This window comes from Anas platyrhynchos, chromosome 2, assembly GCF_047663525.1.
Source record: "Anas platyrhynchos isolate ZD024472 breed Pekin duck chromosome 2, IASCAAS_PekinDuck_T2T, whole genome shotgun sequence".
NCBI classification, from domain to species: domain Eukaryota; kingdom Metazoa; phylum Chordata; class Aves; order Anseriformes; family Anatidae; genus Anas; species Anas platyrhynchos.
The window spans coordinates 154,537,482-154,666,578 of NC_092588.1; the positions used below are offsets into that span (position 1 = coordinate 154,537,482).

The window sequence follows — 129,097 nt, forward strand, 5'->3', positions numbered from 1 at the left end:
CACCAAGGAGCCTTGGGGCAGGTGGGTGTGAGTCAGAGCAGCCCCGAGGCTGTCTGAGGAGCCTGGAGTCGCTGTGCAGGGCATCGCTGACAGCCCAGGAAGGGCTGGGGGTCCTTCAGTCCTGGCTGCGTCTGCTCTCCCTCAGCCCCCCTGAAGTGGCAAAAGCAAATTAAGTGACAAGAGCAATCCTTTCATGTCCTGGCTGTGTGCAGACAGCTACACAGTTTAAGCAGTTTCATTGTCCCCCCTGCTGCAGCTCCATGAGGGGGCTTCACCTCCCTCCCTCCTCACCCCCCCAACCGCCCCCCGCCTCACCAAACTCCACAGAACCTCAACCGGCTCCCTCAACAGCCCACCCCCTGGACTCCCCAAGGGCTAAACAACACCTCACTAGCCCAAATTAACCAAAAACTGAAGAAACTGAAGGACTGAGAACCCAGCGGGGCTGCCACCCCCACACAACCCCCAGCGCCCCTCAGCGGGGAAGGGGCCACAAAATGGCGCCCCCCGGCGGAGGGGCGGTGAGGCACAAAATGGCGCCCCCTGGCGGCGGGACGCGGGGCGGCCGCGGGTGGGGGCGTGGCCTCGGGGCTTGGCCGCTTCCCTATTGGCGGAGGCGCCCGAGCGCGTCACCGCTTCCTCCCGCTTTTGTGCGCCGCCCCGCGCCGCCCCCCCCCCCGAACCGAGCCGAGCCTGAGCCGAGCCGAGCCGAACCCGAAGCCGAGCCCGAGCCGAAGCCGAGCCCGAGCCGAAGCCGAACCCAGCTGAGCCCGAGCCGAGCCGAGCCGTGCTAAACCCAACCCAGCCGTGCCAAACCCGACCCAACCGTGCTAAACCCAACCTAATCCAACCCAGCCGTGCTAAACCCAACCCAATCCAGCCCAGCCGAGCCGTGCCGTGCCAAATCCAAGCCAGCCCAGCCGTGCCAAAGCAGCACTCGCAGCCTCCGCGCATGGCTCCCCGCGGATAGCCGCTCTCCGGACGGGTAAGGCTGTGCTGGAGGGGATCCGGGGAGGGGGGCTGCAGCCGCGCTGCCCCATTTGGGTTTGGGGTTTTGTGTCCGGGTTTGGCTCCGCGGGTTCGGTTTTGGGGTTTCGTGTCCGGGTCTGGTTCTGGAGGCGTTTTATTTCGAGTTTTTCCCTGCCCCATCCTCTAGCAATGCAAGGGAGGGGTGTTGCTTGTCTACAGCACTTTTGGGATTTGGGGGGTTGTGGGTGCTGGGCACCCTATAACAACCCCCCCACCTCCGGGATGTCCCCTTAGAGGCAGCAGATTGGGTTCCCAACCTGGTCCTGGTGTCCCCTTCCTCCAGGCTGCTCGGGTTTGGCTCCGCCAGCCGTCTCCCCAAGTTGGTGCCCGACACGGTTGTCCTACAGCAGCCCTATAGGGGACAGAAAAGCAGGATGGGTTTCATTTCGGGGTAAAAAAGCTGCTCCCAAAGCCCTGGCTGCAAGGCAAGGCTCAGCACGAAGCCTTCCACCCACCACCCTGCAGTGAGCGTGTCTCTCGCCGGCCCCATTTTACCCAGAAAAAGCCTTTTTTCCCCTCATCTGCTGCTTTTTCCTCTTCCTCCCCAATTCTCGGTTCGCAACCCGGTGGCGTTTTCATTTTTTTATTAATTTTTTTGCAATTAAACCTTGCTTCTGGTTTGGGGCTGGCCCCGCGTTGCCGGTGCAAGGGGTGAAACCCCTCAAAAGGCTTTCTCAAAACGCTGAGGATGGGGAATGCGACATAACAGGGTCTTTTTTTTGGAGATTTGGGGTTTATACGGAGTTTAGGTGACACTGGGAGTTTCAAGGCTTGAATAAATGCATCTTGGCATAGCTGCATCTGAGGGTCTGCTTTCCAGACCATGTAATAGAAGGGGGTTGAGATTTTGGGGCTTTCCTCTGCAGCCGGGCACAGTCTTTGCCTTAGGAAGTTTTCCCGGCTTGTAAAAGCTCCTCTGTTGGAGGCAGGATGCGTGGCTGGACGGGCTGCCAGCCTGGTGGGCTGCGGCTTTAAAGGCTCTTTTATACATCCCTTCCCCAAATGGGGTTCGGTACCACGAGTTTTTTTCCATCAGTCTTAAATCTCCGTCAGAAACTCTGCCGTGGCTACGTGTGCCGAGGGGCAGTGTGTTTCTTTTTTTGGAGACCCTTACAGCTCGCTCAGAGAGATGTAGCCTGGATTTTCATTTGGGATGGAGAGCCTGTGTTGTGTAGAGATGGACAAATCTCTCCAAATCTCTGGATTTTTTTACATTTCCTGAGGTCCAACACGGGAGAAGGATGCGTGTCCCGTGTCCCTGCTGTCCTGGGAGCTGGGGCCGCTGGTGCCCGACGGCAGCAGGAACTTGGTTGGACTCTGGCCTTTCCACTCCCCTCTCCGCACGGAGCTGCGGCCAAGCACAATGTGCACAGCAATGTGCAGAATGTCAGCTGTGCACCAGCGAGATGGAAAACGCATTATAGAGCCATAGGAAGGGGGATATGGAATTCAACTTTTTTTTTTTCCTTGGAGTCCTCAGGCACTTTTCAGCCTTTTGAGAAGAGCTCTAAATGGCCCGCTGATGCCGAACCCGAATCCCCAGACTTTATTTTCCTATCTAAGCTCCAGCAAGGTGAAGGTGACCGGGTGTTTTCTGGGAATCCTTCCAGGAAAGCATCCACGGGGGCAGCGTGTCTGTCCCGACCTGCGAAATGCCACTGGGCTCCAACCAAATCCCTGTCCCGTCAGTAACACAAGACCGAAAAATAGATGCCTCGCACTTCAAAGCCTGCTCCCTGCAGAAGATGGGCTGCACAGGATGGCAGAGCAAGAGCGCTGAGATGCTCCCTTGGCTTAAACAGACAGGTTGCAGTCCCAGCATGAGTCGTAGTGGAGAGGAATTTGGCCCAAAGTTGGCTTACCCGCTGCTGCAGTGGTTTGGGGAGAAGCATTTGGTGAGGTGGGGTGTAGGAGGTGCACGCTCAAGCCCTGCATCTTCTTGTGGGGACGGGGATGTGGTGCTGGATGTCATCCTGCACCGGTCCCTAGAGCATTGGGCAACCCACAGGGGTGGACCTGCAGGTGCTGAGGCTTTTAGGGTGACAGGTACCTGTACGCCACAGAAGAGGTTGTTTTGGCTCCAAAATGCATTCTTCAGCCTCTTTTCCCTTCCCTGGAAAATCCTCAAACAAATGTCAGGGGAGACCAAGTGACTCAGGATTTAATGAGAATCCCTAGCAGGGCCTGCCCTCCGCTGCGATAAAACCCCTGTTGGCTAACATTTTACCCCAAAATCATGACTATTTCGGCCAAAGCTCCTCTCCTTTCGCCCTCCCCACTGTGCAAGATGATCGGGGAGGACGAGCTGCCACCAAACTGAAACCCAGGGTGGAATCTGGCTGGGTGACGAAGAAATGGCACGGGACAAAGTCCGGGCAGCCTGGGGCCATGCCCGGCAGCGCGGGCCAGATCCTGGAAGGAGCTGGCCAGTTTGCTGCGTGGGATGCTTTGTAAACAGCCTGGGTGGAAGGGGGTTGGATGGATTGAGCATTCAGGTTGTGATTTAATACTAAAAAACTTGAAAAAATAGCCCTGGCTAGGGGGGAGTGTGAATGCTGTAGGAGTTTGCTGTAGCGTGGAGCTTGTGAGCTAAATAGCAGCAAGTCATCTGATTGATAACCAGGTGATTCACAGGGGGAAAGGCTCTGTGCAGTTGCTTTAGGGATTAATTGGTGGGGTTAAAAGCCCTTGTGAAGCAGGTTGGAAGGCTCTAAGTGCTGCTGAGGAGTTTGTGGGGTCTGCAGTGCTTGGAGCGCTCCTGATCTACTAGGGCTGTCCTGGAGCAGTGCTGTTTGTCTGGTCCACGTGAAGGTATTTCTAGCTTCTAGAGCCATACAAGTGCCTGCAGATCCCTGTAGGACTGCTGGAAGTTTAACGTGATGAGCATTTGCCAGCCATCAGGTGCTGTGCAAAGACGAGCCCAGTGCTGTGCTCTGAGTTCTGCTGCTGCCAGGCTGGGTGTGGAGGTGTGGAGGCTTTTTGGGGGCATCTATTGAGGTCTGGCATGCTCCTTGGATGTGGAAACCTGTTGTGATGACGATGGTTGGTTGCTTCTTGCTTTTACACCTCTTACACTACAACCTTTATGTTTTTGTTTTTTTCAATTTAGAAGAAGTAGGCCATCCCAGTCCAGTTGCAAACTGGAAATAGTGCAGCTCCCTCTGTGATAAGAGCCTAAAAAAAAAAAAAAGCAGATATTTACTGTTTGCAGTGAGTTCTTTGCACCTTCAGCTCCGCAAGGCTGCAGCAGTGATACCCACACACAAGCTCTCGCCGACAGGTGGATGTCACCTCCGGGCCAGGTTGAAGGGCTGGGGCAGCCACCATGTGGGGCTGCGATAAGGAAGGCTCGGCTGGGGAGGACGGTGTAGGGTGAGGTCTTATAGCTCTGTGTGTGCACAGAAATCCTGTCCTAGATGCTCTGTTCCTGCTGGCGTCGCGCCTTTTCCTCTCTGTCACTAACCAGGGAGTGCCCTGCAGAGGGACTGTCCCTTTTCTGCGTGCCGGGTCAGCACAGTGCCATCGTGGAGGCTGGCTGGTGATGTTATCTGTACGTGGGTGATGCTGACGGCTCGGGTACTCAGCTTGCTGTCTGGAGAGACGGGGTGGTTGAGGTGGAAGGGGGTGGCTGGAAGGAGGTGTGTGGGCTGGGACAGGGGAGTGACTCAGTCCAGGAGGCTGCAGGCAGTGGGGAAGCTGTGCTTGGACATGGGAGGTGAGAGATTGGGTTTGCTTCTGCTGAGGCAGATCAGTCACAGAGTGCTTTGGGTTGGCAGGGACCTCAAAGCCCAGCTAATCCCAACCCCCTGCCATGGGCAGGGACCCCTGCCCTCAGCCCCATCCAGCCTGGCCTTGGGCACTGCCAGGGATGGGGCAGCCACAGCTTCTCTGGGCAGCCTGGGACAGGGCCTCACCACCCTCACTGGGAAGAATTTCTTCCTTATCTCTAATCTAAATCTCCCCTCTTTTAGTTTAAAGCCATTTCCCCTCATCCTACCCCTGCCCAAGAGTCCCTCCCCAGCCCTCCTGCAGCCCCCTTTAGGCCCTGGCAGGCTGCTCTGAGGTCTCCCTGGAGCTTTCTCCTCTCCAGGCTGAACAACCCCAACTCCCTCAGCCTGGCTCCTCAGCAGCCTCTGAGCATCCTCGTGGCCTCCTCTGGACTCACCCCAACAGCTCCCTGTCCTTCTGGTACCCCAGAGCTGAGCACAGGCTCCAGGTGGGGTCTGAATGTGCTGTGGAGCTGGGTTTGTCTTGCTGAACGTATGAAACATCCTTCAGTAAAAACACCAGGCTGGGCCAAGGCCCTGGAAAGCTTGCCAGGGTGCTCTTGCTGCAGCCTCGATGCCTGTTGTTCACCCTTCAGCACAGTGCTGATCCCTTTATTGCAACCCTTTTTGCTGGCTTCCAACTTGGAGGGCGGCCTTTGGGAAACCTGAGCACCCGGTTAATAAACCAGTGGAATGCGTTTGCTGCTCCTTGGTCTTAATCCTTCAGTGCTGGTGTAACAGAGTCATTAGAGAAATATGCAAAATATGTCAGTTATTTCGATTTGGAGGGAGCTGGTAGCAAAGGAGAAATAGACAGAGACTGTCCTGAGCTGTGCTTGGCTTATTGCAGCATTGGTTTCATTGGGAGGTTCGAGGTCCAGCTCTGAAGGGTGTCTTCGAGCCGTGTTGTGCGTTGCCGGAGTGCTGAGGGCAGGGAAAGGAGCCGCTTTGGTGCTCTCACTGTGTGTAGAATCACAGTCATTAAGGCTGGAAGAGACCTTCAGGATCATCTGGTCCAACATCCCCCTACCACCAATGTCACCACTAAGCCATGTCCCCAAGCACCACGTCCAACCTCTCCTTGAACACCCCCAGAGACTGTGACACCACCACCTCCTTGGGCAACCCGTCCCAGTGCCTGACTGCTCTTGCTGAGCAGAAATGTCTCCTCATTTCCCACCCAAACCTCCCCTGGCACAACTTGTGGCCATTTCCTCTGGTCCTGTCACCACTTACCTGTGCGAAGAGGCTGACCCCCAGCTCCCCACCCCTTCCTTTCAGGTAGCTGTAGAGAGTAATGAGGCCACACCTGAGCCTCCTCTTCCTCATACTAAACACCCCCAGTTCCTTCAGCCTTTCCTCACAGGACTTGATGTGCTTTTCTGGCTTTTCCCTTGCAAACTGCACGTGGCTCCTGCTGAGCCCTGGCAACTTCTCCTCAGGTGGTGGCAACCCAGGGAAGCCCTGCTCATGTCTCCTGAGGTACCTGCTGCAGTTTGGGGCTGGGCAGGACTCTTGGGGCTGCCTGGATGTGGGACCACGCACAGTTTTCTGCTAGGCCAGCTCTTGCTGGAGGAGGATCTGCTTCCCCAGTGGGCTTGGGCTGTTGCCCCCTTGTTCCCACCCCCAAAGTGCTCCTGGATGCTGACCTGAGTCACGGGTGACCCTGATGGGAGGGCGGCTGTGGTGTTCTCTGCGTCCCCTAATGATGGTCCCTGCAGACCGGCTTGGCTTCACCTCGTTTGGCTGAAATTAGCTCTTGAGTGTGAAGGGTTTGAGAAACTGTACCCACTCTTGCCTATTTTTGTTTGGTGACGAAATGTGTTGCTTGCTGGGGCTGTCCCTAAAGCGCTGAGCTGTTGAAGTTACAAATGGTGCTTGTGTCGTTCTCTGTGATACCTGGCCGATGAGTCAAGAGAAAGAGAAAACACTCAATCAGCACAATATTTCAGCAGCTTCACGTACGGCACTACCGGTGTGACTAATGCCTGCCGTGTGCCTGCTCGGCGTCAGGCTGGGGCAAGGACCTGTGGTTTGTGCTCACGAGCTGCGTCACAGGAGATGAGCCGAAACAAATGCCTTTTGGCCCCGGTATGGAAGGTGCTGAAGATTGCAACCATCGCTTGAGAGAGAGCAGGGGACAAGCTTGTTTCAGCCTTGGCTGTGTCCAGGAAATCCTGCATGGGAGAAATTCCCTTTTGGAAAGCCAGCTGGGCTGTCCCAGGGAGGAGGTGGCACGCTGAGCTTTTGTCTCATGGCTTTTCCCTTTGCGGTGCTTGGATATGTTGCCTGGACCTCTGTTGCTTGAGTCTTGAGGTGTCAGTAGACACAGTCTCCTGTTTTAACTGCACGTGGGCATCCTTTTGGCTTGCAGTCCTTGAGACATGAGAAGAGCCAATGGTTTGGTGAAGGGCTGGTGGAGGCATGTCTTGTGTGTGTCTGTGTGAGTGTGTTCACTGAGTCGTGTAGGTGTAGCTGTGGTGTGCAGACCCACCTGGTTGGAAGGGGTCTGTGGATGAAGCACCCTGCAATTCTCCCAACAAGCCTCCTTGCCCCGGCGTTGGCTTTTGGGCTGGTGGGCTGCAGGTTTGCCATCTGCCCTGGCTTGGGAGAAGAGTGTGGAGAAGTCTCTCTCCTTCTTCTCACTGCTCCTTGCCTGCATCTGCCACTCTCCCCTCCATTTGGGGTTCAGGATGAGGCCCACAGAGGACCCTGGCTGCTAAATCCTACTTGTGGCATGTCCTATAAAGCTTCCTGCGAGGCAGTCGTGCTGCAAAGCTCTATTTTGGGGCCGTTTCTGATGTAATCCGTCAAGAAACGGTCTGCTCTTTGACTTACTGCTGGCAGCGTGGCTGTGGATGGATGAGCAGTTGCTTACCTAGCATTACCAAAGCAACGAGTTGTTGCTTTCCATGACTCATGAAAATGCACTGGAGGCTCTCTTAAGAATGGCTGAGATCATTTTTTTGGCTGGGGCCAAGCAGCTGGTTTCCTTAGCAAACAGCAGTGGGGGTGGAGGGAGGGGGATTTCCAACCTTGTTTCTTTGTATGCGGCGATCCGGAGTTTTGAGCTCGCTTAATAAAATACTTCATTTGAAAAGGGGAGGAAAAAAAAAAGGCCTGTCGCTTCCACATCTGTTGAGTTTTCGTGGCATGACTTGTTTTGCCTTACCAAGGGGAAAGGTGTATTTTTTCTCTCTTGTAAACACAAACACAATGGGTGGCATTTTTCTCCTGAAGTAAATCTTTTGGGGGAAGAAGAAGAAGAAGGAGGTGCAGAGAAATTTAGGCAAACAAAGCCGTAATTACACCGAACCTGGTTTTAATTTTATTTTTAGTATATTTCTTTACTTATTTGTCACCTCTTCAGTCACCTTCTGGTTTTGGCGGCTCATTTTAAGAGGAGCAGCACTCCTGTCCTTGGGGACCAAGCTGCACAGAGGTGGGTTTAATGCACCTGTGCTCTGCAGGAAGGGTGAGAATCAGGCTCGTTAAATATCACGGATGCAGCAATATCAGATGTGGCTGGCAGTTTAATAGATGTGGACCAACTTGTTGCATGCTGTGGGTTCCTGCTGGTGAAGCTCCCAGCTGGGGAAGGCACAGCCATGTCCCCACACACTGCAGCAACGTCCTGGAGCCCCTCGTGGGCTGCACGGGGGCAGCAAATCAGCCCTGGGAACAGCAGGAACCCAGGAGCATAAGCACCCGGCCGAAAGCCAGGGGGGAGCGGGAACAATGCGCCTCAACAGGTTTGTGCTCACTTCCTCCTAATCGCAAAGATGAGATAATAGAGAAACCCAGAAGCGTTTGCCAAGCCAGAGCAGCGAGGCTTCCTTTCTCTGCGTGGCCTGCGAGGCAGGAACAGCGCCTGGCACGGTCCTGCTGACATCGGGACCACGGGTGCTGGCTCCAGGTTGCTGCTCGTGTTGGCACACAGCTCCCAAAGCTGCTCAGGGCACTCAGCACCACCACGGTTCGGGCTCCGTCAGAGCCCAGAAAGGCTTTTTCAGCAGGATGAGGCCTTATTTACAGACTGGTTCTTACCACGCAGTATTTCTGCTGGGCAAGACCCACCGGCAGCTGTAAATCTGGTAACACTGGGGAGCGGAGGATGCCAGCAGATGAGCCGGCACAGCTGGACTCGCAGGGCTTTGCCTTACTTCAGGCTGGGTAAAAGAAGTGGAAGCAAAATTTGGCAAGTTGTTCCACTGCATTTTATTATTTTTTAAACCACTGTGCCTTCATATTGCCCTCTGCTGAACAGGGCTCTTTTGAGGAAAGAGGCCAACAGCTGCACACGTCAAGGGTCTGTATAGTTTCTCGACAGGTTTTGCTCTGAAAGCTGGATTTTCTGATCAGTAACCTACAGATGGGGATGTAGAAGCCCCTCCCCCCCCCATATTAAGCCATTCTCCCCAGTCTAAAATTTCCAATGTATATCACTGGGGGAAAGAGTCCTCGATCCCATTCCTTCCTCCAAAAAAAAAAAATTAAAATTGTGAATTAACTTTTTTGTTTGAGCACTTCAGTCTTTGACTTATGCTTCCTTCTTCAACTTAGACATCTACAAGTACTTCTTTTTAATCCAGAATCGGGAAGTGTGGATTCTGAGGTAATCATGTGATTCCAGGAACCGGCTACTTATGAAAAGCACCAAATCCTGTGAGAATTGGCAGCGCTCAGGGTTGGCCCATGGTCCAGCATCTGAACTGGAAGCTGAAGCAGAACCTTCTAGTCCCAGCTCCCTTTGCAGTGGTAGGAGCAGTGGACATTGCTTCCCCATTCATTGATGTCCACCCAGTTGCAAGAGGAGATCTAGATTTGTGTGGCTTTCCCTTTTTTCTCCTTTACACGGTTAAAGTGTTTTGGTTTTTATTTTTTTCCTACATTGTGAAATTTGCAGATGAGAGATCGTGGGGCTCTTTGGATTATGTGAGGGCATTTTCTTGTGGTAGCCTTACAAATCGGTGCATGCTTTATTTGACCACTCTTTGGAGGTGTTGGAGTAGCGCAGCTGCTGGGCCCTTATCTGTGTGACTGAGATTCTTTTGCATTTTGAAGATAAGAGAGGGCCTTGCTGCTGCTGGGGACATGAACCGCTGCCAATGCAAATTGCAGTGGAAGCTGTACGATTTAAGCTGTGTTGGATTCTCCTCTCCCCAAACCCATTGCTTCTTTGCCTCTTCACTTTTCATTCCTTTCTTTTTGGAGCTGGGTTTCTGACAGCCTGTTGCACCTGGCTGGTTGATGGATGGGATGCTTTTGTCTGTTCTCCTGCCAGCTTGTGCTTTGCAAAACCAGAGTGCTTCTCTGTGTCGGACAGGATCAGGTGTGAGTGCTCAGGGAAGCACGGAGTTCTCCAATAATACAGAAATGAGGTTCTTGCGCTGGTTGTGGCTGCAAGGGGAGGAATTAGGAGACTCGCTTGGGTGCCGGAGAGCTCACTGAAGCAGAAAGCCAGGCAAAAGCCCTCCTTTGCTTACCTTTACCTACTCCTTGGGTAAGTCCTGCTAGCACGAGTGACATCGCAGCAGGAACCGAGATGTCTTCAGAGGGCAACGCTCTCCCAACATAAGCAGACCAGCACGTTTCTTTACAACGTGGGAGATATTTATTTTGTGACTAAGCATAAAAGCTAAGGGATGGAAAAGGTCCTATTAGATCATCTCGTCCACCTCCCTGCTGGCGCACAATTTTTCTCCCCGGGGTCTATTTGTTAGCGGGCTGTCGGGCAGACAGGAGGAGTTTACCCGGGGTGCTGTGGAAGAGCAGCTTGCAGCCCATGCAGGTGAGGGATTTGTGCATGTGTGACTCGGCTTGCATGTGCCCAACTTGCATGCAGCGAGAGGATTTTGGAGTAAATCAGCCCAAAGCCCTGGGCTCAACATTCTTGGCGTGCTTGGAGCCTTCCCGGTGACTTGCTGGGACTCGGTTTGTGCGGGCGTCAGCTCATCTTTTTTTAACGTTCGAGGAATAAGCTAATTTTACTTGATATTTGTGATGGAGTAGGTGGTTTGAACACTAATAATAATAGGGGGAAAAAAAAAATAGAATCCTTTGGTAAGGAGAGGTCAGCCAGCTAGACATCTGCACAGCTGGCTTGGGCTCCGTTTGCCATGATCTATGACGGCGGCGCGTGAAGGCTCCCAGAGGAGCCATCAGAAAGGTGCAGGTGGAAATGCTATTGCTATGACAAACAGAGCAGAGCTGGAGTTTCACGCCGGTGCTTGGGGACCATCAACACTGCTTCATTTATTATTCCTCGGAACGTGTAACCATAGCACAGCCTCATACACATGTACTTGGTGTTTTTTTTTGTTCACGCTCCCTGATTTTGTTTATGGCCGAGAGCACTTAGCTTGAAACCCAGGTTGAAATCACCGAGTGTTAAATGTAAAGGGATGGATTCTATTCTTACCTAAATCGGGGAAGACTTGGAGCGTGTGCCAAACATTGGGGACTGCAGGAGAAATTTCATATCAAGGCACGTGCTGAACTGCCTTCCTGTGTTGAGACTCTTGGCTTGTGCATTTAGGATCACTCCACCGCTTCCAAGGGTGTCTCCTGGTCAACAGTGTTGTGAGATCAATATTTGGGGCTAGAAACCAGGTCTCTTATGTGGTGCAGGTGAGCAACCGAGCTTGCTTCGCCACCAATGACGTGGTTTTGCTGGTGTTGGGCCCCCAGGGCTGTGCTTTGGCCCGATGATGGGTATCCTGACATTGCTGTGCGTTTTGTGCAGTTTTCTGCAGGTGTTACGGGACATCTCGTGGCTCAGCAACTGCTCTGCTTAATCAGGAGGAGCTACCCCCTAAACCTGAGGCTGGTAGGAGCTGGGTGTTTCACGGTACAGAACATGTCCCTGGCACCCGTGGTCTTTCTCTTGGCATCTCGTGTGGAAGTGACAGTATCGTGGATGACATTTTCCAGGAAAACTTCCAACAGTTGTAAATGAGCCCCAAGATGCGTTTGGCCTGCCTTCCCTCCCCCCTAGAAGATGTCTGGTGGAGGAGTTGGAGCGGGGCATGGTGCATGTAGCGAGCAAATCTGCCTTGTTACTATTTGGTTTAGAGAAATCTTGGTCTGAAGATGCAAAAAGCAATCGCAAACGCTGTCTGGACACCACCTCCCCTCATCAATTAGCAGCATTAAACACTCAGCAGGGAGGATTAATTAGAAAACTGAAATCTTTCCATCGTGACCGCCTTCTGGTTTCCATCGAAATGCAGCTGAAGAGCTGGAAAGGCTTCTGTGTTTTGTTTTGATACGCAGGCATATGTTTCTTTCCATCCTGGAAATGAATTCTGTCTGGAGCAGGGCCGTGGGAATCAATATGAAGTTGTGCTGGGTTTCTCTGAGGCTTCTTCTGAGAGGAGCTGACTGCTTCCCCACTGCCCTTCATGAGCGGCCTGGCTTTGGAGCAGCCGAGCAACCTCTACCCTGACTGTCTTTGAGTCTGGAGGTGTTGTGTGGCTGCCCTGAGTGTCCAGGGGTTGCTCCGTGGCCTCTTGGGAGTGACAGGTTTCTTTCTTCTGAAGGTCTTCATGTCAGACTTCCTCCAAGGTACCTGCAGAGCCCCACAGGCTGTGATGCCAAAGACTTGCTGCTGCACGCCCATGTTTTGTCGTGTTTAGTCCCACATGAAGGCAAGCACCCTCGAGCTCATGTGATACCGTAGGTCAAGAGGACAAGGAGAACGAAACCTCTGTAGAAGCTGCCCCACGTGGCTCTGTTTCATAATCCCATCACCACCCCACTGGCCGCGCACGCGAACCCGTAGCCTTTGGGGACAGCAGCGTCCCCGGGGCTATGCAGGAAGGCGGTCCTTTCACCCAAAAACACAACAGGCATTTTAGTCTTCACTTGCTGAGCTTGGCTTTCCCCTGGTTTAATCTGGATCCAGAATTACACAGCAGAAGTTGTGTGAGCAAGAAAAGGATCTCGCAAATTCTGAGGCGATTCTTGGGGGCCGAGCCTCAGGTCCCGGTCTCCCCATGCGCCGTGGAGCTTGTGCTCCTTGCCCACGGGAAGGGGTAAAATAACCAAGTAGCTGCTGAAAGGGCAGGAGGCAGTCGATAAACCTGCAGCCTGTGGCTTCGCGGTCGATCAGAAAGTCATGGTTTAATCGATCGAAGCCAGAAGGGCCGCGGGGAGGAGGCCGCCGCTCGTTAAGGAGGCGGGATGGCTGCGAGAGGGACTATCGATCGCGGCCAGCGGAGGGCAAATGTTGGCGTAGAAAGGCCAGGAGGATGAACTGTGGGAGGTGTGGGATGTCAGCAGGATGTTGGAAGTGAGAGAAAGTGGGTCAGGTAGCAAGGGGAGAGGGCACAGCAGCTCCAGCAGCCTGATGCTGCCACAAGGCCTTGCTGCCCGCCTCAGGGGCGGGTGAGCCTCCCTCCCTCCTGGCCCAAACGTGGTCACTCGGTGTTTGACATCCTGTTAGAGCACACTGGGCCTGTCAGAAATTGTATCTCAGGACGGATTTTGTCTGCAAGTTTTAGTATCTCTTCCTTCTTGTAGCTTCTGCTCCTTCTTCCTCTTCCCCCACCCCCCCCAGGGGAAGGACGGTCACCTCACTTTTCCAGATATGCTTTCTGGATTGAATTTATCCCTAAGGTCTGCAGTTACTGAAGTAGAAACAACAACAAAAAAGGACACAAAAAAAAAATAGAAGAAATTCTGATGCTTCTCTTCTTTGGTTTTTATCTTGTACACAGATGTCTTCCCCCTTGCCCCTTCACTTAGGGGCACTGCTTGTTGAAATCTAAGAGGATTTATCTTGGTGTTGCTTGCATCAGGGTCTCTCTGTGTTTTATAAGCGCATAGGTAACCACCCAAGGATGTGTTTTTGCCCTGTGTAAGGAGAAATGATGCGTAACAGTGCTCTCCTCTAATCACAGACCATCATTAACAGAGAACTGTGCATTGAAATGAGCCTGGCTGGGTTGGCTTCCTGAGAGAAAAACGCCCCAGCCTGCAGGAGGTGAGGAACCTTCAGACTTGGTTGCTGCCAGACTTTTAACATTTGCATCTAGGGCCTGGGGTGTGATCAGGGTGTCTGTAGGGTTGTCTGTAGGGTTGGTTGGGCTCTACCAGCTGCTGGAGGAGGCAGCTCCTCTGTAACAGGCAGGAATTCAGCAGGGATGCAGCTCTGCCAGAAAGCATCCGAACAGCTGCTTCCACGTGTGCTCCCTGGAAATTTACTCTGCTTGAATTGTCTGCTTGATATATACAAATATATATATGCAAAATGCGTTAGCTCTGACCTGTTAGGGCTGCGTTAGCTGTTTTTGCTGATAGAAGAGTCCTTTTGAATACTTTCGATTGCTTCCTTGTTTTATGGTTTTCCAGGAGTTTGCAGTCTCAGTGCAAAAAAATCAAAACTATTTCATATGCTGGTATAAATTACCAATTATTCCACTGAATTTGGTAAAAAAGGATTATTACTGTAAAGCAGAAAGGGAAACCGATGGGGAAAAAAAAACCTTACTGGAGCATGTTATCTGCGTTATTTCATTTACAAAATCGTTTGCAGGAAGAGGAGGGGTTGACAGGAGAGATTTTAATATCTCAGTGGCTATTTTAAAGGGCTGTCAGGGAAGTGAATAGCAAGCAGCCTTGCATGTTTTAAAGCTCGTATTCTATACACATCTTGTGCTGGAATCGACAGGATGGTTTGGGAGGTTTTTCTTGAGAAGCAGCTGCTGAACTTAGCTGCATTGGTTGGGTCTCTTAGGACTACAACAATCTTCCATCTTGCACGACGGCTCTTGGCTCATGCAGTTTGCCCACTTGGGAGATAAGCCAGGCTTGCACACGTTTGCAGAAGGTCCATCCCTGTTGCGTGCTCATAAACAGTGGTGCGTGGGCTTAAATGGCTTCTTTTTGAGTTCCCCTGCGTTGTGCATCCTTTGGATAACCTGAGCAGGACATGCTGTGAGGGTGGGGTCTTACACTTCTCAAGCATCACCAAAATTTAACAATTCTTTTTTGTAGATTCCCTAAATACGGATCCCATTTCCAGGGCAGCTGTATGTGCTTCAGATCAAATGTCCTCTAGTGTCTAGAACAAAACTTTAAGGATGAATTGGAGATGATCTGAGAAAATCTCTAATATTTCAACCTTTCTCTGCATTTGAATCCACCGTGATAACCTGCAGGCTGTCTGACTAAGCTATCAGCATGCAGGCGTTTGTATTCTCTCAGTTAAAACAATCTCATTTGCTTTGCTGTTGTTTTTAACACTACCCCAAGCCCTGGCCTCTGAAGCTTTTTGAAAATAACATTTACAATAATATTTTTAACAGTTCCGTAGTATACAAAACTCCAGCGCCCTGGCAGGACTCCCGGAAACTTGCTGAAAGTTAATGTGGTCAACTCTTAAAAAAAGGAGAGATTTTTTCCGCTTGACTCTTGCTTGTTAAACTCTCTGAGCCCAACATGTTGTTCCCTGCTGCTTGAAAAAACAAGGAAAGTCCCAATTTTAGCAACGCCGGTTTGAGTAGCTTTCCAGCTGAGCCACATTTCAGGGGCAACTGTGGCTTCTTCTTATTATTTTTTTTACAGTGCCGTGTCCCTTCACCTTCAAACCAACGTGGTAAGTGGTGCTCAGGCTGGGCTAAGTAGGTGCTGCTTTCCCTGGAAACTTGGGGAAGAGAAGCCACTTGTTCATGGTGTGGTAGTGATAAGACATCCCGGTTTTTGAGGCTGTGTTTTATATAGGATGCTGAGGCTCTGTGGGATAAGACCAGCACTTCTGGGGGTAGGTGATACCATAAATCCCATTTAAAATCAGGCAGGCTGCTGGTGACTGCAGCTCTCAGTGCTGGACTGAATTCATCCCTCTTTCCTTACCCCCATCCCAAATCTTTTCTCCCACTAACTGCCTTCCCATCACTTCTTTGTCTTCTCTTAAAGCCAGGTCAAAACTGCTCTTCTCCATCACCTCCTTTGCTGCTTTGCCCAGAGACCAGAGCTGGGAGGTGTGTTGCTGCTGCCTCTTGAACCCAGTCTTAGTTAATCCCTTCCCACCCAGAAGCAGGGGAGAAGGGGGAAAAAAAACACCTGGGATTCATTTTTAAAGGAGATTAATTGCATAAAGCTCTGGTGTGGATACTTCACTCGTGTAGCCTTAATGGTGTTGAGCCACTCGGGCTGCAGAAATGAATTCAGCTTGGTCAAATCCAAGCTGCTTTTATTCCAGATGAGCGTATCTGTCCCGGGGTTTCCTGCAGCTTGAGTAATCTCCGGCAGTTTCCTGAGCAGATCGGAGCAGAGCAGCTCAAGTCTCTTGCGTGCACGACACAAACCTGGAACATGAGCCCTGCGTCGCCCCTGCAGCCCTGGGAGCCAACGCTTCGCTCATCTCTCGCCCTCCTTGCTTGTGAGGAGGCCTTTGTGCATGGTGAGGCTATCAGGGCTGTAGTTTGGAGCTTCATGGTGGAGATTTACAGCAGGTTCACAGCAGAGGTTGGTTCTGCCGTGGTTGGAGAGGCGCAGTGTGGAGCAGGAGCCCTGTTTCAGGTGGTTTGCGTGGTGATCTCCAAGATTTGAAGGCTCTGCTAGGGGACCGTGGTGGGAGGAGAAGTGGGATGCTGCTCCAGAGTGCATTGGAGGAGGAAAAGGATTTTTCCTCTCCCTCCCACCCCCCTGTTTTTTACAGGAGATAATAAAAAGGCAGAATTTGTACTCGAAACAGGAATTTGGCCTGCTGTAACAGGAAGCTGCTGGTATGTATTTTTGGGAAGCCACGGAAATCGCCGGTGTTTGCGGTCCAGTTTGAAGGTTGCCTGTCCCGAGGATTGAAGAGAGCCGCTACAACAGAAAACCTCTTTCTCCCGTGTGTCTGTCCCCAGTTTTCCCAAGGATTGCTCGCGTGGCTCCTGTAGGCGCACGCTTTTGGGACTGGGTGCAGACTGCAGAGGCCTGAAAGGTCTCCAAAAAGGCGTTAGAAAAATCTGACAAAGTCAACCCGGGCTAGCTCATGAATTTCGGGTGAAATCCAGGCTATCTGCATGTGACCCTTGGAGCAAACTCTGCACGCAGCTTGATTACTGGAAGTCCTGCATCAATTCTGAAAGCAAAAGCAGAGAAGATCTGAGCTGTTTCCTGTTGTTGTTAAATCAGCTGGAGCTTTTGCACTGTTTCTTGGTGGATTTTTGCTCTCTCTTGATCCACTTCTTGCCTTGACCGACCAATATCTTCTCGAGATGGGATTTTAAACCTTCCTGAGCCTGTTAGTTACTTCCTTGCCTTCTCCTTTGTCTTGAAAAAGGACAGAGAGGAGCCCCCCGCGGCCGTGAGCTCTCAGGGTAAGTGCTGCTGTCCCGAGAGGAAGCTGCAGCAGCAGAAGGAACAAGGCGCTCCGTGGCACTCGCGCTTCTCCGCCTTCACCGCTTGCTTATCGCCTTCCCTTCCTGCCTGTCTCTCTCGAAATAGGCTGGATAAATTTCCTCCTGCTCGCCAGCAGCGAGGCAGCGGAGTTGCAGAAAATCATTTCGATCCGTTCCTGGTTCGCTTCAGATTTGTTACTGCTTTTAAATCGATTTGGCTGGGCCAGGGGATGCTCAGAGTGCCTCCCTCCACCGCTCCAGCACGATACGGGGTACGTAGTGCTGCAGAGTTCATGGCCACATCCTGGCACACACACATCTTGGTTTTGGGGCAATATTTCCTGTAGGGACTGCAGGACAGGGGTGTCTTCCTCTCTCCATCCAAGGCTGATGAGGTATGTGAGATGCCTCTGCGTTGAGTCATGCTATCACACAAGTTTATGGCCAAGAAATCTGTGGGCTTATCAGCCAGCTAACGTGTAAAAAAGAAACCTTTTTTATCAGCTAAATGCAGTACGCTGGGTAAACTCATGGGCTTTGGGTAAATTCAGAGAGAAGCAGGAGCAGCTTGGGGCAACAGGCAAAGTCTGTGTGAGCGCTGCAAGGAAACTACCTGCTGTGAGGGATGTGTGGCTCATACGTTGCTGCTGAGAGCTGCCCAGACTCATTTTTTTCCCATGAGGTCAGAGAGAGGCTGATGCAGTTTTTGGGAACCTTGGCTGGAATTAGGAAGACCTAAAATTAGGTCTCTGCTTTGGTACAGGCTGCCTCTAGGAGTGACACTTTCCATGTCCTGCCGTCGGTCTGTTTCCTAGGGGAGCGTTATCTCGTGGGGACACTGCAAAATGTGATGTGTAATTGCGTTTGGGTTGCATTAAACAATGTAAAAAATACATTAAAGATGTAATGCATTAAGGATGGTGTCCTCTTGTCATTGCAGGGTGGATGCTTGAGAGTGGAGGATAAGGTGCAAGCGTCTGGGACCGGTGGAATGGAGGCCTGATGTAGATGGAAAGATGGGTAAGGACTGTGCTTCCCTGAAGCAATTAATTCTCTGCAGCCTCCTGATTTTGATTGGGGTTACTGAGCATGACAATGGAGCAGCAGACCTTGCCAAGGCTGCCTGGCTGAATATTAGTGTTTTCTAACTTTTTTGCCTTACAGTACTGCCAAAATTGGGCAAATTCTCTTCTTACCACTGATGTGTTCTGGTGGGGCATGTTCTAGGTGGAGCCCCTTCCCAAATCTTGCGTTTCTGGACAGGGCATCTTCACTCCCTGTATTTCGTTTACCTAAGGAAGCTTCAGTTTCAAACAGAGCTTTGGGATTTTGCTTTTATAGCTGGTGACCTGGGCTGACTTGTACCAGCACCTTCTTCTGCAGGAATAAAGGAGGAAGTCACGTACCAGATGCCCTGTGATGCTGAGGGAAATTTTATTTTATTTTTTACCTCGGAGCATATTTATAGCTCTGGAGGTGCACAGTGATTGTTTGATCTAATCACTGCGCTAAAGGAAATTTGTTACTGCAGATACTGGGACTATTTGGAAGTGCTGGGCTGTTTCTGTGGGTAATCAGCTCAGCGGCATTGTCTCACATCAGATAATAAGTGTGAGTGCCCCAGCTCCTTCAGCTTTTTGTGCTGTGGGCCGTCAAATTTATCTCTTGCAGAATCACACCTTGCTTGCAGGTCTGTGCTTTGCCAACATGCTTGCAACCTGGCACACAGCTGGGATGCTGCTGCAGGGATCGCCTGGTGTCTTCCCATCTCAGTCCTTTAGGGATGAAGGGTGCTGAATGGGCTTTGCAGGAGCCACGTGCCTTACTGAGAGCTGTGTGCTGCCAGGTTTGGGGTTCAACTAGAATTTTGTGCGTTTAGGAGCAAGACAAAGCTCTTTGCAGAATGAATGTTGCCCTCAAAACCACTTCCAAAGTGGTCTGTAAGACATTTTGCCAGCCAGTAGCAGTTCTAGCAACTGCAGGGGTTTCTGCTCATTTTCTTTATTTTTGCTCAAAAGAGAAAGCTCAGCAGGTTGAAGAAGGGTGGGTTCTGCCTTACAGAAACGTGTGTGATTAAATATAATTAATCACATGCTAATTGAGCTTGGATTGTCCACCAGAAGATTGAGTTTGGATTGTCCACTGAAAGAGGCAAGTTACAGAGAAGCCTAAATGCATCTCCTGAAATGGTTTCCTGCCCTGGTGACCCAAGAAAGGAGAAAGTCAAGAATCCTCTGAGATTTTTGCTGTTAGCTGGGCACCTCACTTTTAGATTTTCGGTATTTATACAAGTTTATCCAAAACTTCTCAGGGTTGGTTGAAATGGTGGGGAAAAATAAAAAGAGGTGGCGGAAAATGCTAGTAAATTGTGACTCTAGGCCTAATAGAAGAGCGATGAAGAATTTGGTAGTGGTTTGAATTTAAAAAATAGAAAATGCAAAGCCAGTGCCACAACTTAACTGTTTGTCTTCCCTTATGGGGAAGGGAGAATAGGAGAAGGCAGTGTTTAGCCCATCCTGGCTTTATCTTTTTTTTTTTTTGTCTCTCTATTAACTGGAAGAGAGATTTTGAGGTTAAAAAAAAATAATTTAAAGCTAGTTTAAAAAAAAAAAAAAGGGCAGAGAAAGTTCAGACCTGGTTCTTCAGTATACAGAATGACAAATTTCACTTGAAAAACCCAGATTTTTTTTTAGGGAAATTGTCACTTTGAAGATGAGAGCTACTCCTATTCAACACATTTTTTTTTTTTTTTTTAAAGGAGGAAAGTTCAGCCTTGCTCTGAGGGCTGGCAGGGAGTGAGGTGCTGGCTCCAGCCCAGTTTTCAGCAAAGAGTGCTGTGCATGTCCCCCCCTTCCCAAATGTCTCTGCCATTTCAGGGACTGCTTAGACCTGCTTAGGCTGCCTTCAGAAGGGATCGTGGGGTGGTCCTGAGCCTGGGCCCTGCCTTGGCTGTTGGGGCAAGAGAGATAAACCGATGTGTCTCTTGATCAGTGTTACAGATCTTCTGTTATTTGGTAGTCAAATGATGACTGCAACGGCTTTGAAAATTCGGCTGAATTTGGAGGGTTTATTGGTTTCACACACACACCATTTTACATGTGTTCTGGTTTCCTCTGTGTGTTGGGACAGGGGAGCATTTTCAATGGAAGAACAGGGAATTTTCAGTCATTTCCTTGATTCCCTTCTGGTAAGCCACAGAGGAGTTATGCTGAAATGATCTCAGAAGGTCTCCTCCAGGTCTGCCTTTCTTTCTAGGGTCCTTTACACACTCAGCCAGGCTGCATCACACAGTGCTTGGTGCCCAGTGCTGCAAAGCAGACCAAGACAGCCCGCAGCTTGGGGCCAGCCTCAGCAGGGCTCCTTGGCCCTGGGTTTTCTTACATGGTGCAGATATGACTGTGATCACATCACCTGAGATTTGTATCTACTCTCTTAATGCTGGCTGTGAAGGACATGGAGATCTTGCTGCAGGATATGGCTCAATTCCTGAGGGAAGTGGAACTGGGTACAGCATGGGGGCTTAGGACAGAATTATGCCGGTTTTGCTTCATGTTTTGGTTGTGGAACAGAATCACAGAATTTCTAGGTTGGAAGAGACCTCCAAGATCACCCAGTCCAACCTCTGACCTAACACTAACCAGTCCTCCACTAAACCATATCGCTCAGCTCTATATCTAAACGTCTTTTAAAGATCTCCAGGGATGGTGACTCCACCGCTTCCCTGGGCAGCCCATTCCAATGCCTCACAACCTGTTCAGTAAAGAAGCTTTTCCTAATATCCAGCCTAATTCCTGCTGGAATGACTAGACTAATACTGAAGTCATTTTTCACATGGTGGCTGGGTTGCCTCGCACCTCTTGCAGTGGCTTTCTCAGCCACAGAACAATTTCTGCAGCTCATGGTCCATTTCCATCTGCTGCACCTCCAAGAGGATCCAAATCCTTTTTGTTGATGGATCAAAATGTAGCTGAGCACCAACAAGTGCCAAGGACACTTCCAAAGCTGTCTGTGTAACGCAACCCAGGGAGAGGACCGTGCTTGATGGCAGTTAACCGCTGTGTTTAAACATAACATCACGGTAAAAATAACATTAAAAATTGTGGAAGTGGGTATAAAAGGCACCAGCGTTTTCATTGCCCAACGTTTTTTCTTTTTGTTTAAGAGTGATTTGAGTATTCTTGACTCCAGCTGTGAAATGGTATGTTTCTGACTGCAAAAACACTGGGCACTCTGATGCATGAGTCAAAGTTTAGGTCTTCAGTACTTCTCTGGAGAAAATGTAAGTTTTGTTTCAGCAGCAAGGTAATCGGAAGTGTGAGGGATGGAAGAATAATGCCTTTTTACAGTCTTGACTTGACAGAGTGGGTTTTTTTTTTTGGAGAACAAGACTGCAGGCTGGGCTGGCAAAAGGCAAGGCAGCTTGCAGCAGGAGGAGGTGGCCACTTCACACAGTCCTGGTCTGTCCATTTAATTTCAGTTCTGTGCTCTTCTGGGGCTGTCAAGACACTCAGAGGAAAAACACCAACTCTCCACACACAGACATTAATTTCTTTCACCTCTCCCATGGTTTGTGTTCCTCATCCCTCAGTTGAAGGCAATGCCTGTGCACTTTACCTGCTCTTTGTATGCTGAGAACTGCAAAAAAAATAAAAATCAAGTTAAATTGCAGCAGTTTGCCTTATTGTTAGGCACATCAGGCTTTCTAGCTGAGTTTTTTTTATTTTCAAGAGGTGTCTGACTTAAGCTCCTTCTCCCTTTCCTGGCAACATTGCGCCCAGGGCTCCTGTTTTGGGTCACACCAGGCGCTTTGGGCAGCTGGGAGGGCAGGATCAGACCTGCACTGCTGTATTTGGGGCTCTGCAGCTATTGCTGCAGCAACAGATGAAGAGTTCACGGTTTCTGGGCTGTGACTTTGAGCACTGGAAGTAGCTGAGTTGGGAGGGAGAAAGAGGTCTTTATGAGCCTGCAAATAACCTTCAAAGGTATCGGAGGCAGTCAGGGGAAATAACTTGCCAGCTGCATTTCTCACTGTGTAAACATTTTTCTCCTTTCAAGTGTGCTCAAGAGAGGCGCAGGTTGCGGGGAGAGGTAATATCTTTTATTAGACCAAACTGATAGAGGTGGAAAAAAACAGGCTGCCTTTTAGGTACATAAGCCCTTCTTCAGAAGCAGCAGATTTCAAGCAAAGCTGGAAAAGAAGCTGGAAAAATTGCCCCGAGTTTAATTTAATTTATGTTAATCCGTTAAAGGAAAAGGTACCTAGTGTCTGTGGAGCAGAAGGGAGGGTTGGCAAAAGAAAATCTGTGAAAGGTGGTGGTGGGTCAAGGGAGAGAAAACAGCACCTGGCACCTTTGAAGTGGCGAGGAGCTTTGTGGGCAGATGCTATGGGGTAAAATGCATCGTGCCATAAAAGCAGACAGTCCCTGAATTTTCTCTTCAATTCTCAGTGGAGCTATAAGCACGCAAACTTTTCCTAAATGTTGTTATTTTTGCTCTTTAAGGGTCAAGTCCTTGCCTGCAGGTCCCCAGAAGCCTCGTGAGACTAATATGTGAAAAGAAATGCGAGATGATAACTGCTTTGCCCAAGAGGCAGCTATTTAGCCCGGTTTATCTCAAAGCAGCTCTGTGCTTTTACAGGAAAGCCCTGAATCCTGCAGCTGGATTCCTGTCCCTGCCTCCCGTCTTCCTGAGGGCTGCAACTGGGAGCCGTCCAGCGCGGGAGTGGGTTCATGGCTAGGGAGCGTTGAGCAGCTGGAGCGGTCAAGGTTGGGTTGGGTTGGTCTTTGGTGCTCTGCAGGATAAACACTCACTCTTTCTGTGACAGAGATGTGTTTATTTAATCTTTGCTGGGTTTTAGATTGCTTTACGAGCTTCTATAGCAGGGAGCAGGGCACTCGGCTAGCGATCAGCTTGTTGTGCGAGGGCTCTTGTTCGCCCGTGTTACGGTCCCTGCTCCACAGATAAGCTTAGAGGCACTTGGAAGCAAAGTGATTTCCCCTGTTACACCTCCGTCAGTAAGCAAAACACGTCACGGCCTATTCTTTTTCCCTGCGAGCTAATGGCACAGCAACACGTGTGTGAATGTGGCCAAATTCCTGCCCCACAATGGGGTGGCCTCATCCCCCTTGCTGATGGGGAGCAGCCCAGGAGCTAGGGGAGTGAGGTGAACAGATGAAACAAGTAGCAAACTCTTAATTAGCTATGGAAGATGATAATGTGGGACTTGGGCAATGATCTTGTTGAGTCAACTAAAAATAAAATTAGTCTAAGGAGAGTAGAGCTGATAACAGCTCTTCTTGTGAGGCCCAGCCCTAACATTGCTTCATGCTGGGGACCTGTTTGGGACCAGCATGGCTCTGGCCTCCACTTCAACTATTCCGACAGCAAAATGGCATCTGCTGAGGGTTGGGGAAGAGTTTAAGGGATCAGTACTTGAGGAGATGTGGGTGGGATTGGCACCTTGAGGTCCCCACGGCATGGGGGCATGGCTGCGCCTGTGCGCCTCGCTGCAGCCTTGGGGAGCCATGGCAGCCAGGCCTTGGCTCTGCCAGGGCTGGCTGAGCACCACTGCCCCGTGGTGACAGATTACAGTGTAAATCAACAAGCATCAGTGAAGCACTGAAAACCCTTCATATCCCTGAAAATGTGTGTGTTTCTTATTTTTGAACCATCATACCTCCAGTTCCAGGATCTGAATTGCTGCCGTTGCTGGCTGGTTTTGAGAGCCAGTGCCCATTTTCTCCAGCCCTCCCCTCGTCAGTAAATCTCTCTTCCCTCCCCAGATACCACCCAATTTTAACACAGACATCTGTCCTGTTAACCAGGGGGCATTAAAGGGTGTGGAGCGCACACACTTGGGCCCCACAAGTTACTGCAGGGCCTCAGTGGGGCTGATGGAGGTGGCTGCAGGGAGATGGAAGGAGGGGGGAGGCCAATTCTTGTGCCTGAAGACTTCCGAAAACCTTTGGATAAACCTCACAAGGGCAAAGATTTTTGTCCATCACCATCCTGTCCAGCTTGGACACCCATCACGGTACAGCTTTCCTTAGCCTATAATGCTGGGGAGCTTGTGTGCCCCCTCGCTAATCAAAACCAACTCGTGGGCATTGGGGTGTTGCATGGCTCCTATCTGGGGAAAATGGCTTTTAAGACAGATTTCACTGCTGTCTGCATCTGTGGTGACATCTGAGGATGTCTTCTGACAACATTGTGGGGGGACAGGGCTGCGGAGGAGTGCGACATGTGTAAATTTGACTACACACATTGCTCTGAGGGATGGCTGTTTTGGGAGGGGAGGGTTGTAATGAAACGCAGATGTAGCTCTGCTTTCCCTCCCTGCCGAGCTCAACCAAACACCTTTCAGATCCTGAGTGTTTCTATTGCAAGAGTCCACGGTAAATCTCCAGGATGACTGTACATCGGGATTGTGCCGCAGCCTTTCACGTTTCTCAAGAAAAATTTACTGTGCTATTTGTGGCTTAGCCCCCACAGCTTTTACACGAGTGGTAAGACTTGCTGTGCCGTGCCCTCGAAAGGTTTTGGTTTTGGTGTTTGCATCGATCACTTAGTGTTTAAGGGCATCATTCTCACCTTACCTAAACTGAGGTGAATTCCCTGTAGCTCTCTTTTTTCCCTGGGGAAATTCAGAAGTCAGTCCAAGTTCATTATCTCACGTAACATATCTCAAATATGTTGCAACATAACATATTTATTTGCTAGCTTCTTCTCTTCTGCTGTTTTCTGAAGGCTTTTAGAGTTGTAAGAGCCCAAACGCATCTAATATAATGTTATTTGTGTGGATGAATATTTTGGGGACTTTTTTTTCTTGTCATTGTGGAGATTGGAATTACTTACATATGCGATAAATGATTATTAGTAAAACTGTGTAAGGTGGTAACTGGTTTAGCTTTTTAAAACAAATTCTTGCCTTTCCCCCAGGCCAATTGCTGGCTGTTAAAATCTGTCCTCTTTTACAGGAGGCTGTAAAGGGAAAAGTTGTTTTTGATTCAAATACATTCTCTGATCTGTGAAATTTTATTGATAGCTGTGTGGGTTACCCAAGGGATAGCTTATGATGGGGAGTAGGAGGCAGGACTCTTAAACAAGCTTTATCCCCTGATAAAAAGATTTGTGGGATGGTTATGTCAGTGTGTGAAAAACACAGGTGTTTTATTGGGCATTTGGTGTGATGGACATCTGTAAATGCCTCAGATGGGTTTGCTTTTGTTCCTGATTGCACTGTGAAAAGCAGATTTGAAATCCCAAATTTTGTCATCTATGGAGAACAAGTGTTTAACATTGATTTGGCAGGTAAAGTATCGATGACCTTCAGTACCTATCAGATCGTGTAGCTTTCAGCATCGCAATTCCTCAGCTAGGATACGTGTTTTCAAGAAACCCCAGCACCTCGCAGAGTTATTTATCTGGGGGAGCGTCTGCGTCTCGAGCTGGAGACGTCAGCAGGCGAACTCCTGCCAAGAAATCCTGCGTATCAGAAGGGTCTTTCCTCACTTCCTCCTGTATAATTGCTCTGTGTGACCTGCTGAGCTGTGCCCTGCCCTCGAGGCGTACACGGGTGACCTTGCTGTCCCTTGGGTGGGGTTGTAAGAAGGTGAACGACAGCAGGATCCAGCTGCCGCCGAGACTTTGCTGACTTGCAAAGGGAACGTGCTCCGCTGGTGGCTGCCCCAGTGGCTAGCAGTCTGGGCTGGGGGATGGTAATAGGGTGATTTTCCTCCTCATCAGACACCGAACACTGCTCCGGACAGTAGCAAAGCGACTTGTGAGTGTGGGTTTCATTTAAATGGGGGATTATCTGCTTCTCTGTCACGGGATGGCTGCATGCAGCAGCCTGTTTTCCTGCAGGTCATTTGCAGACAGCCCTTCTAAGGGGGAGAGTCGCAAAATGGTATTTGGAGCTGCCTGTCAGAGCATCTGGTCCCTTCCTTACTTGCTTGATATGGTCCAAGCCAGGGTCTGGAGCTTGTGTTTCCTGCTTAGGAGATCACTAATCTCCCTCCTAGTTTTGTCTGGGACAGTGTTTACTTACTAATTGATCCTTCCTGCTGTTTGCTGTCTTTATCTCTGCACTTGATGTCTGTGCAGCTGGCATTTTGTGCATGGCCTGAATGCAGGTAGCAGGACATAGCCACTGATGGAGTCTGTAGGTTGTGAAGAAACCTGAAGGTCTGAGTCCTTTACAGGCAAGGATGCTTTTTCTTCCTCAGTCAGAGTTTTGTCTTCAAGCTCATTTTCCCTGATGGCTTCTGGAGGAAAGGCAGCACTTGCTTTCACAAGAAGGTTCTCTGATACCTCCTGAATAGAGGTTAGTGCTGTCTATTTTCTTGGACCTGGGAAGCAAACTGGGGACCGATATGACCTTGATGTGATGAAGGCAGTGAGCAGCCCAGCATGATGTGAACTGTTGCACTGGCAGTGTTTGCTGCTATCCCGTGCTCACACTCCAAATAGAAATGAAAAGGTTTTGTGGCCACTGAATGTTGCATCCTGCTGTCTCCAAAACACTTCAGAGACGAAGTTCAACGAACGAAGTATGAAGCAAGCTCCACTCAGACTGGAACTCGGTGAGACTACTGAAATTATTGCGTGAGCTCTTCAAACTCAGACCTTCTGGACAGCTTTCAGAAAAACACTGTTGTGTCTGTTTGATTTGAGGTCAAGACATGATATAGACACTGCTGAACGAATTTCTGTGGCCTTTGTATCCATCCAGGAAGGCCAGATCGAGTTAAGCCCTTTCCGAATTTAAACTCTATCAAGCTGTTTAGCTCTGACTTGTGCAGTCTCGGTCAAGACTTTTGTCTCTCTCAGATTCCTGTCCATAAAATGAGGCATAAACAGCAGCTCATCTCTCCTCCCGTGTGCCAATTTAGCCAAATTCCCAGTTTCCAGCAGGAACTGCCCTTTGCTGGGTACTGGGCGATACCAGGCGGGGAGTCTCAGCTTTCTGGGGCTCTCTTTGGTAAACGAGAAATGTCTTACCCCAATTAATCCAAAACCAGAGAAAACGAAGGGATGATGTCCTTTGCAGGCCAAATTTAAGACCGTTGATGTTACAGCCACGCAGTTCCACATTTCTTGGTTGCCTTGCTGAGAGGGGGATGCTGGCGAGGGGCAGGCGCTGCCGGAATTTCCACGGGCATGGCTGCAAAAAGCACAGTGGGATCTTCAGTGGCCACAGGCGCCTCCAGGCTGTGGTTTTACGCTGGATCCGAGCAGAAGTGTGTGTGGCAGCGTGCGGCCCCTCGGCTGCCCGCTCCTGCCTGCCTTCCCAATGACTCAACGCCACTGCTCGGCCCTTCTGCAGCACCCAGGACTTTTCCCGAATTTTTCCCAGCCCGAGCTCTGCCTGGTGGGCTGAAATCAGAGCTCATCCTGTTTTACATCACCCCGCTTTACTTCTGCAGGCTTTTCTTTTTTTTTTTTCTTGCCCTGTGGATGGAAGCAGCCTCATGGCAGTACCGTAAGCTGCGTCTTAGTAATGACCCGTGAGCCAAGCCAACAATAACAGCGCTGTCTAGACCATCCGAACACAGCTAAATTATTCCTTTGTCCCTCCTTGATTTGCTTTCTCTCCTGATTCTTGGATTTTTTCGGGTGGTCTGTGCTGACCTTCAGCCTCGCTGTTTCTCCCATGCCTTATTTTATTATTTTTTTTTAATTTTTTTTCCCTTTTTTTTCGTTCAGCACTGAGCTGCTGCACTAAGACTGAAACTCCAGGTTCCTCTCTGCCGTGCAGCAGCGCCGGAAACGTGTCTCTGAAGGGCAGAGAGATGTGTCACGCTGTGGCTTTCTGCTTTTGCTTCGTACTTGATTTTTCCAAGCGCTCGCTGCCCCAGATTCGCATCGGTAGCGCCTGGGAGTTGTGAGTCTGAAGGCCTGACTGAATAGAGAGCGTGACGAGAGGAGGAGGTGCTGCAGGTTTGATACAAGATCTCACCAAAGTGGGTCGGGGTGATTTTATTTAAGTTTCAGACCCTCTCATGTCACTGCAGCTCTGCTGGTCATTGCTCGGCTGACTTCACTACATAACACCAAAATTTAGGGAATTATCTTTGAGACCTCCTGACCTCCGTTACATTTGGTTGGAAGTGGTCCTCAGGCGGGCTGGCAGCGTGATCGAACGAGCTTCGTCACAGGAAGCTGATTAAAAAGGGCAAAACTGAGGGGTTGGTGGGAAGGAGAGAATAAAGAAACGAAACTTGTAAGGAGGGAAACGGCTGGAAGGAAGGAGAGAGCCGGGGGTGGAAGACGAGACACGGGGGATGAAGGGCTGGTGTCAAACACCATTTCCCCAAAATTTTCCCCCAAGGAGAGCCGTCCCTCCCGCTCCTCACACAAACCAAACCGGGGGAAGCGAGCAGCCTGCGCCGCCCCTTTTGCTTCGGAGCCTAGGGAGTGGCATTTGGATTTAATTAGGCAGCGAGCTTCAATTTGCACTGAGCTGGCGGAGCTGGCTCCTCGTTTCCATGGAACAAAGTTCTCCACCCTTCCAGGGAGTCAGCTCGGAGACCCCAAAAGCTGTAATGAGGATGGGCAAGAGGCTTGGGTCTGGAAAGCATCAGGCCCGGTGCAGAGCTGTCACCCAGAGGGCTGCGAAGCCTCAGTTTTGCAACCGATGATGCAAAACAAATCATGCTCCTGCTCCGAGGTTACCTTGGAGCGTGGCGTGGGGTTTTTTTGGGCTTTATTTATTTAATTTTTTTGAACACTTGAGGCTTCGAGGGTTCAAAGCTTCTTGAGGTTCCTTCAAGTGTTCAAAGCTGCTCTGAAATTGCAGCTTTTGGGCTAAAGGCACGTGTTGTTTCAAGGAATAACATATTTCTGCTGGTGCTTGAGTAGGGTGCTCTGGTACATAGATGTTTCATGCTTCGGTGGCAGAAAACAGGCTTGCTTGCTAGTACAGCGAGAAACCATCTTGTCTTTGTTTTGTACCACTATTCCATGATGGCACGGATGTGTTTTCTGGTTTATGACACATCACGTGTAGGTTTTTATTATAAAAGAGAAAAAAATGCTCACGTGCTCTTCAGAATCCTCTCCAGCATCAGTTTTTTAGTCGATGGTAATAGAAAGGGGCTGAGTTGGCAGCCTCAGTATTAGAAATCTCTCCTCTTTTGTCCTTTTTTCTTCTAGGCTGAGAAGGTTGGTGGCTGGGTGTTTCTGGAAAGGGGTTAGCTTTAAGCAGTTGGTTTTGGAAATGAGGGGGTGCTTCAAGGAAAGGAAACTTCCTAAGGAAAGGAGGCTTTCGGTCGTGCAGGTGAGGCTGCAGCACCAGGAATTTGGCAGTGATAGGATCCACTTCAGCTCAAGGATCTCTTTTTCAGTGGCTTTATTGATGCCATGAACTCGTCCTCCACATCCTAGCTAAGATATAGATACGGGGAGGACAGCGCTGAGCAGCGTGGCTGTGCTCACAGAAGCCCAGCTCTCTGCCACTGCCTGCTGAAACCCCATTTCCCCGTGACATCGGGGACTGTGCTTTGTGTCATCGCACTCAGGAAACTTTTGTTGTCATTCAGGTTGGAAAAAAAAAAAAAGGGGTGAGGGGCATTTTAGAGATTACAGCTAGCTTTGGTGGAAAATTCCTGGAGGGTGGTGTGTGGGTTTTTTGTTTTTGTGTGTGGCTTTTTTTTCATTTGTCCCTCCCCCATTCCCTTCCCCCTCCACAAAATAAGTTTTTTTTCTTCTGTTTTTGTGTTTTGTTTTTTTTTTCCTACTACAAAATCTGTCTGGAAAACCAGGCTTGTCCCCAGGGCTCCCTTTTTTCAACAACAACAGAAAGTAGGAAAATTCTGGTTCTTTTGTATCTCCTTTTTTTTTTTTCTCTTTCCTGAACAGGAACAAACCTCCTCATAAACCTCCTCATTTTCTTGAGTGCTTTATTGTGGCATCCCAGGTTATGTTCCCTGCCACCCCTCCCGAAAAACACATCCACACTCACTGAGCAGGGAAATGTGGAAGAGGCGAGGAACTGTACCATTAAGTACTTCATATAGACATGTTAAATATGTAATAAATAAAATAATAAATGTAATATTAAATATATTTATATAGAGACACATCGACTACAATAAAAAGTTCTTTGAGCTTTAAAAGAAACACCAGATTTTCAACTTTTCCCCCTTGCTTTAATGAGGTGGCTCTGGGTACCCAGCACGCATGAGAAGCCTTTTTCTTAATCCCTTTTTGTCACAGCTTCAGTCCCGATGTGACCCGGCCACGCATGACACAGGAGGAACAGAAAAAGAGGAGGTGGTGTCTGAGCATGAAGATCCACGGCGTACACATCCCCGGGGAAAAAACCTCCATGTTTGGGTCCAGCCCCATGCGTTTTCATGGCAATTTTTGTCATCTTCATCTTTCTTGCAGACTTGGAGTTAGGTGTACACTCAGCTTGGCGTGGGGGTGGCTCAGGTCCTGGAGACGCTTGGTTTTCCACAAAAATCAGGAGCTATATTCGTATTTATCCAGTGACAGCTGTGTGAATGTAATATTTGCCCTTCCTGACTGGATCACGAGCGTGGCAGCACGCACAGCGTGCCTCTTGTAACAGGTTTCTTGTCCTCTCCCCTGGTTTCTCACTGGCTCTAGGTTTGAAACTCTGAAGGGCCCCGTGGGCAGCAGATGTGGCTCTTCTGGGGGACCTCTGTCTCCTGTGATGAAGAAACTTTCATTCCCTACACACGATGGGTTGGGTGGGCTGTGCTGTGTAGTCTTAGAGTGCCTCACTTCACAGCAAGGCTGCACATCATGGCTTGGGACACGTTTGGGTTGAAAGATGGCATATGCAATACTATATTTTTACTCCCTGTTTTCAGAGGTGAGGCTACCTTCCGTGCTTCAGTTGTCTTTTCTTCTTTTGCAGATGAAGAAGAAGCTCTGAATTCTATTATGAAGGATTTGGCAGCGTTGGGCAAATGTGGGGGGCTGCTGGACAACAACAGGAATAAAAACAGCGTCCACTCCAGCAAACAGGTAAGGCATTGCTTGAGTCCACCCTAAGTAGAGGTGGACATGGTGCTCACCAGGCCAGGAGCATGGAATTTAAATGTTAGAGATGAAGTTAACAAGTGCTGTTGGAGCTCAGCACGTCAGAAATAAAATAATTACCCCAGCGTAAGCTTTAGGATCTCTTCTTGAAGAGTAACAAAGAAGCTACAGGCAGCCCCATATCACAGAGGGACAGTGGAGGACCAGAGGATGAAAATGGTGGTCCAAATCAGTCCTAAATATTGAAACAGAGCCTGAAACTGGTTTTAAATCTAAATTCCCACCCCCAAGGCTCTTCTTTTAGCACTGAATTTAGCAGAATTTCTTACAAGCACTGCAGCTTTAAGAGTTAGATCAGTCAAATGTGTTCTGTTGACGGTGTTGATGAAATTCAATATTTATCACACGCACATTTTACTTCAGATATTTTATAGATGGACTGCCAACTTTGAGCTGTAGACACCCAGGCTCTTTGGGGAGGAATAATGTCATTCTTATATAAAGTGTTTAAATATTAATTACTGGTGTTTATCTTTGCGCGCCTCAAACAAAACGTTTTGGCCGTGTCGCGTGCTCAGTGTTGATGGAGTGAGCAAAAAGCTCGTCCCTTGAGCAACGTTAGGAGTTATTTGCTCACATTGGTATAATATGTAATAGCTGAAGGGGATTTAATAGACGATTTGCATATGGAACAAATAGCATACAAAACTGAAGTTGTGAAGAAAATTCAGTCGTCAGAATACCAAGGCAAGAAAAAAAAAGGGGGGGGGGGAATAATTAGGGGTGCTGGGATGCAGCTGGAGAAGTATGCAAGCAAATCCTCTTGGAATCCCTCTTCTAATGCTATGGCTTAGAGGAAGCTTGTAATCAGCGTCACAACTGCTGAATGCCTTGCAAGGAAGAAACCGAATTGTCATTTACAGTTGTCGTGCCTATTTTAATGGCATCTGTGCTGCGAACAAAAAACTCCCGAGTGTAGAGGAAGAAAATCCTTTTCCCAAATCCCCCCAGACTTCCTAGACACATGCAGACGAAAGCACACGCACACGTCGCATGTCTGTTTTCAAGCGTGTCCTGGCGGTAGCAGCTGTCCAAGTTGAATCACTGGAGCTGCGTTCAGCTCAGGCTGAAATAAATCCAAGATGTTTACAGGACTGACCGGAGACGTTCGGAGCTGGCTCTGCAGCTGCAGGCAGAGCAGACGATCCAGCGCAGCTTTGGATGGCTCTGAGGGCAGCATTTTCTGCGAGGCGATGGGTGGGGACCATACCAAGCCATCTCAGGATGCTTGCAGGACAGCAAAACTTTTCAGGCTTCTCTTACATGCCGTGTTTGTTTTCTCACAATGGGAGAAAATTCCTGCTGTCGTTTTTGAAAACGATAGCTAGAAACGCTGCAGATGCATGGTTAACCAGATATTTAGTCAAAAATGAGGAAAATAACAGTTTTCACTGTCTGAATTGTTAACTACAGAGGTTTCATAAAGTTGAATGCTTGCAAACAAGTTTGTATCCACAGCCCATCCACTCCATATCCTTATACCTCGCTGACAGGGTCATGTTGTGTTCTGCTATCAGCTTGGGAATTGCTGGCTGCCCCGTGCATTTAGTCTTATCCTGTTAGGAATCTAACTGTTCTTCCCAAATACAGCACGGATGCTTGGAAGAGCATTCCTTCCTGTATCATTTTCCTTTTTATCCATAAGTGGATCGCCCGTAGCTGCTTGCTCAGAATTACTCAGAGCTCTCCGCCAGAGGAGGCGCAAGTAGTCAGCGTCCCGCACCCCTCGTGCATCCGGGGCTGAGGATTCAGACCAGCAGGCCCCCCGAGATGAAGGGCGTTGGAGTTATGTCGAGCTGTTGCTTCACTCAGTTGGCCTAGCTGGAACAAGTCTGGCTCGCAAAACGATGGGAGTCTGGGCTGCGAGGTGGGGAGTGGCCACAGGAGGTGGAATTAGCGGGGACTGGGTTCGTGTTTGCAGCTCACAAACTCTTAATTGACTTGTTTGGGTCTTTTTTTTTTCTTTTAGGATCTGATGGCAGGAGCTGGGAGGAAATTGTTTTAGAAATATCATGCCTGTGATTTGTTGTTCCTTTGGTACTTGGCGTTTCCACTTTTTTTTACGATGATGTTGGCTGATTTGGGCTGAGCGATGCAACGCACATTCTCCTTTCTTGGACCAGGGCTAAGGCACGGGGCATTTAGATGCTCGATGCTCCTCTTGGGATTCTCATTGTGGGTGTCTGTTACGAGGCCCTGTAGCCACATGCTCACACATTGGTCTGGACGTTCAGTTCTCAGATTAAAAAACAAAAGTTATTTTTTTCTGTGGAAGAATGCTCTCTGAGGCATGGGAATCCTTCAGTCATTGTTCCAAATTTCTGCTGAAAAACATTTTAGAGGAAAATGTGTCGACTAACTGTCTTGTCCCTCTGTGACTTGCAGCATTTTTTCTTTTGGCCCACAAAGAAATGCAACCAAAATGCTACCTCATCACTGTCTCTTGGAGGGGTTCCTTGGTGCTCTCTTGACAGAAGATGAAATCTGGAGCCTGCCAGATCATGTTGCTGATAGGACTGGGCCACACAAGAAAATAGTCTGTGGTGGTGTGTGCTGCACAATATTTCTTCCTCAAGATAATGAATGACAGTTTTTCCTTTAGATTGTTTTACGGAGTTAACTTCTCCCGAGACAAATTGCTTAAAAATCTTTCTTTTTTTTAGTTTGCTTTCCTTACAAATGAGTTTTTGGGACCACAGAGATCATCCTGACGTTATTCCTAGTGCATCCTCTGCTCTGTTATTCCTCAGTTACTCCTTTTATCCGTCCTTTATTCCTCTAGTACGGCTGGAAGGAGTCCTTTCAGGCAATCTTCTGGACTGAACAAACAGTTTCTAGCAGTTGGCTCGGTTCTTCCGTGATGCGAGAGAAGGGCAGGAGGAAACGGCAGCACAAAGCTGTGCATTGTGATCCCGAACGAAAAAGATGAGTGGGATAAGAAGGGAAGCCACAAAGAATTAGCCAACCCCAAACAGAATCGTGGAGAAGAAAGCAGCGATTATATTAACGTCTTTTTGCATCTGTTTATATGCACATCCATTTAATTATATAAATAGCACTTGGCAGTGAGCAGTGCGAGGCTGGTTGTCAGTGCTGGGCTTCAGTCTGACGCCGAGGCGTTGGCGTGGGCCTCTGCCCTGGCCGATGACAGCCAGCAGCTCCTCTGCCCCTTTCATTTTGATTGCCAGTTCTCCCACGGCAATAAAGGCCGATATTTGTCGGGAATATTTCCCCGTGCAGGACAAGTGTCAGACTGACCTAAAAGTTGTTCTTTTAGTAAATTACTTCTGGACTCTCTTTTGGCAAGTTGAACGCAGCATAAGGCTTGCTCATAACCGGGATAAAATATAGCTCATGTTGCAGGGCTTTCTGTAGGTCTTCAAGCAGCCTAAAAAGGAGTTTGGCTTTACCACGTCAGTTTTACTGTTGGGGAACATAATGGCGGTCCATAAATACCACCTTGAAGATGAGAGTTGCTATGAGGAGAGCTGTGGGGTCTTCCCACACCATGGGGGAAGAAGCAAGAGACCAAGAGGGGAGTAGCATCAGCTGGGAAAGTCGTGGCTGGATCTAGCAAAGGCAGTGGGAGTCCCAAGGATTTGGGGAGGAGGCTTCCCCTTGCCTGCTGTGGAGCTGACTTGGGTGCTACAGGGTAACACCCAGCAGAAATCCTGCTGGGAAAAAGCTATTCCCTGCCAGGTAGGTGGTTTCGGATGGGCATCTTGGAGTCTGTGATTTGTGCTGCTGCACAAAACCAAAATATCTGTAGCAAGGAGCAGCAAACCCTCTAGACATGATCTTTCCACTGGCCTCAGGGGCTCACATGCTGGTCTTTCTTATTCGGAGGAAGAAAGCTGTAAGGATTCAGGGGGACCTGGCTATCTCGTAGCTCCCACCCACCAGGAGGAGAAGGGGGCAATCCCAGACAAAACCCTTTCTGTCGGCTTTGCTGAAGAGCCTGAAGTGCGTGGGGGTTCTGTGTGGATAATTCCTAATGACGCCGATTAGTCATCTCCTATTGTGGTTTAGGGACACGGTCCAGCTGTCTGGCTTGTAACATACATCCCATTGCTAAAAGCAGGGGTGAGCACAGGACTAATCCAAACAACATGCGGCTTGGGGAGGTAGAGAAGTCCCCTTGGCCTGGCTCTGCCGTGCTTATTTCTCTTGGCTGAAGGCAGAAGTTGAGGAGAAAACCCACCTTTTTGTGGCTTTGTATGAAAGAGTAACTAAATCTCCAGTCCTTGAATGCCACAGTGCTCTGTGGGGTTTTCTCATTGTTTCCTAAGCCAACAAGTAGAAAATGAAAGAGTTGAAACCGTTTTACCCTCCAGCATGCAGAAATAGATCTCTTTCATTGCCCTTATTTTACCCAATTTTACCCAGAGGGGAAACTGAGGCAAGGTAGGTGTCATGGGTGGGGAAGAGCAAAACTGGAATGTCACTCTTGGTTCATTCCGGGTTCAGACCAGAATACCATTAGCTGAATTTGAGAGACAACGATGAGAGGAGTCTCAAATTTGAACTTAACCTTAGCTGAGGACTTTAAAGAATGGCAATTTTTGGTGCTTCAGCTCTGGGTGCCGTGCTAACACGCAGGCAGGGGTGTCTTGCAGGGTGTCTGCAGGCAGGACTGGTCATCCCTTCCCTATCTGTGGTGATGAAGTCAGGATGGCCCTGTGTGGGCGGGTGTTTCCTACCAGTTTGGGCCCATGCCCCCAGTCTGATTGCCCCTCTGGGCAGACAGAGGCTGAGGGTGCTCAGCACCTCCTGTTCCTCCAAAGCCGTTTCCATTTTCGGCCCTGCTACGTGTGCTGCTTCTCTCTGTGTGTGCTTTTATTACAAACAGCAGTCGGCTCTTCGGGGATCTCTCTAGCAGATCATGATTCACCTCGCTTGGAAGCACTTTTTCCATTTCTCCGACATCTTGCCTAATCCCAACCAGCTCGCTCTGGTTCCCCGGTACCTCAGAGGGCTTCAGGGGCCACCCCGTGTCCCCTGCCAAGCCCCTCTCAAGGGCTGTGCTGGACGAGTCCTTTCCCCCTTGCCACCATCGCGTTCCCCTTCACCCTGACCCCAAGCACGTAGCTGCTGCCCTGTCAGCGCTCGGAGGCTGCGGGCTTTTCCTCTTTGAGTGAAACAAGAAGTTTTAAGGAAGGAGCTAAAAATATACCTTCTGGAAAGCCTGGAAAGATGGTGATGTATTTGTGGCCGCCGCAGTGGCTTTGCTTTTCCTTTCTGAAGGCAGATGGCAAGAAAGAGTAAAACACCAGGAGCCATTTGTTAGTGAGGCTGGAGGAAATGCCAGCACGAGTATCTCGGGGAAGAAATTATTCCAGAAACGAAGGGAATGACTGTGGTATTTCCTGTCAGTGTTGTCGCTGGTTTTGTTTGTGTCGCAGCAGGGCCTCAAGGCACCATTTGAGACGCGGGCTCCCCGGTGCCACGTCGGATGTGAACGTGGAGTTTGCTGAAGTACGTGCAGCCCGGGAGACCCAAGGTCTACATTTTGGACCTGGCTGCTCTGTTTCATCTCCTCGTGTCCTAGCACCACAGTGTCCCCTGCTTGCTTTCGAAGTTGTCCATGAAACCATAGCAGGCATCTACTGCAGCTTGCCGTGAGGGCTGATTCCTCACAGCAGGGCCTTACCCCTCACCTCCGTGTTTAACACACGCCCTCCTTAGACATCTTGCCCCCTTCTCCTTTATCAATTAATGGCCTCCTGATTGTGGGGCAGAAAGAGTCCGTCATTAACCTCATTTGCCATCTGACAGCAGCGAGGCCTAGGCAGGGCGAGCAGCGCCCTGGGTTGTGCAAGGAGGAGTCGCTGCTGTCATAACTCCTCACAAAATGACAAAAGTGAGGGGTGAGCAGCAGCCTGCACAACCAGTGCCTCTTCCACCTCAACGCCCTCATGTCGTGTTGAGCTCCTGACAGAAAAGAGGCTGATTTTGCCTCCTCTTCATCACGTGTTTGAAGCCCTGGATGCAGGCTTGTGTGAGGTTTAGCTCCGGTGCTTGGCGTTGCCCCAGGCTCCCTGTGTGATCTCAAACGAGCTGCTCCAAACCAGATTTCCATGGGTGTAAAAAATCACAGCCCACTCCAGCCTTTAGGAAGTGCTTTGCATCCTCCCGGGACTTCCTAGCACTTTGGGCACTGCCCACTTTTTTTTTTTTTTGAAGGAAAAAAGTATCTGTTGCCGGTGGTGGTGATGAATTCAGCTTGAGCAGTGAGTCAAAAACGTGAGCAAGCCAAGGGAAAATAACTGTAACCAACTCCTCAGAACACATACATGTATATACATACATGTTTTTCCCCTCTTTTGAATACTTACATGTTTAAGATCTTGCTTTCTTTGAGGGAGGCAAGAGCTTAGTGGTTTTTACATCACCCCAAACCCTGATAATCTCATGAACAAATGAAGTGGCTTTTCGATCCTCTGATGCAGCCAGGGTGTTCGCTGCTTTGCTTAGAAAAAGAGTGGAGCAATGTGGGGCAGCTGGCCTGCTTCTGTTGGCTTCGGGCCACCGCACATCAGCCCTGTTGTTGATGTGGAAGAAAAGGATGCAGCAGGGTCGTGGCTCTTTTTTTTTCCTTTTCTTCTCTCTCTGGAGCTTTACACAAGTGTTTTGACGTTTCCCGGCCACAAGCTGTTTTTTAAAACTTGTTTGTCTGCGAGGTTGGTTTTGCTCAGCACAAACACGCCGCGGCTGCTCCATCCCAGCTCAGCGCAGCTTTCAGGTCTGCGCTGAAAGTGAAACCTGTGTTTTGAAAGGTTTCCTGCAGTGAGGCTGGAGCTGCGTGAGCTTTTCCCCTTACACGTCCTGCTCTTTTGTAAGGAGAAACCTCGAAAGTTCCTCGTCCTGATTTTTCTCTTGTTTTGGAAGAGGACTCTCCAGGGCTGCATGCTGCGAATCCACTCTGGCTGATTTGCTTCCAGCATCCAGGAGAGGCGAATTAATTAGCCAGGCCCTGTTCAGATAAAATATCTGAATATTTTATTCAGATGAATGAAATAAAAAATGGCACGAGAGCTCATTTCATGTTTTATTTTATTTTATTTTTCCTTTTCCAAGCTGATAATCAGACTTGGCAATTCCACATGTATTTGGCTGTCTCTCTAGAGTGATTCAGACCCTCAACATTGGTCTGTTATGGCCATTTTTTCTTTTCAATTTTGGACTGTTTTGTCCAAAAATACCTGGATTTGTATTTTAATGCTTTGGGCCTGGTTGTAGAAACAAACCACGAGTTTGAGCAAACATCGTGGGGCTGGAGAACCGGCTGCAGACACCGAGGTGATGTAAGTGCCTGTAACGCTGCTGAAAAGCCCCATTTTGTGATGGTTCTTCCTGTCCTGTCTGGAAATGCCAGAAGCAGAGCTAAAAGGGATGTGTTTCAGGTGATGCAGCGTGCTACCCTCTATCTGCCAGGGTTTTTAAGCTTTTTCACTGAGTCTCTTCTAGGCTCAACTGCCTGAACTCTCTGTTGGGTGTTCGCAGAGCTCAGGGAGCTGCCCGTTTAAAAATAAACCTAAGGACACCCGGCCAGCTCATTTTCCTCATCGGAGTCAAAGCTGTTTTGCTGCAGCTCTGCTTTCCCTCTGAGAGGATGGAAAGTGTGCCTTCATGTGCTGGAAATCCAGGGTTAGAGATAAGGCCCTCGCTCAGGAAGGGCTGTCATCCACCCAGGCAGGGATTATTCCCGGTGGCAAGGGACCGAGTCCTCCCTGGGGTTGTACTTTTGAAGGAGGTGGTGAGTTTTTTTTCTCCATAGGATGAAAGCCAGTGTTTGAGGAAGGTGGTGGGGATTAGTGGGAGCAGAGCCCTGGTTCACTGGGGTGACAGCGTGGTCTGGGAAGTAAAAGGGTTTTTCATCTGCCTTGGATGCCATTGGAAAGTCCTGGCACGAGCCGAGGGATGCTAGAGGGATGCTTGGCTCAGGCTCAGTCTGAGAAGCTGAATGAATGAAAAGGCTTCTTTTGGTCTTACGATAGCTGCTAAATATACACAAGTAGAGGAGGGAAGAAGTGGCTTTTACTGGTGTCTGTGTGGTTGTGTTCCCAGTCTGCCCATGAATCCACTGGAACTTATTTGGGCAAAGCTGAAGGTTTCTCCTGGGGTGAGCAAGAGTTCAGGGTGCGTATTTACTGTGTGTGGAGTAGTGATACCTGATATACTTTGCTTCTTGCCCTTTCGCCCTTGTCTGAGTGCAATTTATTAATATTATACACATGAGTCACAGAGTGATGGAGGTTGGAAGGGACCTCTGGAGATCGTTTAGTCCAAGCCCCCAGCTCGAACCGGGTCACCTGGAGCATGTTGCGCAGGATTGTGACCAGGGAGGTTTTGAATATCCCCAGAGAAGGTTTTGAATATCCCCAACCTCTCTGGCCAACCTGTCCCAGCACTCTGTCACCCTTGCTGTAAAGAAGTTTCTCTTCATGTTCAGGTGGAGCTTTCTGTGCTTCAATTTGTGCCCGTTGTCTCTTATCCTGTCACTGGGCACAACCGAAAAGAGTCTAGCCCCATCCTCTTGACATGAGTAAGTGTCCTCTTGTTTACAGAAGACTTTTTTTTTTTCTTTGGCAAGTACGCTTATTAGCAAAGCAGTGGAGTTTCCCCAAAGTCCAGCAGGAAACTTGGCCCTAAATAGATCAGACACCCAGCAGAGTTAGGGGAGTCTCCCTGAGAACTGCTCTGCGGTTTGGATCTGCCTGTCAGGCCGGGACACGCTTTGGGACCTAACTCTTTTCTGTTTTTAATTTCAGCAGCGAAATGTCAGGATCAAGTTTGAATATGAAGGAGAGAAAAGGTATGTACCCACCCCAGTCCCCTTCCGTGTACAGGGACAAATTACCCTTTTTACCCAACAATGTCCCACTGACTTCAGCCAGCTGCAGATGAGCTCACAGCAGGATTAATTCCCCTGAAATCAACTACGATTTTATATGCAAGAGCCTTGCCTCATCATCCTGTTCTCCATAGTACCTCCTGGGATTTGCATGCGCTCAAAGTGCTTCCAAACTGGAAGTCATTAAATGCCTCTTACCAGGGACGTAGGGTGCCCAGTTGGATCCTTTTCTCTTTTTAATTCTTGAGCCTTGCTGAACCACAGCTGAGCTGCAAGTCTACAGAAACGTGTCCTTTGATTAGCAGCCTGTGACACTTACTTAAGATAACCAGATTTTAGGCATGGGTCCCATAAAAATAGAGCTGGGAGTTAAAGCCTGCACGCCCTTCCCTACTTGACATTTTCATGGAATCACCTCTGCTCGATGCTCAGTGAATGTGGCAGGGCAGGCCACAGGGCTGGAAACTCACAGACTCACAAAATTGCATGGGAGAAACAAAGAAAATTCAAATAATGTCAGTGTGGGGCTAGCCTGTACCTGTTGACGTGTACCTCTCGAGTGCCTGCATGTGATGGTACAGGAGAGTCACAGGATGCCAAACTGAGCCATTCCCTCCCTGCTCAGAGCCACTCGCTGAAAATGGAGGTGATAAATCACTCCCTGACGTGTGACCTAGGGCTTCTCTCATGAATTGCTGCTGGATTTTCTTCTTTTCAACATGTAAACAGGAGGGGGGAGGAACAGAGAAGCTGCACTAGGATTTTTGGTAGATATTCTTTAAGGTAGGTCAAGTCTCCTCTTGGGTGTAGCAGCTAAGCAGCATTTTTATGAGTGTAAAAGCAAGGAGCAAGCTCTGTGTTCTGTGATAGAATACCAGTCCTTATTTCTGAATTGTCAGTCTAATTCTGAATCCCGATATGCTTTTACTAACTCGATACTACTGCTATGTTTGTTTGCAAATCCAGGATCATCCAGTTTCCAAGACCAGTCAAATTCAAAGAAGTGGTGCAGAAAGTCACGGATGCTTTCGGACAGACGATGGACTTGGTCTGTGTGAACAATGAGGTACTCTTCTCTTTATGGCTAAAGGATAGTTTTAGGGTACCTGCTGCTCACTTTGGAATTGAGTAACAGTTTGTTCTGAAGGCCATGATTTAATTTTGTACATTTACGTGAAGAAAAATATTCTTACTTTGTAAGAATTCTTACAAATTCTTAGTAAGAGTTAGTATTCTTACTAGTATTCTTACTAGTAGGCATACAAGAGCTGTTGTGCAGATGCCTTTTGGTTGTATTCTCTGACTCCAAGCCAGGCTTTCTCCTTCTTAAAATAATTTCAGTTAAGGCTTATTAATTGATGGCATAAGTAAATTGATCTTCCCCCAGAAAAAAAACATACCCAAATTCAGGGAGGTGATGGAGACATTGTCTGCACAGTCAGCAGCTGCCGGTGTTTCTCCATGAACACTACTTGGACCAGATAGGGCCAAATTTCAGAGCATTTCTTGCTGGTGTGGGCACACATGGGGCAGAGAACAGCCCAGCTGAGACCAAATGGCTTTCATGAGAGCCACACAAAGTGAAAGACTACTTCGTGCTTGGGTTGGATGTGAAGCCTCCTCATCTTGGGAGCAGTTTCAGGAGCATGCTGAAGTCCAGAGGATGAGGGACGGTGTGAGTAAACCAGCATACTTCATCCAGCACTGACTTTGTTTCCCTCTGAAGTGGCAGAACCCTGTGCATTTTCTTGTGAGCAGGTCTGCAGTGAAGTGTGCCTCACTGTAGGTTCCTCTAGCGGGTCCTGTGGCCACATTCAGATGGCCAAGAAATCCTCCCTCTGCTATCCTTGCATTTTAAGGCTTGAAAACCTTTCTACTCTGACCTTCCAATGAACACAGACCACTTTATTATTTTTAACCTGTTCCTTGAGCTCAGCACTGGGTCTGAAAGGAGCATATGCAGGCTGCTGCTGAGGGCCTTCACCTAGAAGGGGGCCATCCTTGGGTGTCAGCTCTGCTACGCTCAATGTTTTCTTGTGAGGCACCTCCCCTTCCCTTCCAGTTAAGATTGAACCCAACAGAAGTTGCTGTTCTTTATTAATAGATACCTCACGATACCAACGTGTCCTCTGGGCTTTAGCTTTGAATGCGGTCTGGTTTCTAATCTCGGGCATTCTCTGACAGCCCTCCCGGGAACAGCTCACCATTGAATTCTCCAGGAATGACTCATTTCATTCCAGGTTTCTTTCCACTGGAAGAGAGGACTTTTTTCCAACAACAGCAAACAGAAGCTTAAATAGTGCATTTTATCCTATTTTAGAGACTGTAATCCTGGGCATGTGCAGAGAACACAGCGGGACCCTAAGCAGGCCTTTGGGTAATCCTAACTTCATAGGGATGAGGAGGGCCTTCCGTGGTTTGTTGCTCTTTTTATATACATCAAAATTCCTCTTTATGAGGAACTATACATTTGGGAAGCAGTAGCAATTCAGGGTGCTTGTGGAAGAAACCCTATAAACAGACAAACACTGACCTTTGGGGAAATAAACCATATGTCTCCACGGTGACCCTCCAGGGTCTGTAGTGTGCTCTCAGCCTTGTTTAGTCTCACATCTTCAAGTCTCAGAGGTAGTTTGTCCACAGACTCATTCCAAGGACATCTTTCACCCTTTCTTCATACTCAAGGGGAGCTCTGCAGCAACTCTTCGTAGCTCCTGGATGTTTCTCTTGCCGTAGTGCCTTGTAGGCCGAAATTACACGGAGGGCTGCGGTCCCATACAAAATCTGACTAAATGGCAGTCCCTGTCCTAGAGAAACAAGAGCCTTGAAGCTAAGGTGGACGAGATGAGCATGCCAGCTGGGTGGAGCAGGGGCACGCATGATTCACATCCTGGTGGGCCCATGGAATCAGCGGGTTTGGGCTGGTACAGATAAGAGTGGGGCCTGGCTGTGGTGTCCCACACAGGGCATGTCTGCACGTTAGCAGCACAGCCAAATCGGGTCGTGGAATCAAACCACGAGACTTCTAGAAATCTGGCTGTGTTATGGCTTGGAAGAGTGTCTTCTACAACAAGTGCTCTCTGAATTTGCTCCGTGCTCGCTGCCCAGCAGCTGCTCCAGGTGTGGTGAGGCGTTCCCCTGTCCCACCTCTGTCACCAGCTTGTGAGGTGACCTTGTGCAGATCACTGAACCTCTGCGTGCCTCCAGTTCCCCTCTGAGACCTCCCTTTGAGCGTTGGTTTAGAGGCAACCATCGCTTCTTCTCAGCATCATTTCAGGAGGCTGAGGGGAGTTAAAGCCTAGGGAAACGGTAGAAGCTCCACTGGGGGGGGAGGGCTGTGTAAAAGCATATTTAACAAACCTTTGTCGAGAATTGTTGATGCCAGTCAGCCCTGTATGGGGCAGGAAGATGAACTAATTGACCTCTCAGCTTTTTCCCTAACCCCGTTTCCTACTATTCTTTGGCTTTCTGCAGTGTCTTACGCAGTGAGTCCGAGCAATAAAGCTGTGGCTGGTGAAAACTCACCCTGTGAAATCACTTTCTTAGGCTTATTTCTTGGACCTATATTTAATTCCATGCCTATATCTGTCCCTGATACCCATGTGTGCCCCAGTGTAGAAGCCAAAAGGAGCAAAATCTACTTGCCAGATGCGGGTGATCGGTAAAGCCAAGCCAAACACTGGCTCCAGGCCCTGGGAGGGCAATTTCTGCCTGATATTTTTGGCTCCTCAGGAGCAGGCATGCGAATGTGTTAAAGTTGTGAGCCTGGAGTGAGCTGCAGAACATTTTGTTCACAGCAGCAGCTGAGGGGTTGCAGCTCTGAACGCTTGTGAGGAGCTCGGTGGGGAGATGGGTGAGCAGCGTGTGGGACCCGTGAGCTGTGCTTTAACCTCCTGAAAGCCCCAAGTGGTTGGTATCTGCCTGGGGAGCACTTTCTCCTCACACACGACCCGTACTGGGAATCTATTTCCAGCTTGGCTTGTGAGGCCCAGCCCAGACAACACTGCTGGTGGTGTTCTCTGCCAAACCCCACTTGGTTAGGTTCATCTCCTTGAATTTTCCCCCAGCTGGTTTGGTTGAGGACTTGAGTCCCTTCCTTGACAGACTGCGGAGCGCTCTGTGGCAGGGCTTTCTCAGGTTCCTCCTAGAGGCTTTTTCTGACACAAAAACATTGAAATAGTTTTTGGACAGAGGCTGCACAACCTAATTCACACGGGTGAGTGTGCTGAAAGCTTTGATCTAGGGTCTCTTGTGGCTTTTTGTGGAAATTTATCAACCGTGTTTGTGTACCTTAAAGCAGAACACCCCTGGCTCAGCCTGGGGTAGGTGTAAGCTCAGGCCTCCCTCCTACCCACAGCTTTGATCTCTTGAGGGATGACGATGTTAAGCCCAGTGTTTAGCCTCTAAAAGAGGTAGCCTGTGTGTGACCCAGCTCCCTGTCTGCAAAACGGGGCTGAAAGCTGACCTCCCTTTCACCCAGGAGAGGAGAAACACCACCTAAACCTTGAGGTGCCCGCACAGCAGCCACGCAAACACCTGAAACGAAGCTTGGCAGGCTCAGGCTGTGGTCTGGGGGTGGAAGAGGTGACTGGAGGAGTTCCCTGAGACGAAACCTTGTCTGTGTTGGCCGGGGCCTTCCCTTGACCTGCACATCCCCAAAGCCCTGGCCTTAGTGCACGCGGTCGGAGGCGTATTTACCTTCAGGCCAGCAGCCAAAATGGTGGCAACACCTTGGGATGGATCAAAAAGGGAGACACAGGCAACGTTTGAGCATCTTTTTCTTGGGCAGTGGATCTGAGGCATGTTTGCTGTGGCTGGGACATGAACTCTGAGCACCCAGAGAGCCGCCTTTCACAAGGGCAGGGCTCCCAGTAAGGCCAGTGGGGCTTTACTGGGCGCTGTGGCCGCCCGGTCCCTTTGGTAAGCAGATCCCATGTGTGCTTTGGCACAGGCAGGAGCGTGATGTGCTCTGCTGGCTGCTCTTGGTGCCAGCACCCTGGGCAACCTACAGAGTCTGCAGCCTGCTTTGTAGGGCATTGAGGGCAAATAGTTGCATTTTGGGCACTGGGAGCTTTGCAGTCCCTCTGCGGGATGTGGTACAGCACACAGCGATGCCAGGGGGTCGAATTCCCTCAGGAGTTAGGAGGGGAAACTCTGTTTACCATCTAAAAAGCAGAGCTGAATCTGTCCTGCTGGGTGTCAAAGAAGCTGTTCTGGCAGGGAAAGCGGCGCACACCTCTCACAGCAAAGGGTTTGAGGCCAGTTTTTGAGGTGTTCCTGTCTCATCTGATGCCCAGACGCTGGGGAAGCTGTCAGTGCACAGAAACTCAAATTATTCCAGGGAGGAAACCCAAACTCCGCTTAAGCACGGGGCTGATTTGGCGCGGGATAGCAGCAGGTCCTGTCTACAAACTCCCAGATCAGAGCAGCCCCAGAACGGCAGGCAGCAAGGCTTCGTCTCAGCCCTCTCCTCTGACCGCTCGCTGAATTGGTGAGCTGACCTTTAAGCTGTCTCCTCGCAGATGGTTTGTGTTGTGATTCTTGCGTCCGTTCCACGGTAGATGAGAACTTGGAAGAAAACACTGCAGCTCGACGAGCTGGAGGGCATGGGGTCTCTGTTTTCCATCCGCCTCCTCGGGTTCCTCCCTCGTCCCCCCATTCCCAAGCTGCTCACGGCGAGGATCTGGCTTCCTTTGTTTACCCAGCGGTGTGACACTGCCGTGCTCCGGTGTTTGTTCAATCCCTTCCAGCTCCTGATCCCGCTGAAATCCCAGGAAGACTTGGACAAAGCGCTGGAGCAGTTGGAGCTGAGCCCTTCCCTGAAGAGCCTGCGGATCCTCGTCAGCGCTCCAAAGAAAGCCAATGTGAGCTCCTCACCTTCTCTCCTCTTTCGTGTCCGAAGTGAGGCGCCTCGTTATTGCCTTGGGGAGGGGGAAAAGTCTCCTGACGGAGGGAGAGCTGGGCCTCGGGGGGTCTGAAATCTTCCTGGAGACCAAGCTCAGCTCCCTCCCACTCCTCCTGCAACCTCTGAAGGGTTAAAGCTGTACTGATCCTCAAACTAAGAAGCCCCCAGGGAACCCTCTTGTTTCTTTTTTTGGCTTGGGGAGGCTGTCACCCTTCCTCTGCATCCCCTCCACATGCAGGAGGAGGTGCTGGCTGTCCCCGTGACCCAGCACAGGGACCCTTCCCTCCTTGTGGTGCTGAAATCCTAACAGCCAGGGGGGAACAACCCAGAGAATCCTTCAGTGTCACGCGGGACTGTCTTTTTTATTATTATTATTATTATTTGTTTTTATTTATTTATTTTCCCTGAGCTCAGTGGTTTTGCAGCTAAGCCTGTTAGCTTGACCTCGCCTGCACGGAGCGCCTTGCCAAAGCACATGTCGTTCTGCCCCAAGCACAGGCTGTAAAACAAGAGATTTGCAGATGTTGCAACTCTTGTTTCTCCCTTATATTTCCTAGAAGTACAAGAGAGGCTGAGAGCCTTGAAACTCCTAGTGCTTGTCCTTGCAGCACTTGGGTTTCCTCTGCTCCTTTTGAGAGCTGCCCAAAAGGTGCAGGGAGCAGAGTCCCAGGGGGAAACTGAGCCATCATTTGGGATTTCCTAAATCCACTTGCTCCTAGCTGCAGCAATATTGCAGCATTATGCCAGCTACTTAAGAGCGGGGCAGCCAGGCAGATGCACATATCCCTTTGGAGCTGGTGGAGCTTTTCCTGAAGCATGGCAACACGTACTGCAGGCGAGGGGATCATTCTGAGGTCATACACAAAATCCTCACAAAATCACAACGCCCTGTAGCACGGTACGTTGGTGAGATTGGCCACCAGCAAGTCCTGCCAGTGTAACTCAGGCTGCACTTAAGTTACCAGCTGGATTGGAAATTCTTTGCAGTCCTTCTCTGTATTCCGTAGCGAAGACTGACTGTCTGCTGTCTGCTCTGTACAGAGGAGCCTCTGCAGTGCTTGGTCTGCCACTGAGGGAGCACAGAGGAGAAGTTTTTGGGGTCACAAACGTGGGTTCAGGGCAAGACTCAATCTCCGTACCAATCCTGAAATCAGGCAGTGCAGGAACAGTCTGTATGTCATATGTCTGTATTTACTTTTGCTGACTGGGCCTCAATTTTATTGTTTGACAGCGTTTTAGTAACAGATGTAACTTGTGAGTGATTTGGGGGTCTTTTTTTTTAATGCTTCTTGGTTAGTATGGCCATAAGGAGTCAAACAGAGGTTTTCACGGGGTGCCTCTGCAAAGGGGCAGAGTCTGATCGTTCCCTTTGTCTGATCCCCAGCTCCTCCAGCCGAACAACAGCAAGCAGCACGAGATGAGGATCTCCAGATCCATGGGGGACATCATGGGATCCCTGTACAAGGACTCTGAGAGGACGCGGAAATACTCAACAGGTCAGTGAGATGTGGTGCTCTGTGGGCTGCTGGTGCTATTACAAGCAGGGCCACCGTCCCCTTTCCATTTTCCCTCACAATCCCTGTAAGTATTATGGTCTGCTGTCTACCCCGAGGTCTCCCACCAGTATTTCAGTGCAGTTACAGCTTATCCTCAGCCTGAGGAAGAAACTGCAAGGATGTGGCCAAGGTTGTGGTGAGCAGCAAGTCCAGTCAGGCGTGGAAACGAAGGAAGAGCAGATGATCTGAGGTGTAACGTGAGGGGGAAAACGTGAATTTGAGCTTAATTGAAACGAAGAGTGAGGATCTTACATGGTCTTTTCTTCTGTTTTATGTGCCTGAGTTGGTGTTTTTCTTGCTTTCTGAAATAACTCGGAGCGTTTTGAAATGCTAAGTGCTGCTGGCAGTCTGTCTGTAGGACCTTTTGGGCGAGAATCCTTGGGGGATTTTGTAGAGAGAGAAGTCTTGTGCAGCACCGGTAAAGCAGCCCGTCGGTCCATATAGCAGGGCTGTCAGTCTGCACATTACAGCAGGCAGGCTCAGTGATTTTGTCTAGCAGTGAATGTTCCCTGCTACATCCGTGGGTGATGCTTACACGGGCATTTCTACAGAGCCCCAGTGTGCTCATCCAGTTATTTCCCATCTGTAAAGTGGGGCTCTCAGATACGCGAAGATATCCTTCACCCTCCAAAGAGCATCTCTATCAATACAACCTGAAAGCTTCCAAACTCTGTGCAACAAAGAGTATTGCTCTCCGAGGATTCGCTCTTTCTGTCTCTCACAGTCTGCACTGCCTTGATAACAAATCCTTTGGTTTGCTGCGGCTCAGACAATGACATAGAAAGAAATTTCCTTCTAGGGTAGGTCCAGTTTAGCCTCTTGTGCAGCAATGCCCAATTCTGAAAGAAGCCAGCTGTGGGTGCTGCATGTACCAGAGCTCTCTGTGGTCCTGTTGCTGGGATGTGCCAGCGATATCTTTTTCTGTTGTATTTTTGTTTGTTTGTTTGTTGGTTTTCTAGCTTTCATAGCTCTTGAGAATGTGCCCAGAATCTGGCAGAGTTTATAGATGGTTCTGAATGAAATGCAGACACGAGGACATGGCAAAGCGCAGAGCCTCAGCAGAAACTGCTTGAGCAAGACATCTCTGAAGGGCTTTTTTTGGCACTAACTAAGCTGTTAACGTAACCCAGTGAAGAGCTGCGGCACCGTGAGCTGTCACTGATGTGTGAACTGAGTGTAATAGGCAGAATTGATCCTGTGTGCAGTGAGAAAATTGATCCTTGCATGCAAACTGCATCCCAAACAGGATCTTTGGTGCTTTTGCATCATTAGCTGCCCTTGCCACAGCCATCCCTCTTTTATTCCCGTGCAAACCACAACTCTTGCTCTTAGTTTGGACAGAGCCTGCAACAAACCTGCATGGCAGCAGCTCTCCAGGCCTCTTTGGAGCTCTTTGGGCTCCGTATGAAGCTACCACAGCCCACTTACAGGGGTTGTTGCAATCCACCAGCTTCGTTTTGATGATTTCTGGAGTCAGATCTGGGCTCTCCAGCAGCTGGACAGAAACTTCAGCGAGCTGAAAGGGCGAGCAGCATGGCAGATGGAACAGAGAGCTGAAGAGCAGGCCTTAGACAGACAGAAATATAATCCTGTGTTGTGTTTCCCTGGATTCGATTTGGTGGATAATCAAAAATCATCCTAAGAGATTGGGGTTTCTGTAGGAGAATCTGTTCTCCACCTGCAGGTGCAAGATATTTCACAGTATTTGCTTCTGCTGTCATCAAAGCAGCTGCTAGCACGTGAGGATCTCAGCTCAGTTCAGCTTTTCCCTTAAAACCACGTTTGAAAGGAGATTTAACGTGATGTTACAGCAAGAGGTGGCTCAGGGTCATGTTCTCGGTGCTTCTCAGCTGTCTCGTGTTTTTCTGCTGACTCCGCCGTGATAGCAGCAGCAAAAACTAATAAAACTGCATGTCGTTGGCACGAGCACGATGGAAGGGGGGGGCAGATGTTCTGGGGAAGATTTGGCTATTTTTGCTTCTGCTGGACAGAAAATGTCTTCAACTCCATGTCCCCAAAAAACCTCATGCAAAGTCAATATTTTTCTTATTTTTTTCATAAGCATTTTCGGTGAAAATCCCTCCCCCCACTCCACCTTATTTATTTTTTTTTTTTGGAAGTGGAAAATGTTCCAGTCTCTGTAACCGGCATCTGAAAACGTTCAGCAAAGTGTCAGAAAAAGTTTGGCTTCAAACCTGTCGGGGTCCTAAATTTTCAGCTAACTGAGGGCTGTACTTATTTACTGAGAGAAAACCCCACAAGGGCACTTGGGGGGGACACAGGCTGGCCAGATGGCTCCGAGAAACATGGGCAACATGATGGCAACATCCGTGCCATTAAATTCACAGGGCACGAGCACAGGCTAAATGTTGATGAAGGTTTTTAATCATCACCATGTTTCCTGACCCGAAATCTGCCCAGGTACAAATGGGGACTAGAAAATGGAGTGTCCCACTTGCTTAGCCTACACATAGCCTTAAATTTAGATGTAGGAACCCGTCCTCAGGGGATCAGCACAGAGAGGAGGGCGACTTGCAGGGGTCCCACTGCAAAAGAAGCCCAAGGGGATGTGGTTGAGCTGCTCACACCTCCTCGTGGCAGCCACAGCTCATCAGTAACACGTTAATTGAAGGTTTCTCTCTGCTTATCGTGCTTGAGGACTCCTGCTTGATGCCGCTCTGCGACGGGTGAAGTTTTGGCCAGGGAAGGGGTGAAGCCAGGGAACAAGGAGGCAGAGGGAAGCCAAGCCTGGCACGGGGGAGCCGGCCGTACGTGCAGCACCGAGAGCTCCGCACACACAGCATGAAAGAGGCTGCTTAAATAAAAAAATAACAGAAGGGAACATGAAAAACCCCAGCAGATGCCAGCAGTGACTGTAAGTCTCCGTGCTGGCCTGGTTCGTCCCTGCCTGGGACATGCTGTGCTCTGCTCTCGAGTGCAGGACTTTTACATCAGCGCCTGCACCATGGAATCCCGTCCCAAAGCACCTTGCTGCAGAGGGGAATCGAGGTCAGCTGCTCGCCTGGTGCCAACCTGCACAATTTCTCCAAGTTCAGGAAGCCTGAAAAGAAGGGCTGAGATCTGGCCAGCCTCTGGCTCCCGAACAAGTCCCCCTGCCCCTTCCCCGCTGGGGGAACGTGATCCTGGAGGCTCTGGGACAAATCACCTGGCGGCTTTTTGGAGCAAGAGCCACCCTCGTTTCTTCCCGCAGCCTTCAGGGCTGACATCTGCCGAGCAAACGAGGGGACGGCAGCACGAGCCCCAAATGGTTAAACGTTTGTTTATCTTCCCAGAGAGGATGCTGTACTTCCCAACTGGTTTTGTTTTTAGGGCTGGGGGGAAGCCAGTTCATTATGTGCGCCGCAGCGCTCGAGAGATTCTCTCTCCTTGATCTTGGCCTTACTTCAGTTGGGCTTTATTTTTATTTTTTTTCCTTGCTGTGTTCTGCAGGAAATCTGTGAAGGAGAAAATAGGAAGAAGAACAAACATAACGCGAAGCCCTCTGAGTTTTATTTTTAAAATTCGAGCGAGGAGGCTGGAGGGAGCCGAGCCACGGGACGGGGATCTCGATGTGTCTGGTAGAAATCCAGCAAGGCTGATTCAGGGATCTTAACCACTGGGGTGCTGCTGTCCGTGCCAGCAGCTTCTGGGGCGTAGCAGCTGGAGTGAGAGGTGGGATTTGTAGCGTTGGTTGTGCTGATGGATTGGTGCCAGAGATCGGGCTGGCACAGTGACCGTGATGCAGAAGAGCAGAGGCAGAGGCAGAAGCGTTGTGCTGAGGGACTGGTGATGACTTCTCATCTGTTCCCCATTCCTTTCTCTTGCAATGTGGCAGCTCGTTGGGAGCGATGAACTAAAAGACTTCTCAAAACTGCTGCAGAGGTGGGTGAGAAGTGCAGGGAAGGACACAGGCTTTTTAAAAGGCTTTTTAAAAGGCTTTCTAAAAGGCTTTTTGAGCCTGCTTAAGAGCTTGTTGTGCTGCGTGAAGGCTCGCATTGCACAACGCTGCTGAGTTAAAGCTCCAGCGCGGAGCAGCGCAGACCTCGGTCAGCAGTTCCTTGCTGTGGAGCGATGACAGCCCAGGGATGGAGGGGAGGGACTGCAGAAAGCCAAGCCAGGCCTCTGCAGCTGGGCCAAGCGAGGACAACGCTCCCTAATCCTCGAACAGGCACCAGGAATTGGCTAGGGTGGGTTTGGGGGAATAAAAGGGAGGAACATGGCACGAACATAAGGAAGTTGTGGAGTTTTCTCCCCTTGCTCCTGTGCTGCAGCCTGCAGGGTGCACAGCAAAGCCCCAGGGATTTCCAGGTGGCTCTTACCCTGGAGCCTCCAGGCAGGAGGGTTGATCCCATCGGTTATTTACACCCTCTGTGGCTCTTGGGTTTGAGGGCCGGGTTTCTTTTCAAACAGAACAAGACAGCGACGGGATCCAGGGGAGGAAATGCCTGGAGCTCGAAGCCTGGGAGGGAGGATTTGTGCTTTGAGTTCTCCCGATCGGATTGCAACAAAACTCTTGGAGCCTTTTTCTTTCTGGCACGAGCAGAGTACCCGGACGCAGGATCTTAGGATCCAGGGGAGGTTGAGAGCCAAGGCCGCTGGATGTTGTGTGGTCCCACAAAACAAACTGTCCCGGTTGCAAAAGCTTTGTAGGGTCTTTGTGGCCAGCGTGGCTTCTCTCCTTCCTCCCTTCTCTTCCATGCAAGTTCAAACCCCAGCAGCATCTCCAGGAGGTCTGTGCCCGCTGGAAGGACTCGGCTGTGGCCAATCCTTCTCTCCTTCACCCGTGCTTTTCCCCTCTCCTAGGTTCTCTGCACACTGGCCGGAGCTCCCCACCCCCGGGCAGCGTTCCCGAAGAGCAGCAGCAGATCGCTCGCCAGGGATCCTACACCAGCATCAACAGCGAGGGCGAGTTCATCCCCGAAACCATGGATCAGAACGTAAGCGGGGCCTGTGATTGCAACAGCCTGGGGGTGTCAGCAGCTCTCGCTGCTTCCCCTGCGCTGTTTCTTCTTGAGCTCTGCTTGCAGTCCTTGGCCCTGCCCGCAGCCTCTCTGTTTTTTTATTGTTTTTTTTTCCCTTCTCTCTTCCTCTCCCATTTTTTTTCTTCCTTATTAAACATTTTGTATATTCCAGTCCCTCAGTAATAAAAAGAAAAGCGAATTTTAGGCATGATGATGGACAGAACCTCTTCATCCACTCAGTTTGGCCACGGTGAGGGGAACTCTGGAGTGCCCCGGGACCAGAGGAGGGGAACTTCCACCTCCCTCTCCACTTCCATCTCAGCTCAAGCTGTAGCTCCAAAGGGCTTGGTACCGGTGGTACCCTGTGCTTGGCTGAAGTCAGACGGGCAGCTTGGGTGCAAGACAACTTTGCCAAGGACTGGCAGCGTGCAGGAGGGATGTGGAGGGACTTTGGGAGGGAGCTAAGCAGTTCCTCGCTCCAGCAGGCTGCTGCAACACCCCCCAAGGGTCTTGCCTGCAGAGACACGCATTTCCCCTGCTCGAGCAGCACCCGCTAGCTCTGTTCTGGGGCACGGGCTGTGCCAGTGTTGCCGTGGCGAAGCTGTGTTTTTGGTGGTTCACCGTCCAGCCTTGAAGAAAACCAGAAACGAGCTGTGGGTGAGTCCTGGCAGCGTCCGCCCACAGATGCATCTTGTGCTGCTCGCGGCCAAAAGCCGGCCTGCTGTGGTTTCCACACCACGTGCAGGAGACAACGCGCGTGTGAGTGCAGGAGGAAGGGTCTGCACGGCCCTGGGGGGGTCAGGGGAGCTCTGCCAGCACCGCCTGAGCTCTGCTCCCGCTGCTGAAGGCTCCCAGATGCTCCTCGCTCCTCCCCAGCAGCACGCTGTGGGTGGGCTGCCACCCTTCTCCCCGAGGTGGATGCGTGCGCCGGCAGGAAAAAAGGGGTTTTGTGTTCTTCCCCACGTGGACTTCGCCCTCAGAAAGCCCTCGGACTGCAGCTTTTGCACGTGCCTGTTGTAAAAGCACTTACAGCTGTTTTGCTGGGGGTGCTTGCTGCCTTTTGGGGGATGCCCCCGCGCAGGCCCATGATGTAAGCAAGGTCTTAGAGGTCTTCTCCTTGCCTCCGGCTTAGCAGATGGGCAGAGGCTGATTCTTCACCCTGCTCCAACCTCCAATTCTGCCCCCGTTGCCAGGTTTTGGAGAAATATTGAGTCTGTTTCAGCACCTCAACGGGGAGAGGTGTGGAGTCTCACTCCTCTTTGGCAGCTGCGCTCCGAAACACGAGGCGTTGGGGTCAAAACTGGGAAGGAGAGGAAAAAAATCAGGCTTTCCCCTTGGGACCAGCCCGGAAAAATAATGTGAGCTGTTGTGGCAACCCGTGAAGTAGGCAGAGCACAGGCACAGCCCGGAGGAGGAGAGGTTTTGTGCAGGGGACGGAGGAGCAAATGGTCCAGGAGCCAGCAAAGGGGGGCTCCGTGCGGTGCTTAACCCCTATCCCTCGGCTTTCCCGGCCCTGTGTGGCTCTGCACATAGCCCCAGGTTCACCACAAACCCTCTATTGTTCCTCAGGGGCTATAAATAACCCCAGGCAGCACAATGGCTCATCCAGGAAGCAACACCAGTGTAGCTTTTGACTCAGTGAGCTCGCCAGAGCCAAGCTGGCCCCGCAGCCAAAAACCCCGGTGATGCTTCACAGAGCACCGGGGACGGAGGCAGGGCTGCTGTGCCCTGCAAGTCAGGAGTCCACGGCCACCTGGCTGTGCTGCACGAGATCCACTCGGCCTTGGGCACCCCATTTCTGTCCTGTTTTCTTTTTTTTTTCTCTCCTGTTTTCTTTTTTCTGTCCTGTTTTCTTTTTCTTACTTATTTTTCCCCCCCAAATGCTTCGAGCTCTTTGAATCTCGTTGCCTCCTCGGCGTGCTTCAGATGTCAGGGTGCCAATTATCTCTGCCCTGGGTTCCCTGCTAGCAAATAAAAGTGAAATAACAATTGGGAAGGATCCTAATCCAGAGGGCATCATAAAGGAACTTCCTCTAGGAAGAAAACTTTGCGTGGACTGGATATTGTCTCTGCTGGGGCCGGTATCAGCTGGGGTAAATCAGCTGGTTCCAGTGGAGTCAAGTAGATCTGTGTCCTGCAGCTTTCTGTTAGTGATGAGATTTGAGGAGTTATAATCTGTTTTTTGATTGTTTTTCCCTTTTCCTTCCTTGTCAGATGCTCGAAGCTTTCATCAGCCCCGATGGGTCGCTGTCTGGGAGCTGCCAGTCCCTGGACAGGTCCGTGGACAGGTGAGCTGCACGTGTCCCCGCTGTCACCACCAGAAACACAGCCTGCCCCCTACAGCAGGACAGAACTGGGGGCATTGGCATCCCCTGCAGTTCCTGCTGGGATGAGGATGCACCCAAGCAAAAAAAAAATCATTTAGACTGCTAAAAAACAGATCCTGGGCTCTTGCTCCTGCTGCAGATCCCCCTCTCACCCCTCTGCCTTCCTGCGCTCATGGGGCCAACGCGCCTCCTCCCTGGGCGTGCTGCCTGCTCTCCGCTGCCCCCCTGTAAATTTGGCAGCCCCAGCTGTATCAGTCAAGGTGCTGAGGCCACCAGACGAGCAAAAACTAACTTTAGCTCCACGGCAGGAAGCGACTGGGACACGCTGTACTGCCGCGGGCGGCACTTCAATAGCGCTGCAGCTCCGAGCTCCCACGTGCAGAGCGACCGTGCGCCCGCTGCTCCGCGTGGCAGGCTGTGTGTAAGACACGGTGTCCTTTTGGGAAGCGAGATATGCATTTTTTTATTCATCCTCATCAAAGGGATTTTATTTTTTATTTTTTTTCCACTGCTAGTTTTTATTTTTTTGCCACCCAGCCCCGAGGCTGCGCGGATGGCGTGGCGTGCTTTGGGTTCAGGTCTGTCTCAGCGGCGAGGTCCCTTTCCTTTTTGTGGCTTGCGGTGTTTTCCTGTGATATATTTGCTCATCGTTGTGGATGTGTCGAAACCGAGTTCTTTTGCTCCCAGGCTCCGTGCCCCAGGTTTGCTTTTCGTGTAGATTTTGCTGGGGGTAACAGCAGAAGGAGCACAGCTGAGCTGTGATGCCTGGCTGTGAATGGAGAAGAGCGTCAGGCACGTCTGCAGGAGAGCAGCATGGCTTTGGTTCACGACTCTGTACAGTCATTGGGTCTAGAGAGCTGGAAAAGGCACGAGGAGGGCAGAAAAAGGAACAAGCGTGACTGTTCCACACAGGTTGCTCTGTTAAGAGGCAGGATTTGCACCTGATGATCCTCATGGGTCCCTCCCAGCTCAGGAAGTGCTGCGGTTCTGTGATCCTGCACAAGATGCAGCCGAGTCCTCGCTGCCAGTTGCCTGAGGTGTTGTTAGCCTCCAGAGGGCAGAGCACAGTGACCAGGCTGATGCGACACAACACCACAATTAATCCCTCTTCCCCGCAGCAAACCTGCTGTGATCGGTGTTGACACAAATAGACTTCGGAGCACTTTGCAAAGCAAGTTTTTGCTACCACGTCCATTTTATTAAGAGGAGAGCAGACAGAGTGGAAAAAACATCCTGTCCAGATCACCTCACTGGCCCTTACAGAGTGCTGGGATGAAGTTACGATGGCTGAGATCCCCGCTCCGTGCTTTACCATCCTCTCTTTGCAATTTTAAGACCTTGAGCCTGCTCCCTCCCTCCTGGTGTACGTGCACAGTGGTGGTGCAGCTTTTCTTGCACGAGGAAGGTGGGAGGTGATGCTCCAAGAAGAGGAGACCTTCATGAGCTGAGCATGAAGGAATGACTCCAGTGTGTACATCCACACATCTGAGCAGTGCTCACAAAAAGCAGAGTTGCACAAAAGAGCACTTGGCATCGAGGGAAGACAAATCTCCAGCCCTCCTCCTGCCCCATTTTGTGCCTAGGTGTTACAGTGCAGACTTGGCTGCTTTCTTTCAGCCTGGTGACCCTGTTTTCTCCAGGATCCCTTCTGTTTTCACAGGAAAAAGCTGTGGACCACCCCCCCCCCAAAAAAAAAAAAAGCCTTCAATCTTCAGTTTTGTGCAGATTTAGGATGAGAGCTCGGTTTGGTCGATTGGGGTGATGAGTGCATCTTGCTGATTAGTGCGTGCTTCCTGTGTGTTACTGCCCCTAACTCACTCCCCAGCCTTTCCAATATAATAAAACACATTTTTGTTCTTCTCTTTGCAGCCCTCCCTTTACCCAAACCCCTGTTCCTGGAAGGAAGAGCCATCCCAAAGACGGTCTTGACTGCATGGGTAAGCATCGCTGGAGGTTCATGCTTGCTTAAAAGCACGGGGAGCATGTAGATAGAGGAGAGCAGATATTGGAGAGATGTTACTGCATGGAAAGTAACAAAAATTAAGCAAACCATCTCCATTGCTTAGGCTACACTTCAAAAAGGACCCTAATGATTAAACAGGAATGTTCTCTAAAGCCAAACCGAATCCCAAGCTCTCTAGGGAGTTACACCTGGAGAAACAGGAGGCAGAATCTGTACCACTGCAAGCTGTGTTGGAGAAAACGTACTGGTAACTCGCGGGGACCAGAGGTTACTGCTTAACCGCTTACAAACAGCTGGTTAAGTCATGGAAACTCTGTAATGTCATGACTTTCACTATTAAAAATGAATAAATGGCAGTCAGCCTCAGCAGGATACCACGCTTCTGGCCAGGGGCAGCGTTTCCAGACTGAAGTACGGCAATGGAGCTGCAGGCAGCCCGTGGTTTAATACCTCCCTGGTGGTGCAGGAGGCGTTTTGCCTCGCCGTGCTGCTCGGTGTTGTTGCCCACACGTGGCTTGCCGAGAACCCATTGACCCATCCTTGCTGCTTTTCCTTGCGGGCTGTATTTCAGCCGTTATGGGCTCCTCTCACACCTCGCTGTGACGGGGAAATGATGCTCCATAACGCTGCGGCGAGGCTTCGGCCAGGATGGGTCTCCAAGGAGCGGCTGCTGGCCCCAGGCTAAGACAAACAAACAATCAGAATGGGCTGTGTCGGTGGGGCTGGCTGGAGGAAAAACAGGAGGAGAAAGTTGGGGGAGGGAAATGACAGATATTGTAATCTCACGTTAAGCAGTGCTACCAGCCATGGCTTCCTGTGCTCCTTTTTTTGATTAAAAAATACGTCCTTAGCTTTCACGTCCATCCATAAGCCCATGTCTAGTCAAAACTCTGCTGCTCAATCCCTTCTCTATATTCTAAATCGGTCTTTTTAGCATTTAATCAAGGTAAAGAGAAGGGTTTGGAGGGTATGAGGAGTTCTGCAGCTTTCACAGGTCAGGAGCCACATCTGAGAAGTGGGGATTGTCCCTCAATACCTGCAGATCCCTGCAAATAGCTGATAGCACAGCGGAGATCTTGCACGAGATAAATCTGGGCCTGCCCCTGCCCGACAGTTCTGTTTCCGCTCTAATTTTTGTGTTTTTCACGTGTAAACCAGACACGTAGCAGTCTGTGTTGGAAAGCAGACACGTTCTGTGTCAATCCCCTGCCTCGTTGTGAGCAGCGTGGGCCAGAGTCCGCAGTCAGTGGTTAACCTCTGTTTGCTTTAAGGAGACCAGGAGCAGGGCGTCTGGCCCTTGCTTTCCCTCTCAGATGTGACTGCGGGCAGATTTCAGCGAGCCTTGGGGAATGCCTGGCTGAGCAAAGGAACAATTTGTTACCTTGTTCGTCCCCGTAACTCGGCCCGAGGGCCTGAATGCTTTCCTGTAATAACTGCTCCGGGCCTTTGGTACTGAGCTGATGCAAGAAACGTGTCTGTTCTTTCCTCCTCCAGAATTTGACATCCCGTTCTGCGAAAGGTTTGGGAAAGGGGGCACCTTCCCCAGGCAGTACCACCTCTCCCAGAGTCGCAAGGACTACAGCGACGGTAAGAAAACCACGGAGGGCTGGGGAGGGAAGAGCTCAGTGCGGGATCTCTGTGGGGATGGGAAGGGCAGGAGGCTTGTAACAGCGCCCAGGGCTGCAGAGACTCAGGAGGGAGAGGTTTGTAATAAAAGGAAGAGGAATGAGGGGTTACAGCAGGTTTCTCACAGAGCTGGAGGGAACCACCTACCAAATTCAGGTAGCGGTGTCTCTCCACGGCCGTTTCAAGCTAACGAGCTCTGAGCGTTGGGGACCTCTCCCTCGCCTCGCTGCTGCTCCTCCTTGCAGTGTGTGAGTGGTGGGAGGCAAAACTGAATACAGATCAAATTCCCTTGGAAAAAAAACACAAAACCAACCAACCAAAACCATTAAGGACACACAAACAGCATATTGAGCCTTCAGAATGACCTTCATCTCTCACCAGCACCATGGCGCTGCTGGTGTGGTCATTTGTGTTGGGGTCTTAGGGGACGCCAGGGATAATTGGAAGTGTAAATCCTGTCCTGAGTTTATTTGTGATTAAAACCTGACAAAAACCTGATGTAATTAAACTGTTGCAAACCTCTCTGGGGACATCCTACACTCGATGCGATCCTACCTGCTGTAAACGGCTCTTAAATTGAATTCAGAACGGGCACAGGGCTTTGCTTCGGTTTCTTCAGTTTTTAGTTTGAGGAGCTGCCTCGCTGAATCTGAGCAGTGACGTGAGAAGGTGGTGGTAGGTGGATCCCAGCAGGCATCTGTGTTCTTGCCATAACTCTTCCCCTTCTCTCTTGCAGGCAGGAGGACTTTCCCCAGAAGTTATTTCCCCCAAGAAAACCTCTTCCAGCTGGTCCCCTCCAGCCGAACCAAGAGCTTTAACGGGGACAGCAAGCTCAGCACCCTGCAGTACGATGAGTACAGGCCCAAATGGTGGAACAATTGTGAAAAAGGGCTGCAGGTCTTCAGTACCTCCCCTACAAAAGCTAGGAACTGTAAGTGAATCAAAGCTTCAGGGTCTCGGCACGTTTGGGTTTCAACACAACATCAAGTTAATCTTGATTTCTGAGTTATTGGGCATCAAGTAAGCTAACCCTCTGTGAATGCACCCTGATTTCAGCCCCAAAAGAGGCACGCTGCACTCACATTTCAACGAGGAATGTTAAATATAACTCACTGCACCTTACATTGGCCTCAAGGAAAGGGTGCTCAGAGTCAGCTGGTGCTCAGAGCTTGCCGAGTTGCAGAAAACTGCTTGTGTGTTGGACTTTTAATGTGCTCGCACAGCCCCAAGCTTCCAGGAGCCTTGGGATGTGGGAGCAGATGGGTCCTGTAGCAGAGGAGAGAAAGTTCAACGTGACCCAAGAAAGCAGTTTCTGGAGGAAGGACTCTAAAGAAACGTGACTTTGCTGTGACTTGTTTCTGCTTTACAGTAAAGTTAGAGCATAAAGGAAGAGATCTTCATGCACGCACCAGTAGCTCTCGTGCAATTAAAACAATTTTGTCGTGGTGCCCCTGGGAGAGGGCAGCTCGCTGCCTGCCCTGCTGGGATCATTGCAGGCCTGATGTGCATCTGGTGGGGTCGGTGCTGAAGCCTCCCTGCTGTGCTTTTCTCTCAACCCTCTCCTTTTCTACAGCCCTGCAGGCACCTGTGAACTGGAGGCTGGGGAAGCTGCTTGGAAGAGGAGCTTTTGGGGAAGTTTACCTCTGCTATGATGCTGACACGGGCCGAGAGCTGTCGGTGAAGCAGGTGCCATTTGACCCTGACAGTCAAGAGACAAGTAAGGTGAGTGTGAGGGCAGCACCATGCTCTGTGGGGCTGTGGGCTGGAGGCTGAGGGTAAAAAAACTCCTTGAGCACACCTCTCACGCAGTGTGTCTGTCCTGTTGCAGGAGGTGAACGCTTTGGAGTGTGAGATCCAGCTGCTGAAGACTCTCCGCCACGACAGGATAGTGCAGTACTATGGGTGTTTGCGGGATCCCGAGGAGAGGAAGCTGTCAATCTTTGTTGAATACATGCCAGGGGTAAGTGCAGTTCCTGCTGAGGATTGTCATGACCTACACTGCCATGGAGTTTGGAGAAATTTGCATCTGGTGTTGTAGTGAAGCTTAGCTGTCAAGTTTATCTGATGAGCCAAAGCAAAGCACTGCATCCCAGCACCCCCAGGAGCTGGGGGAGCTCAGATCGAGCCAGGTGTCGTGGTCAGGCCCCTCAAGGTGCAGCGGGTCAAATCAGAAGCCTGGAAGGGTCTCGGGTTTGGATCCTGGGGAAGGGTGTGTGCACAGCCTGCAATCTGAACGTGGTGAATGTGGGACGTGCTCCAGATCTGGCTCCAAGCTCTGCGGCCTGAGCCCATCCTTAAGTATTTATTACAAATCCCTCCAGGACACGTTAATAGCACAACTGTCCACCCACAGCTGTCACCAATTATTCCAGGCTTTCAGCACGTGTGCGTTCAACCCAGCGTTACTCACTGGTAAGCCTTCTCCTGCTCAGGACTGAACCTTGTGTTGGTAGCACGATCCAACCTACCAGGAGGGGATTAACTCTGCGGTTTTGCTGACACACGGGGTGAAATAGCTCCAGGGAAAAGGAAGCTCTGAGGGAGCCTGGAGAGCACACACACATCAGTTGAACATCTCTGTAAGGACGCAGGTTGCATCAGAGTCAGCTGGACAAAGTCACTGCATGGTATAAACCAGCACAACTGCTGGCGTTGCTGGGCGAGCTGCTCTCCTACGTCCTGCCTGCCCAGCTGGGTTCATCCCCCAGCCCGTGGAAGAATAAATCCTTGTTTGTTCAGGCCTTGTTTGTAAGGTCAGAGGGGACTGGAAGTCACCTGGTCACAAATAATTCCGGTCATTAGTAAATGTGCTGCAGGCTCTCCGAACATGTCACGAATCAGGTGGGCTTCATGCCTTCGAGCCCCTTCCAAGCACCGTCCTGCCTCTGTCCCTGGGGACAGGCACATCACTTCCAGGCCTTATGACAAGGCTCAGACCCCAAAAAGAAAAGCCCAGAAGCTCCAGCAGCACCCTTGCTGCTCGTTCTGCAGCGTGCTGGTGTTTGTTAGCAGCCAGGAAACCACCGTTTGGTGCTGGGGCAGCGTCCAGTAAGGCTGGAAGTTGAGGGTTTGTTTTCTTTGCGATAAACCAGAGCTCTGACCAAATACAGATTGAGTTCAGTGCCACGGGGATGGTTTACTGCACAAAAGCAGCTCAGGGCTTTGGTTTCCAGTGGCAGTGGAAGTGGCTGAGCTCCCAAAGCTCACAGAAGAGCAGCTCCAAACTGCTGGATGTGGCCAGGTTTCTGATCATACACAGCTAGCATGGTAAAATCTTCAGGGGGCAAAGCTTGGGTGCACCACCAGGCTGGCATTCTGGTGATCAGCCCTGTTACAAAGCTGTGTGTTTCCTGCTGTACCCTGCACCATTCACCTCTTATTTTCAGTTCATGCTTGGAAAACAGAACGGTCCCTTTGACCACACGTCCTGAAGACCCTGTTTTCCCTTCTTTGGCTTCATTTTTTGATGTCCCCCAGGATAAGGAAGCTTGCAGAGTTGAGGGTGAGGGAGGACACCCTGCCCACGAGGTGCAGGAGGGGATAATTTCCGAGCATCCCAGCTTACTTCAGCAACACCGTGAAAGGGAAGGGAGATCCCCAGCCACAGGATTGCCACCAGCCCCAAAAGAAACTGGGAGAAAGGCTTCACAGAAGGTGACAACCATGAAGAGCTCGTGAAGAGTATTCTCACCTGATTAGAAGCTCCTCATTAGTGCGTCCCTTGTCCATGAGCTGTTGGTGAAGGCGAGCCACTAGAGGGGGAACAAGCTCCGTGCTGTTGGCAGAGGGTGGCACTGATCTCTGCCAGAGGCTGTTCCTCTTTTTCCACTGGTGTCTGAGGCACTGGGGTCAAATCCTTGCTCTGTTCAGCGCTTCCTGGATGTTTATCTTGCCATTTCTCCAACAGAATGGCTTGGGTTTTTTATTTGAGCTGAGAAATGTGGTGGTCAGGGAAGTTCATAAGGTCACTGTGACGTGATGCACCCGATTCTTCTGGTCCTTACGGTTGCTGCCCGATGTTTCCTCTCGCCAGGGTTCGATAAAGGACCAGCTCAAAGCGTACGGTGCTCTGACGGAGAACGTCACTCGGAAGTACACCAGGCAGATCTTGCAGGGAGTCTTCTACTTGCACAGCAATATGATTGTCCACAGGGACATTAAAGGTGAGTAGGGAACGCAGGGGAGCTTCTTGCTTCCGTAGGTTTCTTCAGCCCAGCCTCACCGTGCCCCAACATAATTCTTGTGCAAAACACAGAGCAGATATTTGGTATTTAAGTTATTTTTGCCCCCTCTTTGCCTCTTGAACCATGAAAATCTTGAGCAAGCTGGAACCAAACTCTTGTTCTGTCTTCCTGCCTGGGATGCCCAGACCAGGTACTCTTAAGAGAAACTACCTGCCTTTACGGCTGGCAGATCTCCACTTTTCTAAAAATCTGGAGGCTGTCCAGGAGAGCTGGAGGGAATCTGCTCTCCCGGAGAGCAGCTGCCTAGGAGAGAGGGCTGTAAAATCCTACAGCTGAGTCCAGCCCCAGCCGAGCCCTTTGGGCTCCCTCACATCCACCTCCTTGCCTCTGCCCTTGCTCTTCCTGCTGTGGCTGCTCAGTTCAGCTTGCTGCTTCATCACTCGGTGTTTTTGCTGTTGCTTCTTGTCCCCAGGTGCCAATATTTTGCGAGATTCTGCTGGAAATGTGAAACTTGGAGATTTTGGGGCCAGCAAACGTATCCAGACCATCTGCATGTCTGGGACCGGGATTAAATCCGTCACGGGAACGCCGTACTGGATGAGCCCGGAGGTCATCAGCGGAGAAGGCTACGGAAGGAAAGCTGATGTGTGGTAAGGAGCAGGATAAAACCCCCCACTGCCACGTTTTTGGAAGATGGAAAGGATGCAAGGGATGGAAATGGGAGGTGAATGTCAGGATCAAACATGCAGACACCCAGAGAGAGCAAATCCTAGCTGAAAGCCCCCGGAGAGGAGCACACAAGACCACAGCTTGCTTTCAAAATGCCCGGTGTGTGAGGACGGGGTTTGCCAGATGAGCTGTTGAGCTCTGGTCACCCCATTTTTAGGTTAACTCAGCCCAGCTTGGAGGCTCGGCGTGATCTTTTTGCAGCCTCTGAAATCGGCTGCTGGGTGTTTGCGTGCGGCTCAGACACGAAGACACCCAAAATCTTTGGGTGCTCCCGAATATTTTGAGGCCTCTCTGGAGGATGGCAGCTGGAGCTGCAAAGAGCAGGGATAACTCCACTTGGCCTGCCAATAAACGGGGATAAAGTCAGACGTAAATCTGTAGGCAAGCAGCTTTCATTCTGGCTCAACTCTTTGGGGAACAACATCCTATTACTGAAATTGGGGTGTCTAAACTCATCGGGGTTTTCCTTCTGGGGTTGCTCCCATCAGGTGCTTTGCATTCTCGACCATCTTTTTTCACGAAGCTTAATCTTGAGTTAAAGCAGGGCAGAAAAAAACACCCATTTTAGGACAAATCTCACAAGTCTGCTCTCCCCGGTGGTCTTGCCGTCTCGTTGCAGGAGCGTGGCCTGCACCGTGGTGGAGATGCTGACGGAGAAGCCGCCCTGGGCCGAGTTCGAAGCCATGGCGGCGATTTTTAAGATTGCCACACAGCCCACCAACCCCCAGCTCCCCGACGGCGTCTCCAGCTCCTGCCGCAACTTCCTCAAGCAGATCTTCGTGGAGGAGAAGCGGAGGCCGACGGCCGAGGACCTGCTGAGGCATCCCTTCGTCAACTGCGGCCTCTGAGCCCCGGGCGGCGGCTTGGGGAAACGCTGATGGGACAGGGGGCGGCCGCCAGACCCGCGGCCCCTTTTTATTTTGGCACCCTGCCCTTCACACCTCCAGCCCCGGGCTCGTCCTTGCTTGGTGGCTCCCCGCTTGGGTCCTTTCTCGCTCGGTGGCTGCCGCCTTGTGGGATTTTTGGAAGGCACGCTAGGGACCTGGAGGCCACCGCTGGGGAATTGGGGCCGAGGGCTTCCCCGGAGCACCCTCCTCATCCTCGGGACCAGCGGAGGAATGGGATGCTGAGCACCCAGCGCCGCTCCCCGCAGAGGAACAGAGCTTCAGCCCAGCTGGAGATGATCCTCAGGGCGTGGAGCAGGAGGGACCCGGTGTCCACCAGGGGACAGGAACCTTTCGGAGGTGGTGACACCGGGTGGCCTCGCCAGGGAGGTGGCGTTGGCTCCTGTCCTGTGCCTTAAGCGGTTACAATCGCGGTGCCTGGCAGGGAGCCGGGCGCGTTTCTGCAGTTTCTTGCCTTCGTGTGCGTGCGTGTACGTGTGCGTGTGGAGCTGCGGGGGCACGGCCGGGCCTCCGCATCCTCTGATTTTGCCTCAAATCGGGCAGGGAGCACCCGCGGGGCTGCGCCAGCATGAAGCCGCAGCCTGGGGCCGCAGAGCTGCGCGGATGGCGTGCAGCCGGGCTCCCTTCTGCAGTATTTCGGGAGGTGGAGGTTAAATTGGGAAAGCTTAAAGCAGAGCTGGGCTACGGCCCCCAACCAACACTACTACCCCGTGGGGAGCAAGCAGAGAGGCCATGGGAGGCGATGAATTTACCAGATCTGGCTCATTTTGCCCAAATTAATTGCATTGCCCCATCTCCTGCTTCCTCACTGCGTTAGCTGTTTCCACCCGGCTCAGCAGAGGTTAAACGAGCAGTTCCCAGGGTGGTGTCAGCTTCAGGCCAGCATGTCAAACCCAGGTTTATTTTATTTTAATGTTGTTTTTTCATTGAAAATGAGATGTGTAGCTCAGAGCAAAGGGAAATGGAGAACGGGGCTGGTCGTGTGACTTTGCACATCCTTAAGTCCTGGGCGGGAGAGATCGAGTCGTCCTGCGTTGGCACTGGGAGCATTTCCTCGTCTGCAGCTCCAGAGAGAGAGGCAAAAACCACAATTATTTCAGTTAAAGAAAAGGCTGGGGCTGTTTGGGCAAATTAAATAGCCAGAAGGGTTCCCTGTAAGTGTGTCCAGGAGCTGCAGAGGTTGGTGGTGCCTACCCGAGCTTTGTGCCTGGCCACCAGGGCGCTGGATGCCGGCTCTCTGGGCTGTCCCCTCCTTCCTCTAGGGGAAAGAAAGAATTTTATTCTGTGAATAGGACCAAATCCATCACTCTGGTTAGCTCCAGAGGATGGATTTAAAAAAAAAAACACACAAGAAAAAACGTGTTGGCAAATAAGGGGTTGTCAGATGAACAAAGAGTGTTTCAGGAAAGCTAAAAATGTTTTTAATGCTCTTTTCTCCCCTTTCACCCAACCTGTTCAGCTTTGATTTTTCGCCCCTTAGGGGTGGATGGGAGCTGAATATTTTCTCCAAAGCCTCGAGAACAAAAGCGCGGGCTCGGCCGCGCTGCCCCGAGCGCTGGGGGAGGCTGAGGGGGACCCTCCCAAAAACGCTCCCTGGGGCCTCGTCAGCCCCACAAAGCACCCCAAAAAGCCTCCCTGGGACAGCCGGGCCCCCTGGCTCATGTGTGATGGGGTTTGTGTGTGTGTGTGTGTCCGTGGAGGTGTGTGTAGGGCTGTGTGTGCAAGGCTGTGTGTGAGTGCCCGCGTGTGAGTGCGACTCGCTCCTCAGGTGCCTTTGCCTTTGTGTTTTTTTAAAACAAAAAAACCCTCGCAGTGTTCTGATGTACAAAATGAAAACTAGAAGAGAATGTAATATTATGCCATGTAAATTTCCTTTTTGTTTTTTTTTTTTTTGTTTGTTTTTTATATATGTATATTTTATTTTGTCCGGCGCACCCGGGGCAGCGGGGGGGGGGCCCTCCTGGGGCCGTGTCCCCGCTCTCCGTGCGGTGTTGCCGCGTGTATCCCAGAGAAACGTTTTCCTCCCGTTGGAAAAAGGCTCCAGTGTCGTGTTCTGTGTCTGCCGGGCGCGCGGCCACCCCTCTGTGTCCTTCCCTCCTCAGGGGCTCTGCCCTGAGACTGGGACCCCACCATGTATGGCACTCGCCAGCTTCTGGACTCGGCTCTGGTGAGGCCGCACCTCGAGCACTGTGTTCAGTTTTGGGCCCCTCGCTACAAGAAGGACATCGAGGTGCTTGAGCAGGTCCAGAGAAGGGCGACGAAGCTGGTGAGGGGCCTGGAGAGCAAGTCCTATGAGGAGCGGCTGAGGGAGCTGGGATTGTTCAGCCTGGAGAAAAGGAGGCTCAGGGGCGACCTTATCGCTCTCTACAGATACCTTAAAGGAGGCTGTAGCGAGGTGGGGGTTGGCCTGTTCTCCCATGTGCCTGGTGACAGGACGAGGGGGAATGGGCTAAAGTTGCGCCAGGGGAGTTTTAGGTTAGATGTTAGGAAGAACTTCTTTAGGGAAAGGGTTGCTAGGCACTGGAACAGGCTGCCCAGGGAAGTGGTGGAGTCACCATCCCTGGAAGTCTTTAAAAGACGTTTAGATGTAGAGCTCAGGGATATGGTTTAGTGGGGACTAGCATTAGGTCAGAGGTTGGACTTGATGATCTTGAGGTCTCTTCCAACCTAGAAATTCTGTGATTCTGTGATCTCCATGGTCACATTGGCCTGGTGGTACACCACAGTAGGAGGCTTGGGGCGGGCTCTTTTATTTCTGCCTTCTTCAATTTCATTCATTTAATTCATTTATTTTATTAATTTAATTCATTCATTTCATTCATTCATTTATCCCTATCTCCATCCATTTGCATTTTCTCCTTTCAGCGGACTATCTCACAGAATTTACTATTAATTTTTAATTTTAATTTAATTTTTAATTTAATTTCTATTTTTTAATTTTAATTTTAACTCTTTCTTTAACCTTTTAATTTTAATTCCCTTTCGCTCCCTTATCCCAATCCCTTCCCCCCTTTTTCCTCCTCCACCCCCGAGCCCAACCAGGGGGCGGGGCCAACGAGCCAGGTGGGCGTGGTTATGCAAATTAACCAGGCGTATCCATACCAAACCCCGCCCCCTCCCTGCCCGCGGCGGGGGGCGTGAAAATGGCGGCGGCGGCGGGCGGGGAAGCCAAGATGGCGGCGGGCAGCGGCAGCGGGGCGCTGAGGCGGGTGCGGGCGGTGCTGGGGCACCTGGCGGGGCAGCCCCCGGCCGCCGTGAGGGCAGCACCGTGCGGGAGCTGGCCCGGGGGAGCTTCGTGTCCCGAGGATGTGGTGGTGGTGCACGGCAGGAGGACGGCCATCGGCCGAGCCAAGCGCGGGGGGTTCAAGGTAGGGATTTGCTTTATTTATTTATTTATTTATTTTGGGGTGTCCCTCACGCCCTAAATCTGCGGGGCGCCTCCGGATCCCCCCCCAATCCTTACTCGTCCCTCGGGGAGCTGCCTTTCCCCTAAATACCGACCCCTCAGGGTTTGCCCCCACACCACTCGCCAACCACCAGGGAAATAAAATTAGTTTTTGGGGTGCGGAGCTGCCACCAAGAGCCCCCCCCAGCCCCACAGGCTGCTGTGGGGTGCCTGACCCCGCTGTGTCCTGCCCCACAGAGCCCAACAGCCCCGGTTCCCTGAGGAACTGCGGTGAGGAAACATCTCCCTCACCTTCCTGCCCTGTGTGGAGCTCCTGGACCTGCCTGCGCCTTGCCGTGCCTCAGGAGCAGCATTTTGGGGTTTGAGGGAACCCCAAACGTTGTCTAATTGCTTTTTGTCCTCCTCAGCCTGTTCTCCTCGCCCCACGTTCCCCCAAACCCAGCCCCGGGACAGCCACGACACCTGCAAGCGGAGGTGGTGGTGGTGGGACACGAGGTGTTGCCAAGCTGCCTGTGTTTTTGTAGGTTTTCAAGGGGCTGTGTTGAATTCGGGGTCGATAACGGCCCACAAAACTCTAGTGGTAGTGACCGAAGTCACTGAGTTGTGCAAAACCTGCTCCAGGCGTGTGCGACGCGCTGCTGGGGCAGAAATCCCCACAGTAACTCAGCGGGATGTGGGTGGTGGGGTCCGGCTGCTGCCCTTTGGGGTCATCTTGGGATGAGGGAACAGAAGAAATTCTACCTTCTCTGCATGCTCGTGCCATATAACTCATCCTAGTCGCTTTTAAGGCCCTATAACGTGTATTTGTGTGCTTGCAGGACACCACACCCGATGAGCTGCTCTCTGCCGTTATGACCGCTGTCCTGCAGGACGTCGGGCTTCGACCGGAGGTGTTGGGGGACATCTGTGTGGGTGAGTGGTCGCCCTCAGACTCCAGGACAGGTCCACGGGGGGCTTGTGGGTGTTGTGGGGGTCGGAAGGGGTTAACGCGTGGCGTTGTTGTGCTCATGAAATTAACACATCCTTGATGACCATCCCATGAAGTGGCTGGGCTTTGTCCCTTTGGTGTCTGCAGCAGGTAGCGGGGGCAGTGCAGCTGACTGATGCCAATCTTATATTTGCACGCAGGGAATGTGCTGCAGCCGGGAGCTGGCGCTTTGGTTGCGAGAGTTGCACAATTTCTAAGGTAAGCTCTCAACCATATCAAAGTTTCTTCTCATCTTGGGCCTCGGCTGCCGAGCAGCACTGGGTGAGAGGTCGTGATGAGGCTCGTGAGCTCGTAGGAGTTTCCAGCGGGTCACCTTTTGCCCAGAAATCAGACTTTGATCGAGCGTTCGGAGAGCCCTGCTGGGAGCAGCCAGCCCTGTTGGCAGGGACCGGGCGGCGCTGCGGGGAACGGCCTCCCTTTCCATGCAGACATCGTTCTGCGGGCTGCCCCTGATGTGTCCTTCTGCTAAAGCAGTTTACAGACGCTGCTTTGGAGGGGCACAGGCAGCAATTAGCAACATTGCAGAGCCTTTGAGTGTTTCTGGCTCTGGTCAGAGCTCAGGAGCTAGACTTGTGAGAGGGCCCTGCTTACAGAGGGCTTTCCAAGGTAGACCTGTGGGGAAACAGCGCACGGAGCCACCTGCAATTCCATTTGGAAATTATCCACAAATTTTGCTTTGTCTTGGTGCAGGTCCAAATAGGTCAACAAGCGTTTATTGGGATCAGTTGAGCGTGAGGGTTATAGTTTAATTGAGAGGCTTCGTGTTCTCTGTAGCAGTCTGGTTTGTTGTGTGGTCTTTAACACTCTCTCATGTCCTAGTGGGATCCCAGAGACGGTGCCGTGCTCGAGTGTCAACCGGCAGTGCTCCTCCGGGCTGCAGGCCATTATCAATATAGCTGGTAAGCGTGCACGGGCACTCGGGCTGACGTTGATGCCTGCCCTGCTACGAGTGCTCCTTTATCCTGGTCATTTGTTCTCCAGTCCCTCTGAGCAGTAAAAACAGTGATAAAGCCTTCTGCTGCTAGGAATTCTCAGTGTGGTGTTGACTTGAATGCTTCCATATCCTTGAGATACGAAGATACCCTTACAGATACACCTCGTACCCTTGAGATACATAAGATACCCTTAGAGAAATACCTTGGTCATCTGAGAACGAGTTCTTTAAATCATCACTTCCACATCAGGCTCTTTCTCTGAGGGTCAATCCCGTCCTCCCTGCTGGCAGGTCAGGTTGTGCTTAGTTTCAGCCACATCAGCTCCTTGGCTTATGTTGGAGTGTGGAGCGAAAGCCCCTTCCACGGGTAGTGAATGCATCAGGTGGTCACAAAACTGCAGCTGGAATCCAAGCGCTTTGGCTCCTAACGATAATAAAGAGTGTTTGTGCCCTGCTGTTACAGGTGGCATCCGAAATGGGTCGTATGACATTGGCCTGGCCTGTGGGTAAGAACATCTTTTTATGGCACTTTTATGGCCTCCTGCAGCAGGTCTTGGATGAGGCGTCAGAAATCCCTTCCAAGCAGATCTGTGTTCCCAGAAGGCAGCAGACCGTGAAGCATCTTCAGCTTCGTGGCCTAAGACTGACTGTACAAAAGCTCGCAAGTCCTAAGCGGTGGCTTTGTATTCGTGCAGTAAAATTGGGTTCCTTCGATCTGTTAACTCATCTGTAGGTCAAAGGCTGCAGCCTCTGGGACTCACATCTGAAATTCTTCGTGTTGCAAAATGCCAGTGCATAGCTCACTGAAGTCTCTTTGTCATGGGTTGCTTCATACTCGATGTTGTTCCACTGCCAACCAGTTTTTAAGCTGGAACTGGCCTTTTTCTGGCTGTTGACAGCTCTAGTCCAAGAACCTTGGGTTTCTTATTACGTCTGAAGGCAGAAGTGCCAGAATAGTTAGCAGCTCCTTCCTCACTGTGGAAACATGAGAAATTAACTGTTGACATTGGTGTCCTGTCCTAATGGAACAAGGACCCACTTAGGCTAGCAACCCGGTGTAATTTGGTGCTAATTTTTGTACTGACGCCTGAGGAGCTTCTGCCTCAGCCAGTTTTTAATTATCAGCTGCACTTCTGTAGATTAATAGGGAATAATGTAGTCAAGACATCGATCACTCCTAGCTGAGCAATCACCATGAGTGTAGCACGGAAGCAGTGGCAGTAACTTCATTTTTTTTCCCCTATGTTTAGCGTGGAAACGATGTCCCTCAGAAGCGCCAATAACCCTGGCGATATCAGCTCCAGTATGATGGAGAACAGCAAAGCTCGAGATTGCCTTATTCCCATGGGGTGAGTGCCTCCTCCCGGAGGGGTTTCCAGGTCGGCCATCCTCCTGTGACTGCTGTTCCACACCGATCTGAGTGCCGGGAGCTTGGCTGTGGGTGTCAGCGTCCTCCTGGGCTGGCCCAGAAGATCTGTGGTGTGGGATGGGTGGGGAAGATCAGCAGCTCTGATAGACGATTTTCTTGCCTTATATCTTAAGCTCAGTGGCTTTGTTAATACAAAAGACTGTGAATCACAGCATTTTGTGTGTTTAGGATTTCTGGAAATGCCGTTGCATTTCATAATCTCAATTTTCATGTAGAACAAAGCAGCTGGTTCCTTGTAAAAGGATATTCTGCTGTTCTCTGAAGTGCTAAAGGTGTTAAGGCGACAGCTGCCTCGAATTCGTTTCTCCTGTACCTGTCCTGCCAGCTTCGTTAACCCCCTTGGCATGGCCACACGTTGGCAGAGGTGGATGCCATCCTTGTTGCTCTTAAATTGACCCCGAGGGGAGTCTGTGGTGTGATAGGAGAGCAGATTTGGACCTTGCTTTGGTTACTGGATTTGATTCAGGGTCGGCTTCTGCCAAGTAGGTCCAGGTTGAGCAGTCAGCAGTTAGCTTTGAGACTGAAGTCACTGCTTCTAACTCGTCTTGTCAATAAAAGACAATTCCAGCTTCGTTAGGTACATTATTGGGTTAATTTTCTCATGTTGTTTTTCCCAGAATAACCTCAGAGAATGTGGCGGAGAAGTTTGGAGTTTCCCGCAAGAAGCAAGACGCCTTTGCCTTGGCTTCCCAACAAAAGTAAATGCTTCTTATTTTCACCTTTTTGGTTAGAGAACACATAGAGATAGGGGAAAAAAACACAACAACATTGCACTTTGTGCAAGTGGTTACGTGCAGCCTTCATCTTGCCTTTCACAACTGAGCGGTGAGTAAAGAAGCCTGAGGTGGTCAGAGCAAAGCCCAGCGGCATGGTGAGGCAGCCTGAGCCCGGAGCTGTGTGGTTTTGCACACTCACCACCAGCCGTGCAGGCTTTGAGCACTGGGTGCAGCTGTGTTTGCCATGGAGCGAAGGACACCATTGCCACAAGGTTCCCAAACCCAGTGGACAGCTCAGTGTTCTCACAGTGGCTTTGGCTCGGTGTCATTTTAAACCCACCGTGGGCATCACAGCAGAAGTAAGCTTCCCCGAGGGGGAGCATTTCAAAGGAGGCACTTCCAGAGAGCTGCCGAGCTTATAAGAGGAGCGGCTTGTCTTTGCTGCAGGTGCTTGGCTCCAAGTGAGCCCAATCCTACTTCTAAAACCCTTCCTTTAGGTGAAATAATTGCCAGGGTGAGCTAACCCTTGGAATCCCTGGGGCGGTACCAGCAGTCCAGGGGCAGTGGGCGAGACGTTGAAGTTGCTGGCATCAAGGAGTTAAACTTTCAGAACTGTGTTTAAGCATCGCCCCGGTCCAATTATTTATCTAACGCAGGAAGCTGCTGGACAAGGCAGTTAACCTTTAAATTCTGGCCCTGCTCGGAGGGAACTTGGCATGCCAGGCTTTCTCACTGCCTGATAGCGCAGAAGGGTATGTGAACACGATCCTCACCTCTCACATGAGGAAGGGGTTGATTTTCTGGCTGCAGGCTCAGGATGTCTGTGGAGTTACTGATCTCTCCTTCGGCTCTTAATCTCTCTTGGCAATATTAAATATTTATATTTTATGAATAACAGCATAAAGGAGTAGAACAAGGTTTGTCTCCAATTTGCATTACCTGCAAAGGGCACTTTGCTGCTGGAAGGTAAATCTTCTAAATTGTCTCTGCTGTGGAGGCTTTTAAATACCTTGTTAGTATGAAAGATTAAAATTATGTGCTCAGAGTTAATTATAAATTATCCACTTGCCTTCTTCACGCTTCCATCAGTCTGCTTGTGTCAGTTGTTCCCTGCTGGTTGGACCAGACCCAATCCTCTGTGCACCTTTACTTCTGGTTCCCTTCTGTGTAGTCAATAAATTATGCAACACAAATTGGAATCATTTGAAAGATGACATTTAAATGCCAGAAGATGATACTTCAAGTCTGCAGTCTAAAAGTCAGCTTGTTTTTTGTAGGACAAAATCTGGAATGGGTGAAACTCTAGCTGTTCTGCAACTTCTCACAGATCATTAGTATTGCATAGAAGCTTAGCTGCCTCGCCCTGTTTTAAACTTTCAGAAATAGGAATTGATGTTTGGACATGGGGATTATTTTCTCCCAGTTGTGGTGTGACTGTACCACTGGACAAGTACAGCCTGATGGCTGTGGGTTGCTGGTGGTCAGTCAGTCACTAAGGTGTGAGTGGGGACAGAACAGGATCTTGCACAGCGCTGTGTGCTCCTGTGACCCAGGTTTGGGGAGGGATGCCCAACGTATAAGTGATGTATTTCTTGTGACAGAGGTCAGAAGTCTGTCTTCCCGTTAACAGAAAGCAGTATTTGTCTTCTTCCCATCTGCTGCTCAGTGCTGATGCACCTGGTACCAAGTCACACCTGAATTCATCCTCTGACTGCTCTTGTTGGCATCACTTCTTGCAGTTCCCTTCCAGGTTATTTTAACTTTTGTACTTTCCTTTAACAGAGCAGCGAAAGCTCAGCAGCTGGGACTGTTTAAAGCCGAGATTGTCCCAGTCAAGACCACTGTCCAAGATAAGGAGGGCAACCAACAAACAATCACCGTGCACCAAGACGAAGGGATTAGGCCCTCCACCACCCTGGAAGGCTTGGCAAAGCTGAAGCCTGCCTTCAAGGAGAACGGCAGCACCACAGCAGGTCAGCTCTGCCTTCAATGACACGATTTTCTGCCCTTCCCGTGGCTCGCCTGCCCCGTCGCACCATGTGCTCAGGCAGAAGGGGTGGTGACAGATCTCTTCCAACAGGCAACGCCAGCCAGGTCAGTGATGGAGCAGCTGCAGTTCTGCTGGCAAAACGCTCCAAAGCAGCACAGCTGGGGCTGCCGGTGCTGGGGGTGCTCAAGTCCTTCGCCGTGGTCGGAGTCCCGCCCGATGTTATGGGCATTGGGCCAGCCTACGCCATCCCTGCTGCTGTGGAGAAGGCAGGTAAGGACCATGCTGCTCAGCACAAGGCAGAATCGCTCCCTGTGGACTAAAATTTGAGGTGATTATTCCAGCACGTGCAGATAGAACCCTGAAAGAGATGCTGCCTGGTGGTGGTGTAATGCTGCTTGCTTCTGAGGCACAAATTACCCCTCACTCACCTGTGAGAAGCTCAGGACTAAACCCCTGCACAGCTTCAACAAGCTGCCGGCATGTGGCAAATGATTTAGAGTTCGTTTAGTTTTCTTGTCGCATAATGTGAGGAGGCTGTGGGTGTGTGGTTTTCTTGTTTGTGTTTTGGTTTTCTTTACAATTTTGGCATCTGACCAGTGGAACAGGCTTTCCTCTTTGTTATCACACTCACAGGGTCGAGCAGCTTTTATGGCTCACGATTATTATTGCGGTCAGCTGTCGGCACTGTGGTTACACATTTGCCTATAGTTTTATCTTTGTCTCGAAATACCCTTCGGTCTTTAACCCCAAAGAAACCACATTTAATCCAAGGAAACTGCACACTCAGTGACATGATGCCACGGACTGTGAGGTTTTGCAGTCTTTAGATACTTGTACACATAAAGACATACAAATGTAGATACCCAACGGGGAGCCAAGGTCCTCTCTTTGTTGTTGTTAGCAGGGTAGAAGTAGAATTCATGAAGAAAGACTTTGAGTTATTCTCTTTAATGTACTTATAAGGCAATAATATCTCCTTTTTAAATCCTAATTTTTCTGAACCATAGGTCTGACACTAAATGACATTGATATATTTGAAATCAACGAAGCCTTTGCAAGCCAGGTGAGTGATCATTCTGGTTGAGTTGTTACGCTGCTTGGAAACTAAATATATTTCAACTTGATCTCAAAATGAAGATTTGACTACACTTCTGGCCAAATGTTAAAAACATGCAGACTATTTTCTTGAACTAAAAATAAGCAGGGCATTGCTTAGGTGTAGCATAAGATTTAAAAAAAAAAAAAAAAAAAGATCTACACTAAATAATAACGATTACTTCATTGTTGTATTCTCATACTCACTTGCAAAATTGCTGTTTCACAAGGCTGTAACTTATTACAGGGTGGTGTCCGTGTGAATGTGTTGCACTTACCAATTTGCATGTCCTTAATGAAATGCAGAAATGTCACTTGTTGGCCACAAATCTGTGACTTGCCAGTCAGAAAGTATGTGGGCTCAGCTTGAGATGAAGTTGATAGATTTTGCTTGCTTCGTGTGCTTTGGATTTGTAATGTAGTTCTGCTGCTTTCCACTGGAAAACGGTCTAACTAGTCAGGCCCATAAATACTAATTATTTTAATACTTTAATACTTTCAGAGCAGCTGACATAACAGTGTGGATTTTACGTAATAGAAAACATAACTTGAGCTCAATTCATCTTGAGCACAAATCTTCCGAAGCCCCTAGACCTGCCTAGGATTATCGGCCTGGCTGTTTGCTGTCTTTCTTTGTATGTGGAGATCACCAGCCTTCTGTGCAGCCCTCCTAGTTCAGTATTGCAGGAGAGCTGAGAACTAACAGAGGTACAGAGGTGAGAGCATCCTGTGAAACGTTTCCCTTTTGTCTTTCCAGGCTGTGTACTGTGTTGAAAAGCTGGGCATTCCCATGGAGAAGGTCAACCCCCTGGGAGGAGCAATAGCCCTGGGGCACCCCCTGGGCTGTACGGGTGCCCGGCAAGTTGTCACCTTGCTCAATGAATTGAAGCGTAGAGGGAAAAGGTGAGCACTGAACAACGGGATTAACCTTAGGTGTGTCTGGGTAAATCGGGCTCAGAAGTAACGATCACTTTTATTGGATTTTTTTCCCCTGGTCAGGTGATATAAACGTGATATTTTTCTTAATTCCACGTCTTCTTTCGTTCCAGAGCGTATGGTGTTGTGTCAATGTGCATTGGAACTGGTATGGGAGCTGCAGCAGTATTTGAATACCCAGGGAACTAAACTCCAGCGTACTGACAAATCAACACAGCTGCTAATTCTCTGCCTTCTCTAGTAATAGCAAGTGATTTGCACTGTGGAATCAAGTGGATTCAGGGATCCGTTACTAGCTCTACAAATTACAGGCTCAAATTGAGAAGCAGAACCAATCCTACAGATCAACTGAGGTGGAAAAAAGCAAGATTGACATTCACTTCAGTGCTGCGAAGCATCCTAGGATGAGAAAAGAAACGAGTTCAGCTGAAGTTCAAAGACAGGCCCTCGTGTGGTGATTGTGAATGAACACTTGTAATTGATCCCTTTACTTTGAACTCCTCCTCTCTAATTATATTTACGTTGTACATTGTATGACAAATCACCTAAAACCATGGCTCCAAATGAAAATGATGGTGCACATGAGATGGCTTTTCCAGAGATTTCTTAAAGATTTCATCATCTAGTCTAGAAAGGTTTCTTTTGAAAGCAGTGCAAAGACTTAATATTTCCTTTATAACTATGTTTGTTCTACCCAGGTCACAAATTGGCTCTGTCTTAAATCATCCATATGCTAGAGGATGTGCTTTAACTTTCTATCTATCTACAGAGAGAGATTTTTAACCAAGCTGCTCTGAAACAACCACGGGGGCAAGGTGGAAGGGCTGCTAGGAAGTAGTTTACACAGCAGCAAAATATAAACAAACAGTTGAGGTGCCTGCAAGGAAAGGTTCTGAAGAATTGCTAGAAACAAGGTGTTTGAAAGTAGCCATTCCATTTTTTTACAACACGTTTCTAATTATAAGCTTGTATGACTAACACAACAGACAAGCTTCTGCTTAATAATTAGATATAAAGGAGATCTCAGCACTAATACAAATGTTTACATTTCATCTTCGGAAATTCTCCCTTACCTGTTCTTGTTAGTAGAAAGATCACTGAAGCTAAGAGCTAATGGCTTGAAAAAGAAATGCATTAATGACCTTTGACTGTTAGGAAGTTTAAATTTGTAACACAGACTGAAGTTTTTTGTCCCAGCTCTTATTTTGCACTTAATAATACAACTGGGCTCCTGCAATATCTTTGTATTCTTTTTCTTGTGATATTTGAAGGTCACGATTAGCGAGAGCTGTTTCATTTTCTCATGTTCCTGTTCTGTAGCTGGTCTCGCTTACCCAGCCATCTCACGTATTTCAGAGCAAAAAGATAGCATTCTTTAACTGTAACTCAAGGGTCCTCTTTGCACACTACAGTTCCTATGCATAGAATGAGTTCTCAGTGCCAGTACAGATCTGCTTTCATGCAGGCAGAAGGCAGATAGCATCATCTTTTGTTCTCTTCCCAGCCCTTCCTCCCCACACACAGTGCCTCTAACAAAAACTTTAGGCGATGGGAGTGGAAAATTGAACAGTCTCAGAAGTGGGAATTTCAGTGACCTTTTGCTAAAGCAATTTTAAAAACAGTTGAAGGGATGTGTGAGTAAATGGGAACCATGTGGGAGGAAGGAATCAAGAGGAAGAAGGGTTTCTCCCTCCGTAGCTGAAGGGGCTGTTCTCAGTACCCAAGCATGATGAAACACGCAGCGTCCAGGAAATGCTGGCTTTCCCATATTCACGTGAGACATTGAGAAGACAGCCAGGGAAATGCTGCTCTATTCACTAATTCTTGGTTTCATTATGTATCAGTGGCCATTTTAATATCAAACAAGCAGAAAAATTGCAAAGCAAAAGCTTCTTTTTACTATACCAACAGCCTTGATTGTAATTTGAAGCACAGTGTACTATGCAAAGGTTTTTTGACCTAACAGTTACCATTGCTGGCTTGCAATTTAAAACATGCTGTTGCAGAGCCTGGCTCTGTGGGTAACGCTAAGCTTATCAGAGCAATAAAATACTACAGGATGAGATTACGACTGTTTTCAAATTACTGTGACTTTTATCACCCGTAACCTATAAACTTTATTCTGCTAAAACTCCAGTACACATTTAAAAGCTGAAGTAGATGACAATAAAGGCTCAGCTGATGCCACTTTTGCAGCTGACTTATTACCTTGCTATCTGTCCTGCTTAAATCAAATGTGGGTCTTCATACTTCCCATCGTATGATCCACATCCCCTGATGTGCAGTGTGCACGGCTTCTCTCCCAGCATCCCACTAATGGTCACGACTGCTTCGTACTCGATGGCCTTCCTAAAGTGCAGAGGGAAAAGATGACATTTCAGTTATAGCTGGACCTATCTCCATGGTTTAGGATGGTATTAGTTACTTTGTGGAAGAAAAAGGAGAGACCTGGCTTTGGTTTCATACATATGAGGGTTTAAAACAACGCTACAGTCTGTGCCTCAGCTAAAGACAGGGCATTATTAATTTCATTGTTGAAAGAAGACCTCGAGTGCCTTCCTATCTGTGAAAGTTAATTTGAGTTTAAATAAATAAAACCAAGCTCTCCTAAGGGATTAGCATCGCTTGGGAACAAACGCCTGCCTGCACCGCGCTGCTGTGACAGCTCCTCCCCTCTGACAGGTTTGAAACAAGTTTGTCAATGCCAGTAAGTCAAGGGATAATTGACCGAGTCCACGTTGTAAATGAACATCAAAAGGCTTACAGCAAGTGGCATTTTAGCACTTGGGCTAAGTGGAAGCCGTACAGCGTAATTTGCCTAAGGCTGGTGCTACCCAATGCCCTTGGGCTCCTCCAGCTGAAGCACCTCTCTCAGAGATTGCCCTTGTAAAGGCCTGCAAGAGACTTGTCTAACAGGCAGCTCGTACTTCTCCTAGTACAAAATTCTGCAGGAAGATGCCTGATTTAGGGAGGTGAGTCACTAAAATCACCTCATATATCATCATTTCCTACTGCCATGCTGGTGCTGAGCTCGGCAGTGCTGGGAATTCCCTGGCAGGCTGATTATTGTGGTACCTGTTGTCAGACAAAAGGAAGCGCTTCAGGCAGAGTCAAAAGGCTCTGCTGAAAGATTTAAGGAGTTGAGAGTCTGGCCCAAGTTGGTCTCTGGTCCAAGGCACTGCTCAGAGCGAGGCCTAACAGGCCCCATCCTGCTGAGACTGCCGGAGCTCCAGGCATGGAGAGCTCACGGCCTGGCCCAGGGGACCTGAAGTTCCAGCAATAGCTGTCACTTGTAGATTGCTTCTTGAAACTTCCCTCTCGGCAGTGTTCAGAGTTCACTTAAATCCCCGGGATAGGCTCATCCTAAACTTTCTGCCAAGTTGTTAAGATTTCCAAGTAATGAGTGAAGCTTAAAAAAAAAAACAAACCTACTTGTCTTCTCTGGGAGGTGTGAAGGAATATCATGGGGCCTTTCCTCTGGCCATCTCAGCAAAAAAACATCATTTTTAACAAAAGCTGCTTTCCTTCAGGATTTGCATCTCATTAATTACAGCAAAGAAATGAAAGGTTTTGGGTCAGTGCCTCTGCTACTCAGAAGTAATCCTCAGCCTTGACAAAAGGTTATGGTAAGCTGGCCATAAACGTAATTAGAACAATATCAGCTGTTTATAGGACAAAGACAATTATTTGCATCTGATCTCTTGTGCTCTTTGCTGTTGTCTGCCTGCAGCTCACGCTATCTTTGTCATACAGAAAACCTTTGGACTAGAGACAACAAAAAAGCATCGATTTTTTTTTCCACCAAACATCAACACAACTCAGTCTAAACATTGAACCAAGCTAAGGAGGAGTAAAACAAATTGTATCAGTACACTGGAATAACATTCTGCACTATTGGCTTCATCAGGAGATATTCTGAGGTAAAGGAATTCAAAAAGTTAACTTTTGGAGCACAAACTATAATGAAGTATCCCTGAGACTGACTGCAAAAGACACTGCTCTTTCAGGCACGACAGATTCTTACTGGAATTTTGAAATACTCCATACACATTTCTCTCTTTGTCCTAATAAAATACTAGATACATAAAGGAGCTAACTGTTGAATCGGCTTCTGCACTGACTTGACAGAGCCTGAGATTTACTCTGTTGAGGACCCTAGAGAAAGCGATTTTATCCAGTCGTACGCAGGCAGTGTGCCATGCCAACTGTTTTAACGGTGTGATTTGAAGTAGGTAAACCAAAGGCTGAAACTCAGGGTGAAAATTCTAAAAGAAAATCTGTATGTGGGAGCAGTGGAGGGAAAGAGATTGGAAGCACGAGACTGACAGGTGTCAAAGGCCTGATAACACAAGAACAGTGCAGAACTCTGCTTTCAGTGACTACTCACAATATGAGTCTGGGCTCAACAGGGAGTAACAGCAAGATTTCAGTTGTGTTAACCATACCTGGCAGTAAAGGTGATCTGCAAAACATCTTTGGTAGGTTGGTCCCCTTTGCGTGCCTCCAAAATGCCATTAGGAGGGGAGACGGAAAATACTTCCAGGTCGTTATTATGCTTTTCTTGTTCATCTGCAGCAAAGAGGGCAAATATCAAACAAAGCAATATGAGACCTTCTGTATCGGTTTGTACAGCATATAGCTCTCAAAACAATGCACCTCCTTTCGTGCCAACTAATAAATCATATTTTGCACTGTCACAAGCTTTCTGTGCATGTGGCCAGTTTCTATTTTCATCCTTTAATCACGGGGAGCGATCAATGTCCTTGTGTCAGAATAATGAGACCCTTATCTTCTTTCCTTTGAAGTCCATCTGTTGTTGATCTCATTAGGCACAAGCTCAAACAGCCCTCGTGAGGAGGTGCTGCTGCTGCTTGTTGCCTCCTGGGATTGTAGTATAAATGACCAAAGCATGTCCACCAACAGTGAGGGTTGTGGTTTCATCCTTTGGTTAAATCTGGAGTAAAGGCTGAAACCAGCAGAGATACACTGATGTAAATGAAAACAAAAACCAACAGCCATCACCACCGCACATATGTGGGAACAGAAGCAGACCTGGTATGTTTGGACTAAACATCATCATATGAGTGAATGCACGCAGTCTTAACAAAACCAAAACATCCAAAAAAAATGAACAGTGAAACCACAGAGCAAGGAAACCAAGTTGCAAAACCCAAATACCCAGCAAAGCAGTCCAGTAGCTTCTGCAGCCACTCCTGTTAGACAAGAAGACATGTTCAGTCTTGGTCTGTGCAACAAAGCAGGTCTTGAAATCAACCGTGTCGCAAGACAGCTCCAGAACCGGGACAGTAAGGTGTGCAGTCACTGGGACCAGCTACAAAAGAGAGGAAAGAAAAAACAAGAAAACACTTTTTTATTTTTTGTATTGTTTTGTATCTGCTGCAGCTGGATCATTCTTACCTCAGGCACTGAATCAAGAGTACTTGTTTTGTGTTCTTTCTGTAACACTCAGTTCCCCATTCTACAGCTTTGAATGAATGAAGTTGTTGCTTGTTTCACTGCTTTGAGACAGGTTTTCATCTTTGTGGTCTTAATGAAGTAACACAGTGAACATTCTGGTTTGTTATTTGGATTTATTAGGATTTTCTGTGGAGATGCAGACATTACAACATCTTGTTGTCCCCGAGGACTTTGTATGGCCCACTGTGAGTCATTCAATTGGTGCAGATTGCCCAAGATTATTAAGTTGACTGCATCTTAGATATCATGCTTGGATCTTACAGATCAGCCCTCACAAATACCTGGTGTGAAGACAATGCAGTGTACTGGAACTGCTGAAGATTTGGGTGGGGGTTATAGCTTTCCATCTGGAAGAGATCAGTCTTTAAATGTGTGTGGGCTACGACCACACCGCATGAGCTGGGCAGGCTTAGGAGATTTTCAAGAAGCAATTGGGTACTGCAGGAGGCAGTGCTTGGTGACTCAGTTGCTGGCATGTTCATTGAGACTGTCCTGCTTCCTGCAGTGTCTCAGGACACAGAGTCATACTGTGACTGGGCATGCTGCCCTTTGATTGAGACATATCACCCAGGCCTTCCTGCTGTGCAAACAGTGCTCTTGCAGGAAAACGGGGGTACAATCACTAGGCTGCTGACCCAAAACTTCTTTGCCAACCGGAGAGTCACCTGCAGGCTCAACAGACTGCAATCTCCTTTTGCTAATCTCTGGCCATTCGCTTTGACTGTATGCTACAGGTTTACTCCAGAGGTGGCTGTATTTCACAGCTCAGTGAACCCCAAGGCATGTTCATTCTGAATCAAAGATGCTGATAAAACAGCCCAGTGCTGTCATTCTCCTCTTACCTGGGTACTGTGGTTACTGTATTCGATGACCAGATTTTGACTGAACTTCAGCTTTCTCTCCCCGTTCTCAAACTGGAGCACTTGGAATCCAGGAAGCATCTGGGTATCTGGCAAATGTTGATAGGTAAGCAACTCCAGAGTTGTGTGGAATGACACTTTCACCTGTGGGAAGAGGAATTCAGATGACTGTCACATAAGATGGCACTGTGTGCAGGAAATCCAAAGTAAACACTGCTCAAAGGCCCGAGTGCACATTTTCCCACTGGAACCCAAAAGTGTTGTGCCAGCAACCAAATTCCCACTGGAATAAAGTGCTTTAATGGACATTAAGGAAAAAGCACAGCTATTTCCTATAAATCCAGTACACAGAGCTGGAGTGTAAAGGTGAAGAGCTAATTGCTGAACCACAGGAGAGAAACATTCTCTAGCAAGACAAAAGCGCTCAGTTCCTGAGGTTACAAATACCATATTCCCAAAGATGTCTTAAAAATGTAAGTCTTTCTTCTGGCACATGTGCAATTAAGACCTGTGTGCCTCTAAGTCAAAATGAACACTGAAAAATGAGAAGCACACTTCAAAATGCAGCTGAGGGTTATTCATTTTTGCACCCTAGGTGATTCTTGAATCCAAGACTTTGCTTCCTTTAATGTCACTGTGTACATCCCAAACTAACCAATTTTTTCTCTCTGAACTGCCTGCATCTAATTTAAGGAAATGAGGGAATGTAGGCTTTGCAAGTCTTTTAATTAGTCCAGCATGTATTTGGCTATTGATTTAGGTCAGGTCCAGAAATGACACAGGGCTTTCTGCAAGAGTTTGTAATAGGTCAGAGTTGATGAGAAAAGCACAGCAGAGCCGCTGTGGAAAAATACTTTGTACCTGCAATATAGCAGGCAAAATTGCAGTTATTAGCATTTGCTAATATACCACTATTTCCCCTGACATCGTGAGATTTCTATATTGGTTGTGTTTTTCTTGTGGTTCATCTGGGCCATGCTAACATACCAATTACTAAACTATCTATTCTGGCAGAGGATTATTTTTTTTGAGCCTACCAGCATGTTTTGCTGGGGATAAAGTACAAGTTGCGGTTGCTGTTCTGTTTCTTCCTTCTTGCTGTGGGATGTTTTGGTGCTCTTCTGGAGATCTGTGCTGGCCAGGCTGAAGGGCGTAGACAGAAGGAGCCTGAAGTACAGAGGAACCTTAGTGCAATTGATGAGTTTCAAACTCTGAGTCATTACTGAATCTGTCAAAACCTGGTAGAAAAATTATTCAAAACTGGTTAGTTTAAACTCCCTTGAGAGCTTTGTGCTAGTCTGGTCTTTCAACAGCACCAGGGATCTGAAGGACTCTATCCCAAAGAAGCCCATTATTTTTCACTTGTGCTTTTCAAAATTTCTTGAGTAAAAACCCAAAATACAAATAATGTAATAAGGTTAGAGTCTTTGAATGTCAAAGGTCACAGAAACAGACTACGTTGCTCTAAGTGACTCATTCTGCTATCAGACCTTTACGTATTGAAAAGAAGTACTTATTTTTCTACTTAAGAAATCCTCTACAAATAAAATAATAATAGAGGAAGATGTATAAAACAGGCATTGTCTGAGCTCAGCTATGCTTATTCCTGGCTAATAAGTACTTGTAGTCCTTTTAGTTTACATACAACTACGTGCAACATTGAAAATGGCAACATGAGGACACTGGTAAAGATGTGTTTTAAAAACCATTGCATGCAGCTGTGAATTTTCACAGTAGCTCAGTCCAAGAGAATGCATCTGTGTGTGAAGTACTTACTCCTAACAGAGGCTGATCTGGTATGAGATCACTTGCCACAGAGTAAAACATCATTTCTCCATCATGATCCATGTCTACTTTTAACCTGCGTGTAAAGAATCAGAGCTGGTCAGAGCCCTTCCCTCCAGGCTGATTTATTCTGTGGGTGTGTGAGGTGTCAGTGTGTGAGGTGTCAGTGTGAAGGTACTTACAGAGCATGCCTTACAGAGGCTCTCAGGTCTATTCGTAACGGTGGGGCATCGTAGCCGTGTTTGCGGAGCACCTTGTCAGGCACTGTCTTTGCGAGCTGACAACAAAACCCAGACAGAAGTTCTGGATAAATGACAGCACTAAAACATAAAGCCCTGCTTTTAGCTTGAGAGGCTGGTAGCCAAAATGGGATTCTGCTTGGCAACGTATTGCCTGTTTGTAAGATGTGATGGCAACGTGCAAGGAACGGCAGAAGTTGAGCAGTATTTGGACTCTCATGACTGTGTTTAATACACACACAGACAGTACTTCCTACAGGAGTAAGGAACATTAGGGATGTTTTTACTAAATATTCTGTTATTTATTCATTCTACCTTGCACCTTTGCAATGATTCAGGTCAGAGAATCTCAGAGCAATTCATAAAGCACTGCTCAAGCCTCACATCAGCCCACGAGCTGCACCTGCAGTTTTTGAAGAGGAAGCTTCCCAGAGGAGAGAGGTGCTGTCCGAGAGCTCACAGGAAGGTTGGTGCAGAGCCAGGAACAGAACTCAGAGTCCTGAGTCTCAGTTGCATTGTTAGCTCTTGTTATCAATGAAACCTGATGTTGTGATAACAATTCAAATCCTGGGCTTTTGCCTGGGGTCTACTGGTCCAGACAATGTAACAAGATGCTGACATTCCCACCCCAGAATGCTTCCAAGCTAAAAGGTAAATGCAGCTAATGAAATTAAGGAAGGATGTTCGGGGTTGCAGGAAGAGGACTGTTTGCACAGACTGGCCAAGTACACAGCAGCCTGCACGTGAAATTACAGGAATGGAAACGATTATTTCCCAGTCGTCTTTAGCTCTGCTGGGATATCAGTTTACCTTGCCGTCTAGGCTCATGAATCCCAGCGCAAACCCTTCACATTGCACTTCAGTGACGGTCTCCGGGAGGACATGCGGGGTGAAGGAGATGCAAACGGAGATGCTGCCACCTCCTGGAACCACCTGCAATCGAGAGACGCCTGCTGAGCCATGCAGGCAGCTGCCGGGGATTGCACAAGCACCCTCAGCGCTCAGCTGCTAAAACAGAGTTACACAAGGAGCCTGAAATCCTCTGGGAATGGGCTAAGCTCAGGGCACGCACTGAAATGACAACATGTGGCAACAAAACTGGTTTGATTATTTCAGCTGCAAATATCAGTCTGGCCATTTTATCAACAGTTTAAGCACAGCCACAGAACAGCTCCCCTGAGCACACATACATCCCTGTCTGGTTTTAGAAATAATACCTAATTCTACCCAGTTCTTCCCACTCTTCCTCCAAGGCTAACTCCTACAACTGACAGTATTCAGAGACATAAAAAACCTTTTGCAAAGAGGTACAAGTGTGAATTATGAGTGTTTTACAATTCAGTTTACTCTTGGTCATTTTTTACTTTACTAACAGCAGGGAATGTACTAACCAGCTACAGGGGATTTCCTGTGATGTACAGGTTAAATAGGTTCTGCACGATTAAACCTTGTTATTGCTGCAAAAACACTTTTGCCTGCAATTTCTCCTGCAGAACTAGCCCAGGTCTAGCCAAGTTTGTGAGCTCGGGCCGTGTGGTGTGTGCTGCTGTCAGGCTAGTGCTGTGCAAAAGCAGCCTCCCTGAGTTCATGGGATCACAGGGTGAGCTGTTTGGCCCTGCTGGATTTATGTTCAGAAGCAGCAGCTCTCCTTGCACCGTGTTCCCCCACTCAGAGCAGTGAGGACATAAGGAAGCTCTGCCTGAGGTCTAGCAGGGCCAGAGCAGGGCTGGAGCTAGAAAGCTCTGCCATATCCTAAAACACTACAGGGGCTGGTCAGAGAGCTTATTTGAGCTACCAGACCTTCTTGGATCAATAATGGAAATATTGAGGACATTTCTGAAAAAACAAATACCTGAATGGCTCTATAGGCATCAACTACATTCCATGTGGGCCAAGATCTCTGCTGGCTACACTGAATAGAGACTCTCTCCACAAAGGGACACTTGTGTTATCTTAGCTATCTCAGTATCAGATCACCCCAGAGCTGACCGTAGGCTTCATTGCTTTCAGAAGCCATTTCCATATTTTATTTTATTTTTAATGTATTCTTTAGCTTATTCTAACTTGTAACTGAAACTCTTCAGCAAAAAACTTGCTAATCAAAACGGACACACTGGTGTCTTGGGCAACCCTATCACTCATAGTTAGGTGTTCAAGTGCTTTAGCTTATTTCTAAGGAATTGTGACAAGGTGGCCCCTTTTGGTAGCATTTTTTTTTGACATACAGTGAGTTACAACTGTTTATTCAGAAATGTTGTCTACCAAAAACCCCTTTCCCAGCAGCCTGCTTTCTAAGCCTGCCAGCTTTACTTAGCAAATCTGCACTGATTAAATAATGTGCTGCTAGAGCATCAGGCTGGATGCCTCCCACTCCATGCCACACACTTCACTGAGGCAAGCCAAGGGAGAAGTTGTTCTCGCCCTCCAGGCCTACTGTTTAGTAGTCTCTGCTCCAACCCCAAGCTTCCTTTTCCTTTGTCTCTGCTATCCTACAGAAAACATGCTAAATCTAAGCACAAAGAAATGTACAGCTTACTATCTGTCTTGGAGTGACGGAGTAGGGGTTGTTAGCAGGAACCCCTTCATGAGGCCGTATGAGTACAGAGACAATCTTCTGCATTGCAGGTTCTTGAGCGATCTCTTTGCTGTCTGTGCCTGAAGACTGCAGGGACACAAGGGTGGGGAATGGTTAAAACGGTTACGTTGCAAAGGAGGAATGCAAGTGAAGTGTACAGGGAACTGTCCGTAAGCATGGCCAGCTCCAGTTTCTTTCTGGCACAAAAGCTGGACACATGGATGTGTCCTGCACATACATTTTTTCATGCATAGGTTTGCTCTCCTCAAACCAAAACCTCTTGAAAAATGTGCATGCTTGGGTCCTGTTCAGCAAAGAGCAGCACTCAGCTGAAACATCCCAGGCCCATTATATAAACCAGCACTCTAGGGAAACAACTTTCCCTTGCTGCACGTGGAACATTGGAGGTGTTTTCAGAACAACTATGCCTTCTGAGCTGAAACAGAGAAAAGGTGCTTTCTGTGAAGCTTTTGCTAGATCCTGCATAACACCTTCTTGCTGTTGTTCCCAGTCTTTCACAGCAGTAAGTTGCCATATTATAATAAAACTTTACATATTAGAGTCTGTTACAACATGGTAACATCTAACAGAACCAGTCTGGTTTGGCACTAGGAAAAATGCCTCCAAGACATTAGCTGTGATTTGAACTCTGCACTGTAGATTCTGCTCTGTGACTGCAGCACTTAAAGTAGCCATGAGAAAAGTAGATCCAAACTGATTTGTTTGTCAAAGACTGTTTTAAGAAGTATCAGACTAGCTTTCCTAAAGAGAAGGAGAAGCTGAAGAGCTATTTGTTTATAGCTTGTTTTGGAAACTGATTACTGATACCTATAGTCACCTACTGATGCATTGCTTTTTTGACTTTTGAGAGGAGCTGACATTTAATAATCCAGGCCTTGCATGTTCTTGTTTTCAACCGTTCATGCCAAGAAACCCATCATGTATCTCAGCAGCAGTATAAAAAACAGACTAACAGCTGACCTCATCGGTGGTTTGCAAGGCTGGATAAACGCTTCCACAGGGAATGGGGGGTTGATCCAATTCTAACGCGATCTCCAACTCCGAGTTGCTACCAGTTGATGCAGTCTCATTTTCATCCACGTCCTTAGGAGGGAAAGGGTCTCCAAAGAACATCAACAGGTCCACCAGCTTTTTATCATCTTTTACTTGGTTGTAAGTTTCCCAGTCCAGGCGGATGTCTGAATTGAAAGGAGAAAGGACAGTTGTTTCTGGTCATTCAGAAGACTCACAGCTTAGTTGGCTCTATGGAACAAGAAGATCAAGTAAAGAATTTGTTGTCTAGCAACTGGATTTGTATTAGAGTACATGTTAAGCTTTGCCATGTTTGCTGTAAACAAACGATATTGAGTTAAGAGCATGTGTGCATACCCTTATTACAGCTTGTTACAGCTCTCTAGATCCCAAACTATAATTTCAATAACATCAACATAAATGATAAGTAAACATTAAAATAAACGGTAAGTACTTTGTTTGTTAAGCAAACATTTTTGGTGGCATTCAGGAAAAAAAAAAAGGTGATTGAGCATTGCTTTGAAGAGCTTAAAATCTCACTTGAGATAAAAAGACTAAACACAGAAGAGCCTGATGCCGCTAAGAAGCAGGTGAGAATTTCACAAAAACAGTATGGAAAATCCTGAATTTGCATCATTTCAATGAGGAATACGAGCCCAGATGCACTAGGATGGGATGTGCTGTTTCATAGTAATAACACATTGAGTCAGTAACACATTTTCCTGTCCTCTGTCTGGAGCTCAGATGATTTACTGTTGCAGACAGCAAACTAATACTCATGGCAATAATGCCCTAATAATAAATACTACCATTCAGATAAAGACCAGACAACTCGTACTATTTTTCTGTACTAGCCAAGTTAGAAAACAGCTTAGATATTGTCTTACAGACTGTCAATGTCTTTACAAAAAACATCCTGATAAGGAAACAAGGCCAGTTAGTTAACATGTTAATGGGTTGTTCTATTTTTATTATTACAGGGAGCACAATGCAAGTGTTGGTGTTTGTTTTACAAAAATTAGTGTTACCAAAGGGAGTGGGATTGTTGAGCCGCACACTCCGTAACACAGGACACCCTCCAGAAACGCAAGTGCCAAACCTGAGGGGGGAAACCTGCTGTTAGAACATGCAGAGAATAAGTGAATGTCCAAAACAATTTTTCGATAAAAATTCATTTAAATTGGAGCATATCTGGCTGCACTGGCAGCCTGTTAAGTTTGGCCAGCAGGTAACACATGGCCAATGCTGCAAAATACAACATTACTTTCTTTAATCAGTCTTTCTTCCAGTCTTAGTTGTCTCTTAGACATTTCAGGGTGAACATGTGAAGTCAGGAAGATTTGTTTGTATATTCTTTTTAAATTATGCTGGCAGAGACAAATGCATTGGTGCTACAGAAGCAGTTATTGTACTTCTGCAGTCACTGTGCTGACCTGCTCATTATATCACAGGAAGATGGGAACAGGTATATATGTTGGCTACTGCCCAGTGGTGTTTAATTGTCTGACTTCTCTGACACTATTTTGGGCTGTACCTGATGATGGGTTGCTGTGTTTGTGGTCCTGTCATCTGCAGGAAGATTGGACAGCCTTTCACAGTCATTTGCATAGGAATTAATTTAGTTTGTAAGTCTCCCACCTATTAAAAATGATTTTTTGCTATTAGAATCAAGATATAACTCTAGTACCTTGGCTATAAAATTACGTTTTGAAAACCAGTTTGGATTTTCATATGTTTTGACTTGTATCTTTTAAAAGCACCTAATTCATATGCACCTAATTCATAAGCTAAAGTTTTTCTCAGCAGGAGAATACAAAAGCTCATACATTAATCAGCTTCCCTGCGGCCTTCCTATATAATATAATTAATAATTGTATTGGTAGAGCATAGTGCACTGGCCAGCTACCAAACATATTTTATTTGTCAAAATTGCTCCAGTTACTTTTAAGACACATGGAAAACTCCCCAGGGACACATTACCCCAGAACTACACCAAGAACTGCAAGAGCAAGGAATTGTTCCTTACATGTCGTTGGAGGTAATGGTAGCAATAACTACCCTGAACTTTTACAGATAAGCTAATTACCTGAAAAAGAATTTTTAACAGAAAGGAATCTGGGAAATATAATTGGTGTCAAATCTGCTATAGCAATATTTAATTTGAAACCAAGCCCCACCTACCTTACAGACAAGATCATCGCGGTATTCTCCCCACATGTTGTTGTAAGCTGTTATTTCTATGATTAGCTGCTGGAAGGCTTTCAGAGTTCCTGAGGAAGGTTGTACATGGAAAGCTACTCCCTTCCCATGAGACAGCAGCGCTGCTGCAAATGCTGAAGGAGCACAGCAAAGAAGTATTTGATAAGTTTTGAGGAAATGGAACAAAGTCAGCCTTTCAAAGAAAACAGAGGACTGATCTTTAGCTGGTGTTAATCAAGATAACCTCACTGGCTTCAAAGAAAATGGGATCACTTACATAGCCCATATTTTTACTGCTTTACTCCCTTCTGCAGTGGGCCTTAAAAAAAAAAAGGCAGTTTAAGTGAGTCAGTTCTTGCAGAGATTATTTCATAGTCTCCCTTCGAACAACCTGTTCCAGGCCTCTGAGATATGCAAGGCAACGATTGGTTACATAAAAACACACCCTCAGTTTGGGAAAAAATAAGCTGGAATTTGTGCTAACTGGTTATCTTTCTATTAGCAGCAGCTGCCTGTTTACCTCTGTGTGCTTTTCAACACAAAGAATGTGAATTACAAAGAGCAGAGCCCTTCCACATTCTGAGTCACTTAGTCTTCTAAATCAATACACTTGCATGGAATCTGTCAGAACAGCTTTTTTTTCTAATCTTAAGGGCTAATTCAACAGCTGAAAAGCTTTGTCTTTTTAACAGATACCAAACACTATGGCAAGCTACCAATATATCCAAGTTTTATTTTGGATACAGAAGACGCATCCACACTTTACAGCATTTTGATCCCACTTCCCCCCCTCCCTCGGTCCCCTGTGGCTCCAAGTATTATTGTTTTCAGTGCAAGGCACCAGAAATGATGGATGGGCTGTGGGGTAGTTTTCTACAGCGGGAGATAAATAAAAGGGTTTGAGGGAGAAAGGCCTGCTGCAATGGTATCGGAAGACAACATAGAAAGGAAACGGCCAAAGGTTATACATCTTGTCTGTACTGGGAATGAACTATAAGTAGAATCACCCATCTTTGTTTAAGACCGTTGGTTTCTTTTAAAAAAAAAAAAATTAAAAAATGACCTAATGCTTATGCAATGTGGAGTTTCAGCCTCAAGAATGAAGTGAGGAACCAAGCTGTTTAAGTGTAGACTTAGCCAAACATTCCAAGGAAAAAAAAAACTATGTGCCTGACTGGCAGATTTAATGCTGAATGTGGTAGTCAGATGGTTTTTGCCTTCTCTCCACTGTGTGGGATAACAAATATTTCTCATACCTGACTGCGCTCTTTTGGCTGCATGTTTTGTGATGGGCCCTCTCCTTTTCACCAGGTGGCCTGAAGAGCTTGAAAAAAAAAATTAAAAAAAAAAAAAACACATGACAATTCTGTGAAATGACCTTGTCTCTGCTAAAATAACAGCTCAGCTGACTAATCATTTAGTGGCCATTATTACTTAAAGAAGGACTGCCTGCAAAGTATCTTTTGGAAGTAACATCCTTAAGTGAGAATTAACTTAAAAGTGTTGTAAGGCTGTGTACAACCCAGCACAACAGAGCCTTGGCAGGTACAAACCAGCTTACATCCATTGGCAACAATAGTGTTTTGTCATTTATGCCAGCTAAAACTTCTGTCCTGGCACTGCAAGCGATCTGTTCCTGCAGGAAGTATCATCAGCACTTTTCATTACCAGAGTCAAAGAGCTTTAAAAAAAAAAAAAATCAATCTAAAACAAAATCAACCAACACCAGAGAACTGCAGAAAGTGCATCTTGTGACACAGGAAACAGCACTCTGTCTTGATTTCATTTTTAATCCAGATCTCTATTAGTATTTGAGTTATTATGCAGAAAGGTTAAGACTTACAGGCAGATTTCTTCTGGAGTAGGTGAGTAGCCAGTAAAATACTCAGCTTCTAGTTTGAATGGTGCACTGATTGCGGTGTGATTGGTAATAATCAGCTGACGTTTTACTATATCTTTGAATGTAACTTCAGATCCGAAGTCTAGGAGAAGATCACAGGGGCTTTGTAATATTTGTCTTCCATCACTGTCAGAAAAAAAAGTAAGTATTAAAACATCAGTCCTATTTTCTTATGCCACAGACAATTTCAGGAGATTTAAGATATGCATGAGGCAATGTGGTTGTGAAGACAAGTGTAAAAGGACTAAGATTTTTGTCATCAGCATTTACTGCTTTTCATTTTTTCTACTTCTACCCTTGTAAGGACCTATTCTGTGTAGAAAATTTATTGTGTATAACATGGTGACCTACCAAATTAAAGCCATTTTTTCTGATATAAAAAATGGATAAAGACAACCACATTCAAAAAGAGAATAATCATGCTACATATAAAAGAAGTATATCAGTCAGATATAACAAGTTATAGAGAACTCTGGCAGCGCAATAAGAAATCTTAATGGTCCAAACTACTGGATATTGGGTTTAGTTCTGTAAGAGCTGAATTTGCACATTTTTGGCACTGCAGAAGATAGCTCACAAACATGTTATGGACTACAGAGGCCCCACACTGCAGTTAGCAGGCAGAAAGGGAATTTTCATGTTCTCTACACACAGAAGTGTCGTGACAGCTGGCAGGTGACAAGTGCCAGGAGCACATGTGAGAACAGACATAACACAACCATGAATTTCACTATATGCAGTTAACTTCACACCAGTTTATTATTCACAAATTAATTAATTCAGAGTTGTTAATTTAGTTTGTTTCAGCTAAACAATGGTGGGAGTGGAATAGTGCTCTAAGAGCTCAAAATCTCTTCTCTTGGGTTTACAAGGATGCTGAATTTGGGTATGGTGCAAACCCAGTACCTTTTCTTCACTCCGCCCCCTTCAGTGAATAGTCCCAGCACATTTTACTGTCCTTGCTGTCTACATAAAGCAGGAGGAAGAATAAAGCTTATATAAATAACTTCTTTTTTTTTTTTTTTTTCCCCTCTGTTGTTCTTTTGCTCTGGAAAGAAGTAATTTACGTGGTGTTAATTTGGAAGCCCAAGATAAACAGAGATCTTCAGTCTTATAGGGTGGTACTGTAAAATTCTCCACTGCACTCGCATGCTGGAACATTTAGTTTGGAAATAAAGTTTGACTGTGTCATTATGATCTGCCTTAAGGTCTGGTACCATGGATGTTTTGTCCAGTTTATGAAATGACAGCACTAAAACCTTGCAAAGAGATATGTAAATTATAGTTCAACATCTTCTATTGTTAAAAGATTATTGTTTTTTTCCCCAAAACAGTCTTTGGTATACAGGTGATCTGGCTACAACAAAACTGCAAAGGTTTATCAAACATTACTCGTGCCATGACATTCTTTAGATGGTTTTAATATTATCAAACACTTGGTATAACTATTCTACAGACAGACAAGGGTTTTGCATCTATTAAAACTGTTCAACAAACACAACTGGAAGATGACTTTAAATGATGCCTTGGTTTACCTGGCAGCTCCACTTTCACAAGGTACTGAGTAGGTGACGTGCAGTCCTTTCACATCTCCAGAAATGCTCAGAAAGAGGGGTTCAGTCATGTCTTCTATGCTACAGGAAAGGACAAGGTCTTTCAGCTCACCCTGAAAGGAGAAGAGTCAAATTTGCTTGTGAATCAAAGATCAGAGGAAAGGCAGCTTCATTAAGTAAACTATTTAGAAAATGTGTATAAACCACACTGGACAAAAACAAAACAAAGCAACAAACAAACAAACACACACAGAACTACAACAGGATCCTGAAATTTTTACTGAATTGATTTGAGTGTACTTCCTGCTAGCATCAGATTTGCTTAGAAGAACATAACAAGGTAAAAAATTTGTGGCTGTTTCATATCTTTGTATCTGTATCTGTCTGTAACGTTAAAACTGCTCCATTAGTGATTTTTGATATGCTTCTTGTGTTTCAAGTTTTGAAGTTCTAAGCATTAATCACTTTCAATCATACTAAACTAATTTTCCAGAAACAAGTTTCATTTCTACCTGGGGCTAAAGCAGGACTTGTAGGATGAAATACGTGGCCAATACACCAGTACTCTAGCTAATTCAATACAACCATCCTTTTTGGCCTTCCTAATACATGAAACAGTGCATCCTGCATAAAATAATAAACTGGGATTCATCTCAAGATCTAGACTTCTAAACATAGCTCTGCAAGCGTGAGACATGGAGTTCATCTTCAAAGGTGATTTCCAAATATGAGTTCTAGATCTCCACTGATTCAGTAAGGGTACTTCTCCATCTAGCTCACTCACAATGCAATCTTTCTTGTAGGTGGCTCAGACGGGATTCAGCTCCCCAGCCATAACCAGAAGTGCCCTTTCAGATGGCCAGTGTGCCCTGCTGAGCTTCCAGCTTTGAATGAAAAAGGCTCAACTCTACTGGAATCCCATGCCACACATACCACATGCACGTGTTTGGTATCATATCTGTGTATCAGAGATATGTTAGGGCAGCTCTAGTGGTCCTGAGCACCTACTTTAAAGCAAGTAACTGTGACTTAGGTCTCCTGTGACTGTAGTGGGAACAAATACACCTCATGAACAGGGAGTTTCTTTATTTAGATGCTTTAAATCAGATGTCTGAATGCCCCCCATAAAGTCCATGGCTGAATTCACAAAGTTTGTGAACAGTCTACACCCTGCAGGGCTTTTTAATTTTGCAGACTCTCAGTCCCAGCAGTCTCTTTTAATTTGTTTCCAAATACCAAAATGTTGTGAGCCCAGCTGCATTCAGAAAACCAAGTACGTGCTATGTATGTCAGTCTGCTATATTTTATTTGGGATAATCATAAGTGTGGATCTGTATGCTCCATGAAAAGAGATAAAGCACTAAGAGTAATTGAATAAGCATTTAAAAAAAAAGAAATAAAACAAATATAGTTGGGAAACAAACAGGCAGGGTAGAAAATTGCACACCATGTGGACTGCTTTAATGGTTTCCTTCAACCATGGTTACCTCTAAAGCAAAGCAATTTCAGAGATATTGTATGTAAAAAAGGAACATTATATTTTGTATATAATAATCCTTCCTTTTGCCAGATGGAGGCAAGATGAAAATGCCAGCATTTCATCTGTTTATAAACTTACCGTGATGTTAGTCTTCAGTTCTATGCAGAATTCTTTTTCTTCATTTGGACCTAAGGTGCCACTGGCTGGAGACACAGTGGCAGAGCAGAAAGCTGCCTGACTTCCAATGAGCTGCCAAACAGACGGGACAAACAGTTAACTTTGTTAATTAATTAACTTTGTTTCTTCTGGATTTTCTTTCCAGATCACAGAGGACTATAAAAACAGAGTTATTCTAAGGTTTAGGACCACTTTCATGTAGCAACACGGTTTGCTGAGACAAAGCTTGCTTTACAATTCCCCCATGGCTGCTAAGATTCACTTGCTTACAGTAATTTCAAATGTCTTCAGGTGCTCAGCTGAGGGATCTGGACTGGGAGCAGAGTTGCCGTAGACCCTTTCACAGTCACAAGCCATTGACTGTATGACTGTGATAGGATTCGGTTACCTAAACACAGGTACACAGAACAGCTGCTGGCTGGTGTGACAGGACTTACAAGAGAGTTTCTTGAGTGACACCTGAAGGTCACAAAAAACATCTGGTGGCACCAAAAATGACACCTAACATCTCTATTCTAGTGACTTACTTCCTGCCCAAATTTCCCCTCACTGAAAAGAGGGTTCAGAAAACAGCCCACATACTGACATTAAATTTATCTGTCCTAAACTGTGAACTGAATCCCACCCAGAACATGGAATTTAAGTTTAGACACAATTCAAAAGCAGCATTGTCTCTTTGCTCTGCTGAATTAAACGCAGACCCTAAACTGCCATGACACTTTGATACCCTGGTAGCTTGGATCCTATTTTCCCCTTCCACTCCACCCACCCATTCTCCAATAAATGACTGACAGACAGAAAAACATATTAGCAACAATGGGGAGTTGAATCTTTTCATAAAGTCTGGTCTCAAGCTGAAGCCCTGCTTCTAAGCCAGTAAACAGCAATCATTATTCAAAGGACACGTCAGAAAAGCTGTTAATTATTGTTTGTATTTTTGATAGAAATTACAGTTTCCATCCGCCCTTTATTCTCCATCCATCAGAAACACACTTACCTTTCCCCACAGGTATTTTGCTGGCAGCTGTGTCTGGTTAAAAAGTTTGCTGGTTGCTTTGACAGGAATTCCAGTATAAATTTCAGTGAGTGCTAGATGGCTAGACATCAGGCACGCTTGGGGGGTCTGAACTTCAACAAAAACAGGAAGATGACTGGAAATAAACACACAGATGGTCTATTGTTATCGCTAATGAAATGTGCTAGACACACAACAGCATGCTGGAAAGAATGATGATTATGTTTATTTAGCAATATTAGTGATTGGATGGCTCTTTGATAGGTTACACAAGCCCATTTCTGAGTTTCTGCTACATATTTTTGTTTTAGGAGAGAAAACTACCTGCAGTGAAAATCACACGTGACTCTCAGGAAAAAATAAAGGAGAATGTGACTTTTTCCCCTTACCTCCCTTCTCCATTTTCTACCTCCAGTTCTAATATTGTCTGGAGACGCTGGCACAGCACTGATGTGAACTGAACAGACACACAGCATGAACCCAAAGGAGGTATTTCTCCAGCAGATGGTTGAATGGTAAAGGGAGATACCTGTGAGAGGAGAGAGGAGACAGGAATTTTTTTGATGCCTGCAAAGCAAGTGTAAAATGTTGTACCTGCACACTCCAATTAGGATTTGTGTGTGTCTAGTTTTTCCTCAGACATGTCCTTTTTCTCTGCCTCTGGATTCTCATCCGGGTAGATTTTAGTAAGTGCAATGCTAGCTTTGTGAACGCCTGGCTAGACAAGGAGGAGGAACTTTGCTTCTATGGGGACAGCTAGTAAAATGGCAATGACTTAACCAAGGGCTTAACAGGGATAGCTGTGCGTAGGGTGAGGGGGAGCATGAAGCAGTCAGCAGTCAGTGGAGATTCCTGAACACAGAGTCAAGAAAAGAGGACTGGAGGAGCACAGATCGAGGACTGGAGGAGCACAGATAGAAAAAGCACGAGCGTAGGATATGGGCTGGAGAAGTTTGGGAAAAGGAAAGAGGCAGCTTTTATGCAGGAGGAAGTGAGAACTTGATCTTTGATCTTCACTGCGATATGAATGGACTCTGGGAAGATAAATTCAAATGATTAAGGCTCTACAATCTCTCTGAGGTCCTGGGAAGTGTTGGGAATGCCAGGGGACAAAGTAATAACAAAGTGAGAAGGAAGAGTTTTAGGACTGTGAGGACAGGGTCTCCCCCAGGTCACTGTGATTCAGGTACTTCTGATTATAATTGTTTTGTGGAAAAGGGACTGGCACACACACAACTGTTTTGAAAGGCTGACATAGCCACCATTCAGAAAGCCTTCTTTTTTTTGCCATCAACTTTCACCCAAAGTTGGTGATACATCTGCATCATGTGGAGGGGAAAAAAATAAAACAACACAACAAAGCTGCAGAACTCATGGGAGCAACTTCCCACAGCATTCCATCTCCTGTGATGGTCAACAAAAAGCTCCTGCTTAATAAGCTGCTCTTTCAGTTGCAAAACTGACAAAAACCGTCCAGAAAAACAAAACTTCTGAACAGTGTTTAGATTAATTTTACCATGAAACTAGCAAACTCAATTCCATGCATGGTCAATTATGTAAAGAGACCTGCAGGCAGAGTCTGGCCTTTTGTTGCTAGGAAAAGCACTTATCCTTGAGTCCGGATTTCCTCACTTCCCTTTAATGCTTAACACCAAGGAGAAATCTATCTACAAAGTCCACTGTGTGCCAGAAATAATCAAAATAAACATTTTGCTTTTTTTTTTTTTTTATTATTATTGTTTTTTATAATTTCAGAATATGCAATGGTCTGCAGTTAGCAGCTCTCACTCAATTCTTTGTATCATCTCCAAGCTCCTCTAGTTATTTCACATGAAATGGTGGAATGAGCTCCGAAATCAAATAGAGTCCATTCCAGTCCTTGACATATCACAGCCTAGATAATACTGAACAGTAGTTTTAGCATTCACTGTGGTAAGAAGCCACTTTGGGACACACCTGCATATTTCAAAGTCATTATTTGAAGCCACAAAAACCAATTTGGTAGGTGCTGAGATTCTTGTATCTGATGCTGATGTGGGTGTGTGGGAGGAGAACTGAGCAGCATCCACTCTAATGAAGCCTTACCCCCTTGTATGTACATTATATACGTACAAGTACGTAACTGTATGTATATTAGCAGCAGCTGAAATCCCTGGTGTACAGGAGATACTCCATGTCTCTTTAGATCAGACTGCCAAGGGGGGTTGAAATAAACAGAATTGAAAAAAAAAATGCAGATATATTTCATTTCACAAAGAACTTGTGCACTGATGTAACTGTGCAGAACCCGTTTGATAAGGCATCATTGAAATCACAACTTTTGATATCTGGAATGAATAGTACAGCCTGAGAAAGAAACAGCTAAAGAGGGAGCATGGCAAGTTACAGCAGTGCCTTACCTCTTCATTCCTTTCAGCTAGACAAACCTGGCTTTCTTGCATTCTCCACCGTGCTGGCAGCTGACACAGATTTTTAATCTCAAAGGTTCTTAACACACTCTCGCCCCACTTAATCAAGCCTAACTGGAGTGATGGAACATCAATGCAAAGAAGAGGACCCTAGGACACCAAGAAACAGATGTCAAAACGGACATTTCTGCCAAAACTGCCTAATTAAAAAACATTATTAGCTAAGATTAATGTTCAGCTTCTCAGAGAATAGCAGAAAGCAAATGCCTTGCATGTAATACAGAAAAAATCTTACTGTCATGGGAGTATCAGCATTTACACAGCTGTTACTAGACAGTAAAAATGCCTGCTATTTGTAACTACCCTAGATTTGTCAGGCCTTCAAGAAGCAAAAGGCTTTTTGCAGTCAACAGCCAGGCCCTGCATCTAGTCATACTGCACCACTGAACTGGTCCTCACCTTGAAAGCAGCCTCAACGTGCAGCATGACTGGCTCTGGAGAGTGTTCAATTTTACACAGCAGGTTATGGCTGACATGCCCAGGTTTGCCTCCAGTAATTGTCAGTTCAAATTCACAGCATTCATTCATATCTAGAGAAGAAAAATTAAAAAACAAATAAAATCACCCTCTTGAACTGAAATAACCCACTGTAAGCCTAGTACTGAAGCTCCTGGAACCAACTTAAGTCTCCTGCTGGCTCCAGTAGGCTGGGGATCAGGCCCTGCTTGCATTATAATGCTCTAAGACTTTTCTCTTCCACGAGTACTATTTTAAATATTTCTATCATTAATTGATACCTGCAAGTCACAGCAACTTTACCTATGACACCTGTGTGAGGTTCAACTTCCACAATGTTACAGGCTGTGATTTTCTCCCATGTGTACTTGATCAACGATTTGCTGTTATTCCACATCTAGAACAATCAAAAACAACAAGATAATTAATGTACTTTAAGATTTCATAATAACAAGTCAATTTGCTGGCAGCAGTGATGCACTGCAAACTAGGTATTGCAAGCCTCACATCACATCCTTATCTTTGCAAACTTTAGCAACGTCCTGATCACCAATAAATGTTAAAACCTACTGATGTTGCTTGAATCTAGCTCCAACATACAGTACCTTCACCTGAATCTTGAAATAAACTGAGCAAACTAAAAGTGGAAAGACACAGAACTTCATCTAACCTCTGACTTGAACAGTACTGACCCAGTACCACGCACTAACTACTGTTATTTTCATCATGTACTGTAATCTCCCTTTGCTTTCCTCCTCTGTCATGTAAAATGAGCACAAGATGTAGAATTCATCTGACTGGATTTTGGATGTCTTCAAAATAGCTGAGAGCTCTATATCTGATCTCATCTCCTAGGATTCCCTTTACAGTCAATAAAGCCAATTTGATAGTGCTGAGAGCAATTCCTCCCATACGTTTTAGCCTATAGGATGTTATGAATCACCCTCTGGATGCTGTCATATAGACTCCAAGGCCTATAAGAAAATCTTTCAGAAGGTAGCTCAGATTGGGAGATCTATGCCAAAAGCACTGTATTTGATGAACTTGGTGGCTACTTTCACACTGGTGTTTGGTGTTTTCTGAAGCTTGAAGAAAATCCATTAAATTTTATGAAATATTACATGGAAATATTTGAAGCCTGTTAAGTTTTTCAAAACTGTAACAGAACTTCAAAGCTTAAACTTGAAATCCTTCTTTTGAGAACAGCCTTTTTTGCCAAAGGATCTGTTTGTGAGGGAGATGTAAGCTCCTAAAACCTTTGGCCTGCTCTTCAGATCTATTCAGACCATACTCTAATTACCTATATCATGTTTAACTGTACTGGATTGCTGGAAAGTACGAACTGGCTGCCTTAAGCTGAAAAAGAACTTGTGGGGAGAGTGAGCAGAGAACTAAATGCCAGTTAGTGCACTCTAAGAAAAAACGTGAAGACCTTTAACTGGGAAACCTCTTCCTGCCTGGCCATAGCTAACAGATTTATTTATATTTATGTGAGACTAAGATCAAAAGGATCTCGATCTATAGAGAAAAGGATGTGGAATGAGTGGACAGTTGCAGCAGGAACCTGTCCCATAACAGTCAAACAGAAATTACCAGGACTTGCAGGAATAAAATAAGGTCTAGAAAGCTACAGTCTAAGTGACTTCAGCTTTTCTGTGCTTGCAGTAGTCCTTCAAACAAAGAGTGCCTCTGTTACAAAGTCATTTAATCATCCATTGGCTATTCCTTCTAGCTGAAAAAATCTTGCACTACAGGAGTGACTGATTGATAAGCAACAGGTTTGTGACCCAGAAAAACATTTGGAAGCGTAATGCTCTGTGATATCAAACCTGAGAGATGAAAAAAGAACAAAGCCTGCTGCCTGGAGTGCAGGGCAAAGGAGGCCTGCTAGGGGATTTCAGTACAGTAGTCATGGCCTCCTTTAAAAATATTTAAGAAAAACTAAAATAACATGGACCATCTGATAGCTTCTAACACCCATGATCGAGTGACACAAAGCACATGATAACAATCAAGCAAAAAGCAAACAAACCTTAAATGTCTTTCTGACATTTACACTAATAAAGCTTTCTCCGGGGATGATAATGGCATATGGCTCCAGAAGAAGCTGAAATGGTTCTGTTGATCCTTTAACTTCTATTTCCAGTGCTATTACATCCTCTGCCTTGTACTGTGGGATGTTTTGAAGCATTCCCTCTTTCACTAAACTACAGGAAGAAATGTATTAGAATTATTAAACATTTTAAACTTTTGCTTAAACTGGATGCCATCTTTTAATTGCCAGATAAAAAGTAAGAAATGTCAAAAGTTTCTCCACTACAGACTGCTGGAGTGCAGTTAAAAACTGGAAAAATCCCAATGGTCTTTTAACATGCTCTGGTTGTCCCAGCACATTCATGGAATAAGTATCTAAATCGTTACTATTTGTCACAGCAGTCTATAACAGAAAGAACTGCTGGAAATCTCAGCAGAAAGCATGGGAAATGAACAGACAAAATGTCAGAATTATCTTTTTCCAAGAGAGGTGCAGCCCCAGCTATGGGTAAGGCCATAAGACACGATGGAAGCTCACAAAGACATTTTATACCACTGTTTAGTTGTGCACATAAAATCCTTTATTAGTTTAGTTGTGCACATTAAATCCTTTATAACTCTCGGTCCATCATAACCAGAAAGATAAAAATTCTGTTAACTTAATGAAACACCATAGCTAAACACCATGGCTACACGTTACGTGGAAATCTCATTTCTCAGCTTACCTAGGTGATTCTGGGATGTCCCTCAGAACCATCTGAATCACACTGTGATATGTCTTCAGCTGTACAGATAAGGGGAGGCTTTTATTGTCAAGTAGGCAGTTACATTGAGAATTCAAAAATAGAGATGAAAACGTAGTTTACATTTAAATTATGAACAATCATCACTGAAGTACTAAACTCTGAAAAAACATATTCAAAATAGAGTTACTAAAAGAAAACATATTGGACTGCAAAACATTAAGCCAGATTCTGATCTCATGGCTTATGGTTCCAAGAAAAATACTCATTTTTGACATGCCTGTTATTATTTCCCTTGTATATTGCATACTACAGCAAGCATCTGCAAATACTCTGCAAATTAAGATTAGTATGGCTGTACTAACTTAAGTTTTTTTTAGCCACTCCAGGGTATTTAACTGACCATCAATCTAATTTTGAATAGAAAGCACTGTTTTGCCATGATGGGGAAGGAGGATGCCTGCTATATACTAATGGCAAAAAACCAAAAACAAAACCACAACAAAACAGCAAATAAAACACCCACAGAAGCAGGCCTTAAATCAGAATGGCTTTGCAAAGGATTCATTTGTTTACAAAGAGACATTTATTTAAGTGTGTATGTTAACATATTTTTGTTAATGAATTAAAACCTTTAAAACATCATTAATATATTTTCACATTAAAGTATTTTTTAAATTAATTTCTCTTCCATATTTACTCGAGGCATTCTTATGTCTGTCAATCAACACGCCATGGGACATTTTCACTCTTGGGTTTACTCTGGATCAAGTTTCTTTAAATACAGTGAGCTCATACTCCCTATTTACATGGACGGGAGAGCAGAAACTAAGACAACAGTCAGCCATCCACTGGTACAGCTGCACTCAAACATCACTGCACCCCCCTCTTTACAACAGCTGCATGTCATCATTCCTCTGCCAAAATCTACTACTACCCCTCTTATTTACTGCAGAGCTGTTCATAGGTCCCTTTTCAGTCCAAACAAGCTACAGTTGGAAACGGTTTAAATAATCAGTTTGCTAACCAAGACTGTTGAGCTATAATGTGGGTATGGGATAGATTCCCGCAAAGGAGCTCAGTTAGCAGATCCTGATGGTCAGGGGATTGTGAAGGGGCTGGTAGCACAGTAAGGATGGCAACTTTATCAGCCAGCACAGCTGCAGCTAAGAGGACATGTCCACAGTTTCAGTACAAAGTTAATGGTGTCCAATCAGTACCAGAAATGCCATGAGATCAGAAGCTGCCTCATATTTTGCAGTCAAAACATGTTTTCTTTCAGTAACTTTCTATATTTTGAATACTGTTTATTAGAGCATACTACCAGCCAATTACATTTAATTCAGAAAGCTGCGCAGCGTGGGTTTTATGACTTGCATAAAAATAAGCAGCTGGAGTTTGTAGATAGGAAGGAATCACAAGCCATACCTCCTGTGGAGCATAAGTGAGAGTAAACTCATGATCAGCATGGGGAAGCAAAACTCCCTGCTCAGGATTCAGGGAGAAGGCTGACTCCGTGTCTCTTTTGTATTCAATCTTTGTGAAGTCTGCAGCTTCTTCGGGCACTGATGGCTGCAGATTAGGCTTTATTATCTGCCAGTAGAAAGGAAGTTCTACATGGCTGCAAAGTGATCAATAAACAAAAAGAAATTATGATTAAAAAATTAGACAATTTTAAGCAAGATATTGGGAGAAATTTTTCAGCTCTTTTTTCCATGCAGCAAATTCCTCTCCTTACAGATTATAGGGGGTTAGGCTTATCAGTGCTCGTGAGCTACAGAGCTGATGAGACAGCATAGAAAAAGTCAGAGTATGTAAATTCTACAAAGAATATGCAAATACATTGAAATAAGCTATATATATCCATATATGCACAAGAGATGTTAACACTTTCTTGCCTTATTTAACTTGTTAAGAAACTCTAAAATTCTTCTTTCAAGAATTTGAGATCAACAGGACCATTCCTGCTGATATCAGTGTTTGCATTGGATCGCTGCTAATAGTCTATGTAACGTTCTGAATTTAATCCAAATGCAAGCTCTGGTCTTTAACAAATCAACAAACAGTGGCTCCAGCTAGGATGATAGCAGTGGCTCTGCAATACTATTTGTAATCCAGAAAATGTTGCTAAACTGGGTTGCTTCAGCAGAAGTATTCCATGGAATCTGTTCATGGGTTTTAAAACTTTGTTCATTTTGACCTCAAAAACTTTGCCTTAGAAAATGGAGAAAGGACACTGGAGTTTCAAAGTGAAGTTAATGACATAAAACTGAACAAGGATAAAGTCTTGTATCACTTTCTCTAGCATTATAAAGTTTTCTCTTGACTGTTTCCATGAAGTTCAGTCTCAGCTTGCCCAGTTCTGCTTCACCCTAATGCTGACACCAGAAGCGCGTGGACTGCTGTCACGATGATAGCACAGTTCACTGACTCATACTTTCCTACACCCAAACAACATTCTGTTGTGGCATTGTGCATCTGTGGTTTGCAGGCCAGACTGATAACAAACTTCCAGAAATTCACTGTAGCAATTTACTTGCATGTATCTAGATACAGCACTGATCTCCTCACTGTTTTGGGGGTCTGCAGCTTGTAACTACTGCAACTGTGCAAATTAGTATAATTCTATTATTGTCTAAGTGAGTTTGATCAAAATCAGGATTCCACCATGTTCAGTACAAGGTAATTATGGAGGGGCATATTCCTTGACTTCAAATAGAGTTTATATTTTAATCTTTTACGGAACAATAGCGGGAATCATGTGAAAGTTTAAAGCTGAGCTAGTAACACTGAGCTCCCTTTTAATCAGGGGAGATCCAGTATAGTCCAGGATGCATTATGTCCTATTCTGTAGGAGATGCCGACAGTCAGGTCAGAATTGTACCCTAAAAACCATCTATTTCCCTTCATTATTAAAGGAAAGGTGTATAAGGCACTTAGCTCAGCTGTACAAATACACCTTGTAGACATGTAAAGTTAGATGAGGTAAACCCCAGCTAGTTGACCCTGTTAAACACTTTCTGCAACCATCCTGTTCTTCCAAGCATAATCCTTGAACCCTAATTACTAAACAACAGAGCAAAAAGAAGCATAAAGCTTCTGCACAAAGCTTAACAAGAGCATGAAGATTTTGCCAGTCTGCTAGAACATAGTGTTACAATTAAGGTCCCTAGCAGTGTGTTTAGACCAGAGCATTACTCTATTAATAGTAGCTACGTACGCAGAGTTTCTTATAACCAAATTCTTCTCCTCAGTGGTGTGTGGGTTTTGGGGGTCAAATCGTATGAGGTGCTGTGCTGTGACATCAGTAACTTCACCAGGTGCAGGGCTGCTTTCTCCACCCGTAACATGCAAAAGCTCCAGAGCTATCAGCTGGCCAACCCCTTGAAGAAATAAGTAGGTATTACTGTTTTCCACCTTGTTATTAACTTAGTTCATATTGCTCTTCAACATCAAAGACCAGCAATGGCCATTACTGATTATATCTGGTGTTTCCTCAGGTTTCAGAGCTCCACTGTGTTAACAGCACAGTATTTTCCTGATGTTCATTGATTATCAATACATATCAGCAGAGATCCCCTCTTTAAGAATTTAACAGATTTGGATTTCAGGGCCACAACTTCAGCCCACCTACATTAGCATTGTTTCACTGAAGCCAGCAGAATGTTTGCAATGGTTGATGCTGTGGCTTCCAGACATGTTGAGCAGTGTAATGAAAATAAAAAATAAGCAGCAAAAGCGCTCTTAAAAATTCCCAAATGAAATACCTGTAATAAAGTGCTTGTATGAATTTCACATTAAGCCTCATGTCATAGTACTCACAATACAGGACAAGCACTAACAATTACAATAATTTCAACTTCTTTAATTAGATAACCTAAAGACTGCCTGCCTTTCCTGAATACCCTAATCCAAGATACGTCCCAAATCTGCTTCACACCCAAACGCACCTCAACCACCACTCACATTAACTGAGTATCTGCAGTGTTAGAAACATGATCTCTGGAAAGTCTTAGGAACAAACCTGTGACTGTAACATCATTGACCTGGCAATTGTCACAAACAATAGTGTATATCTGCTGTGAGACTTCTGGAGAGGAAGGAAAAAACACTACCTGAAAGAGAGAAGCAAAATAATAATGTTTGTAACTGATTTTTCTCCAGGAAGTCATAAACTTCAATTCATAAGTGTTCACTAAAGGACAGTTCTAATGGTTAATAATTGAATAATGTTACATTTACAAGAATGAAAATTAAGTAATCTTACATTTACAAGGAATGGAGTCATATTCCCTTAACATAGCCCAGAAAGAAACAGGTGCTTTCTGGGTGACTAAACCTACATGAGTGCACTTGGCTGGTCACCACAAGCTGTCTTTGTAGTCACTGGAGCTGGGGGCAGTTCTCTAGGTTAGTCATACAAATTGCACCCTCAGGATCAGGTCTGTCCTCAGTCACTTCTTGAGCAACACCACTGCCTGTAAAGCTGCAGCAGTATGAGCAGGGTCAGATGCTGCGTGCCTTCCCCGAGCTCCATTTCAACAAAAATGATTCAGGGCCCAAACTGTGCAACCTTTGGTTCCAGTAATGTGCACCATGGTTCTCCTGCCTGCTATCCATTACTGCCTGCAAGCCCAACCTGTGCTAAATCCACCTCCTCTTTCTCTCCCACAAATGGGTGACCCTCCTGAAGTAACGCAGCTGGGAAGAGAGAAAGGGAAACTCTTCTCCTTTACCCACACCTGCGTGATCCATTGATTTAGTGGCAGCTAGGAATTACTGTAGAGAAAAAAAAACAGGTTGGAGGCTGGCTGTGCTCCCAGTATCGTTCTTCCTCTCCCCATCGTGATGCTGTGATAAAACGCAGCCCACATCAGAGAAAGCAGTGGTTGTAGCCATTACTGCACACCTACTGCAGGATCTTTTTCAGTAAACAGCAGAGCAGAAATAAGGATTTGTACCTGCTGCTCTACATTGTTATAATTTGCTTCCCAAAATGTCTCTTTCCAATAAAAGTCACAAAGGAAAAGTTTGTTGGACTTGGTGCCCCAGCTGGAATGAAATAAGGACTCTTGTCTTCTCAGATTTCTATTTTTTCTAACAGGATTCTTTGCATGGGGAAAATGTGACTGGTCTCTGCTAGGTAAGTAGAACTTGGAAGCTACAATGGAAGACCCTTCAGTAAGGCTCATAGCTGCAGTTCTTCCCAAATCATTCTACAAAAGGACTTGAGCTCTTTTCTTCACAGAAACTCAAATTTGTAGGGTCCAGCCGGGACTTCCTAAACTGACGTTTTGCTAATGTACTTGGTAAAGTACAAATACTTTCTATAGCAGTAGTTACTAACCTCTACTGTTGTACTCTGCCCTGGAGCTAGCTCAAAAACAGCAGGATAGATCCCAAATGGATCTTGCGTCACAAAACCAACAGTGGCAACAGCCTAAGATTTAAAAAATAAAAATAAAATAAAAATTATTATTAAATTAAATCAATCAGCTTACTGTTTTCATAACACAGGGTTACCTAAAACAGGCAGCATCCTACAATATCACTGTTCTACACCTTCCCATAATTGTTTTATCACACCTCCAAAGTACATGTATGTGGCTTATTTATATGGCTTAGTTAGAAGAAGTGCTCTGTGCTTTATAATTACCTTGGTGAAAGCTGAAAGAGGGAAGGTGCTGTCTCCAGAGATAAACGATCATGTCAGGTGCCCTAATGCTCACCTTCACAGGAGAAACAGCTATGCCTGAGCACAGGAGCTGTGTCTATCTCTGTATGTTTATGACTGTATGGGATCTGAAATATTTCAGGAGGAACAACCTAGCATGTAAACTATTCCAATAGCTTTTCCTCCAACACATAAGAGCAATATCTACCAGTCACATTTCATCTTTGTCCGTATCACTTATACCCTGTTCTGTGATGGCAGGCTAAAGAAAGAGCAGTACTGCAGTGGTTTTATAGGGTCTGCGGGTGCAGCAAGGTCAGTATTTGATACCTTTGGCAGGGAAGGGGAGGAAACTAGCTCAAGTGTGCTAGAACCAATTTAATCTTTGCTTCTTTTATGTGTAATAAATTGGCAACTCCTTCCACAGGTAAGCCATAGCACATGCAGGAGGTACAGACAGTCAGGGAGACTGGACTGAAGGATAAATGTAAATCCCTGAGGGAACGCATCAGTATGGATGCACCCAGAAAAGTCTCATGAATTCTGTACTAGTTAACCACAATTACTTCAAAAACTCTTCACATCAGGGCATCTATACCATGTCCAGCGATCACTCACCATGAAATTAGGAGGTGGCCAGGCTTTTTTTGGCATTATACAGAACTTCCCAGTGCTAAATCCCTCATTTCTGCACAAAATCGGTGTTACTTTAATTCCCCCAACAAGGCAAGAACCACAGTCTATAACACGAGGCACTGCAATGAGCAACAAAGAAAATCGGCTACAAATCCAGTGAAGGTTAGCAGCTGGCAAAGCCAGTTAGTGCTTAAATAACATTTTTAAGACAACACTGCTGCAAATAAAAATGCTGGGTCCTGTCATCCTAAAAGCCTTGAATTCTTTCCGTTTGAATATCAAACTATGTGAGTTGCCTATTTCTGCATTCATCTTACAGTTGAATGGTGCTTCCTACTTAAGAACTCCATTGAATGATGACAGTTAAGTAAGACGATTTTTCAAAAAGATGAATTTTAAATGAAAGCAAGTTTGTGCAACAGTAGTCCTGATTGCTACAGCTGAGGCTAAATATTCAAGACGTGAATTCTGCAGATAGATTATATCAATATATAATGAATGTAGCATGAATCTATATTAATCAATAGCAGCAAATATTTATAACTAAATCATAATGCCTTAATATTTAAGATTAATATTTACAGTTAGTCGTTTAGTAATTGATGAGATACAAACCTAGAAAAGCAGTTCCTGTTCATTCTTCTAACACAGTGAAAATAAAGAGCTCCATGCATCATATGCAAATAATAGAGGAAAAATTTGACGAGATTACACTTTAATAGCTAACAAATCTATTAGGAGTGAAAATGAGATAGGTATCAAAATGTAGAAAATGCACTGCCACATTTCTCCATGTTTGTTTTGTAACATAAAATTGGAGACAGTCAAATTAAAAAAAAAAATCCATTTAACATAAGAGACACTTAAGAACTGGATATTGCTCACATGTTAGCACTGGAGCTGGTCTTTTTGCTTGGATCTGGATCTGAAGAGGTTCCGATACTTGAGTCTCCACTAATATATAATCTTCATAATCTGCTAGATATTCAGGAATAAATTGGACTACATACTGGCATGACATCCCAGGAGCAATCATTCCTCCCTTTCCTGGAAATTTTCCTTGGAAAAAAAAATGCAAGTAATTAAAAATTGAAACCTCACAAAGTTGACATAGATATTTATGATCATAACTCCATCTGGAAAGATGCCTGTAAACTCTCACCATGTGTTGCCTTCGGTCAAGCTGATAAAAAACCACAAAGGGCTTGCCAGTGCAATCTGTGTATATGCCTATCCTTCATTGAACTCAAAAGATTTTTTTTTTGTCTGAAATGTGTTTCTCTTAACTACAGAAAACTACAGGAGAGAAACCTGAAGATGTTACCCAGTTTTCCTGTGCTACAAAACATGCCTTACATGTGCACATCTAACTTCTAAATATCCTCAAACCTAATCTTCCTTGCTTGTTTGTTATTTCTTGCCCTCTCCCCATGCTGATTTCAATGGATATGAAGTCTGTTCCTAGCTGAATTCTGAGTAAGACTCAATCTAGGTATTCCACAGATACTTATCAGTCTGACATCAAACACTGTAATGTTAGTTTTCTTGAACTCCTCATTACGCCATTGGAATCTGGTTATGAGTTGCATGTGAATGGTTTTAGAGATGTAAAACAACCTTCAGTTTCAACGACCTTCAGTTTCTTTTACTGAAGAAATTGTAATTGTTGTAATCTGCTACCCAGAGCACTACGGATACCAGAACAAAGCAAAAAGTCTCTGAAAAATATTAGTTCAAGCAGATAAATTAGATCTTTTAGGTGTTACTATCTTAAAGGCAGTAAAAGAAAAAAAAAAAAAAAAAAAAAAAACCACTTACCTGGTCCAATGGCAAATGCTGAAGTAGAGGGAGGAATAAGTCTCACATGGTGACACGTTGAAGTGACGTTCTGTATCTCTACAGTCATCTTCATTTAAGAAGGAAATATAATAGTATATTGTATTTATTACTATTTATCATAATGTTTGCTATTCCCTAGTACTTTGCTAGTAGGTGCTAATTTAACATGAAGACAGGCCTAAAAATCAAAATCAGGAATACCAAAGTTGCTGAAACTGTTCATTCTTCTCAATTTGTGTAAACTCTTAATGAAATACTAGCAAAACCAAGTAGATATTGCAAAAGATTCCCTTTAGTTTGCATTGATTAGAGTGTCAGTGGTATGTGTGAAAGAGTATCTTGAAGGAAACTAAAGGGTCATTAAATCAATATAAAAAAGAAACTCAAACTTCTGTTAAATTGTGGAAAGCCAAAAGATTAGGTGAAATCATGGCAGGATGTAATGTTTCCAGTGGCAAAATTGAATCCCTGCAAAGAAATTCTCACCTCATAAACGTGTCCAACTTCATAATCAGAAAATAAAACAATAGGTGGATTGACATGAAACACAGGAACAAATGAGGTATCACTGAAAGAAAGGAGAAAAAAAAAAAAAGGAAAGACAAAGGAAAGACATTTTCTTACCGCTTGGTTCTTTACATACTGACAAAATAACAAATTTCAAAGCGTATCCTTTAGCAAAAATCAAAATGTCATACAGACATACTCAATTTCCTAAGAGGCCATACAGATATTTAGCTCAAAATACCTATGTGTAAATCCATAGTAGTTCTATGGTGGAGCTCTTTGTGGGCTCTAGTTCAGAAGCAAAGAATTACATATACTGCTTACCCTTTATTAGCTTCTGCTATGATTTTTTCCATCTTTTCTTGAGAAATAACAAGAGATTTGCCTCCATGAAGAGTATTTGGTGGGAAAAAGCGGGGGTTCTTCAGATAGTTCTGTCTTCTCTCAAGTTTGGCAAGATAAGCACATTCTCTTTCTCCCTCTGCTTTGCACTTACTGCCTTTCCAGGCCGCCTCCTGTGAGGCATTAGATTTCTTTGAAAAACAGAGACCACGGTGCAAAATTAAACACTGCAGCTTTGAGGATGATGAAAAAGCTATCTGTACATGACTAACTGAAGGTAAACAGCATTGAAAATTCATATGAAAATATTGCATTTCTCTTTTCTTAACAGACCAAAGAAAAACACTACAGCCAAATTAGTAATACAGTCAGATTCACCCTTTGTTTTAGGATTAACAACAGGCCGCGCAGTTCTGACAGACTAAAACCCGCAAATCTGTAAAATTTACCTTACTTGCCTTTTTGGTCTGGTGGCTAGAATCTGGCGTTGAAAGTAGAGTTAATGTGGATAAAGACACATTTGACAGGCTACCAGATATTTTCTGGAGGTGTGCAATTTGTGTAGTCATCTGGTCCTGCAAGTCTGAAGAAATTCGCTGTTTAAAACTAAATGTCTCCTTCATGTAACCAGGTTCTGTTTTCCCTGTAATTCAAAGAAAAACGTAATTCTGTAACAGAAAAACATGAGTTAAAAGCATTTATTCTAAGCATAAGAACTTGTTTTAGTCTCATCAAAGGTAAAAATCACACTTTACATCCTCTAGAATTTCATTTATAGTTTATTTTGCAAAAATGAAGAAAAGTAATAGCAAAACTTTTGTAAGTATTAGTCAAACAAGCTATATAGAAAATTATATTACTGCCAGAAAGCTGTATTAATCCTACAAGTGGGATTTAGAATGTCCTGTCTGATTTACAAAAAGATCTATATGATGGACCTACGATAGCCAGAAAATTTACATAAACAAGATGTGCAATCTAGCCCCATGCTTTTACACTTGGACAATGAAATTACCACCTTAGAGGAAACTCCAAGATTCTAGATTTATGGCTTTCTTTTGAATTCTATCGATAAACAATCTAAATCATGGACTTTGTGACTAAATGTGACTGTTCTAAAAAGTCTAATTATTTTCTGCTGTAAAAGTTACCTTTTGGTGCTCTAGTAACAGGTAATTTATCAGTGATGTAATCATCAGGGCAGGTTAAATGATTTTTTCTAAGAAGTTCATTATCCACAATCCACCTAAAAGAGGATGCCACTACAACAGTAAAACAGAAAATCAAAGATAAGTGCAAAAGCTTAAGTGCAAAAGCTTAAGATACAATGATCTTGATCAACTCAAAGTTATGTTCTCTTTTTAACCCATCACTGTCAGGTAATATTTTTGGATAGATAAACTGTCTGGTATTTTAATCCCAGGACATGGGCATCTATCTCCACAATTTTAAATTCAGTTCAAACTCAGCTATGCAGTCATCAGAGAAACATCTGATCTTTGTTAGTTGCTGCTACACAGCAAAGTGCATATGTTTGTTATAAAGCTAGGTGGGAAAGCAATTAATAGCAAGTCTAATACCTTGAAAATGACTTGGTTGTTTTGTTTCTTTCAATGTTAAGCAGATGTTACCATTCTTGAAGGTCTGCACAAAATCTATCAAAGTTGCTCTGTTGATGTAAAGCCAAACTAAAAGTTCACTGAATCTAGTGTCAGACCTACCAGCGATTCAGACCAACATTGTGTTAGTCTCCCAGAACTATAGGCATGTACTGGGGAGAGACCCAGTACAGGGTTTCCTGAATTCTCACCTGGTGGTAATCCCATTTTGTGGAATTCTTCCCCAGCATCTACCTTCAGCACATTTATGGCCCTTTCTTCTTCAGCTCTTGCTCGAGCCTGGGCTTGAATGATGTTCTCTTCTACTCTATCAGCTTCTGTCAGTCGGCAATTATACTCTGCTACAAGCTGTTATAGGCAAGGATGAAATGACTGTAGTTTAAGCTGTCACAAATTATTAAAGATCGCCTTACAGATAAATATTTGCCTATGAGAGGTAAATGGCTTAATAAAATATCATTAATTTACATCAATAAATTGGCTTGCTAAAACACCTTTGTTTCCATCATTTAACTTGTGCTGGGTGAGAAGCACTATCCAGCTACCCATATATCAACAAAAATGTGTGAAAGATAATGACACCCTCTCAGCAGGAGAGAAATGTCTCTTTTACCTTCTGAGGAACACTAGCTACTGCAACACATTTTGCCTTAAAAGTGAAGGATTAAGTCTAAAGTGAATGTTCCCTCCTAGTTATTAGGAAGGTCCCCAAACACATGCCAGCAGTGACAATTTACTTCTCCCTAGGTATTTTGGATCACTGTTCGGTGTGGTAAATGCTTCATATGCACACCTCAGAAAGAAAGAACCAGCCTCAAAAAAGTTTTTAAAGAAAGAATAACAGTGGAGGCACAAGGACATACAAGATAAACGCCAAGTAAAAGCAGTGAGAAGCATTGGTTTCACAACACCAGTAGCCTATCATGTCACAAGGTTTAACCATTTGTCTTTTTTTGTTTGTTTGTTTGTTTTTAATAGAAAGGGCAGGATGCATTCAGCTAAAATTAGATGCTTTCTCCTGCCTGCTCATTCTAGGATCCTTCCACCATCAATGGAATACAGGTACAGTTCCACCCTGTACCAAAGTAGGTACCTAAAATGGATCAGACAGACAGTGCCCCCTTGAAGTTGCCTATTTTTTTCTTTTCTGATATAGAGAGCCTTGGGTGATTAGTTAAGATGTAACATACAAGTAAGAGACATGCACTTTCAGGTGAAACAAATCTCAACCAAGCAGACAGTGTCAGGAAGTAGTATTCATATTTATTACTCAGACTACAGAATGTCCACTGATGCATCTATTTGCTTATGCATTCATATTTGCCTTCTTTTATTTTATGGAAGATCTAGAAATTAAGAGGTAGCAATGAAACCCAAACCGAGCTCCAAACTCTGCCTTGGTTTTTACTTGTACCTTCTGTAGCTCCTCTGTGAAAGCCTCATGATAAACATCCTCTCCTCCTCGGGACTTGATCCAGTTTGCCACTATGTCTGACCCTATAACATCTCCAGTGTACAGATCCTTAAAGGTGCTGGCCAACAGGGGGGAGATGTCCTGAGGAAAGAAAATGAGGCGATTAACGCTCAAGGCCTGAGATAGGAACAGAGAATATCATGGGAGGGATACAGGGGTTAAGAGAACAGTGATTAAGTAATGATTAAGTAATTACGCAGTGATTAAGTAATTACATAGGCCTGCAGAACCTCATGTAGACACACACACACTTATTCCCTCATGGGCAGTGCAGATTTAGGGATTTCATACTGCACCACCGAGCTCCAGCGCATGCGTGCAACCAACTGGGACTGAAGGAGGGAGGAGGAAAAGTGCTGGAAAACTGCTGGGGAAAGATGGGGGGAATTAAAGAAACGGTTGTATGCCCTGTGCCCTTACCTGTGAGCGGTTGGGGAAGCTGTGCCCAGCCATGGTGCCAGGGTCCCTCTGGCTGCCCTCAGCCTCTGGCCGCCCGTTGCCCAACGACCTGACGGGGTGCAAGGGCCAGGCCCACCTCATGGGGTGGAGTGGAGGGTGCTGGGGGGAGCCCTGGACCCCAATACCAGGGATTAACCCAGCCCCGGCTCTTCCTCACCCCTCACACAACGCCATTCCTGCCGCCACAGCAGCTCTGTTTGTGTAAATTGTCACGGTAACAGGAACGGCTGGTTGAGGGCGGCAGCTTGTGTCTCTGTGAGGCACCCATACCGTCCCTCTGCCCTGACAGAATGGGTAGTTTCTGCCCTCTTTTAAAGCAACGGAGTGGTATACATTCATAATAATAATAATAAAATAGAAACAAAATGTTGATTTGAACCTTCTGAATTGATATGAGCTTTTCACATTGCCCCTCCACCATCAGCAGGCCCCGGTACAAATCCCGACTTTTACAGCTGAGGAAATGAGGCAAAGCCTTTCCTTTTCCTAAAGCTTCCCCAGCTGCCTGAAGAGGCAGGCTTTGCCCCTGCGGCTGGGCTGTGAGGGGAGAAAAGCTGTGTAGTTCATTATCAACCCGAAAAACTATCAATCTTCCCTCTCAACCTGCTATAGCACCGCGGCTGTGTACACCGGTTGCTAACAACAGCTGCTGGAGTGGGTGATATTTTCCTTAGAAACCATCCTTGCATAGCTTTTTGTGTTTGTCTTGCCTGCTTTCTTTTATTTTTTTTTTTCTTCTTTCCCCCTGCTTCTTGCTGAGAGGGAAGGAGCCAGCTGGTGGGTCATGGGGCTTCTCCCTCACCATGCCGGTAGCTCCTGCCAAGGGGGTTTGCAGGGGTTGGACATGGAGGGAATGATAGGCACTATGCTTGTGTGTTACTGCCCTCTGATGGCACTCCACGGGAAATAACCATCGCAAAAAATAATTACAGTTTTCCAGTGTGTGTTCTCCATGAGCAGATAGGCAAGAAACATCGGCTGCAAGCCCCAAAATGGTGTTTGTCGACATGAGACACATGGGTTTGTGACTACACGGTTAGTGTCACACGCTGTAGTTCGTCACTTCAACACAATCTGCGTTTCACCACTGGAATACGACATCAAATTAGACTCTGAGGAATGTCGTGTTTTTAGTTTCCCTGTGAAAACAGAAACTTTCCCAAGGGAAAGCTCAGCAAGTCTGTGATATCCTGTTCCAAAGGTTAAGGAAAGTCAGAAAAATTGTAATCTGACAATGGTAAGACCAGGTACGTGTGTTTTCACATAGGAAAAGTTCACATCTTTGTTTCTGGTGGCTGTGAAGGCACGTAGGTGTGTGCTTGCCTTTAAAAGTAGGTTGGAGTATCCACATTTTGACACGTTTCCATATCAGAATTCCAAGCTTTCTTGTCATGTGCTATTACAATTAATTGTAACATCTGTTTGCTAGCTGGAATGTTAATAAAATCCAGCATTTCTTAAGGAATTCATTCCTAGCCTTGCAGAAAGCCTCAGAGCAGTGGCAGTAAAGCAGATGTTTTTGTTTAAAATAGTATATACATGTGCATGAAAACTGACCGTGGAAAAAGCTTTCTGTACTTTCATCTTTACTGTCTTTCAGTAAAATTGCCAAGCAGATCATCTCACTTTTCGAAGCTGGATGCTTTTTTCCAGCTGCAGTCCAGAAATCCACCATGGAATCTGGAAGTGAAGGTGAGCTCTGTCTGCCCAGTAGTCAAACACAAGATCAGAAGGGAGTTCCTACAGTCTAGTCCAGAGCTATACATAGTATCTTCCTATATGATACTGGTGCATTTTTTATTAGATCTCTGTTTTTAAGCTGTCATCATTTACTCATACAACATTAAAAAAGACATGCCACTGTTCCTGTTGTAAAGCTGTTTCATTCACATATATATTTACGTTTCCATACGAATACTTTAAAAATTAAGAACAATTTGCATATATATCATTCTACTTATCACTGTTACAAGATGCTTAACTTCCAAAGATTGAAGAGAGACTTGCACTTGTATAAAATATTAAAAGCATAATCAAAAAGAAACTTTAGGCTACGTTTATAAATGTGACTTGTCCAAATATAGACACTTTAACTGCCATGCATGACTTCTACCAGACATTTTATCTAGTGTTTTCCCTCTGTATCACATAAGGTTGGATGTAATGCTGATGGAAGAGACTCCTGAGGGACCCATTTCATATCATAGAATCACAGAATCCAAGAATGGCTTGGGTTGGAAGGGACGTTAAAAATCATCTAACTCCAAGCCCCCTGCCATAGGCAGGGGTGCCACCCACTAGACCAGGTTGGCCAAGACCCCGTTCAGCTTGGCCTTGAACTCCTCCAGGGATGGGACATCCACAGCTTCTCTGGGCAACCTGTGCCACCCTTACAGTGAAGATTTTCCTCTTAATGTCTAATGTAAATCTATCCTCTTAGTTTCAGACCATTCCTCTTTGTCCTATCATTATCTATCTGAGTAAATTGTCCTTCTCCATCTTTTTTATGAGACCCCTTTATGTACTGAAAGTTCTCAATGAGGTCTCCCTGGAGCCTTCTCTTCTCCAGGCTGAACATCCCCAGCTCTCTCAGCCTTTCTACATAGCAGAGGTGCTCCAGCCCTCTGACCATCTTTGTAGTCCTACTCTGGACTCACTCTAACAACTCCACATCCTTCTTGTGCTGGGGGCCCCAAACCTGGACACAGTACTCCAGGTGGGACCTCACAAGAGTAGAGTAGAAGAGGACAATCACCTCCCTCAACTTGCTGGTCACACCTCTTTTGATGCAGCCCAGGATGTATGTAGTTGGCCTTCTGGGCTTCAAGAGAGCACTGCTGGCTCATGTCAAAACTTTTGTCCACCAGAAAACTTCTGGTTTATGTGCTTCTGTGTGCAGCATGGAGCACAATGGCATTTCTCTAGGAGGAAACCAACCTGAAACTGAAGTTCTCCAGGTGTTCACCTCATGTGCTTATCAAATGAGTGCTTAATCTACAGAGCCAGGCTAAAGCTAATCTTAAGTAAAACATCCGCAAATAGATATACATGCAGAGTGGATATCATCTCCTGAGCACCAACTTTTTTGCACCTTGATTCTGCTTCTGTTGCACCATACCTCTTTCTAAGGTAGATAGTGCCTAAGTCATAGATCTTCGAGGAACCATAAGTACTGGATTATTCCACCCTTAAAAGTAGTCTTGGTGTCTTGTCAGGATCATATTGCTTTTTTATATTTATTTTGTTCAAACTCCCCAGGTGGTCCCCAAATGTTCTTGTTATTCCACCAGGACCCTTAAAAGATCAGCTGTTTGGATGTTTCTAGGATTTTCTGAAAACAAGACAAGTCAGACAGGCTTCGGGTGGATTTTTTTAGATATGGGAAAGTACGAGAAATGATATTGCAGTACTACCTTTTGCACAGGAAGAATTGCCCCATTTTGCATACTGTAAAAAAAAAAAAAAAAAAAAAAAAAAAAAGGATTTCCAATTATTTCTATTCGTTTATTAAGGTCTTGGGTTTGGGGTCTTCCCAGAACAGTTCCTGAAGTACTCTGAGGAATGATTCACTTGGACATTGCTGCCCTCCAGTGGTCTTGTTAAGGTTTCCATGTATCCAAGAAAGCCTTTAAAAATACTGTACCTAATCTCTGTTCTGTACTGAGCAGGTAAAAATACTTCTGTCTCAGTCTGATATATTCGTATTGGGTAACTGTGTGTTTATTCTTTACACTGGCAAAACTATATATTATAACTATAAATTATCCCATAATTATTGCAGAGCCAAATGCCATCAGACAGGTATCACCGGAATGCAGGTCTCCTGTACATGTTACCTTGTGTATCTTGAAGATGAACTAAAACCAGCATCAATAGCTTGACTTTAAAAACAAAGTGAATCTTGCAGAGATGGAGGATGGAAAAATAACCTTTCTGTTTCAGGTGAAAAATGACAAACCGCTCAGCTTCTGAAAGCTGGCTTCTTTCATTGCACTGCTTCCTTGTCCTTCTGTTTGTTGGTTTGTTTTTCCTCCGATGCCCCAGTTAGTTTAAAGACCATCCATTTCTTACAGGTCTTGCCTTGCTGGCTGTACTTAGCTCATATCCAATTCTCTTCCAGGCAGTTTGAAATAACCTGCGACTGGCAGTTCCACCTGGATATTCTTTCCATAATTTTCTCCTGTAACATCTTGCGTGATGTTATTTTGTGGCTGTCTCCTGACCTGAGTCAGCCCTTTCACTTGCTTCCTGTTTACACCTTTCTTAACTTTGAGCTTTTTTCTCTGTTTCCCACACCTCTCTCATGTATCTACAAGTCTGTCCTTCACTAACACATGTCAGTGCCTATTGCTAGCCTTCTGCCGGAATACTTACGCTGTAATTTCACTCAAGCCACATGGGGTTTTACAAACCAGACACACCCAGCATGTAGGAGAAGCATGTGGAAAATGCATACACAAAGGAGTCAGTCATTCCTTTCTGACAGTGTCTGGGCAGATACATCACTCTCTAATTAAGCTGAAAACGGGCTACGCCTCTATGCAGGGATCCAGCTGAGTGTGCAGTGCTGGGGTGACACTGGACTCTCAAGCAGAGCAGAACAAGGGGCTCATATTCCACATTCACATGTCCCTGGGCTCAAAGAGGTTTACTTGACTGGAGTGTGACCTTCTTTTGTCGCAAGTTATTCCATTTAACCCCAAAGGGTTTACCCTGTAATATGTTAGAATTAGTGGGCTTCATTCTGTTTTTCATTAATAGCTGGGGGTCCGTTGATTATTTGCAAGGAGTCTATGAAAGATAATAGATAAATTTACCACCCAAATTCTGCCTTCTGCTTCCAAATATGCCTTTGCTCCCCAAAGGAATGGTCTTTTGTGTGGCCATGAAAGGCTCTTCTCATTGCTAGGATTGATAAATCAATCAATTCCTTTGCACATCATCTACATGGAGATGGAACAGAGTTGATCTGTCAGGTCTTAAAGCCTTTTCAGATACAACAAGATTCAACTGATGCTTAATATTGTCCTTCTACACTTCAGGGACATCACTAGGGATATGTCCACACCCCATAACTACACTGCTGATTCTGGAAAGAAATTGCACAGACATGCATGGGCTAGCTTTGTGTGAGCCTCTTCTGTCCTGGAACTGATCTAGTACAGCACGGCAGAACTCCACAACAGCTAATTTACAATCCTGAGAATAACCCACTGTTTGACGTTTATTAGTATGAAATGTGTTTCTTTCTTCCTCTGATTCCCTTCTGGGCTTGAGTTTCTTTTGAAGAGTCTCCTTTTCCTTCCTGAAAATCCTTTCCATCAGCCAGGATTTCTATAGATGCAAAGAAACCTTGCAAGAGGAGAACATTTCTGTCTGTTCCTTCTATTCTCCCTACCCTTTGGAGCACCTGCATAACATCACAGCACTACTTTTTACCCCTTTGTGACTCATCTGGCCAGGCTCATTCAGTCAAGCCTCGGCTCTTAGAAAACCATGGCTTGGACATGTCTCTTGCTGTCCCAGTGTCTTGATCCTCTACCAGGCTTTCCCTCCTCACCTTGAATTTTTTTGCACAAGTAATTTGAAAACATTTCTCTTACCTGGTAAGATTTTTTTTAGCCTCCTGCTAGCAAGCTTCCAGACACAATGTGTTTGCAGATGTTCCTTTGCTCCTTTGATTTGTGTATTGGCTGGATTAATTAAAGGGAAAAATACACATTATTCCTCCATGCCTGTCTGTACTCTAGACATCTGTAATTTGAAAATGTGCTGAGCAAGACCCTGCCCTGGTAAACAATGGGATGAGATCTGCATGTTTGGAGCAGAAGATGGAAAAGACCTACCATACACCTCCAATACAGCAAGGTGCAGTGAGGATCTGCTGCCTAATTCAGAGTTAAAAGAAACCCAAACACCCCTACATTTAGGGTTTTTCATCTGGATTTGTCCTTAGTTCTTGATTCTGCTTTAATAAGAACATAAGCAAAAACAGTTTTGAAGGAGATGTAAATCCTGACAGGCTCAGATCCAAACAGCTCACATTTAGCGTAACCCGTTGAATCCAGTGTCCCTTCTTGGTAGACATGTTAGGAGCCAGAAACAGGCACTTGAGAGCACCAGGAATGAAGCTTATAGGGATGTCAGGCCAGGTGAGAAGGAAGTTTCTAAGGTGAAACTCGGGAGAAGTGCTTTTTAAATTTTACCTTAGTATTGAGTTATTTTCACCTCCCTGAAACCTACTGATTTAGGCCAAACCCCAAACTGTATCTTTCCTGGCTTGCGGTGTTTTGGGATGGTGAAAGATGTGGGCTTAAATGTATCGATATCCCTCTATCCTCAGGAACTCAGGCACACACAAATGACCCAGAAGACCTGCTGAGTTAGGCCTGAACAAGAACATCATATCCTAGTCTGAAAAGATCATCTCAAGGCAAGCGCTCACTTTAGGACATCATGAATATGGGACCACCAGAGCTATCTCCAGAACCCTTGCAAGGGTTGGATGAGATGTAAGTAAATTGGTCATAGGCAACACAATGTCTCCTGCTGCAAAGAATTGGAGTGCAAACAGAAGACATAGCCCATGCTGTTGGAGAGAGGTCAGTGACTGCTGTCATCTGTAGGCTCATGGATGCTGCAATCTGGCCCTGGCAGTGGAAATGAAAAGGAAGAGGCTTGGATTTCTGACTTCATTTTCTGTTCTTGGTGCCCAGGTTAGCTCCAAATTGTGCCTTGGCTCTGGCAGACTGGGAAGAATCTCACTGGAAATAGTGGCTGCTGGAGTATGGTCAGGGCAACACAGTAGGAAAGAAGGAAAATGCATCCCAGTGGGACAGTGAGAGGTGGTGGTGTCCTGTGGGCATGCAGAGTCTGTCATCAGAAACATGTACAGCTCTGTTAGCACCTTGCTTTCCCAGGATGTTACCTCATTTTTGCTGGTAGGGAAAGACAGGACCAGCCCATCCAAACCAGTGGGCTTGCATACACTTCTCCAAGTGAGCCTTGCAGTAAAAAAAAAAAAAAAGAGAAGGCAGCTGGATTCACCAGCCAGAAGAATGTTCCCTGCCTACAAATTCAGCATCTTCATTTCTGCCCAGGCAAGCAGGACACATTCAGTACCATCCTTAACTGCACCCAGGAAATCATGAGGCAAGCAAGGCTTGTTTCCATTTCCCTTCAGTTGCTGCCATCTAACTGGCCTTCAACTACAGCACTAAGACAAGGGCAACAAATTGCCCCAGTGGGGAGGTCCTGGAATGACTGCTGGTCTCCCCATTATGCCCTGCTGTAAACTGCACCCGATAACTTGTCTGTCAAACTCAGTACTTGCATTTCCATTATGAAATCTCTAGGCAAGCTATTCTAGGAGCTAGTTATATGATCTCTTAACATTTCAAGGGTTATTTCTAACAGGAGATCTTCCTTACTGTTCTATGCAAGGAAATGTCCAAAGGAAGCTTTTATTTCTAGGAATGCTTTGCCTACAATTGTCTACATTTAGGTGCCGGTCATGTAAGATGCCCAAGGATACATAATATGTTTGCCAGGGAGTGGCAGACATTGACACAAGATCTGCTGGGGATTGGCAACCTTCTGGAGCAGATGGGACATCCCACTGCACCTAAATTGACACTAAGACTTCAGTTTTTAGGCAGCAAATACTGCTTTTAAAATCATAAATTTCAAGTAGTGCAGAAGCACTCTGAGAGGATCAGCAACATGTTAACAACCAAAATATGGCCTGACCTTCAGTGCTACATCCTAGTTCGGAATTAAAGTGCTGATTTTGATCTGAAAGCAACCAGTTTCCTAGTCAAGAAGAAATGCTTCTATTTTTGATATTTTTGATATTCAGCAGAAAGAGTGATTTTTCTTTAATTGCACTTTCCTTTAAAACTATACAGCCTTGTATGTCCAAAGTTCAGGCCAGAATTATCCCCGATGCATTAGAAAGTGAGCAAAATCCTTCAAAAGCTCAGTTCAACCTGGGCTGCAGCTGGCACCTTGCAATTAAAAGCATAAGGTCTGCATCCCTCATTGGGATTGAAGACTATATGGTGTGAAACAATGAGAACGTGCCTTGTCATGTCCAACTGGCATGCTCTTGTGCTGAGACACCACGATTGCAACACTTTTAAGTGAAACAGTTCAATAAGCAGCCAAAGCTGGTTTGTTGGGTTGTCTCCTGCTTTGGCTGAGCAGCCCTTTTTACCTTTGATCTCAACAGAAAGGAGATCCACCACAGATACAAGCAGGAATGTGTCACCTCTGAGTACAGTTACTGCAGAAAAATCAACGTCCGTGGGAATTCTCACCTTCTGCTCCACCAATCGAGTTGCCAGAGAGAGTGGAGAGGGTGAAGTTTTCAGGATTAAAGGATCACAGGGGTAGCTTTATTTGAACTAGGTGGACGAGGGAAGCCCTGAGGCTGACCCTAGAGAGATGCCTCAGGTGCTACAAACCCAAAGACAAGACAGAGACCAAGCTTCACATTTTTCTTCTCCAGCTCTTACATGCACCGAGCTGGGATCTCAGTGGTTTATATTAATAGCAATCTGATAGCTCTGTGTTTTAGCTTCCATGTATTGTTCCCACAGGCACGTCTGCATGCAGTTGCACAAACTGGGTCTCCTACAATTGGAGGGGATGCGAGGCTGTTAAAATGCTTTTCTGATTTGGGTGCCCTACAGCAGGAGCAGGAAGGAAATGAGTCACTCTTTGCTTTGGCTACACCAGGCTTGCAGATCTGAGGAAGAGGCACCAAAAAGAAAAAAAAAAGAAAAAAGCCAAAACAAAACAAAAACAAAACAAAACAACAACAACAACAAAAACACCTTCCTCAATGGGCAGTTTTTGTAGGTCTTTATGCATCCTGTTATACTCTTGTTTTTGTTTTGTTTTGTTTTGTTTCCAAATAATCCAAATAATAACACCAGCCAGAGGGACGGCAGCTGCATTTGATTCTATGAGGAGTATAAGTACACGTTTTTGGATGTAACAGTTCCACCTGTATTTAGAAACTTGAATTTTACTTGGTGCATAAAGCAAAGACTTATTATTCCCTTTGTAATAAAGATACAGCATGTGATCTCAGGCTTACAGCACTACATCTCTGGAGGGTGTTTACCCTGCCTGTTTTGAGGTCCTTCAGCATCTTAATTTGGTTCTCTTCATCCTTTTCAAAGGCTCCTCTCTCTCTTCACTGACAGTTTGTTGAACCGCACTCCTAACTTTCATGTTATGAACTGAAACTAGGTACAAAAAAAAGCTAAATTAGAAGGTGTGAATGCTCTTTTTGAATTAGCTCAATAGGATTTTACAACTTCATCCTTTTATTCATTTGGGAAGTAAGCTAATCTAAAAGTTAATCTAGTAATAAATTGTAACCTAGGCTTTCCCCCCCCCCCAAAAAAAAAAAAAAATCACTATGTGTCTTTCTTTTCTATTCATTTCTGGCTTTTCAAGAAAGAAGGCTAGCTATGAATTAATACCAAACATGTTGGCCACTCATTAGGACTCCAGGAGACACAGGAATTCCTCTTCTACCTTCTGTGTAAACATCTGCTCAGGAGATACTGGCAATTCATATTCAAGAACATTTTCATACTCTGCATGAATTTTTCAGATGGAGATGGAGGGAAGTCTGATGCCACTGAGCTTGTGGGAATTCTAGTTTTAACTCTTTGAGACCAGAAGTAGAAATGCCTTACTTGTAACATCACTGATTACCTGTCTTGCACACTGTGGAATCACAAGATCCTCATGTGGGGTTTAAACATCTACATAACAGGATTTTGTGAAATGAAGGTGTAACTTGGACATATTTTCCAAATTCACGTAAACTGGCTACACTGAAAAAAAGCTGTAATTAGGTAATGATATGAACAATTGCATCTAATTATTGTGATTATTCCAGTTACAGAGTATTAGGCTGATAGCTGGAGTATATTAAAAGGGACAATTATAACATTAATCATCAACCCTCCTCCATACCTAACTTGTATACCCCGGTGCTATTAGTTGTAAAGAGGCAACGGTGAAAGAAAGAAGAGCTATGCGCCAACATTCCTGGCAGCAGATGACTTGGCCTCATGACTGTGGTCTTTTAAGGCTAGAAATGTGCTTTGTAACCTGGACATTAGAGGTAGTGAAGCTCACAGTCCCAGCTCAGTTGTAAATTGTAATCTGTGATGTGTCTGAAGGAGCCATTAATGGATGAAAGTGGCAGGACCCTGGGGCCAGCCTCCTGCTGTTCTTTTTTTCCTAACAGCAATAATCACACCAAGAAACCTTTCCATACCAGCATGTGTAGTACGTTACCAGGTTCCCCAGTTAGGTTATTGTTCCTTATTCATGCAACGTTAACTTCGTAGTAATTGTCAGATTCACTCACTGACTCAGAGAGTTAGAAAATGTACCTAGTTCTCCAGTATTGTGTGGCTGACTTTTCCTGTTTGCTGATGCACTGAACTGAGAAGATGATGAAATGTATACACAACATTTTCTTTGTGCTTCCCATTCACTGTTAATAGATGAGGTTTTGATAGCTTTCAAAAATTCTCTGGAGACTCCTTCCCCCCAAAATCTTGCTAGTAGGTGTTTAAGACTAAACATACTTTTCTGTACAGCTCTCTAGTAAAGATGTCATTATCCCAGAATCAAAATATTTAAAGTCTGGGAATTCAACATTAGAGGGCTCACTTAAACCTAGATTTGTTAAAACACAGAAATGCACAAAAGTGACCCTCAGACACTTATAAATCTGTCTTGTAGTGGAACAAATTACTTAAAGAAATACAAAATAAAAAATTCAACACAAGATTAGCCCTAAGGCAAAATTAGTGACATGTCTAAATCATACCTAGTGCTATTGTGCAGAGGTAGGACTATTTAAGTATCTCCTGAAATTCCTGGAGTTATAACGAGTGGTTTGGAAACACTAAGAGAAACCCAGCTTTATTATCCCCAAATTTCACGTTTAATCTCCATTCTTCCTCCATATTCACATCATTTTCTAGTCTGAAATCAGTGTGAGATATGCTGAGCTAGTAACTTTTTAAAGTCTTTAATTGTGACCAACAGAATAATAGATACATCCTTTGAATATTTTATTGCTTTATTTGGTGGTTAGAGCTGGTTCTACTTACTTGTATGAAACGGGGGGGGGACTCTTCCAAAAACTGGTAGGCATATTTATAGTTTAGAAAGTCAAATTTATTTTCTGCTCAAGCAGAAACACATCATTAATTTTAATGGGACTTGTATGGGATTATGCCAGCAACAGATTTAACATAACACATCCCAGCATCTGTAGCTTCGTTTTCCTGTGGCCGTGTACTGCCCTCCTGAATGGGAGTGACTTTCACAATAAATGGTTTAAATGCATCAACATCGTTCTGTTTGAAGATGTTTTGGCAAAACTTTGTGGTGATAAGCGAGGATCTGGCTGCCCTACCCATTTTGCGAACTTTATGGCATTGCACTGTGCTCATTACATTTCAGTCTAGCTTATAAACTACAGTCAATTACTGTGTCCAGTGAGTCCTCCACAAACCCAATAATCTTACTGTTGTTACAGTGCTATAAATCCCATTTCTGAGTTTTTTCCAAATTATCTCCTAAGGGAACTTGATTTCCAAAGGGGCGAGCTCTGCCAGTTCCTGCTTAGCCGTGAGGCTGCTCTGCCCTCCACTGCAGTGCGTTTCCCCCAGCGTGCAGGACCAGCAGCTGCCAGAGACCTGGCAGTGTTGGGAAAACCTGCCAGTGGGTAAACGTGGGGTGGAGCAGACCAAGCAGCAGGACCAGTCCTTTGAATCCCAGATCTTGCATAGGCAGGGAATGCAACACATTATCAGAAGGAACTCCTAAAGAAAGACAGCACTGATAACAGAAGAGTGATGACACCATAGCAAAATGTGAGTCATTGGGGTGACTGGAATTGGCCTCCCAAACTAGTACATAGCCTATTTAATAACAACCCTGAGCAGTTCCCAAAATGTAAGAAGGCATGTGAAAATACTGCCTTTTACTGTCCATTATTGGCTTATTTACATGACAGTTGGATGTAGAGTGACTGCCTGAAGATGGTAAGGTACCCCATGTAAAAACAAATGTGATGGCTTAAATCTGTAAACTGGTGGGGAAGAGACAGAAAAAAATAAAAACATCAGTACAATGAACAGCCAGACCTTAACAGAAGTGTCTGAAAAATTCAGGTCCCACTTCGGCGCTGACATGACCTCTAATATAACATTTTCCTTTGTGCTGGTTCCAGTAATTCTGCTGACAAAAAAATATCACGTAACTACTGCAGCTCCCTGCCGGGTGTATGACCCCAAATGTTTCTTACAGTCCTGCCTTGTCACAGCGGCAGAAATCCCGAGTCCTTGCTGCAAAGCAAACAAAGCACCTTGCTGTTATCTTTGGGAGAGGCTGTTGGGAACACTTCTGTGATGAGGAGGGCGTGTGTGCGAGTCTGAAAGGCTGAGGGAGCCAGGAGGTATCTTCTCCATAGGAAATACTTGGTGACCGGGCTGTGTGGCATTCCTCTGAGATTAAAAACTACTCCTTCCACCGTGTGCAATTAAACAAACACTTGAGTCATGCTTTCAGAGTGCAGGCAGATGAACTGCTCTGCTTTGGGTTCCCCATTGGGTTGAACCCTGTGAACGTTTTTTGGCTTTGAACTCTGCAAATGCTCATTGCTGCCTGGGCTGGGCTGTGTCTGCACAAATAAAGGAGACCGAAAAGGGGTGTAGGAGTGTGCGTGTGAGGAAAGGGAGCTCCTGTTCAGCTGTCATCGCAACACTGCTGTGTGTGGATGGGTTGGAGGGTGGGCTGGAGGTGGAGGCCGGTTCCTCACCTGGCCTTGCTGCCATTGAACTCCTTCCGTGCTCATTTACACAGCAAGAGAGAGCAAGGGTGTTAACCAAGGTGTGTCCTGGGTTCAGGACTTGGCCCTCATTAAAATATCACGGCCCTGACTTTGGACCCTTTAAAAGTGGCAGCTTTGTTTTGGGGAGGCCATGCCAACTCTCTGGCGTGTCCCCAGGCCTTGAAATGTCCTCACTGCATCTTGGTGAGCTCAGACAACGATGGTCTGGGCAGGAAAAGAGCAGGGTGCTCACAGAAGGCTCTTCTATCCGTCTGAAACATAATTGCTGTTTGCTTTGAGTCCCTGTGGCTGGAAAATGCACTGGTGTAAAAAAAAGGCCCGTCCTCCCCAGCTGCAGCCAGGGCCTGAGCTCTGTGCCTGCTGTCTGTGCTGGGATGTCCTTCAGCCTGAGTCTGGGCTGTGGATGAGCCAAATTTAAGGGGCTGTGGAGGAAAATGGGCTTTGTGAAGCCTGTAGCCAGGAGCCAGAAGATCCCAGAATTGTCATCAGTGCAAGCCTGAAACTCGGGTTTTGGAAAAAGCCTTTTGTGATAGTCCAGATGCATGAGGCATGTGTTGAGATTTTGCCCTCTCCTCTTCTCCCAGGAACCTCATTTCCCCACCCTAAGAACAGAGGAACCCCAAGGAGGATCTCACAGCATCTCTGGGCATCTCTGGCCTCTTCCCATTTAGGGATTCCTGCTCCAGAAATGCATCCTACCCCTACCCCTTTCTGATGGGACCGAAAAATGGAGTCCTTCTTCCTCCTCCAGCCCTGAGAGCCCTCATCTGCGGCCAAGGGAAGGGCTGGAGAAGGATGGAGGAGCTGTGCCAGAGCCTCAAGGGACTGTTTGGCTTGGCGGGGAAGGACTGAGGAGAAGGGAACAAAAAAATAACAGGTTGCTCATTTTTTGAGTCATTGCTGTGTCTAGGTTTCCTTCTGCCCCTCAGAAAATTTTGTGATGTAGAATTTGGGTCATTTTCTATCCTCTCCCTCACCTGGGCATTTCTAGATATTCCTTTTAATGCATTATTCTGCACAGGGGTCCCATCCTATATCTCCTGTGCAAACAAGGAAAACGTACCCTGTGCATTGAGGCCAAGGAGCCCTACAGCAACCACCTGCTCCTCTTCTTGATTTACATCACTTTAATTTTTAACGGCATTCTACTTTTTATTTTTATTTTATTTTATTTTATTTTTATCCCAGCCTTGCCTTTTGGGAAGGGAGTGAGGATGAGCTTAGGTCCAGCTCCAGCCACTGTAAGCCAGGATCCAAGGAAGGGCAGAAAGGAGGAGGACAGGAGATGCCTAAAACGGAAATTCCTCACATTCATCTCCAGCCTGGCAGGGTGATTTGGGGATTAAAATCCATGACAACAAAGGCAGGGAAATAAAGCGGCTTCCCAAGTCTCGGAGAGCCATTAAATATAATAACCTGCAGCGTGCAGAAAACTGGGAGACACCAAGCTGGGCTCGGTGGTAAAGTCACTGCTTGTAGGTGGTGCCCACAGGGGTACAGAGAAAATAAATCCAGCCCTTGCTGTAATCTATCATGTACTTGTGGAATTCAGGAAAACAGGTTTTTCTGTTAGGTTTTGGCCTCATTGCAGGAAAAGGTGTGTTCCTCCAGCAAAATAATCAGTGCATGGTAAGTCACCTGCTGTAAAATCCTGGAGGAAGAAATTTTATTAAGTGATAAATACGTCTAAGTCATCATGGGCAGAAAGTATGCAACCACCATGTTCAGTTACCCTGCAATAAAAAATAAAATACAATTAAAAAAATATACAGTCCTGTTGTTATTTCACTGTAAAGGTTAATTTTTAAAGTGACAAACCTTTGGTGACTAAAAAAGGCATTGAAATGCCTTTACTGATGCCAGGACTGATGTACTCAGCATATACTGTATTTATTTAACTTTGGCCCTAAGCAGCAGGATTGTTGCTGTGAGTAATACGCACAGAGG

The 129,097-nt window shown here is 46.5% G+C and overlaps 3 protein-coding genes across 5 annotated transcripts; 2 read left to right on the forward strand and 1 right to left on the reverse strand.

Annotated features, from left to right (window-relative positions):
• The first annotated feature begins 675 nt into the window (after positions 1-675).
• On the forward strand, positions 676-66,251 carry LOC101795869 (mitogen-activated protein kinase kinase kinase 3). Of its 2 annotated transcripts, none has more exons than XM_027450359.3 (17): positions 676-985; positions 18,072-18,151; positions 31,020-31,129; positions 39,976-40,019; positions 41,025-41,124; positions 45,809-45,922; positions 47,348-47,459; positions 52,323-52,456; positions 54,695-54,768; positions 56,677-56,744; positions 58,265-58,357; positions 59,133-59,327; positions 59,970-60,118; positions 60,225-60,356; positions 62,430-62,559; positions 63,053-63,230; positions 63,929-66,251. In XM_027450359.3, the coding sequence occupies exons 2-17, from the start codon at positions 18,148-18,150 to the stop codon at positions 64,155-64,157; spliced, it is 1,866 nt and encodes a 621-aa protein (XP_027306160.1). In that variant the 5' UTR covers positions 676-985; positions 18,072-18,147; the 3' UTR covers positions 64,158-66,251. The 2 variants fall into 2 exon arrangements, with proteins under 2 accessions (XP_027306160.1, XP_027306163.1); XM_027450362.3 differs by having other exon boundaries at positions 688-985; positions 39,979-40,019.
• Positions 66,252-67,334: 1,083 nt separating this feature from the next.
• Positions 67,335-77,776, forward strand: ACAA1 (acetyl-CoA acyltransferase 1). Its single transcript, XM_038174712.2, has 12 exons — positions 67,335-67,582; positions 68,439-68,532; positions 68,749-68,806; positions 69,428-69,507; positions 70,006-70,048; positions 70,793-70,891; positions 71,589-71,669; positions 73,470-73,660; positions 73,768-73,947; positions 74,685-74,740; positions 75,530-75,675; positions 75,822-77,776. The coding sequence occupies exons 1-12, from the start codon at positions 67,358-67,360 to the stop codon at positions 75,895-75,897; spliced, it is 1,329 nt and encodes a 442-aa protein (XP_038030640.1). The 5' UTR covers positions 67,335-67,357; the 3' UTR covers positions 75,898-77,776.
• Positions 77,777-77,812: 36 nt separating this feature from the next.
• DLEC1 (DLEC1 cilia and flagella associated protein) lies at positions 77,813-114,573 on the reverse strand. Of its 2 annotated transcripts, none has more exons than XM_072033868.1 (38): positions 114,214-114,573; positions 113,734-113,874; positions 112,511-112,667; positions 111,852-111,962; positions 111,159-111,343; positions 110,683-110,891; positions 110,338-110,419; positions 109,831-109,918; positions 108,898-109,071; positions 107,995-108,131; positions 107,050-107,142; positions 105,727-105,817; positions 104,923-105,085; positions 103,131-103,323; positions 101,685-101,743; positions 100,958-101,132; positions 99,229-99,322; positions 98,869-98,999; positions 98,401-98,559; positions 96,391-96,530; positions 95,984-96,137; positions 94,948-95,058; positions 93,312-93,442; positions 91,720-91,902; positions 91,133-91,200; positions 89,859-90,010; positions 89,212-89,315; positions 88,706-88,776; positions 87,627-87,844; positions 86,607-86,732; positions 84,881-85,003; positions 84,014-84,108; positions 83,823-83,907; positions 83,084-83,284; positions 82,029-82,190; positions 80,887-81,040; positions 80,154-80,277; positions 77,813-78,057 (listed from the first exon to the last, which is right to left on the reverse strand). In XM_072033868.1, the coding sequence occupies exons 1-38, from the start codon at positions 114,331-114,333 to the stop codon at positions 77,934-77,936; spliced, it is 5,088 nt and encodes a 1,695-aa protein (XP_071889969.1). In that variant the 5' UTR covers positions 114,334-114,573; the 3' UTR covers positions 77,813-77,933. The 2 variants fall into 2 exon arrangements, with proteins under 2 accessions (XP_071889969.1, XP_012962146.4); XM_013106692.5 differs by having other exon boundaries at positions 111,150-111,343.
• Between the last annotated feature and the right edge of the window lie 14,524 nt (positions 114,574-129,097).

Bases quoted from the DNA above. Each gene is read 5' to 3' on its own strand.
- LOC101795869 (XM_027450359.3), top strand. The intron at 31,130-39,975 runs GTAAGGCATTGC...TTTTAATTTCAG, and splicing joins GCGTCCACTCCAGCAAACAG to CAGCGAAATGTCAGGATCAA. The intron at 58,358-59,132 runs GTAAGAAAACCA...TCTCTCTTGCAG, and splicing joins TCGCAAGGACTACAGCGACG to GCAGGAGGACTTTCCCCAGA.
- ACAA1 (XM_038174712.2), top strand. From the start codon at position 67,358: ATGGCGGCGGCGGCGGGCGGGGAAGCCAAGATGGCGGCGGGCAGCGGC. The intron at 70,049-70,792 runs GTAAGAACATCT...CCCTATGTTTAG, and splicing joins GACATTGGCCTGGCCTGTGG to CGTGGAAACGATGTCCCTCA. The intron at 73,661-73,767 runs GTCAGCTCTGCC...CTCTTCCAACAG, and splicing joins GAACGGCAGCACCACAGCAG to GCAACGCCAGCCAGGTCAGT.
- DLEC1 (XM_013106692.5), bottom strand. From the start codon at position 114,333: ATGAGGTGGGCCTGGCCCTTGCACCCCGTCAGGTCGTTGGGCAACGGG. The intron at 99,323-100,957 runs GTTTGTTTGCTT...TGATTGTTCTAG, and splicing joins ATGTCAGAAAGACATTTAAG to ATGTGGAATAACAGCAAATC. The intron at 81,041-82,028 runs GTAAGAGGAGAA...TCTCTTTTGTAG, and splicing joins ACAGTAACCACAGTACCCAG to CTGGTCCCAGTGACTGCACA.